This window comes from Brassica napus, chromosome A2, assembly GCF_020379485.1.
Source record: "Brassica napus cultivar Da-Ae chromosome A2, Da-Ae, whole genome shotgun sequence".
Taxonomy (NCBI): domain Eukaryota; kingdom Viridiplantae; phylum Streptophyta; class Magnoliopsida; order Brassicales; family Brassicaceae; genus Brassica; species Brassica napus.
In genome coordinates, this window is record NC_063435.1 from 7,997,879 (window position 1) to 8,142,057 (window position 144,179).

A 144,179-nucleotide genomic window follows, 5' to 3' on the forward strand; every position below is an offset into this window, starting at 1 on the left:
TGAATTAGATGGCTTTTTACTCAAATCAGCATTTACTCTACTCATCTGATTTGTGATTTGTAAATGTCACATACTATATTAGACTACCACATCAATCTCTTTTACATATATAAAAAAACTCATGACTTGGGGATCATTATAGAGCACAACCGGATGAGATCCTAGCATGTTGATCAAATCGCCGAGTATAAATCTTAATCTGGTACCTTATTGTTAGTTCGTTAAGTAGTGTTCTGAAACCAGTCTTAAACTCATCAAAAGTAACATTCCAGTCCTTTTTTTTTTTTAACACAAAGTAACATTCAAGTCTTTTTTTTATCAACAGTAACATTCATGTCTAAAACAAGTAATCTACCACGTTTTACCTCGTCAACAATAAACACCCACCCTTTATTGTCATCTATTCTCCATTCACCACATATTATGTATATGAAAATTATATTAACGTAGAAGAACCGTGAAAAAAAACAGTAGAAAAAAGAAGGGCAATTCTTCCAAATAGACTTTTTTTAAGTTTTATAAGAAATAATAATTATTATTAAATAAATAAATATTTGTAAAAATTGTTTTAATATATGTCATAATCTTAAATTTTCTTATTGACACATTTTTATAATCCTAAACAAAAGACAATTGTAAAATATAATTTCTTCCTATAGTTCGTATTCATTTATGAATTTCTTGAATTCATTGTTTCCTTGATAATTCATGTTAACCAATTAATTAATAATTTGGGTTAATTTTTTTTTTAAACGTTATCTTGTATTTTTCTTGATTGGAAAAGCGTTTAATTAAATCATAATGACACAGCGGCTTTGATTCTTAATATATCAAAATCATAAGAATCAGTTTTTATTTTCAAATCACTAACAAACATGTATTAACGTGATAAAGTGACGTTATAACAAAGCTACATTATTACTAATGACGTCAAGGCGTTCTTTAGAGCATCTCCAACCCATTGCTATTTTCACCTCTATAATAGTATTTAGAGGTGAAATTGCTCTAACCCACCTCTATTTCTTTCTCTATAATAGAAATTTCTATTTTTTCCTTTATTTATAGAGGAAGAAATAGCATTTCTCTATTTTTTACTCTATATTTTAGAGATTGCTATTTTAGAGGAATACATTAGAGCATATCTCACCTCTATTATAGAGTTTCCTTATTTTAGAGGTGAAAATAGCAAAATACATTGAAGATGGTATTAGGACATTATAATTAATGGTCTCTATGTACAAAAGCATAAGTATAATAGTGACACCTTAACTGTATGACAATTATGATATAAGATATAGCAGTATTAATAGTAAATAAAGTTTAGAGAAGTTTTAAGAAAGAAAAACTTATTTCTTGTATTTACTATTGTGTTTGGTTAAATAAGTATGTGAGAGTTTAGCACTATATAAATGTTAATATTTGTCGTTTTTTTGTTTATGATTTTTAACAAAAAAAACTACTATTAAAAAGGAATAATGGTTATTATAAGGAAAATTTTATTTTTGAAAATCTGTTTTAAGATTTTTAAAAGCAAATCTACTATCAAATACTCTTTTACAAAAATTTTAATGTTTATAATTTTCGAAAAGGAAAATTACCATCACTTAAACAGTTAAACTTATACAATTATCCTTTTTTAATTTTAGAAAAATAAAAATTTCATATTACTATCAAATAATTTTTAAAATTAATTACTATTTTACAATTTGTTTTTATTTATGTCATTACTATTATTTTAAGTAAATAATTTTTAATATAATTTTCTTCACGAAATTATTTAAAAAAGGAAAATAAGTATCAAATAAGTTTTATAATTCTCTTTTCTTAAGGATTTGTAAAAAAGAAAACTAATAACTTACATCAATTATGTTAAATAATTATAATTATATATTTATAAATAATTCTAACACATGTCACAATCTTAATTTTTATTGACATGGGTTAGATCATGTTAATTAGTAATGTTGAGGTACTAAACTCTATATAATAAAATACTCCGTATTATGTATTAGCTAAATTCCCAAGAAATCAAACTCGGACTTTTACAATTCCCTAATTCTCCTTTATCCTATCACAAAAGCTCTCCGGTGATTTTAATGAGCTTCTTCTCCTGCTCTCCGCTTTGTTTCCTCCTCTCATTCTCTCTGTAATCATCAATCGTCTTTTTTATTATTTCTCAGCAGGTTTCTATTTCGCTTTCTCTTCCTCGTAATATCAGTCATCTTTCTCTTCAACGCGAAGAAAAAAATCAGAGGAATTTATGAAAATGACGCTGAATATATTTAGTTACGATTGTTTTCTAGCTTTCCTCAGATTTTGGAAAAATAATAACTACAAATAGAATACACGTTTCAATCGAGGTGGAGCACTGACATTTTGTTGGAATAGAAATTATAATATGTTTAGAACATAGCATAAATGCTAGAACAAACTAAAATACTTGTTTTATCTAGGGTAGATAGTAGAGTAAAAGTTAGGCTAAGAGTTTTGAGATTGTGGCTAATATTTGAATATTTTGGTTACACTTTGAGAATCAAAACAAATATGTTTCGAAGGAAAATAGGACATTTAACAAAATGTATCTTAAATAAGAAAATCACTATGACAACGTTTGGCGACAGTTCAACCAATTCTAGATAAAAATAAGTCTTGGTGTTATGAGTTATGACTGCAATAGTTCCATTATTTTAGGATACTATTTTTTTCATTAGGAAATACTGTTATAATTTACAAAGCAAAAGTACCCGTTTTGAAACTTTCATATTGTCGATTCATAAAAAAAATAGGTAAATGAAATTTGAGGTCCTACGAATCTTCTATATCGCTATCGACCATTGCAAAATTTAGATTGTTCTTGAGAAAAGAAAGATGAAATGTAAGAGTAATTGTAGAAATATTCTTTGTTATACAAAATTTTTTTAGTAACTGTTATAAAAAGAGTCATGTACTGTCGTCTATTTTTTTTTTCATTTTTGAAAAACTATTCAGTTATAAAGATAACTGTAATGACGACACAATTTGCATAAAATATGATCTGGCTATGACGTTGATCGGAAGTCTAAATGGTGCGTCAAAAAGAGTTAGATGGTAACCATTCATATTTGTACAACAACCGTTATAATATGTGATTTTTCCGTGATTATGCTCAGATATAAATATTTACAAAATAGATACATTAAAAAAATTTGTTAATATTTTATTTTTATTTCAAAATTATATACATTGTAATTTTAAGCATGATTTATTTTAAATAATATATGTTATTTTCTTTAGACATATGATTTTGATATATAATATCTCATTTTTTGGTTAACATACATTTTTCCGATTCAAAAATAATATTTTTGTTCTATAGATTAAAATTTGACTAATTTTGTTATTTTCATTTAGTTTGATTCTGGTCTTAAATTTTTAAATATATTTAGTAACAATATATAAAATTTAATATATGTTATTTTGAGTACCAGATAGTAAAATAAACTAAAGTGTTGATTGATTTGAAGTTACATAAATGAAAATAACATCAATAATATTTTGAGATCTCATACACACATATATATATATATATAAGTTATACATATGAACTTAATTGTAAAAGTTGGTTAATGTCTTCATAATATTATTTGAGAATTTATTATTTATTTATTGGTATGTTAAGTCGTTATATATTTATATATTATTATAAATAATAATATATTATAATTTTAGTTAATTTTTTTGGTTTTGAGTAAAAAATGGGATTGGTCTAGTTACTCTTTTGGGATATCTTGTGTTATATATATTCCTTCAAATTAAAGAACAACTATTTTTCATTTTTTTACAACTATTATTCATTTAATAAGTCAAATTAAATTAATTGCAGTCATTATATTAGTTTAGTTCTTAATTTTATATGTGTAAGTATATTTTCATTTTAAAATAATTTGGTATATGTTAATTTGAAAAAATAAAACTACAAAAAATAAAGTGATAATCGAGACAAATTTACATAAAAAAACATAACCAATTTTTTTAAAAAGGGAATATCATTTTTACAATTATTAATTTTTTCTGCCATAATTATAAAACTATATTAAATTTGAAGCAAAACTTATTTTGTATTATATTCTTGTTAAAATATTTGCTCATCTTTGAGAAAAACTCCTTAATATGTGAAAGTGTAAATTGATATAATATATTGAGTTGTAAGTATAAAGTTATATTATATAAATCATTTGCTATTTAAATGATGAGGCCACATTATGTTAATGTGCTTTAGGCCAAAAATTAATAGTAAAAAAAATTAATAGTATACATATTATTACTAAACCTTAATCATATATACATGCATGCGTACATATGCTAAGGTAATATCCAAGAGGACGAATACAAAAACTATACAATATAACACTGAATTTGCTGGAAGGGCAGGTATGGGGCATTTCAAATTGGGAGTTGGAGTTTGGTGTTTCTGATCTACAAAAAAGAATAGTAGTGTGAAAAAATGAATATGGACAGAGTGATTTCTCAAGAAAAAATCAAACAGGTTAAACACGTAAAGTATGCGCATGGTAGCGTTTTCATGCACCGACCATTGACTGACTTAGTCAATCACTAGCCGATTTCACATTATTCAACATTTAAATATTAATTTCTCACTTATTTACTAAAAACAAAAATTATACTATTGCGTGTTGTGTTGAAAAAAAACTACTACATGTAAAGTTACCCAAAGAAAATAGGGAAATTGCCAAAAATATTGTAGTCATAGTACTATTTTTCATGTTTACACTAACCAATTTTACCTTCACTTTTAACAAAGAATAAAAAACATTTATAACTCTAGGTTTAACTAATCTAGACTTAGGGTTTATAGTTAAGAGGTGGATAAAGTTTTTTTGGAATGTGAAAGTTATGATTCTAATAAATATATAATAAATACTTAAAATAAATAAAAAATTTTAAAAATAGTTTCAAACATAATTTTCAATTTTCAAAAGAAATTTTGAAAAAAACAAATTTGAAAAAAGTTCAAAAAAAAGAATTATAAAAAATTTCGAATTTGAAAAAGTATAATTCGAAATCATAATTTTTTTTCTTTTTTTTATTTTAAATAATTATTTATTATATATATATATATAAATGGTATAAAAGTTTTTTTCCACTTAATGAAAAAATTTATTTTTAGAAATATTCATTTAGTGGTGGTAAAGATGAATAATGGTACCAAGAAAGTGGTAAACATGAAATTCCCTCAAAAATATATCATTTTAATTCTTAGGTATATGTAATATTTACACTTTAATAATACATATAGAGAAAAACTCTAAGATAGTCCTAAAAATGTTTTTGTCACAAATATACCTCTAACCAAAATGGTTCATCGAAGAGATAAATATACACTTAGTGTTAAAAAAATGTAAAAAAAACAATTTTTATCTTGGTAAATATATATATATATATATATATATATTTTTTTTTTTTGACATCGGTAAATATATATTTATACCCTTAAGATTAATCAATCTAGATTTACGGTTTAGAGTTAAAGAATGGGGTTTGAGGATTGAGGTTTAAAATTTTTAACAGTAAATATTAAATTTTTAAAAATAAAATTTTTAAATATTTTAAATATAGCTTCAAAAAGCATTTTCAAATTTCAAATTATTTTTTGAACAACTAAAACAAATTGTTTTTAAAAAATCAATTTTTTTTAATTTGAAAGTTCGAAATTGAAAACATATAATTTGAAACTATACAATTTTTATTTTATTTTATTTATTATTTATTTGTATTTATATATCTATGGTATAAGGGTCTTTTCTTTCTTTAATAAAATCTAGTTTGGTCATTTTTTTTCTTTTGAGGCTTTTTATGATAAAATTTTTAAAAAAATTCTATTTAAGAGAATTGCCCATATATATATACCCGTATATTTAATCAGCAGATGTCTGATAAATTTTTAATTTTTAATCAGATATTTTATTGCATGCTAAAATTATTAAAAGTAATAATTGTTTTGTGAAAGAATAATTAAAACACATAAAAACCTTCCTTAAATTTATAGTTATAGAATTAGGATGACAAAAGAAATACTTAATATACACATATATTTGTTTATTTATATTTTAGAATATTTTCTCTGAATATTAGTATGTAAGTTTTTGCTTAAACTCGTTAGTGTAAAACTTTTCTTTTAAGTTCAGTTCTGTTTTTTTTTGTTGCCATCAGTTCAGATCTAAAGCAAAGAACTTAGTGAAACATATTGCAAAAAGTACTAAAACAGACTATATACTGCTCTGAGTATTAGTATGTATGTAATTTCACACCTTTAAAGAAATAGAAAACCCAATCCTAACCCCAAATAATAAGTTAAATCTCGAACTTAAATTTTTTTCCTCTTTCCGATTAGTTGTCAATTTATCATTCAAGATTTTCAAACATTCAACGGTCAATTTTTCCGATTCCTAACAGCTAGCGAATAATCAAATCATATGACATAAAAACCTTCTTCATTCACTTTGACCCACTCGCGTTTCCAGAAACCTATGACCAACCATTATCATCACATTACAAAACATATATAAACTCTTCCCAACTTGTCTCCTTCATTAGTATGAGACAGTCAAAGAAAGTTTATTTATTTTTCCTTAACCTCCTCTTGTTATGGGACTTTCGTTGAGAATGAGACGGCGAGGAGGAGCCAAGAAGGACATACTAACTCCGGCGATGAGTTCCTCGGAGGAAGAGGAGGAAGAAATCGTTATTCCGTCGCAGTTTCAGTGTCCGATATCGTACGATTTAATGAAAGACCCGGTGATTATCGCCTCGGGGATTACCTACGACCGCGAAAACATCGAGAAATGGTTTGAGTCAGGTAACCAAACGTGTCCGGTGACTAACACGGTTCTAGCCACTTTGGAACAGACACCGAACCACGCGATTCGGAGGATGATCCAAGAATGGTGCGTCGCTAAAGGATCATCGTTAGATCGTGTTCCGACCCCACGTGTTCCCATTTCAAGTCATCAAGCGATCGAGATTTGCGGGAAGCTATTGTCTGCGACGCGGCGTGGAGATCACGTGGTGTGTGTGGAGATGGTCGAGAAAATGAAGAGGTTAGGGCAAGAGAGTGAGAGGAACACGAAATGTTTTAAAGCAAACGGCGTCGGATTGGTTCTTTGCGTTTGTTTCAACGCGTTTTCCGAAAACGCAAACGCGTCGGAGTTGTTGGAGGATGTTTTGCTTTTGCTGACGTGGATGTTTCCTATTGGGTCGGAAGGTCAAGCGAATTTAACTTCCACGACGTCGTTTACGCGTATAGTGGGGTTTCTGAAAAGCGGTGATCAAAACGCCGCGTTTTTGGTCAAGGAGCTTTTATCTCTCGACGAAGCAATCGTGCACAAGTTAGCCGCGATTAACGGCGTTTTCGACGCGCTGGTGAAATCGATTCGCGATTCGTCGTCCCTGACTTCGATCTTCCACATGATCTCCGCCAAACCAGAGACTACCTCGAGATTTATGGAGCTGGGTCTGGTTAATTCAACGGTGGAGATGCTTGTTGACTCAGAGAATAGCGTTTGCGAGAAAGCGTTACTGGTTCTAGACGCGATTTGTGAAAGTAACGAAGGGAGGACGATAGTGAGAGGAAACGAGCTAGTGATGCCGATTCTGGTGAAGAAGATTCTGAAGATTTCAGAGTTTGCGAAGAAGAGTTTGGTTTCTGTGATGTGGAAGATTTGTAAAAGTGGAGATGGGTCTGAGGTTGAGGAAGCGTTGCGATTAGGTGCGTTTAAGAAGCTTGTTGTGATGTTACAAGTTGGATGTGGAGAAGGGACGAAGGAGAAAGTTACAGAGTTGTTGAAGATGATGAATAGACATATGAAGATGAATGGATTTGTTGATGTTTCTGATTCTTCAATTGAATTTATGCATTTAAAGAAGCCTTCTTAATTCACTTTTATTTGTTAAATAAGTGGAAACAACATTTGTTTTCTAAATCATAGACAATTTTGATTCAGAAAACAAGAGTTCAAGTTCCAGGTCGGTTTTGTTTCTCCTTCGGAGGGAATTTTAATTCAGTTTATTGATTTGAGGTTCATTACAAAATGATTGTGGTGTAGGCATGCTAAACCATTCATTTTATTGGATGCTTGTCTATGAGGGGTTAGTTCATTTTGATTGTTTCTTTGCGGTAGTAAAAGTATATTACATCAATCACTGAACTGATTTAGAAATAGAGACATGGACATGGTAGTGATGTAGTAATAATTAATAAGCGATCTTTTCATTTAAAAGTATGTTATCAGTTGGAAAATAAATACATTTACCTTGATATGCAAGCAATCCGAACTCCAGTTGGATTAGAAGAAGCAACAAGTATAGTAAAACCAGAGACCAAATGGTAACAAATGCATTTTGCTTCGTTAACACAAAAAATGTCTATACAGTTTTTTTCCCATTTTGGGTTCATTACAAAAGAATGATTTATCTACAAACAAAAAAATCATCAGTGTTTGGTTTGACACCAAAAAAATGGTTTACAAAATGAACTGTTCACTAACGAAACTTTCTGAAGGAAACATCATCATTCCAAGACATCCCTCATCTTCTTCGGCGAAGTAATCATCCGCTGCTCCAAGCATCAACATCTGACCAGGATTCTGAAACTCGTACTTGGGCTGCAAAACTCTCTTCTGCTGCTCTGCAAATTCATCACAGCAACTCGAACAAACATAAAGTGGAGGCAAAGTATCTGAATCATCAATTCCACAGCATCTTGTGTGCTGCCAAACCTCACAGACATCACACGAAATCATCCTCTCCCCATCGTCATCTCTAGCTCTGCAAACACACTTCACCATCCATGTGTCGCTTCCACCTTGGAACTTGAGCGTTGATTCCAAATCAATCCCATCTCCTCTCACAGTCAAAGCAGAGCAAGGCTCGAGTTTTCCAAACAGCAAGTTGCTATCATCATCATCATCTTCCTTAAGCTCATCGATCTCGTTCACCTCAAAGTTTGTCAAGATGCAGTAAGTGTCTCTGAAAGTTTCTTCGATGGCTTGCTTTAGATCAAAGACTGTGGCTTGTAACGAGACTGTGACTAGCTCACCTGGAGGCAGCTCTGTGACCTGTTCTGTTCTCAAATCAATCAAACTTGGGTTATTGATACGACAAACAAACCGGAAGATTTTGTCATCGTTGTCCCATAGAGGCCACTCCTTTACGAAGTGTTTGCTGTCTAGGACTACTTGAGCTGCAGATCTCACTGACTCGGACTTTGGATAGTTCAAGAGCACGTTTGTGTATAGTAACAACAGATCTCCATGAACATGACCTCCGGCTTTTGATTCACTGACAACCCTCAAAGGAACCGCCTCTATCACAGCATCTTTCTTCTGTTCCACCAGTTTGGTAGCATCATCAAGCTCCTGTATTGTGTAGTGAAGAATCCTTGTAAGAGGATCCACGTATCGTTGAACCAAAGCATTCCCAACAATCACATTGTTCATCGACTTCAGCACGTAGTCTAGCAGACCCGTATCTCCAATATGCAATCTAGCTGAGTCCCTAACATCTTGCCGAGTCATACCACTCTGCTTCAGTACTTTCATCTCTTTTAGTGCCTCCACGATTACTTCAGCAGCGTACTCCAGTCTTCTCACAGGCCATCTACTTCCCAAATTAGCTGCCACAGTGCTGTAACTCCGGTACCCCTGAGACTTCTCACTCTCCACGGCATCGCTTTTCTTCATAAACAACCTGTTTGATCTCTTCTTCAGAGGAGAATCAGTTGAGAGAGTAGGAGGAGGAGCAGAGTGAAGCTTGTTCTTTCGAGGAGCATGAGACTTGATGATGAGGATAAACCGCAAGAGATCCTTGAATGTCTTCAAATGCCCTTCACTCATTTCTTTGTAGTGCCGGAAAACCTGTTTGATCCGTTTGAATTGTCTATGCTCTCCAAAATCAAACTCAATCTGATCAAGCTCAAGGGAACCGAGAAGCTCTATAGCATTCTCGTAATCATTCTTGGTCACACCGTAGCTCCCACGACAGAACTTGTATCCCCATCTCCCAAACCACGAGTGTCCATAAGCCACACCGTACAACAACCGAAGATCCAAAGATCTCTTCTTTGACAAATCCTCAACAGTTATCATCCTGCAATATAACACATTCATTCAATCTCCAATCAAGTCAAAACCAAACAAACACAAAAGGATAATAGTTTTTTCTATTACCTTGCTCCAAGGTTGGTACAAATTCGATCCCAAAGATCAACCATTTCTCTTCCGCACAAGTATCTGGACCCTCCTTCCAGACCATTGACGCAGATCAAATGACCAAACCCATTAGTGTGAATCAGTCCATGCAAAAGATGAGTCTGCAGATCGAATACATCATCCTCTAGAGGCAAATCCCACTCAGCATCAACCGGTATGATAAAATGATACTTTCGTTTTGACACAAAGTGATTGCTCCATCCTGTAAAAGAAACAAACTTTCATTTACTTTGACATCTAAAACACAAAATCAAACTGCAAACTCATCTCTTCACCAAATCGTTAACCTTCTTTAGATCAAACGCATACTCAGAATCTCATAATCCCTAAACCGAAACTGATTCCAATGCGAAGAAACCCAGATTGAAACATTTAAACGATTAAACCCAAGCGGAACGAACCTGTACACCTGCAGTGATCGCAGTAAGGCTCCGAGGATCGAACAACGTCTTCTTCGATTGTATACAGAGGAATCACAGTGTTCTTCGCTTCGTGGCTGAGGAGCGTACACCAAACCGGCGATCCGCGGACGTTATACTCCTCGACCTCCGCGAAGTCCCGGAGAAAAACCCTGACGTTGTCTCGGAAGCTCCCGCTCCGGCTAATTGGGAACTCTTCTTCTCCCAGTCGTTGGAGACTGTACACGCTCGGCTTCCGCTTTCGCTTCCGGCATGTGTCCATTATCGGAAGCGGCATCGTCTGTGAAGCTTAGGGTTTCTGAGATTTCATCACCGTTGAAGACGGAGAATGAGGAATGAGTTTAGGCGCTTCAATTTGAAACGAAACGGAACGGAGTCTGTTTTAGAAAATACACTCGGAGTGATCAGAATCTACGGTTAGTGCCATCGAGCTCGTTATCATCTCGTTAAGATCTAACGGTTGAAGATTGATTTGGTTGTTAGATGCATCTCGGCCGTCTATTATCGTAACTGTAAGTTTGTTACGGTTTAACTACCTCAGAGGAGTTGGCCCCGAGACACTCAACTGCAAACTAATGAGTATTTTTATAGATATGTTTAGTACTTTGCGTCTATTTTTTTCCCCATAGTGCTGGGTCTCTTGGACAAGGCTAACTCGGCCAAAAAGTGTTGGGGGCTTGGGATTCAGGGAGATAGAACAGTTTAATGATGCTTTGCTTGCAAAACTTGCTTGGAGAATGCTAAAGGAACCTCAGTCCCTGCTTACCCAAATCCTCATGGGAAAATACTGCAACAATTCATCTTTTTTGGATTGTGTTGCTCCGGCCTCAGCATCTCATGGCTGGCGAAGTATACTAGCGAGGCGGGAGGTGCTAAAGAAGGGCCTTGGCTGGATTGTGGGAAATGGGAAATCGATTCCGGTCTGGTCTCAACCATGGCTACAACTCGACAGACCTTCAACTCCCATAGGGCCACCAACACTAGAAAACGCTAACCTATGTGTGGCTGACCTCCTGCTACCTAACTCCTCCGAGTGGAACGTACAAGCCATAAGAGAGCACCTGCCTCAGTATGAGGAGAACATTAAGGCGATCACCCCCAGTGACTGTAATATGAGCGACGAACTGGTGTGGCTAAAGGATAAGTCGGGGACTTATACTACAAAATCGGGTTACGCAGTTGCCAAACTCAACACTGAGGCTGAGCCTTTTGACCAGTTTGACTGGAAGAAACGCATCTGGCAGGTTAATACCTCCCCAAAACTAAGACATCTACTCTGGAAAGCTACGGCAGGAGCCTTACCCGTGGGCTCAGCGATCCAAAACAGAGGAATGGCCATTGATGCAAACTGTAAGAGATGTGGGGAACTAGAAACAGAACTCCATGTTTTGTTCGAATGCCCTTTTGCTAAGAGAGTTTGGAGTCAGCTTCCATGTATGCACTCACCGTCCTCACGTCCACAGCTACCAAACTCAGTCATGAACCTCATCGAAAGCTGCAGTAAAATTGTTAATCTGCCCCCAACGGGTCTAAGCGACATTCCCTTGTTCCCATGGGTGTTTTGGACCCTATGGACTAACAGGAATAAGTTACTGTTTGAAAGTAAAGATTTTTCTGTTGAAGAAACTGTTCTGAAAATACTACAGGATTCAAGAGCTTGGAAGGGAGCTCAAGAATCACAGCATATTCCCGCAGTGCCACAGTGTGTGGATCCTTCCCTGCTAGCGCCTAACAACCTTTTGCCTCCGCCTTCTTCTCTTTCAGGTACCAACACATGGAGTCTTTACTCTGATGCAGCTTGGGACTCAAAGACTGGAAGATGTGGTATGGGGTGGCACTTTCGAGACTACACAGACGCACCAGCAGGCAACTTCTCTTCATACCGCCGATCTGTCCCCTCAGCCCTTGTAGCTGAGGCCCTGGCGTTAAAGGCTGCAGTCCAATCTGCAGTTACACGTGGTGTTGACTCCCTTAGAGTGTTCTCAGACTCCAAAAGTCTCATCACCCTTCTGTCTACCAAGAAGAACCATGTGTGGATTCAAGGAATTCTCTTTGATATTCACTCTCTATCAGTCTCCTTTAGTAGTATTTCTTTTCATTTTATCCCTCGATTGGGTAATACTCTGGCTGATACAATTGCTAAGTCAGCGCTACTCTCCTTATCTAACTCTCCGGCTTGTGGATGAGTTTCGAACGCTTTGTTATTTTCTAATTCAAGTATGCTTTTGCCCAAAAAAAAAAATTTATTTTACTGCTCTTTTAGAGTTTTTAAATTGAGAAATTTCTTAAGATAATTTTTTTTAATCTTATTTTCACAAAAATAGCCTTTAACGGAAAAAATGATCAAATAAATTTTATTAAAGAGTAAAAATACATTTTTATCCTAGGATTAATTAATATAGACTTAAGGTTTAGGGTTAAGAGGTGATAGTTTGGTGACATGATTTCATGTTTTTAAAATAAAAATAAATATTAAAAATTTCAAAATAAAAGAGATTATTTTGGTTATTTTTTTCCTTATTTTTGTGACAAAAACTTTTAAAAGCTATTTGAAACATGTAGAGGGAGAGAGTTTGTTGATATGTGTCTTCAATTAATCTTTATTTTTACATTTTAAGTCTTTTTTCTTTAGATTACTACAAGTTGGCACAACACTTTTTAATTGTGCACTTTCATACTTGGATTGATCCCAAAATTTATAATCGTGACCTTAACCCCTAATTCACACAAATCATTAATGCACACAAATATGACTATTAAATACAACTCGGAGCACTAAAATGATCAAAAATATCACATGCACCCTCCCATCTTTCTCTATCTCTAGATTAGAAACTACAATATTCCATAGATCTAGATGATCACCGATTTTTTTTTCAAGAGAAAAAGGTCTAAAAATTATCTAAATAGTTGTGTCTCTATTTTTCTATCTGATTAATGTCTTCAAATTGAGTTTATCATTATCGAATCCACTATAAATGTAAAATCTGATTTAAAACAAATACGAGATAATTTCACAAGAGAAGAAAACGAGGAAGAACAAGAGCTCATAAGTGAGTCTTTTTCTGGTAATGGTAAGAAGTTGATACAGTAAAAATGAATCTTATGCTACTGTCAAGTTAACAGTGTTGTTGTAATATGTTTAGATTAAATTCCAGAGGACAAGTTCACAATTTATCCTATTGGTTCAATATTAAGCTAAAACAACGAGTGAGTTTAGTAATTGTTTGAAGCGTAGAAAGCAAGTAACAAGTAATTCAAGGGGTTTCTCGAGGATGATAAGCGAGCTAGCCTAGAATGATTGAACGAGTTACAAGGGTGCGAACCAAACAACTATTCAAATTCTTTTATTTCGAGTCTAGAACTCGAGTAGCAAGGAAAATCAGCCCACTGTTGTGGTGCTTCTTCTTTTATCAATCAATCTCAGTACTTAAACTCTCGTTTGGACTGAGATGCGATGATAAACATTAAGAACTGACCCGATCTGTTCAGAAGACATCCTAATATCTATTTTTCGTTGATTAGGGATGAAATGCTCCTTCAAAACGTGTCAAGCAATCTATCTCACGGTTAATCAATATATCTACATAAGTTCATGCATTAAGTGACCAGTTTGATGTAAACGTTAAAATCAGTTATGAATGAAGACAATTAATGATGCTTATTTGTGTTTAGCTCACAATCTAGCACCATAACACCCTAGGTTAACAAGAACGGCTACTCAATCATAGGACAAGCAAACATAGAAAGAAATTCTGAATAATACATGATACGATTTAATAGAACAAAACTAGGTTCAGGATAATCTTCTCTATGGTGAGAAAGATGGAGCCGTGTTTCTTACAAAAACGGAAGTCCAAAGAAATAAAGAATAAGTGGCAATTTTATATGGAGGCGCCGCTGGGTTAGAAGTGAAGATATGGTGGTTAAGGTTAATCTTAAAATATCTTGAAAGTTTCTATAAAAGTCGCGAGCAATCACTCGGCTGCTCCTTCTGAGATCAATTGTAGACTGCTCTGTCTGGCTGCTCTGCAGGAAATACTCCAATTATGATTTTTTTTATATGCACCTTCCTTCAACTCTGCAACCTACTCGAAACCTGAAATGATTCAAAAAAATTTAGATAGACTCGATAGAAGACTGAAAAAGATAAAAAAAAATATTTACAATGATATCAAAAACACCATATATCAGATAAGCGGACACGCTCCTAGTTGTATTATATTTATTACTGCTTTGATTCTGGATGATTCTTTAGCGTTAATCAATATATTTAAAGGCCAACTTTGGATCCAAACTATGAGCGTAATATCCAATTTTTTACTTTTTTAACAAAAAAAGCATTCTTAAAAAATCGTAATTTTACGTTTTTACATGCATATATAAACATGTAAAAGTGTTCATATACAAATTGTAACGTTTTAGCCCCCCCCCCCCCCCCCCCCCCCCCCGCGACAGATCTCCACAATTCACACACACAAATCTTCGCTCTAAAAGGACATGTTTATTATAACTAATCTTCCAAAATGATTTAATTTAATTTACCAAAATTCAGATTAAATTAATGTAAGATATAATTAAATTTTGTGATTAGAATAATATTTGCAGATTTGTATATTTTGTAACATTTTTTGTGATTACAACACGTCAAAAGAATGAGAAAGGCATTTTCTTGATTCTTTATGACCACTCAACTTTTGAAAAATCATAAGAGGCGGTGAGAACTTTAGGTCATTCGTGGAAATCGAGTCACTCTTCCCATTAGGATTAGATAAACACATCTCTTCCTCTTTTCTGTTATTCATCATCCCAATTTTCAGATCTCAAAAAGAACTCTTACAATATTGCAAGAGATAGATTCATATGGATGATCCTCAGGTTCCTCCAGTTCATATAGATGATCCTCAGGTTCCTCCAGTTACATCAAAAGTTTCGAGTATTCCTCTTCTTGGTTGCATCATAGACTTTCTTGTTCATCTATGTACGTTTTCCAGTACAACCTTTTCTGACAAACAAGAGAAAAAATTCATTGATGTGGCGGTCGAAGAAAATCGTGCAGCTCATAAGCACTTTAGGCAACACAAGTGTGCTAAACTCAATTAGCCTTAATATTAAGTATTTCTTACTATATATATGTATATGAATATATAAGATCTGATGTGGTAATAGTTGCCTTACATAAAGAGTTTTTTCTATGATACATTAATATGGTTCTACATGAATAAATATTATTTTTCAGTTCATACTATGTGAAATTTTCCATTTGGAGCAAGAAAAGTTGTCAGCCTTTACCAGGAATATCCCAGCTATGCCTCTACGAATCGTAGCTCACACTGCTTCGTCGAAGATCCGATGGCAAGAATGGAGCTGTACTTTAGTCCACATGAGAACGGAGAATATACTACTTGTGAACCATTGATCATATGTCTATGTGTGTGACTCGCATAGTGTGAGTATGTTCCACCATTATTTCATTAATAAAATTTTTGGTTATAGCCACAGAAATTACCACAAAATTTTTGTAGCAATTTTGAAAGCCACAAAAAAAACCATGAAAAGTCACAATGTGAAAAATCTAAACATCCGTGTCTGAATTGTGGCAGAAGCAATGGATTTGCCACAAGACAAAACGTGTGTAAGTAAAATAGTCAAATCTTTACCACAAATATTTCATGACAAAATGGTCATGAAATAACATGAGATTAAGACTATGGCTAATCCAAAATTTTTTTTGTCATAATTTAATCACAATCGTAACATTTATAAATAGCCACAATTTTACGATAAATATTTTGTGTCATAATAGTCACACGATAAAATATGGCTATAATCATTGTTAGTCCACAATATTTTTTTCTACAATTTAGTCTTACAACTTTTCATGGTTAAAATAGCCATGATTTTGCAACAAATATTTCATTGCTATTTAAAACCCTAAGCTATAAACCAAAACCTTATAACCTATATTTCAAACCCTATACCCTAATAATAATAAATCTAAAGACTAAATCTAACATTTTCAAACTTAAACACCAAATCTTAAATATAAACTATAAATCTAATATTTTCAAATTTTATTCTCAAATCTTACCCTAAACCCCCTAAACCCCATACTCCAAACCTTATATTATAAACACTAAACTTTAACTCTAAACTCTAAATCTAAATTTTAGTTCTAATATTTTCAAACTAAAATTCTAAATCTTAAACATAAACTCTAAAACACAAATTTCTAAATTTTAAACCTTTAACTCTAAACACAAACATCATAGTTCTAAATTCCAAATTATATATATTTTAAATTACATATTCTTATTTAAAATCCAAAATCTAATATTTTTAAATTTAAAATCCTAAATTTTAATCTCAATTTCTAGATGCATGTGACTTTGTGGATAAACCTTATACGAATTTTTAACTCAATGTAAAATTCATAAAAGGAATTTACCATTTTGTTGTAACAAAAATATATTGACGATTTATTATGGCGATAACTGAGATATACAGTTAGACAAAAAAAGTAATTTGCAATTTTGGTAGAAAATGTGAATTGTGGTTTTGGTTAAAAATGTGAGTTTAAGTTTATTAGAGGAAGATGTGATTTTCATTTCTGAAGAAGTGTGATTTTATGATTTTGTCAAAAATATGATTTTCCAGTTTCTGAGAGAGAATGTGATTTTATGATTTTAACAAAAATATGATTTCTCGATTTTAGGAAAACAATTGACCTTTTTAGTGTAAAATGTAATTTTGTGACTTCTGGAGAAACTATGATTTTTTCTGTTATTTTTTTGCTGAAAATATTATTGTTAGTTTTGAATAAAATATGTGATAGAAATTTTAATTTTAAATAGCGTATATTAAAAAAATTATAGATCATTTTAAGTTTAGAATTGTCATTTTGTCATTTATTATTTTCAATTGAATTGCGTTCATCCAGATCATCTGTGAAAGCTTTATTAATTTTTTATGAAAATTCAGCTAAGCTCAAAAACAAATTTGATCCATTTCTATGTTGAATTAACAACATGGATATCAATGCAGCTTTATCCAGATGAATCAATGCATGTAAACAACACCATAATAAAAAAATTACTGAAATTAAAAGAATTGTTAAACATCAGTACAAATGTCACAAGACTCGCAACCGAGTTAGAATAAATTCAATATTTTCTTGTCATTTTGTTCCCCGAAGATGTACATATTAAATTTTTAAAAAAATGTACGTATTTACTGAAACTGGAAGAAAATACACCGCTAGTTCAACAAATACAGAAACATGAAAATGTACGAATTTTTAACAATTTGTTCAAATCTTTCCATCCTAATAACCACTAAAATTAGTGACTACGGGTCTGAGTGATCTTGCCACTTGCTGCCGACCTGAGGAGAGCCTCGGCCGCCGCCGCAACCTTAACTGTTCTCCGGCTAGCTTTAGAAGCCCGTAGATCCACATCATCGCTTCTCCCACAAACCGTAGACACTGGACCCATAACAATCAGTCCCTTCCACAAACTTCTTTTGCTCACTTTTTTCATGGAACTCTTGTTATCAGTTTTTCTACTACTATTAGTATTCTTATCATAGCCATTTCTCTTTAACATACCATGATCATCACAAACACAATCATGATTATTATTATCGTCGTTCAGCATGAAAGCACTGCTCAAACTCACGGATAAACCAGGATCATCCAAATTAAGCCCTTTTGAGATGTTCTTGTTCTCGTAAGTGTCAAGTAGACGAGAGTATTGGGTTTCTTGATCCTCTTGGTAATGGAAATTTGTGTACCAAAGCGATGACTTAGAAACCCTATTCTCGGCTAAAACCTTGTTGTCAGAGAGGATCATGTTCTTTGTAGCTTCGATCTTGTATCGCGAAGGTCGAGGTGTTCTCGGTGCTCTTGTTATCTCAAACTCTCTCATAATCGGTTTGCCTTCCTTCCTTTGATACCAAGCCCACGCCGCCGCCTTCACCACCGCCAAATCATCTCCTCCTCCGCCTCCATAAACCATCATCGGACGTTTCTTCTTCCTCCTCTTGCTGTTGTTACCATTGTTCTCGGACATGGATGAGGAAGATATGTAGTAGTTGGCGAATGGGAGCATTGTGATAATGGTTTGTGGAATTAGAGTATGTCACATTTGGGTGATTCATGTTAAATAATGGCAAAAGGAAATGCTAAGAAATATTATTGAGGAACATATTTCATTTTTTTTGTGTGTATATTAAATAAAATTACAGAAAGTAGGTGTGTTGGTCTTTCTTTAAGGTCCACCAATGGATACGGAAATCTAAATAATTCCACAGGGAAAATGTTATTTTTATTTTGTGTTAGTTGGAATTGGATGTACTGTACATAGTGTATATCCAACGTATCACCATCGGTCCCTCTACGCATATTTATTATCGTGGATTAATATATCAATAAAGCATGGATGATGAAACTTTAAGTCCATGTTCTGGACTACAAAAGTAGAATCTTTACAACAGTAATCCAAAGTGGAAAAGTGGTCATTGCGAAAGAAAGAATAAGTGGTTACATATAAGAATTCAAATTTCCAATTGTACTTCATTTTGTAAAGATTATCTTTAACTATCTATCATAATCAGTCGGATCCATTTATCCTTGGACAAAGAATAACGCGGATTGTCTTATCTTCCTCAAAGAACGAAGACAATCCAAGATTATTTATAAGACAACTTGGCTTATTGTGGGGATAGGTGTTGTTGTAGACGTACGTGGATAAAATGCCTATCTTTAACAGCTTTCTGACGCAATTCAATGCCAAGACCATCTACCCTGTCCCCAAATCCCATATGGAGGTGGTATTTGCCTAACCAAACAGGTTTTCTAAATAACTAATTTCTAAGGTGAAAGTGTTCTTGATACAAGATCATAAACTGACCTTAACCCAACCACCCAAATTCTAATCATAAAGATAGCTCCAAGGACCGATCCTAAAAGGATTTATGAGAAAGTTTCAACCAGTCAATTGAGGTTCTCCTGACTTCACCAACCAGCTTAGACAATCTAACCATCCGGCTCAACCAGGTCAGTCTCAATCAGAAGACAATACGACCAAAAGTCTAATAGTTAGAAAGACTAGAAAACATAGTTTTATTCTTAATAATGAAATGATTAAAATATTCAAATAAATATTTTGAAAACTAATTTTGTATTTTTTGTGGAAAAATGCTATTTCGCAGATTTTGAACTGAAATTTAATTATGAAATTTAGTGAATAACATACAATTTGCGATTTTGGCGGAAAAACGTAATATTTTAGTTAGGCAGGAAAATGCTATTTTTCGATTTTGACGGAAAAACACGATCCTCCGATTTTGGCGAGAAGAGGCGGTTTTCCGGTTTTGGTATACATGTGATTTTCCGGTTTTGGCAGAAAAAGCAATATTCGGCTTTGGCATAAAAACACAATTTTCCGGTTTTGGCGGAAAAACACAATTTTTTTGGTTTTGACGGAAAAACGCGGTTTTCGTATTTGGTTAGAACGTGATTTTTTTGGTTTTGGTAAAAAACATACTTTTACATTTTGATGAGAAAAGTGTATTTTTAGGTTTTGGCGAGAAAATGCAATTTTATGATATTGATGGAAAAACGTGAATTTTGATTTTGACGGAAAAATAAAAATATTATATAATAATTCTAATATTTAATTTCATTTCATTGTATATTTGTATTAAGGGTATTTAGGTATTTGAATTTTGACATGCAAATGTAGCATTTAAACTCTATATTTTTTTTAGCATCTCAAATATATAGATATTCAAGATATTATATATGTTGTATTTAGATGCTGATGCAATAGTGTCCAAACGAACAAAATCTTATTAACATAAAGATACAGCGTCTGGATATAGAAACAAACAAGGTCTCTTACTTCTATTTTTTCTCTATCCATGATTGAGTAGTCTATTTTTTAGGTCTATGGGGCAAGGAGATCATAGATTCGTGAGCTGAACAAAAATAAGGATTGATGTTTTGATTGTCTCCATTCATATTTGAATTTAAGGCTTGTATTAAGGGTATGACTAGTTGAAATGCATTGGTTGTGGGTGCTGTCGAGGGAGTTTGTGGATTTGGGTGGTTGCGGTTTCTAGTGTTATTAAGCGATATGTACGACAATACATCGGTTAGAAATTGGTATGTTTGATTGATTTGTGACCGGTTGATTATGAGATACTACATCGTATTAATAATAAACTACCAATATTAACATATTATAACATAATAAAAATATCAAAAACATACTATTGTGATAAAATACAATAATTGTTAATATAATATAATTAATAATAATATTATGTTTATTGATTAAATTTTTTAATTTAGATGAAAGTTATAATTTCATTAAAATTTATTTTGAAAATTTATATTATTATTTTGTCATCAGCATTACAGACTCATATAGACTATGTGAACCACTTTGGTAACTCTGCATCCATATGCACGACAAAAGACAGTTGTATCCTGACACTGCGTGCAAGGTTGTATGCCCTTCAATTCATCGTTCTTAGTGTATGACTAAGCTTTGAGGTATGAAAATTTTTTTCAGAATCTTGATATCTTCTAAATAATTGTAAAAGTTGGTCATTCTTCTGGAAGATTTATATTAAAAAATATTATTTTTTCGTTTATCTATGTATATATCTTTATATATGTACATATATTAACGTTGAAAAGTTATAGTGATTATGCTTAGTTTAAATTTTTATAAATAAATTATGATATTGTTTGTGTATTTTAATTAAAATATGAAATATATATATATATATATGTATATTTATTTATAACATTTCCATTTTAAAACTTTAATTTAAAATTTTTAAATATTTTTTAAATATTTTTATAATTATTTATCCACCCGTAACCATAAACTTGCGGGAACCAGATTTTGATTTTAAGAGGTTTGAAGCGGTTCAAACCATTTAAAGCACTTTTGTAATTGTTGCAAAAAACCAACAATCGCTACCAACCGCAAAAAATTGTGTTTGTGGGTGGTAGCGGAGAACCAGTCATATCCTAAATAGATCACTTAGTGCATGATCCTAGGTTTAATCTATTCACCGAAAGTGTTTTAAGCTGCTAGAAATACAAGCGATTTGTTTTTGACCGACAAAAGTAGATGTTAAAGGCAAATCGTGAACTTATCAATTATGATCATTAATGTTTATCATCTTTCTCTAATTCAAACGGAAGTTTAGATTTTAAAATTGTTTGATAAATGAAGCCATGAAAGTGGATCGATCTAGCTCTTTTAATTGAGTTTGAGACTTGTTTTGTTTGGTTCCTTGAATAATTTTTTGACTCATGATCGTTAGATTTCCAAACCACCGCCTTAGATCTAGCTCCATTTTTAATCTGAATTTAAATCATTTTTGTAATTCTGTTTTGTTACCATCAATCTTACTTCTTTTGTCTTAGCTTTTATTTTTCTCATAGAAATATCACAAAATTCTATCATGTGTTAACCGAATTAAAACAAGATCAGAGTTGTGTTCTTATTGACACAAACGAAAACAAAGACATATAGTTCAGTAGAAATATCGCAAGAAAGTAAAGGGAAGAAGATAGTTTTAGCATTTTCAAAAAAAAAAGAAGATAGTTTTAGCTTTGTTACCAATATAAAGAAGGTTTTGATTAATTCATAAATGAGAAAGAGAGAGGCTGATAGTGCACAGCCAAAGTTTCCAAACACAATGACCCTACATAGGCTAATGGGTATTTAAAAAATTCTTTGGACTTGAGCTCTATAATACTCTCACGCAAACTTGGCGTCGGGTAAAATCAAGGGTCCGAGTTTGGACGCAAACTAAGATGGCTGTGACAGGAAAATGAGTAATCGAAGGTGGTTTGATGTAGGAAAGTTATTTATTAATTATACATGGAGAACAAACTTAGTGTTAGATCTATTCAGATCTATACATAGAGAGTATCGCATGACTCACTTAGAGGTATTCTCTTGATATTTGAAGAATCTAAACAATCTCACTCAGACGTATTTGTGGCCTATTTGTCTCACTAAGAACCAAGGTTCCTCTTACCTTTCTAATTCTGCTAACATGTCTCATGAAGAAAGAAGAAGAACTCTATTTCCAGATCTACCAAACGGTCCTACTCATTCTCTACTTCATATCCATAAGCCATTATCAACTTCTTCATCTCTGGCATTTTACCAAATACGTAGTCTGTAACCACTAACACTAGCTTGAAATGGACGTAGAAATAACAAAACTTCAGCAACAGAATGAATTAACCCAAGCTCAAATAAAATGACCTTTTGCCAAAGTCCCAACACTGATTGTACTTCAGAAAACAAACCCCATCGATCGAGCTTAGTTTCTGCTAGATATCTTTGAAGCACATTTCTTAATCACAATCTTAGACACAGCAACAAAAACCAGTCGCACAATCTGATTACACTCTAGCTTCATGAGTTCAAAGCTAGTATTCAAATGTTACTCCTGTGTGTTTAAACCGGTATTGTTAAACACTGTGCTTTCTCTTGGAATCTTCTCAAAACAACAACCTCTGATGTTGAGGCTTATTAGAGCTTGTTTGCAAGCATAGGCAGTGAGCCGCTCTTAATCCCATGAAGAAAAGTACTCATCTTTTGGCTTTGCTTCTCCTGTCCAGATTCTTGTCTTAGCACCTCCTTTTGCAAGTAGAGATTCCTCAGTATCCTGCCTTGGCTGAGTTTCCTGCACCGTCATGGCTTCCACAATCTCTAACTGTCACATGATGATTTTATGCGCAAACAAGAGATACAAATCCAAGATCTGCTTCTTGGTGCTCTGATACCATGTTACAGATTCAAAACAAGATAAGAGTTGTGTTCTTATTAACACATAAACGAAAGAAAATACATACCTCACTAGAGCTTTACTGACAAGCAAAAGAATAAAGAAAAGAAGAAAGCTTTAGCTTTTGTCACAAAGATAAAGAAGGTTTTGATTCATTCATAAATGAGAAAGAGAGAGGTACTCGTGCTGTCGTGCAGCCAAAGTTTCCAAACACAATTGACTTACACGTATTTAAATTAATTTTATCTTAGCTAACCTAAAACCCCTAGATAAATAAGCTAATGGGCCTGAATAATTTTTTGTTTTTTTTTTTGACGTCGGGCCTGAATAATTTACAAAGTTTGACCTCTCTAATGTCATAACATATAAAATATTGTGTTCACTACTTTTAGAATATTTTGAATCAATTATTTAGCTAAACATCATATATACAGTGAAACCTCTATAAATTAATAATATTGAGACTACACTAAAACTATAATTTTTTTACTAATTTATAGAAATTAATTTATCGATATACTAATTGAACCAAAAACTCAATTTGAAACTATAAAATTATATTATTTTATAGAAATTTTTATTTTATATTAATTTATAGAGTATTAATTTAAAGAGATTATATTGTATATATATGAAAAACAAGAGTATTACATATGTTGAAATCACTCATTAACTTCTTTTCTTGGTCAAATCTATATTATTAAAACAGAAGTACACTTATAAATTAGCCCTTAAAACTTAAATTTATTTACGTCTCAATGCCACTGAAGTAATAACTAATTTATCTTTATCATTAAATTTTTTTTCCTAATTTAATAGACAATTACCTAAACTAAATTTATAACAAATTCATGATAAATTTAAAACTTAATTAATATATCATAAATCAAGATCCATATATTTGGGATCTCTATAATTGGTAAGTCTCTTTTTTTTGTCATCAACAAAAAAAAACTACCTAATAAATGTTAACAAATACAATAACAAATCTCCTATATAATAATTACTTTCCCAAAATTTACTTTGTATCAATATTTATTAAAAAATAAATTTTACTAATTAATAAAATATATATATATATGAAGTACTATAGTCATGTGTGTGTTTTTATAAGTAAGACGCATCAAAATTTAAATATAATTTTTAGATTGATACTGAAAATTAATTTTCATATTATAAAGATGAATAGGTCTCACATTTTGATTTAGTTATGTGTGTCATCAGATTTAGTCAAATAGATTTATATAAAGTCAAACATGCATCTATATATAATTGATTTAGAAGAAAAAAATGGGTGTTTCATTAATTAATAAATACTAGAGATTTTTCCGGGCTACGCCCGGGTTATTTTCTCATATATTCAAGGATGAATTAGTGAAATAACCAAAACAAAAAAACAAATTAAATTTGTAGAGAGAGATAGGAAGAGAAGAGAGGAGAACGAATGAGATTTTGGTTACTTGGCAAATTTTTGTTTTTGGTATGGTTATAGAGTGCGATTTCTGTATATTCAAATTATAATTTAGATTATTTATAATTTGTGTTTTTAATATAATTTTTCACTGATATTAATTACACTATATAAACTATTAGAAAAATTTATAGTTTTTGTATTGTTTTGGTAATAACAATTTTGAAATTATTGAAATTCTATTTTTTTCCAATATCAGAAAATACACAAGCTGGTAATTAATCTGATTATATCTGATTATTTCTGATATGATAATAAGTGTTTAAAAAAGGAAGTGTTTGTCATATGGGATTGTTTTTTTTATTTTATTCTGAGAGACTTCAATGGATTTTTTATTTAAAATACAAAGACAAAAATTAAGAATTCGTAAATATTAATTAGAATCAATATACTGTATTCGATTTGAAAATGAGTAAAATTTACTTAGACTTGTGAATATATATTATTTGCAAATCAATTTAATTGCATAAATGATTAACACCCTTAAACTTTTGATAAAATAAGATAAGATTCAAAACTGAGCAGCGAACCAACATATGCGTCTATTTTGAGATTTTCTATTTTGAAATTTTCTATGGATCCATTTTTAACTCTTGAGATAGTTTAAAAAACATATTATTTTCAAAGCTTGGAAGCGAACCAAAAGCAAAGTGAGTGTAGGAAATAAAAGTCATCTAAACAATATAATAAATAGCTCAAAGCCACAAAGTCTGTTGGCTAGCGAGCCTCTTCCTGGCTTCTTCTATTTTGGTAAGCTTACACCCTAAACCCTTAATAAAAGGACATTCAACACTTTGACCCTTTGCCTAGCGTGAACACATTCCTCAACCTTGTTGCAAACTCATGTCCTGTTGAGTCTTGTATGTGGTGGTAGTCTCAAAGCTTCCCTTAAGCTTTGCACGGTTTCTAATCACACCACCACTCCCTCTGTTTCTACCTCTAGTCACCATCACAACATTACCGAAATCTAACTTGATGAACGCAACAATCTTGTTCTCCTCCAGGCAGAGCTTAATAGTTTGTCTGGAAAGAGATGCCCTTTTGTTTGAATTGGATAGTTCGAACCTTGCAAAGCTTATACTGTAAAGAGGAAAAGAAACAAATCTTATTTGTACACATACATGTCAAACATTACTCTAAATTATATCAAGAGCAAGAGAGATCAAAACCTTAGCTTCTTCGTCCCTGATGGAGTGAAGACGGAAACGTCCCTGATGGAGTGAAGACGGAAACGTCCCTCGCTATCATAGAGAAGACAGAAATTCTCAGAGAAGAAATACAAATGCACCACCAAGTTTGTCAAGCATCCAATGTTTTGGAGCATTGAGCCTTTTCATATGCTTCTTTTAACCTATTGCCTGTGTAATAACCGAACATAACACATATGTTAGAGCTATACAAATGATATAGTCAGTGATACATGTTCCATTGAGATCTAAGTAAGCCATATCTAAAGACTAATATCCACTAAATGATCCCAACACCAGAGCCTTCTAAAAGTCTTCCCATGAAAAGAAAATTACTAAAGAAGTATCCTATAAAGCCAGTATGATGTAAGGTCAATCTAATATTTTCAGACTGAAGTCAAATAAAGAAACTGAAAAATAACTCACTTTTGCAAATGATATGAAAGCCGACCAGCATTCATGAGGGACTGTCAAAGAAAACACACAATCAAAGGGTTAAGTAAAGCAATGAATATGTTATTAGCGGGATCAAGATTCGAAACAGGGTAGCTTAATACTCAGGAAACGAAACAATACCCCTTTTCGTTCAATATATTATGCGATCTGACCTGTGGAAATTGCACCAACCATAGCAGCCACGTTGGATAGAGAACCAAACACAGAGTACTAATACATGGACATGATATCAAAGTCAGACAAAGAATCAACCAGACAGCTCTAGACAGAAAAATTGGTTAAGTACCTCAGGTCCTCAGCAACAGTTAAACTGAGATCCTTAGTGATTGCAGCTTGTGTTGGAGAAGAATAACTACACTGGACCCAAAAGATACAAATCAGTCACAACTTTTAACAAATTAAAAAAAAATTGAAAAAGTTTGGAACTTTTCTTCTTACAGTGAAACTGATGGAATATGAAAGAATAGGGATAGAGCTGTATCTGATAACTTGAGGTGAACCCATAATACTTGATTGTCTTGAACCGATCCGGTACACCCTCATGTGTGAAAGGTCATCGCAGATCATTCATGGCCTCCTCTGTATCACTCATCTTTTTATTCTTGACTCTACATGAGACGCGTCACCACTATAAGGAAGAAACGATGATGAATCTTGTGAAACAATGAGATATGTAGATGGCTGCACCACTATATATGGTATGGAAAATTAGGGATTTGCAAAGAAGATGGGAAGAGAAGTAATTAAATTCGAGTAGTGGAAAAGTTGAATGGAGTGACTTAATGGTGAAACTTAATATATTTTCTCAATGGTGGAGAAAGCGTTACATATAGTTATGTTTCTGCAGTGGAAAATAGAATAATATAGAAGACGAAAAGCTGTTTTCAAAAAAAAAAATATGAAGAAGAGAGTTCGAAGGAGGAGCTTGTGGTGGGCTCCATAGGAAGTTTAGTTCATTATAAGCAATTCTGATTTTGTGGGCTCGTTTTGAAAATTCATGTCCATTATTGTGTGCCTAACAAAAGCGTGAAACACTTAAAATTAAAGTGATTACACGTGGAGCCCACTCCAAATAAAAGAAGAGCGTGAAGCTCATAAGTAATTGAAGCCAGTCTGACGTGTCCAAATGAAATGTTCTGATTGGAGAAATATTTTAAATGACGTGGACACCCTAAACACTCAGGATATTTGGCTTTTAGTAGTGTTAGATGACAAAACGTGATATAAGGTTAATGTAAAACAATAAATAATTTACATAAACGTAAAATAATTTTTAAAAGCCACTTAAACTGATTTAGGTATCCGTTTAATAAATTTAGAATACAATATCATTTTAAAACTATATAGTTATATTTCCCATTATTTATTAGTAATAACTAAAAACTAAATTAATCATTTATAGAATATATAAATAAAATATAAATTATTCAGTTGATATATTATTTGTAGCATATTTTCATATAAATAAAAGTTCACTGAAAGCTGAATACAATAAATTTATATGTTAAAAAGTATGGGTGATACAATTGACTATTAAAAAATTATAAATTTAATTACTCAAAAAATAAAATAACTATTATGTTTAAAATTTTATATTAAACATTTATATAATATATGTAAACAATAAATTTATACTGTTTTATTTATAAAAACAAAAATTTTGCACTGATCAAGCTCTAGTAGTCTTTTGTTACTTGGGCTTTCGCAATAACACTCAGGAGATAGTAGAAAAATTCAAATCTTACAACAAAAATGGTGACTCAGCCACATATGCTATTCTCTTTGTTTCATATTAGTTGATGTTTTAAGATTGTATTTTTGTTTCATTCTATTTTTTTAAAAGATTTCTATGCAAAACCTAAATGTTGTTTGGTATATTTAACCAATCATATTCTATTGAATTATTTTTATTTGTTAGATTGACTTTAACTAATGAAAAATGAAATAAAATTAATAATTTCATAAAACGTGTGCAAAAACCTTAAAACATCAACTAATTTTATTTATTTTAAAAAACATCAACTTATTTGAAACAGAGGGAATAATGAAAAACATAATCATATGAAGGATACAAAGTCTGAACACTCAAACTTATTACTGAACTTCAATTTTATTTGTTTTGGTGGTTGGGATTAAGCGTGTGGCTGATACGAGAAGCCATTGACCGAGAGACCTCCATCAACGCAAATGGTCTGACCCGTTATGTAAGAAGCTGCAGGCATACAAAGAAATGCCACCACCGATGCTACCTCCTCTGGTTTTCCTATGCGCCCCAAGGGATTTGTTGATTCTACCACTTTTTTAAATTCATCATCAAACGCCTACAAATCATCATCCAATGCGCAAGAAATCAAAATATCATCAAATTAAAATGAGCATATCTTCAAAAAATAATTGTATCTCACATTATCAACCAGTGGAGTGGCAATGAATGTAGGAGCTACAGAATTAGCTCTTATGCTGTCGCTCGCCCACTCGCATGCCAAATTCCTTGCTAGCTGATTCATTGCCCCTATGTACACACATATTAATGTGTTATAAAACCTGGTTTGTTTACCGTGTTGACATTCATATTTTGTGTAGCAGAACACATTCTTTGCTTTTTTGAGCGGTGAATTTTATAGGTCTAAGTTTGTTTATGATGTGAACATGAACGAACAAGTTAAATTTCAAACAATATAGGTCTAAGTCTGATCTCTATTCCTACTGGAACAAATATCATAGAACATGATTGGCATAGAAATATATTGAAAATATTCAAATCCAACAAAAAGGTAATGACACAATCCATAAAGGTCAAATTGGACTCTCTAAAAAAGAGAAAGAGCAACAATACAAATAACTAAATAATCTCTATTAATTCTTCAATTTTTGTATATAGAGTAACTTTCAATATATCATTCTTTATTTAAAAATGAATATTTAAATTGTATTTAATTATTAATGCCTATAATTAATAAAATTTTCAAAAAATAAAATTAATTTAATTTAATTTTTATTTATTTATTTTAAAATAGATGATAACAGCTTGTAAATAATTCTTTCTTTTATTTATAAGTTTGAAGTCATTTTATAATTTATATGTATGAAAAATAAATGAAATATTGCTCATCTTAATTAAATATTTGATTTCAAGTATAATATTTGGGATCGGATCAAGTATTTATTTTGAGGTATGTATTTTCCTGAGATATAAAGATAATTATAGATAATTTCTACTTTAAATGTAGTTTAAAATATAATATAAGTGGATTGAATTTCAAACTGAATAATAATAATATTTAGTTAGATGGATTTCTCAAATAGTGGAGAAATCTACCTAATAATGTCTCAAATAAAAAAAAGTTTGGATGAATTTTACCATTTGCTATAGATCTATTTAATTCATTTTATTTGAGATATCTATGTTAGATACTTGCGCGCGTTAGATATTCGTCAAAACCAATCATACACTTGGTTGCCGAGAGCTTAGAGCAGCATTAACGCAAGGGGAGGGAGAGTGGGTTTTAATTTTTTTATTATTATTATTTTTTTTTATCTGATTTAAAAAAAAAATTGACCAATCGCAGGCCGCCACGTATTAGTGGAATCTGCGAAAGTGATAAAACTCTCACAAACTCACCTCTTACGAAAGAAGTAGAAGATGCAGGTTTTAATTAATAGTGGGATCCACATAATTTTAAATTACTTTTTTTTTTGGAAGAGTCAGTCTTAAGAGGCACCGATATTAATGCTCTTACTACCCATGATTCTCAGCTATGCCCTATAAGGCCGTCCAAGGGCCATCTAACGATAGATGATCTATCGTTATACCGTATAACTTATACGGAAGCATGACATACCGAATTTCATAGTTCGGTTAATTTAGACGGCATTACCTATTTTGGAATCTCTTACTTATATTAAAAAGACAATTATTTTACTGGGCATGTTGACAAAGATCAATACTCAAATTACCTGTAAAGTGTGAATGAAGTCATATGTTTATACCGAAGGTTTGTACCAGTGCGGGAGATAAACGTGTGGCCGTTGTATTTTATTGTCCAAACTATTTTAACTTATTATGTATTTTTTTGTTCAATATCCGGTTTGAACAAAAAAATCATCTCAATATATACATTTGAAATAATAATATATTTTTTATTTTTTATTTGTAAATAAATAATATTTATTTTAGCTTAAAATAATTAAAATTATATAAAGTTACGATATATATATTTTGGCTTTAACTACAATGTTTGTATATACAGCTGTAGTTCACCATCCGGCTAACACATATCATATTTTAGAACATTGACGATCTAGTGTAAGCTGTAGTAACAAGACTCACACACAGATGGGTTTTGGACTATTTCTGATAATTGGTTTTGGTTTCTTATTGAGTGAGTCAGTATCACTGTATCACGGTGAAAATTATTTTATTGAGCTGAGTGGTTTTGGTTTTGGTTTCACTTTTTGATTATTTTATAAGGTGAAAATTTAAAAATTATTATATTTGCACCCAGTGATCCAGTTATAAACTTTATGCACCTAGTAAAAGCTACATCTAGGTTCGCGACTGGTCAGTATGTACCTTTTGTGGCACTGTAGATGGAGCTGATGCTAAGTGAGACGACCCCAGAAATGGAGGATATGAACACGATGTTACCACATCCTGAAGCTTTGAGCAGAGGATGTGCAAGCTGGCTAAAATGATACGCAGATTCCAAGTTGGTCGAAATGTGGAACGAGAAATCCTCAGCCGTATGCTCTATTGTTGGCTTTGACCGGATTGCGCCAGCATTGTTGATCTAATAACAAGAATACAACCGGAGACATGAATCAGTCAATTTTTTAAAAAAGTTAATCAGCCAAAAGTTTTACACTTGATCTGTCTTTCTTAAGATAACATAAAAACAATCAAATGATATAGGGAGATTAATTACAAGGATACTGAGCTTGGCATCAAACAAAGAGTACACAGTTTGCATTAGCTTCTCTCTTTCGGTCCAGGACGATACGTCACAGACTGAACCAGTGACTTGAAACCCTTTATTCTTCCACTTGCTTAAACACTCGTTGAGATGTGCTTCGTCTCGAGCACATGTATGTATTATCACCCCAAATCCTGCAAGTTCCTCTACTATAGCATGCCTAAAAATTTCAAGAATCAACAGCATATATTCAAAAGAGTCTGTCACCGTTGCTTTTAAGATGAATATCGAAAGAAGAAGGTTTTACGAACCCAATGCCTTTGGTTCCACCGGTGACAAGTGCGGTCTTGCCTTGAAGGCTCCATCTACGTCTTTGCTCTTCTCCAGCCATTCCCCTCAGATTAAAGTGGATGATGTTATAATGAGAATACTTGTGTGGGTTGATTATATATAAGTAAAAGTTTAGGCCACGTCCACACAAATTTGAAGTGGATGATGTTATGGGATTTCGTGGTGGTTGATTACATATAATTTTTTTGTTTTTGATTACATTAAATGATAAAATTATGTAAAGCCTAAATATCAACGTTTTGAACGTGGCACATTGAGCCAGACGTTAATTTTGACCCGCCTGTTCATGTTGGTGACTCTAAGAAGGCCAGACTAATCAATAAAACTAGGCGGACAGTGTGATTTAATATAATTCATATATTATTTGTATATACTAGGTGGTATCCACGTCATGCGCGGAGTAAATAAACTAAAAAAAATTATGACTTTAATCTATAGATAGTAAAAATGTAAAAGTCATAATCATAAATTTTACATGTTATATAATGAAAGATTGAACAAAATTATGTATGTTTATATAAAGTAAGCTTCTATTTAAAAAAAAAACATTTGTTTTTGGTTAGGTGTAATTGAAGTATAGTCTGTGAAAGCAAACCTATAAGAGTAAGCAAAAACTTATATAAAATAATTATAAATTTAAGATAAAATAAAATATAGGTAATATAATTATTGCTTTCATGATACAAATTATGAATATAAGATAAAATGAAACACAGACTATAGAAAAATATAATATGAAATAAACAAACTATAAGGAAACAAATTATAGGCCACAAGAATTAAGTCAATCAAATATATTCCATCGCGAGATTAATGGTAAAAAAATATCTACAATTTCGTGTATAATTTTTAATTGGTCATGAAGGTTGTGTATAAATTAGTAGTGACTTTTCTATATTTACCGAAATCAGATTGTGTTATGTTGATTTTGTATATCAGTTTTTTTTTATATTTGTCTATTACATAAATTACGGTCAAACTTAAAATTAACAAAAGAAATCTATACTATTATTTGCGAAGTAAATTTTTGGAATCGAGCTCTCACGTTAAAAGTTAAAGTGGTTAATATCGTTTATACCCTTAATGAATAAAATGTATAAATAAATTAAAAAAAAATAAAAACGAAATTTTAATTTATTTGATTAGATAAATGATTAAAATTAATAATACTAAGAATTATCCAAAATCTGAAAATATAATTTAAAAAAGAGATAATTTATTTATATATTGTATTGTTATCTTAAAAAATCTTTAGTAGAAATTTAAAAACATGAATTACATAGCTAAATATTAATCAAATAAAATGTATAACTAAATTAAATAATAAAAATGAAATTTTAATTTATTTGATTAGATAATTGATTAAAATTAATAACAGTAAGAATTATCCAAAATCTGAAAATATAATTTAAAAAGGAGATATTTTTTGTATATATTGTATTGTTATCTGAAAAAGTTTTTTAGTAAAAAGTTAAAAACATGAATTATATAACTAAATATTAATCAAATAAAATGTATAACTAAATTAAAAAATAAAAATGAAATTTTAATTTATTTGATTAGATAATTGATTAAAATTAATAATAGTAAGAATTATCTAAAATCTGAAATATAATTTAAAAAAGAGATAATTTATGTATATATTGTATTGTTATCTGAAAAATTTTTTTAGTAAAAAATTAAAAACATGAATTATATAACTAAATATTAATCAAATAAAATATATAACTAAATTAAAAAAAATAAATTTATTTGATTAGATAATTGATTAAAATAAATAAAGAATGCTCTCACGTTAAAAGTCAATAAATTTTATGTAATACTTTTCATGTAAATACTATTGTTATCTGAAAAAGTATTTTAGTAAAAAGTGTAAAACATAAATTATGTAACTAAATATTTGGATAATATATACATAAATTATCCAAAATCTAAAAATATAATTAAAAAAAAAGATAATATATATATATATATATTGTATTGTTATCTGAAAAAGTATTTCAGTAAAAAGTAAAAAACATAAATTACATAATTAAATATTAATCAAATAATTTTTTAAAATTATATAGTTAAAAATATAATATTAAGTTATTTTAATATTTATTTTAGAATAATGAATATAGTGTACAAAAAACTTTTCAAAAATTATAAAAATGTTTAAGCCCGCGTCGCGGGCAAAACACCTAGTAAAGTAAATATAGGAAACCAATATTATTGGATTTGATGTTAAAAGAAGCCATCAAATCTCCCATTTATTTAAATTCTAGGGTTGATTTCCCATTTATTTAAATTCTAGGGTTCATTATTTTAAATAGTGTCCGTTTCTTCAGTTATAATGAATGAGCACAACTAACACATTACTTTTCAACCATGATTACTAAGAACGTTAACATGTCAGAACTCAGAACCGAATCCAAATGCATTAGTAAGAAAATTATATGTGGAAACATGTTAAACTGAATGCATATTGTAACCCGATTTAGCAATAAATATCACTCGGTACGAGTTGGAAATGGATACAACAGTAGGGAAAAATCACAGATGAAAATCAACCACTTCTAAGTGTCTTTCTCATTGATTCCTCAGAACTTTCTCTTGTCTATCTGTAAGAATTTATGAGCATTGACTCATAGCAAGAGAGAATACAAACAACTTGTGACTGAATCTCCTTCACCCACAAGAGAGAGCTCTTTCTTAACAAGAGAAGATTCAAACCAACTTGTAGATGAATCTACACAATTTCCCTACTATACAACCCAAAATACTACAGAGTAAATCAGTTATACGACGGAGATAAACACTCTAGCTTGAGACTAGTCCTTAAGAAGTAACACAACACATAGAGTTTGTGTACCACAGATTAAGAGGACTAATAATCAGTAATCTAAAGTTAAGAAGAAAAAATTAAGAGTTAAGTGAGTATCTAGACAAGTATTAGGCTGCCACAAGGCAGCCTCTAAACCGTGATCCTCAAACACTTTACATTGTGAACATTGATTAAACACAAGTAAAGAGAGAAGAGAGAGCACGAAATAGATGAGAGAACTTGTCTATTTTATGTATATTCAGTATATTTCTATGTTTTACAAGAGAGAAGTCACAATCTTTATATAGGTAATACAAGATTCATCAATAAATGCAACAACACTTGCATGCTTTTGCATGAATAATTTAAATGATGAACATGCAAGAGATTTTCATTTCCTAGGAGAATAAATGTTAACATGCAGAGATCATGTTAACTTATCTTCAAGTCTTCATCTCAATATTATCCCTCAAGCTTGACAATAGGAACTAGTCAAGCTAGGAAACCATGAAGACCTTCATCATCAATTTCTTGGTTGTGACATGGCTTGATCAAAGAGCTTCTTCAGCATTAAGTGCACATCATCTTCTTTAATTTGGACAGACATGAGAAGTCTTCGGCCTTGTCATGATGACTGCGGCCTTGACTCTCTCTCTATTCTTCTTTTTCATGGAGATGATCAGCCTTGTCCAGAGACATCGGCTTCTACCTCTCCTTTCCTTTATCCTCTCTATTTCCCTCCCCCAAGCTTGACCGTCGGGAACTGAAAGGACCAAAGGTCAAGCTTGCCACACGCGAAAGACTGCCTCATTAAAAAAAATCTCATCATGTAAAACCACATGAGACAAAACCATGATGAGGAAAAATAGTATAGCTTCCACGGTGCATGAAGTAGCAATACCTTGGTATATAAACATGAGAACCGGCTCGTTCTCCAAGAGTTTCAATTTCTTAGTTCTTCTTGACTTGATTTCTCTAATAATGGAATTCTTTGCTTTGGCTTGTGTTTCTCTTGAGAATGTTCATGCATGACTCCTCCCCTTTAAACCTTCTTCAAGAGATTTAAAGAAAAATTTTGTAAAGTAAATGTCGTGGGGTTTAAGAAAAAACAACATGGGACATTGCGATAGCAAAAAGAGAAATATAAGAATATCATTTAAACTAAGGTAAAAAATTGGATAGAGTTTTAGAGTTCAGCGTTTTTGTTTCGAAGAAGAAGGCTTTGAACGAGATACGGATTGAGCCATTTTGAGATTGCTTTCTTGTCATGGTATGAAGCCACGTTTTGAACTCCTGAAATCTTGTGCAGCACGGATCTTGTCATCTTGTGCACATCCAGACTTGAATTCCAACAACTTAGCACCAAAAAAAACATGCATTGGGCTGATCCAAAGCTTCCCACCAGCTTGCCTCTCCACTCGAACTTCCACAATAGCCACCTTGGGGTCTGCTTCTTCCGGTCAACCACTATGGTCTGCCATGTCCAAGTCAGTCGGGTTAAACTAGGTTGGGCTTGTCTTGTGGTCTCTGAAACTTGGTGGTAACACTTGAACTTCCAAGCAATGAGCTGCGCCTTTTATTTCTTTCTTTGAAGCCTTTAAGGTTTGAATCAGATCATCAACAGACCCCCCTGCTCGTGTGAATGCATCAAACACATAACCAGAGAATAAGAAACCATAGAAATGTAACTAGAATAAGAGAACCGGAGATTAAGCGGAAGAAAATCAAGAATGAATGAATTTACTCAAGAGTTCCAATGGACAGATATATGCTCTGTTTTCTTGAATTAAGAAAAAGCATTTAGCAGCCAACTGCACCCACAAACTAAAAGAGATTTGGTGTAGGCTGAGACACAATCGAAACCAATGGAACAACACAGATCATCCACTGTCCAAAGTGATGCTTCATCAACAAAACTGCTTGGTCTAATTCTCTTCCCTCCCCCACGCTTGATCCCAAGGTACAAAAAATACAGACCAAGCAAACACAACAAAAGAGAGAAAAAAATTGATTCAAAAACAGATAGAACGAGTTTTCCCAAAGAATAGCAACAAAGCTCTCATACCATGTAAGAATTTATGAGGATTGACTCATAGCAAGAAAGAATACAAAAAACTTGTGACTGAATCTCCTTCACCCACAAGAGAGAACTCGTTCTTAACAAGAGAAGATACAACCAACTTATAGTTGAATCTACACAATTACCCTACCATACAACCTAAAATACTACAGAGTAAATCGGTTATACGAAGGAGATAAACACTCTAGTTTGAGACTAGTCCTTAATTAAGAAGTAACACAAGACATAGACTTTGTGTACCAAAGATTAAGGGGACTAAGAATCAGTAATCTAGAGTTAAGAAGAAAAAATAAAGAATTTAGTGAATATCTAGACAAGTATTAGGCTGCCACAAGGCAGCCTCTAAAGCATGATCCTCAAGCACTTTACATTGTGAACATTGATTAAACACAAAGAGAGAAGAGAGAGCACTAAATAGATGAGAGAACTTGTCTATTTTATTTATATTCAGTGTATTTCTATATATTACAAGAGAGAAGTCACAACCTTTATATAGACAATACACGATTCATCAATAAATGCGACAACACTTGCATACTCTTGCATGAATAATTTAAATGATGAACATGCAAGAGATCTTAATTTCATAGGAGAATAATTGTTAAACATGCAGAGATCATGTTAACTTCTCTTCAAGTCTTCATCTCAATACTTTTTTTTTGGACAAACCTCAATCTTATAGAATCTTACTCTCAAAGAATGGATAAAATGTTCACAGAACATGATAACATAGCCATCATGGCCAAAGAAACAACTATTACAAGGAAGCAAATACAACAAATAAAGATAGGGGCAAACACCACGCTTAAACAACCGATGACGTAAAGAAGTCCTCTAAACTCAACGACCATCGAGCTGAAAAGTGAGACGAAGCCTTGGGAATTAAAGACCACAGACAGTGATATGCATCCCGAGATTGAAACAGCAGCAAGTGCGCAATTAACAATCCTTAACATGGCTAAAGAGCCTTTGATTAGAACTTCAGTATTTGAAGTATCTCTAATCTCTAACATTGAACTCCCTGCACCAAAACCACATAAAGTAGTTGATGAAACTGTGGGGGAAACAAGCTCCATAAAAAAAGAACTTGGATAATAGACGTCTGATAAAACCCGATCTACGGGATGAATGGAAATGTAAGACATTAATCCATCAAGCTGCCATAGCTGAACACAAAAGGACTTGAATACCACAAAGGTATAACTGCATAAAACAGTAAAAGGACTGCATACTGCAGTACAATGCCGCACCAATGCGAGATACATACACGAACCATAAGAAAATCCAAGATACCAAACCAAAGATATCAACACATCGCTGAAGCATAAGTTTAAAGAGTAGCAACAAAGCTCTCATACCATGTAAGAATTTATGAGGATTGACTCATAGGAAGAAAGAATACAATCAACTTGTGACTGAATCTCCTTCACCCACAAGAGAGAACTCGTTCTTAACAAGAGAAGATACAACCAACTTGTAGTTGAATCTACACAATTACCCTACCATACAACCTAAAATACTACAGAGTAAATCGGAGATAAACACTCTAGTTTGAGACTAGTCCTTAAGAAGTAACACAACACATAGAGTTTGTGTACCAAAGATTAAGGGGACTAAGAATCAGTAATCTTGAGTTAAGAAGAAAAAATAAAGAATTTAGTGAATATCTAGACAAGTATTAGGCTGCCACAAGGCAGGTTCTAAAGCATGATCCTCAAGCACTTTACATTGTGAACATTGATTAAACACAAAGAGAGAAGAGAGAGCACTAAATAGATGAGAGAACTTGTCTATTTTATTTATATTGAGTGTATTTCTATATATTACAAGAGAGAAGTCACGGCCTTTATATAGACAATTCACGATTTATCAATAAATGCGACAACACTTGCATGCTCTTGCTTGAATAATTTAAATGATGAACATGCAAGAGATCTTCATTTCTTAGGAGAATAAATGTTAAACATGCAGAGATCATGTTAACTTCTCTTCAAGTCTTCATCTCAATACTATCTCTTGAATTTTCTATAGAATTCTAATAACAGTCCTTAACTGTTGTTTTTGTTTTGATTATCTCTTCTTTGTATTGTCTCATATATATAACAACCAAGAAATAATATGAAAAATTTACATATATTTTCAACGAAGAAACACATTTGTTCAAACCAAAAATCAGGAGTTATGAAAATAACTTTTCATAAAAATACCGGTTTTGTATGGTTCCTAATCATGGAGGCAAACTGACATAAACAAATAAAAGTTTCAAGTGGACAACGTTCGATGGATCACAGAACAAGATTGATCTTGAGAAATTCTTGTTGCTTAAAGACTGCACAATCTTGGGACTCTCATCGCATGACCAAAGGATAAGGTGATCGAGTTGTCATTTTCTTGGAGGTGCAACCAGCAACATCATGCCAATTCAAGTTTGATTGAGGACTTGATACTCGCATTACAAACATTTCAAATGCCCAATTTCTAATAAGTTACGTTCCATCTATTGTTCAAGAAAGGTATGTTTCTCTGGATTGAATATGATCTATGATTGTATTTTATACGGTGCCTACAATACATTTATGTGTGTACCAATATATTTATAGATGGACCCGTCACCCGTCTAGCTTACAGGTTCTCGGCCTACCAAAGAGTTTTGTTATTTGTGAACTTGTTGAGCAGTCTCAGATAGAAACATGAAAAGGCCTTTTCAGATCGTCTTATTAATTCAAATACAAAGGGTTCAAATAAAAGGTCAAAGAAACAGAGCAAATCAGGGTTTTTGCTCCAATCACAAACCCCAAAACACAAAGAGATTAAAAGAAAGGCCTCAAACCACAAACTCCGGCAGTATCAACCCGGTAATTGCTTAATAAACTGTAGAAACACAAACTTGAAACCAGATTCAAGTTATATTATTGTCATATTTCTTCAAGGATTCCAAAGAAGTGTAGTCTCTGCAATCATGGAAGTTACAGTGTAAGGGTCCATGTTGGAAGCTGGCCTCCTATCCTCAAAGTATCCTTTCCCTTCCTTCTCCGTGTCACGTCCTACACGGATTGATGCTCCACGGTTTGCAACACCCTTTTAACAAAGATTCAAAAAAAAATAATAACACAAAGTTCAGTACACAAAAATGTTATCAACTCTTTAAAAAATTTAAATGTTTACCCATTTGAAAGTGTTGATATCAGCAGTTTCATGGTGTCCGGTGAGACGACGCTCGTTGCCTTCACCGTAAGCAGAAATGTGCTCCTTGTGTCTCAGTCCGAGCTTATCAATAGCCTTCTTGATTATCTCGTATCCTCCTTCCTCCCTCATCGATTTAGTACTGAAAAAATTATTTACCATATTTCAGATTTTTTTTTTCCAAAAGAACAAATTATATAACAAGCTTAAGTTACATGATCCTTTTACCTGTAATTGGTGTGAGCACCAGCTCCGTTCCAGTCACCCGGAATTGGTTTCGGGTCAAAAGATACAACCACACCAGCAATCTCTGTGATCCTCTGTTTTTTAAAACCACCAAAAAATTGTACTCAATTTTATATTCCATTAAGAGAGCAACAACAATTGAGAGTGGGTGATACCTCCAAAATAAAACGAGCAATCCACACTTCATCAGCAGCTGAGATACCAACCGATGGTCCGACCTGGAACTCCCACTGTCTCAACAAAAAAAAAATTATTTGGTCATTACTACATTATGCAAAAAAGATTTAATTCTGTTGGATCTTGAAGTTATACCTGACCAGGCATGACTTCTCCATTGATTCCACTGATGTTAATTCCAGCATACAAACAAGCCTTGTAGTGAGCATCAACAATGTCTCTTCCAAAAGATTTGTCAGCTCCAACACTGCAGTAGTATGGTCCCTGAGGGCCGGGGAATCCACCAATGGGCCATCCGACAGGCCAATTCACATCTTTCTGCAACAGAGTGTATTCTTGTTCGATTCCATACCTAGTATGCAGAGCTAAATCAGACCGCAAGAAACCAAAAAAATATATAACGAAAACGGGAACAGGGGAATTTGGGTTAACCATGGCACTTCAGCAACAACATCAGGGTTGCTAAAGATCTGAGCTGCAGCATGTCTCTTGTTCGTAGGGATTGGTTCACCCGCAGGGGTGTAAGTATCACACATGACCTAACCAAACCGATAAAAAAACGTTATTATTAACTGCCAAAACAGAACATGCGCAAGAAAACCGAAGTTTAACAACTCACAAGAATGTTGTTGCCTCTACGGAACGGATCTTTGAAAATCGCTTGAGGGCTAAGGAACACAAATAAAAAGGAAGGTTATTAAGCAAAAAATAAAATTAAAAGATGAGTTTGAAATAGTGATAAAAATTTGAGAAGAGGCCTTACTATAAGATCACTTCACTGTCTTCACCAGGAGCTTGACCAGTGCTTGAACCATCATAATTCCATTTTGGGAGCTTTGATGGATCGGTCACAGGTCCAGGGAGAGTCTGCAGGTAAACAAAACAGAGAATCAGTAACGCAGTATAATCAAACTCCTAATCTTTCTCCGTGTGGGTCAATTTTCCGACAATTTGTTTTATTTTTCGTCGAGTTAAAGTGAAAAACATATACCCTGGCTTTGCTTCTCATATCCATTCCTGAACCACCAACCCTGTTTTTTTTCAAAAAAAAAAAACCAAAATAAGAAAAGACAAAACACATAACTCTTTTTTTGTGGTAGAAGATGTAAATATGTAATTACAAAATAATATCTTCTATCTATCTGGATAAGGAAAGAACAAGAATGTGTAAGAAAGAGGCAAGAACGAAGGAGGAAGACGAACCATATGTATTCAGCGATGATTTTCTCAGTGTTGTCTGAGAGGTCAAGGTTAACGAGATCGGTCAGAAGACTCATGGTTACAGAGAAAATGACAAGAAGGTTGTAATGAAATATACTCAAATCTTGGATAATGTGGTTTTTGGTTTATGAGATGATGTTTTGGAGTTCGTGGTTGTGGGAGTACTTATAGAGAGCAACGAGGGTACATACTACAGAGATAGGGAGAGAGAGCAGAGCCTCTGTTTTCCAAATATTATTTTTAAATTAAAACCATAAAATATAATAACGCGATTTCTTTTTATCTAACCAATGTATTAAATTGAAGTTATATAGTTTAATGGTGGTTATTGTTTTCGTGTCGTCCTTAAATTTGATTGTTGACTTTTTAGAAGAATCAAAATAATTCATTACTGACTTATTCTCTGATTACTGTATATTGTACATTTGATATTCAAGTAGGTGGATAATTTATGAGAAGTTATGTATGCGTTGATTTTCTTGTAAGAGTAGCTGAGTAGGTATTCTAGGGTAATAATAACTTTAGCATGATAAAGTAACCGTTCATACTTTTGTCTTACAAGGAAGTTGGCCAAATAGGCGAGAAAAAATAAAAAACCGTTTTTTCACCGATTTTGGACCAAAAATGTTTTGTAAGTATCGTTTGTGGAAAAAAACAGACTTAAAAAGTCCGAATGATAAATATATAATATCAAATGGATGAAAATCAAAATATAATAGACGTATAATTTACTAATTAGCTTATTACAGACGTAAGAATATAAGAGCAGAAGACGCTGAAAATAAAAATATCAAATGGATGAAACACGATAAATATGATTAGCATATAATAGACGTAATATCATCGTTCAAAAAATTAAAAGGTAGATCATATATTTACAAAGAAAAATACGCAAAATAAATTGGACAAAAAACTAATGTACTCCAAAACACCAAAAATGAAAGTAACCAAAAAATACTGTTTTATTTCTATTTATAAGACTCTTCAAACTCATAATTTGCTGAATGGAAAATGCATTGGCGAAATGAACCATATATTCTTAGTAAAGCTGTGGTAAACAGTTTGAAAGTTTGTGATCCAACCTGAAACACCAACAATAAAAGCTTTGAAAACACCAACAATAAAGCTTTGACGTTATCATTTTCATCATCTCTTACATTATACTTTAATTTTTTGTTAAATATTATATTATTTAAAATGACTCATCAGAAATCTAGTTATGCGAAAGGAACCATATATTCTTAGTAAAGCTATGGTAAACAGTTTGAAATTTTGTGATCCAATGGTCCAACCTGAAACATGAAATTAACCAAAGCTTTCAACCAAATTATTTTTTCAGTTGAACAATTGTTAAAATGAAAATTGACAGAAATGAAAGAAAACCGTCGTTTGATGATTCGATTACAACTAGCTAATTACAACAACACCGCCATTTTAATCCATTCGTGCAAGATTATTAACAACGAAAGAGTAGTATAAAAGTAAAACATGTGCATATTGTCCCAATCAAAAGGAGAAGAACCGGTTTAAACCGGCAGCCGGTTAATTGCAAGTAGGAAGGCTATTGTACGGCTAGAGGACGCGTCCGGTCCACTCTCAGTCCACAAACCAAAGTAACTGCTTCCTCAAAGTTGTTGCTAACTCGTGCCAGTCTTAAGGTGCGAGCCGCACTCTGTTATTATAAAATAATCAATCAAATATCAGAAAAGAAACAAAAAGATTCGATCTTTGATAAGCACACTCCGTTCTTGTTGAATATATATATTATTATTTATGTTAAAAATATTATATAATATATACATATATTGTTTAGTTTGTTATTATTATTATTTTTTGTTATTTTTACATGTAGATTATATGATATTAAGAATTATCGAGGAAACCAATAATCCGTCTTGTGGCACAGAGTTCAAATGCAGGGGTTCTGGGCAAAGTTATATAAAATATTAGTTTATGGTCTCAATTTTTTTTAAAATAAATTACATAGATATAGATTTTCAATTTTTTTTAAAAAATAATTATTATATTTTTTAGTAAATCACCTACAAACCAATCCTGTTCAAATGGTAAAAAAAAATGTTTTTGGAGGTTTATGTTAGAGATCAACCTTGACCATTTATTAATAATTTAAATTGTAGAGCTTTTCCAATAAAGATTTACGTTCATATACGAAATCTAACATAAACACAATATAGTATTGATATTTAATTGAAAAAATCTTAAAATTATTATATTTTTCATTTTTAATTTTGGATGAATTTCAGTGTTAAATTTTTTTTAGCTATTGTAAACAGCTTCGAATGATAGAATATTTTAGTCTTTTACATGCCTTCAAAATTAGTAAAAAAAAACTCTGATACTACATTATATATATGTAATCAGCCTCAAGTAATATCATTAATACTAATTTTAAAACAATTTTGTATTAGAAAACCATATATATATATATATTAAAAAGAAATCAAATTGCAAAAAAGATATCCATCTCTTTTTCTTAAATATAATCTGAGAAGTAAATTTTCTAAATTTAATTGTGTATCATCATCAATTTGAATAGCGCAGAATATCTCCTACTATAATCCCGTAAATAATAAGAAAAATATATGTTCAACTCTAAACAGTAACCAATGAGAAAACCAAGTAATAGCTAAATTTCTCCGACTTTAATGTTTTACTAAAATGACTTCGCAACAAGGCTGGCCCGGAGTACAACCATCAAAACCACCGACTAGGACATCCATGAAACCTTAACTTTTGTTTATAACCTTTTCCATATAAATTTATTATTATTATTTATATTTAAAATAATTTATATTTTTATAGTAATATTTTTATATTTTCGCATTTTCATCAAAAAATACTGATTAAATATATTCTTAAATATTTATTATTTTCAAGTACTTAATCTCTAGTTACCAAATAAATTTTTAAAAAATATATCTTAAAAATAAAGTTTAAAATGAGAAAGGCTAGGCAGATATGTTACTATAATGTTTTATGTTCTTAAGAATTTTTTCTAAAAAGAACCAGATTAATAGTTGTACCACCACAACAACCACAATGGCCATTTTAAGCACTCCATTTCAAGGCCCGTGATAGCCATAATTCTTTGACCCATAACCACAAGAAAAGTTAGTGGAAACAAAATAATAATAAAACTTACGTAGCATGTTTATTGTCTGCCTGTTTCTTAGGATAAAAATGCAAAACTAAAGTAAAATAAAAAAAAATTCTTTACATTATATCAATAAATTTTTGTTTTGTTGTTTTATATTCTAAACTTTTCCATGGAAAGTTTAACAAGAATTCTTTTAGTGTATTCAATATGCATGTGACTTAAGTTTCAAAAAAAGAATGCATGTGACTTAATTCTATTAATTACTTCTTTTTCTGAGAAGAATTGGAAAGTAAAGTATATGCTTTGATTTTTGACCGTACGTCTAATTTTTCACACCTTACCAACCAAATAGAATATTCTTCTTTCACATCTTTTGTGTTTAAAAGTTGAATAGAATACCTTTGCGGTCTTTTTGCAATGTATGTTAATTTTCACCAACAGCTAGAGTCGATTTTACGTTCTCACAAAAAAAAAGTTGATAGGTTGTTTAATATCGAACCAACGTGAATCAAAAGTCAACGATATGATTAGTTCTCACTAACAAAATTTGGTCTATTAAAATTCCAACTTGATAAAGGGATGAATCTTAGAGTCGCTGATTAATACGGTTCGTAGATTAAAAAAAATCTTTAAGCTACTTCGGGTTATTGGCTTCCTTATGTTATTTCCTTTACGTTTAACTACCACATTACAAACAAATGAAAAAGATTGATTGAAACCGTGTATCACTTTACTCCATTTCCCATGTATCTCTAATGGCATCTCCAACTCCACTATATTTCTCACTATAAAATAAAATTTAAATAAAAAATTCAATTGTGTTCCAAAAAAAAAAAAAGATTCAATTATATTCTATTCTTCACTTTATCATAAAATAAAAAACAGGTTTACTCTATAAATAGAATAAATTTTTATTTTGTATTCATTATTTTATTTTTCATTCTAAAATAGAGTACCATTAAAGTATAACTCAATTCTATTATAAAATACTACTATATTTTAGAATAAAAAAATAAACCATTGAAAATAGTCTAATGTAAAACTTCTTTTTTCCTTCAAAATTGAGTAGAAAGGAATATAGAGTAAAAATACTTCAATCCTACTTCATTTCTCATTCCATAATGGAATAACAAACTGTAGTCTGTAACGTCCCGACCGCCCACAGCTAATGGGCCACTAGTGCTGGCTTTGCGGGTCAACCCGCCCCGCCCCGCCCCGCTGCGGATTGAATCAATTTTTTCATTCAAAAAATCAACCCGCGTAACCCGCAAACAAAAATTTTTTTACCCGCACCCGCCCCGCAAAAATCTGCGGGTAACCCGTCAAACCCGCAGGTAATATTAATTATATTAAAAATAATTATTATATAGTTAAAAGTTATTATTTTCTTAAAAATTATATTAAAATTATATATTTATAACTAAAATTATATAAATATATACGAGATTTTATATATTTTTATAAAAAACGTTTTTTTTTAAAAAAATCTTTTTTAAAAAAAGTTGCAGGTTAGCGAGTACCCGCGACTCAAATTCGACTGATCCGCACCCGCTCTGCTTAAAATAATCTTGACCTGCATCCGCACCCGCCATTGCAAATTTTCAAATTGTTCGACCAGCACCCACGGATCAAACGGGACGGGGCCCGCGGGAATTGATTAAAATTCCCAGTTCTATGGGCCACCCACACACGCTCACTCGGCCCATGGACCTCATCCCGTTGGACGGACAGTGCGTTAATTTTTTCGAAGGCTCGAAATCATTATTTACTTACCCTGCAATCATCACATGGTCTTTTCTCGTGCTTCGACCTCACTCGGGAATCAATTTCCCATAGGTCACTCATCCTTTCACAACTTCAGCTTAATCACGCTTAATCCTGAAATTCTAAACGGTTATATAACGAAAAAAGTAAATGCACTTTGATGACATAGGTAGCCAAATCAATTTTCTTAAACCTCTCCGCATATACCAAAAATCAAAATGTCACATGAACAAACAAAAATAGATTATTCTATTTATAAAGTAAATCCCATTGTAGAATTAACAATAAAATAGAATTGAAGTACTTTTTACTTTATATTTCTTTTTACTCCATTTCGAAAAAAATAAATGGTGTTAGATTGGACATGCTCTTAGTCTAGAACCGACTTCTCAGTCGACCAGCATGTTCTGTGTGTTACGATGATAAGATTCCATATCAAATTTTTAAAAGGACTAATAATAATTTATAAGAAAGTTGAGGCCATTCACTGGTCATATTGTTTTGATCTCTAAACATATCAATTTAGCTTAGTTGAAATAATCAAGAGAGAATAGAGAGAAGAAAAATTGAACTGGTATACTGATAATTTTTTTTAAAGAATGAGATCAAGATAAAAAGAAAAAGAAACATTAGAAGAAATTTTGAGAAGAGAAATAATCCTGAAGTTGGAAAGCTATGGGGACCAATAACCAATTAAAAAAAGGATTGAACTTCCTTGTACAATTCAAGGGGTATTATTTATTATTGCATATGCAATTTGCAATGTAGATGTGGACACTTTATGTAGTGTAGATGTAGACGTAAACTGTTCTAATTTTCAACTGCAAATAATGTTTTTAATGCAATGACTGATACGACTTTTTTAGATGATAGTTGAGTTTTTTTATAAGAAAAACTGTATAATATTGATGATACCATAAATTAAAAGAAGGACTTACATTTTTTTCTAACAATAAACTACACTACTTCAAACTAGACACCGACGAAAGTATTCAAACCGGTGGAACGGTATTAACATAAACCATAGATGATAGTTGAGGAGCACTTCGTGTAAATTTATCCATCATTGTATTCTTTGTTTTTGTGATATGTTGGATTGTGACTAGAGAATAAATTATTTCATTGTTAAAAATTATTCAAATGCACGGTAAAAGCTGGTCTTTCTATAGACACCTACGCACTATTTTTATCAGTAGAGAATAGTCTTATGCAAATACCAACTGAAACTGCAGAGTTTCATTCACTCTATTGCCAAATCCAAGTTTCACATTTTGCATGTAAAAGTAATATACTATATCGGATATTCATGATTTCCATGATATTCCATGTTAGATTTTCTGTGCACTAAGGGCCTGACTGGTTCAAACGCAGCGGTTGCGGTTGCGGTTGCGGGCGTTTGCGGATGCGGGTGGTTGCGGTTTCTAGCGGTTTTAAGAGATTTGTACGACTGGTTCTGCGGTTAGAAATTGGTGCGTTTGCGGAATACTTATGACTGGTTAACTACTAGATACAGCAGCGGTTAAATAATAAATTAACAATATTTACATTTTATATAATTATAAAAATATCAAAAATCATAATATTATAATAAATATATAAATTATATTTTCAAAGTTATAGTTTAAAATTTTTAAAATTATAGAAAATATTTTTATTTTAAAAATTTGTAATATTAATTAAAATATCATAGATATATTTTAGTATTTTTATAATTTCATTTTTAAAAATTTATTGAATATTTTTTTTTTTGTATTTATATGGTTTTTTAAAAAAAAAAAAAAAAATTATCCTCCCGCAACCGCCCGCAACCGCAAACGCTAGCTGGAACCAGCTTTTGAATTTAAGAGGTTCGGAGCGGTTTGAAGCGATTTATAGCGATTTGTATGATTGTTTCGAAACGCTGTCAACCGCTACCAACCGCAAAAGCTGCGTTTGCGGGTGGTAGCGGGGAAACCAATCAAGCTCTAAAACCATCTTTGACATATAAATATGTTTTTATCTTTCTAAACTCCATCCAAATAACATTTATAAATATATTTTTATTTAGTTTTATTATAAATATAAAAAAAAAAATATTTTGACGATGGTCATAAAAATAATTTTATATCATTTATAGTGACTAAAATATCAGATGATCTATAGTCACTAATTTAATAAGTAATGTAGATTTTGATCCGCGTTTTAAAAGCGCGGAACCTTTTTATTTGTCAAAAAAATATTAAGTACACATATAAAATTTACATGTTTTATATATTTTTATCTTTCAATATGCATAATTTATATTTCTATGAACACATAAATAGAAAACTTATATTTATGTAATTGTATTTTAATTGTTTTGATTATTTATATTTATTTATATTGTAATCTCTATCTATCTTTAAACCAGGACTTAAAGTGTTCATTATTTTTAACTAAATTATTTAAATTAGATCAAATCAATATTTTCATATCTATTTTAAACATGCGGTTTCAACGATGAACCCGGTGACTCGTATATAAACATGTTTTGATATAATAAAAAACTAATAACTAAAATTTTGTTAAAATATCGAAAAACCGTTATCAACCCAGGATCTGATATTATGCCACCAAAAAAAAATTGTGATATAAAGAACTAAAATTAGTTGGATGTATTTTCAAAATTAACTTTAAATAATCATTTTAATTATTTATTATCTTATTTTTTATAATGATTACTGTTTTGTTATAAAAGTTACTTAATTAAAAACTGAATGTGAAAACATAAATCTCACATTTAATTTTATTTTATAAATAAAACGTGTATTTATATTTTATATTGTATTTTCTAGTATATGTTGTGTTTTATTTATATTTATATGTAAACATTTTACTATTATTTTGTTTATGGATCAACTACAATTGATCCAATAAACTGTGAATCCAAGAAGTAATTCGGTTTAAAGTATCAGTTGAATTTAAAATTTTAGATGAAACTAGTTTGTTCAGTTTTTACAGTGTTTAAAATATAATAATTTAGTATTAATTTGAGATTCATTTTCTTAGAAATCTTAAGTTGACTATATGTCACAGTGTGCAAGTTTCAATTTCATAAAAAAAAATTGTTTTTATAAAAAATCTTTATTTTCCAACGTATATTTATAACTTTCATTATTAAAGTTATAATATAGTCCAACAAAACCGAAATATAAATGATATGGGTCACACAAAAAGATATGAAATATTTATATGGAATGATTATGGATAAATAGTTAGATAGTATCCATAAATATTTTTAAAATAATTAATATTGTTATTCATAAATATAAAAATGGCATGGGATTGTAAATTAGAAAAAAAAACTAAAGGCATAATTCTAAGATGGATTATGCTTTAATAGTATATATAGATAAAACAAAGTACATTTTGAAGTGACCGTATAGTCAGGTTTAGTAAATATTTTGAAATTAAAATATACATGATACATTTAAAGAATATCTTCCACTATTTATCCGACCTGTATATTAAAATCGGATCTTTTCCAAAAAAAAAAGATTACTTTTCGGATAGTGAATAGATCTAATTACCGGTTCCCAATTAAAAGAAGATCTTTCAACAATTAGTAGCTTAATGTTGATGAATTATTAGTACAATGACGTATTGAAGTCCCTCTGTTGATTATTAATCGCATTGTTGAATTAATACACTATATTCCATACAAATATAAGTATAAAGTAAATAGTGCTCTTATAATTGAAATATAGAATCTGAATCTCAACCAACTTAAATTATAGTTAATGTCAGATTTATATGATTAGCGGTTTCTAGACGTCATCACATGTTATGTACTCTCACGATCCAGCGCTCATGTCCTCATATGTCTATACCTGCAAATTTACAACTGATATATAATGGAGCGCCCACATTATTGTTATAGAAGTATAATCTACAACAATTACTTTTATAAACAGCCGATAATGTATACTTGAGCATCTTTTATTTTCCTAATGATGTATCATATTTATTACGGTTCTAAGTATATTTTATGAACTAGTATTATATTCTGTAGATTGTATGATTAACTATTTATGATTGGTCTCCTCATACATACGCCAGAAGGAGATTAAGGGACAAATGCTAGTCAACTTTGCCTTTTGGAAAAGACTTTAGCCATTGTCACTCTATTTAATCTAAGACGTTAATGCTTTAATTTGGCCTTAAGTACACACTTAAAGCTATAAACTCTAATCATTTTCTTCGTATATAATTATTCAGTTCTTAGGGTTTCCAACTATATATAATTAAAAACTCAAAATTCATTTCTATTGCAAAGATTTGATGTCAAGCTAAATTGTCTCAATTATGCGAAAAGGTAAATTGTTTTCCCTTTTAATTATGTCAAGAACGAAATTATCAACTTTTTGTAGATCAAAATGCTATTATATTACTCCATAATATGTTATATGGAAAGCCACCAAAATAGAATAACTAATAAAAAATAAATTTCTATGAAAAGTACATGCAATTTTAACTAATGAATCGGTAATCTGTTTTGCTTTCAAGATGATACAGACTACAAAAGTTGAGTTTCATAAACAGTTATAGTCTGTCTGTTGATCAATCTTTTTTTTGGGTCAAAGTCTGTTGATCAATCTAAAAAAGATAATTTTTTCGGCAAATATAAGAGTTATTTAAGTTATGAAAATTAGTGGTCGCTCTAGTGAAAAAATATGCGGAGAAGCGTAGCCGGAGAGATGACCCGTGGGGCCGTGACCGTAAACGGTTCATACTCTTTTTGGGAAACTCAAAATATGCTACCGATTTCGAATTAATAGCCCCACCACGTAGAAGTGGCCTCTCATGGTATTAAATTTCTTTAAATCCCAACCATTTTAACACTTGTTAATTTGTTGAGTAAAATTTGCTTGATGGTAGTCGATTGGTCAACCAAGTGATATTTATATCACACATCAAAAATATAAATTAATGTTTTTTTATTCATATTACTATTTATTTGTTTCTAAATAACATCAACTAGTTCGGACATTTGTATGTAATACGTATGGTTAAACACACAGTATTATAACATATAGACACACACACACACACACACATATATATCATATATAATTTATTATTATATGTGATTATTTGACAAATTGGTTGTTTGCTTTAACAGAAAATGTACCCGTTGTAATCAAATCAATGGTAATGTGTTTGACAATGAACATGCATCCGACCATATACATATGTTAATAAAATAGGCAATGTGTTATTATAATTTTAATACGATTATATCGAACCATAAGTAAATTTAGGCTACTATCGTTTCAGTGTATGTATATATATCCATGTCAAATAGTCAATAGTTTACAGCATATTTTTACGCAACTCATTACGTGCATATTAGCTAGCTAGAGCACTGTATGCGTGCAGTTTTAACTTATAAACACGAATTTAACCGAAATGACGCTTACATAATTTAAACTTAAGTCAGATATGAACAAGTCAAATTGTGTTGCTTTCGTGTATTACGGGTTGCTGTGTGTATATATGAACAAGTCCAGAATATAGCTAGCCAACAAATGTTGCTTTCATTTTTAATTCAGTTCGGTATAATATAGATTCATAAATTTGTACAGCCTCTTTGTCAAAAAAAATTGTGTTCAGCCTATACATTTATAAAATGCATTAAAAAACCTAACCTTAGAAACGAATGACATGAACATGATCCTATCCCATTTTACAACATTTGGGCATTCATCAATTTCAGCAATTTTAATTGGAATTACATCTTATAAATGCTATCTATACACTTATCAAACTACATAAACAAACGATGACATCACACATATATAACCAAATAAACAACTATCGTACGTAGACAAAGTATACATAATTACTGCCACCAAAAGGGATATGATAGAAGGTAATATTTGGCAACTAACAAAACAAAACACCATTATTTTAGCAAAAGAAAAAAAACCACTTTTTAGTTTCACGCTCAGAGCACGACTGGACAACAAAAGTTTCATCATACATGATGATATCAAGAGTAGAGAAACAATATGCATCCAGGATAAAAAATAATTATTTTAAATGAAAATATTATAAATACTTACGCCATTGCTTTTGTATCGAAGGAAAACCAGTCGTTTGTTTGGGTCGAATCTAATGCGAATCACTTTTAGAACTCTTCTTCCCATCTTTTATGTATTAGTGGCGCAGTCTTTATTATAAAGGTTCTATATTGGGAAAACATCCATTGAAGAAGCATTTCTTTTTTTTAATACCATGTAGGTTTATAGTAGAAACTTTTAGAAAGACAGTGTTAAGTATGCTCCCAAAAAACTACTTGTTCTTATACTTCTTATTTCTTTTCATTTTCTAGAGTTCTTATATTAGTAGTTTATGAAAAAATGTACAACTCAATATATATAATTAAGAAATTGTTTAGAATTTTACCACAAATGATAGAATTTAATCATCCATAAAATGTATCGCTATGGTAGAGGGCTTGACATCTTTTTCTTAGATATTAACTAGACTTTGTCACTGCTTTTATGGGTTCTACGACTACGACCCGATCGATCAAGAACCACTCAGAATCTACTTTTACATCCGTTAATCTCAAAAGACTAAAAATCCACTTTTAATCCGAATATGTGTGTGTTATGTATGCTCGTCGAGTGGGCACTGACTCAGTTTAGGTAATGTGGTGGACACAGAGAAAAGATGAAACAAAGAAATTTGCCTATTACTGGTAGTCTAGGCTCATTGGGCGGTTGATGTTATTCAGCTTTGCTTTTTTTCCCTTGGATGTTACATCTTATCTTAAAGGTATATTCCCATTATTTTACAATTGGAATATTTGTTTTTTCTTCAAGAATTCGCGAGTGTATTTGGTAAAAAATGAATCAACGAAATTCAGTAATTTAAATCAACGATTTTTTTTTAATCTAGTGCTGAGAGATTGTCCATAATTTATCAGCTTTTGTTTACTCTTGATATTTTTTTTGTAAGATTTTTTATTTTTTTACTTTTGTTTGCATTAATATATTTTTTGTGTGTGTGTTTTTGGGTTTTTTTATAGCACACTTATATGTTTTCAAAATTGGCTTGGACTGAGGCCCATCCTAACAAACGTAAACTAAAAAAAAACCCTAAAATAGACTCAACTCCGAATACTCGGAATGTTTAGAACCAAAACAGGTGGTGGAGAAGACCCTGTAACAAAGCCGAGAAGTCCTTGACCACTGAGGATGGTTCCAAACTGTCTCTTACAAAATGGAATGTGGAATGTAAAGATCCAGGGCTTTAATACCATGTGAGTTGAAGCAAAGCTTCAGTGAAGATGATAAACTTTATGTATGAAGTTTAAGTGCATTTATGAGGCACGTATGAAGTTTGATTGGGAAGCTACTCAATCCTAACTGTCAAAACATGCCGATAATGCTGAGCCAAACATATGGAAGGTTTATGAAAGGGTTAGAGGTACTGAGTTAACAAACATTCGAGCTGTGATGAAGCATCAGTTTGGACTTGTAATTACTAGTATGGTAGTGGATACATGGATTTGATGCTTTGTGAAGGAAGTTGAATGTGATCCAGAAAATTAAGTTCTACAAGAATATGTATCAGTGTTGGCAATTTTAGACCCGGAACAGCTTGTGAGAGACGCAAAGAAAATCAATCTTCCTAATGGGTAAGCTGAAGTCATAGAACCGAAGTATGAAAAGGTACGCAAAAAGTGATCAGAAGCAAGGATCTTGACTTGAATCGCCAAGGAAACAGGCAAGACAATGGTAATACTTTGTTAATTCCTCCAACTACAAGGTTTAAAATGGGATATGTAGAGCATACATCCTCGGCAACAAGTGGTAGGAGCAGAAATTTAAACAAGATGGGAACCTCGTGTTACATAGAAAGAGAATCACTACTGGACAACACGTTTTGCGTCAACTTCACGCCCATAATAGTGAAATTCAGAAATTACATCTACAAAGTATAAAGCTGCTACAATGTTGAAGTGTCATAAAAATATCAACAGCAATATGCTAGGTCCTCTCCCTTAGTAGCTCACCTTGTGATCGTTTTGTATGATCTTGTTTAGTCTCTGAAAGTTTTTCGTAGAACTTTGTTAAATTTTAACTTTACAAAAGCTGTTTCTTAAAATGGTTTCATTGGCTTTACGGAATTTTTTTCGTAAAGGTATGTTAAATTTAAATTTTTACGAAAAATATTCCATAAAACTTGTCGAAGTTAGTTTTGTGAAAGTTTGTTTCCTAGAATTTTGTATATAGTGTGGTTTTACGCAAGATGTTGTCTAGAACTTATCAAAGTTAGTTTATTTTTTTTTGTCATTGAAATAACTTCAAATGTTTGGTCTCCAACATAATTGTCGGAGTAAAGGAAGTACAAAAGAGAAAGACAGATAAAAGAATACACCAATAGATGCTTGAAAGACAAATACCCTATAAAAGGCGAAATGTGTAGAAACCATGTATTCATACTTCCTTAAGAGAGACTATTGCAGTCTCATCTTGGGTATGTAGATGGAGAATTGGAAGCATCTTCAAGAATGATATCATTGAGCCAACTTGGAAACTAGAAATACAACCAAATATCATCTTCAAGAATGATATTATTTTAATCATGATTTAGTTAATGTAAAACAACCAAATAGTACAAATACATCATTTTGTACAGATAAAAATTAAAAATAGAAAATTCTTACCTTCACGGTCGTGTGAATCAAAGTCTAGCTACTATTAATAATAGACTACTAGACCCTGACCCGCGCGCTAGCGCCGGTATGAATTTTTGGTTTTTGGTTATTTATTTAACTAAATGATATATGTGTAATATTTGATGTATTATATTCACCAAATAAATAATTTTTTGGCATCTTAAACCATCTATTTATGACGAATATTCGATATCATATATAAAAAAAAGAACAAACAGACGTAATTATAGAATTGTAGACGATATATAAAAATAATGGTTATTAATGTAAAATATGAAGAAATATTATATTATGACTTAGTATGGCATAAAAAATTTAAATTAGTTATACATGTTTAAAGAAAATACAATGATTTTAAAACTTCTACAAAAAATTTAACATATAAAAAATGGCGATGAATTAGTCATCAAATTGTAAATAATTTCATAATTTTTTTAATAATAAATTATTTATAGTCTCTGTTTTTCGTCAAGATAATTATTAAATGTCCATAACATTAATATGTTAAAAGGTCATATTATGAAATTCTATGTTGTAACCATTTTTTCCGGGAAGTGTAACAAAAAAATTACATTTAACTCTTCATTTTGTTTAAGTTCTGTGTCGGTAAAAGATTAAAAAAATCTCTCTATCTTTTTCAATGTTCAATTTAAAGCTTATTATGCGAAAATCATACGCAAATATAAGAAATTGATTGGAATCTCTATATCTTTATAGGCTTACAAATTTTAAATTTATTGTTTCCTCTTCTGCAAGCAAATCAATTACCGAAGTAATATATCAATTGGTTGTAATCAAATCTATTCTTATAATTAGTGTAATTATGGTTACAGTTTCTATATTTGATAAATACATTAAAGATACGACATTTTGAGTTTGTATTTATTGATTTGTTTTTTATAAAGCTTAGAAAATCAATATGATGATTGGTTGGTTGATACATCTTATAAATAAAACAAAAACTATAGGTGATTTGAATATTGTACATCGATTGATGCAAGATGTAAGTTGACTATATAAAACTTGAGCATGATCATTTCAAACTAAAGTATAAGAATGTTATATGCATTTGTTATATTGTAGTTAATATATTTTAAATATTACATACGTCAAGTGATTCACGTTTTCGTAAAAATAAAATTCAAGTTCATTATTGGGTCGTACTCGTCCATAATAAGCTATGTTAAATATGATGTATTTTTAGGTTCATTTAATGACATTAAGTTTAAATTTGATTAAGGAAAACTCATTAATTTAACTGAAAAAGACAAACATTAAAATATGTAAGTTAATTTAATGATGTTAAGTTTATATTTGAATAAGAAAAACAAATTAATCTAACTGAAAAAGACAAGCATTAAAATAGGAAATTTAATTTAATTCTCAGTGGCATGAAAGTGTAATTAACTTAAAAAATTTAGGAGTATTTTTTAATGGGTACTTCTCTTTTAATAATATAAATGTCATTATGTTCTTATAATGGTTAAGGTAAAAAACAATTAACAATCGAATACTATCTTCGTTTCAATATGTAAGTAGAATTTGTTAAAAGTAATAAAAGTTTTGTTAATATTGAAAAATAGTATTTAATATATAAGTTCAACTAGGCATGGGCGTTCGGGTACCCGTTCGGGTTTGGATCGGGTGTTTTGGATTTTGGTTCTATTTTGTAACACCTCATTGGTCCCATTCTAGTAAATTTACAAGTACGGATCGGATTCAGATATAACACTTCAGTTTCGGATTGGTTCGGATATATCCGAAATAACTATATATCATTCAGATTCGGGTTATATCGGATCGGTTCGGATATATCCAAAATAAAATCTAAAATTTAAAAGTAAAACATAAGAAATATATCTTTCTTTGTATATAATGGAGTATTTAAGGTATTTATTTAAATTTTCAATACTTGTTGTTAGATATCATATCCAAATAAATATGAAATTGAATATTTGAAATACATATTTATGTTTCAAATATTTATATTATATATTAATTTGTACATTTGGATCGGTTTCTTCGGATATTTTTTGGGTTTTCGGGTTTTTCGGGTTTTCGGGTTTTCGGGTTACCCGTTCGGGTTCGGTTAATAACATTTCGGGTTCGGATATGTTTGTAACACCCTATAAAATATATTGAGGTATTTTTACATTTCAGATCAGGTACAGATCGGATTTTTCGGTTCGAATTCGGTTCGAATTTCGGGTTTCGGATTTTATGCCCAGCCCTAAGTTCAACCAATAATAGCAAAACATGAATTGTTGGATTGATCAGACAATATCTAATAAATGTAAAAATTGCTTTGAGTTATGTAAACACGAAACAATTTTTTTGAGCTAAAAGCATCTATATTGAAAACAGAAGGAGCAATATCTAGCAAATGCACAAAAATGGAAAATAAGAATTAACTTATTAATGGATGATGTCAGGTAATTCATAGAGTAAACTTAAGGTGAGGAGGAAGCAAACAAAAGAGTGGCAACGGCTACTTCGTAGTTACCCACTTATTTTGCTGTCCAATGCAAATTGTTTTCACTCAAAAGTTGTGCTCTTAAAACTTTTAATTAAATAAAAAACAAAATGTAATCTATATATATGTGTTTTGTTAACATCATATGCTCAGAATATTCAGATAGCATTGATTGTCGTGTACATTTTCTTATTTACATATAGACATTTAACACAGTACTCAGTACCAAATTGCACTAACATGCTCAATTTTATTTCTTCTTTTCTTTATAAAGAAAAGATGTCATTAATGTCTCACAAATAAAAAAAAACTAATAACAATTATTTTATTGACGAGTATTTTAAATAGTTAGAACTTATTTAAAAATATTTCAGAAATCATTTTGGAATTTATACGAAGTTGATTTTATTTTATTTATTACAAGATGTTATAGTTTTATAATCTCCCTTTTAATAGTATGATTCAAGTTTCTAGGTTTTGTTTCCCACAGTACCACAGTGACAACTGACTGTGTAGTGTCTCTAGATTTGAGAACACCGTTGGATTTATTTTTGACCGTTTGAAATCTCAAGATAAGATCTCAGCCGTCCAGTCGACTGCTACTTCATTACTCTTTCTCTTTCGATATCACCAACAAATTTTCTAACTTTTTCTCCATGTCCTTTCTTCCTCACAGCTTTACCCTATTTTCTCTACCCTCACGCAATTTTCACCTTTCCCCTTTTTGTGGGCTTCAACTTATTCTTCATAAAGTCGACATTTTTATAACTCACAACCCATAAATATTTGCTTCCTCCTCTGTTTCTTGTCTCTTTGGGTTATCTCAGATTCTTAGAAAAAAAAGTCTGTCTCTTTCCATGGCTCCTTATCTTCTTCCTCTTCTTCTCCTTTCTCTTCTCGTTCTTGCCTCAGCTTCTCCCTCTGCTCCACCTGATGAAGGTGAGTACATATTTTCTTGATCTTGAATCTCTGTTTTCAATCATTGAGCTCGAGTTTCAGATTCATATTCGAGGCTTAACCAAAATCTCCATTTTATAGCTTTGCATGTGTCAGTTAGTTACATTTCATTAGTAATACACACTGTCAGTGATTAATGAAATAGCTTAAATCTGGCTCTTCTCTCTTATTATAAACTAATTTTAGAACACTTAGCATCAGATTAATAAGGTTTTGTATATGTATTGTTTGGCTTTATCTATCCTGTTTAATTGATTGAGTGGTAGGTTATGATATTAAATGTCTGTATGTGTTTGGCCGGTTGGCTTATTATTTTAATTCCCCCACTAGGAAACAAGAATGGTGTTTGTAATGCCCCACAGATGTATTTGGACATATAATGGATACTCACAGTTCTGTTTAGGAGTTTAAATCTTGTTGCACCTCAAATGTAGTTTAGTGTTTAAGGGTTAAGGGCATTTAAAAACAAAAATGCAAATCTTTATGTATTATCTTGATGGCGTAACGGTTTGTTTACAATTTTTTTAGGTGCGTACATTGGAGTAAACATAGGAACTGATCTTTCCGACATGCCACATCCAACACAAGTTGTTGCTCTCCTAAAAGTACAACAAATCCGACACATCCGCTTATACGACGCTGATCCAGGGATGCTAATTGCTCTAGCAAACTCAGGGATCAAAGTCATAATCACAATCCCTAACGACCAGCTTCTCGGCATCGGTCAGTCCAACTCAACCGCAGCCAATTGGGTTAAACGCAACGTCATCGCACATTACCCTGCGACCACTATCACCGCAATTTCCGTTGGCTCTGAGGTACTAACCAGCCTCTCAAACGCCGCACCTGTTCTAGTCAGCGCCATCAAAAACGTTCACTCCGCTTTGCTCTCCGCGAATCTCGACCGTTTGATCAAAGTCTCTACTCCGTTATCCACTTCCTTGATCCTTGACCCTTTCCCTCCCTCGCAAGCCTTCTTTAACCGGTCTTTGAATCCGGTTATAGTCCCACTCCTCAGCTTCCTCCAGTCAACGAACTCGTACCTAATGATCAACGTGTATCCATACTACGACTACATGCAATCAAACGGCGTGATTCCTCTAGACTACGCCCTCTTCAAACCGATCCCTCCGAACAAAGAAGCCGTTGACGCCAACACGCTTGTCCACTACTCAAACGCCTTCGACGCGATGGTCGACGCTACTTACTTCGCTATGGCTTTCCTCAACTTCACGAACATCCCGGTCCTCGTAACCGAGTCAGGCTGGCCTTCCAAAGGCGAGACCAACGAGCCCGACGCCACGCTGGACAATGCCAACACTTACAACAGTAATCTCATACGACACGTTCTCAACAAGACCGGGACGCCTAAGCGTCCCGGAATCGCCGTGAGCACGTACATCTACGAGCTTTACAACGAAGACACGAAGGCGGGGTCCTTGTCGGAGAAGAGCTGGGGTTTGTTTAACGCGAATGGGGATCCTGTTTACATACTGAGGCTGACTAACTCAGGCTCGATTCTAGCGAATGACACGACCAACCAGACTTACTGTACTGCGAGAGAGGGCGCTGATCCTAAGATGCTTCAGGCTGCTCTTGACTGGGCTTGTGGGCCTGGGAAGATTGATTGTTCGCCTATCAAGCAAGGAGAGGCTTGTTATGAACCTGATAATGTGATTGCGCATGCTAACTATGCGTTTGATACTTATTATCATCAGACTGGGAATAATCCGGAAGCTTGCAACTTCAATGGTGTTGCTAGTGTCACCACTACAGATCCGAGTGAGACACAAGAAAGATTTTTTTTATTATTATTAAATAGTTACAGTGTGTAATACTGATATCCTTTTTACATGCTTTGTGGTTGCTATGCAGGTCATGGTTTATGTGTGTTTTCAGGAAGGTACATCATCTCGTACTTCTTTAAGCTATTTTTGGTTTAGGTGTTTAATCTTGGTTTATGCTTGGGTGTATTCTGGTTTTGAGTCAACCAATGGGTTTGGTACAGCTTAGTTCGGTCTAGGTGTAGTCTCAGAATATGGTTATACCATGGTTATGTCTTTTGTACTAGTAACATGTATTAATATTTGTTTGTTTTTTTTGGGTTGCAGCCGCGGTAGTGGCAAGAACGGGACCTCTGTGAACATAACGGCGCCATCGGCGAATTCGACGAGCTCTGGAGTAGGGAGTGATGATTTGTATTACAGTCGGGGAATGTGGAGCATTTTGACAGTGATTTTGAACCTTGTTGCTTTCTTGTGAGAGAATCTTTCGGACATAAGAGTTTTTTTAACTTTCGTTAGGTTGGGAATTGGAGTTAAGATTTGTGTTGGATTCGATTTTGTACACAACAAAAACCAAGAAAACATTTAAAATGGTCCTTCCTTTCTATTCTCACTCTTCAATTTTGATCTCACTCAAAAAGTGGGAACTTTATATAGACTGAAGAAGGGTAGCAAAATGCTACAAAATCATAACACCATGTACGTGAAATGCTAGGTCTTTCCTGATAAATGAGTCCCCACTTTTATATCTCAAAGAGATGTGAAATGGATGAAGATTCCACACACATATGCCCTGTTTGTTTCACCATTTGTCATCTCCATCTAAATGATTCATTTGTATCATCTATTCAGATTTTTGTGATTGTTTGTTTGTCCATCCACATGTTTCATCTAGATGAATCATCTAAATGGATCTTATGTTTATTTCTTTATTTTCATTTCCATTCAAATGAGTTTATATACAAATCACCAAAATATCCTTGTGTTGGTTTAATCATATGTTTGATATTAATTTTAACTATATTACATTTAATAATTTAGTTTAATATACTTACATTAAAATTATTTCAAAATTAACGATTTTCTTTTTGCGGTTTGGGTGAAAAAAAAAAGATTTTTCGGCTTTAGTGAGAAAACACATTTTTCGGTTTTCGCGGGAAAACACATTTTTCGGTTTTTGCAGGAAAATGATATTTTTCTGTTTTGGCAAGAAAATACAAATTTTCGGTTTTGGGGAGAAAACACGTTTTTGGTGGAAAAAACGTTTTTGGCGAGAAAACGCGTTTTTGCGGGAAAACGCATTTTTTGCAGTTTTGGAGGGAAACACGTTTTGGCGATTTTCGCGGAAAAACAAAATTTTTCGATTATGGCGAGAAAACGAGATCTTTCATTATTGGCAGGAAAACGCGTTTTGCAGTTTTGGCGGGAAAACACGTTTTTTGCGGAGAAACGCGTTTTTGCAGTTTTGGCGGGAAAAAGCATTTTTGCGGTTTTGGTGGGAAAATGTGTTTTTGGCGGAAAACGCGTTTTTGCGGTTTAGGCGGGAAAATGCGTTTTGGCGGAAAATGCATTTTTGTGGTTTTGGCGGAAAAACACGTTTTTGCGGTTTTGGCGGAAAAACACGTTTTTGCGGTTTTGGCGGAAAAACACGTTTTTACGGTTTTATGGAAAACGTGTTTTTCCGGTTTTGGTGGGAAAACACGTTTTTTTGCGGTTTTGGCGGGAAAACACGTTTTTGGCGGAAAAACATGTTTTTTGCGGTTTTGGTGGAGAAACACGTTTTTGCGGTTTTCGCGGGAAAACGAGATTTTTCGGTTTTGATTTCGGTTTTGGCGGGAAAATGGGATTTTTGGTTTTAGCGGAAAAACACGTTTTTTTTTGTTTATGCGGAAAAATAAGTTTTTTGCAATTTTGGCGGGAAAACATGTTTTTGCAATTTTGGCGAGAAATTGCGTTTTTGGGATTTTGGCGTGAAAAAAATAGTTTTCAGGTTTTCGCAGGAAAACATGTTTTGTAGTTTTGTCAGTTTTTGTATGTGACAAAGATGATATTATGTTTAGGTTTGTAATTTGTGAATTACATTAGGGGCATAATAAACATTATATCATTTTGAATGAACCATCTCCGTTCAAATGATCCAAATTGGTTCAGCTGAATGAACTTTAAATTAAGCCTAAATTTTCAAAAGTCATCCGAATGATCCATCTGAATGAATTGCACTTTTAATGCCTAAACAAACAAAACTTTCATCTTCATCCAAATGACTCATCCAGACGAAGAAACAAACGGACCCACAGTAAAACGTTTCGTAAATGTAGAAAGGCTACTATGATGTATCCGAGAGTTTAATGGAGAAAACGCCAAAGGTGTAACATCCCAAAACCCCTGGTCCAAAATTTCATTGTTTGTGGCTTTGAATCAAAAGAAGGAGGAGACGCGGCGGAGATGATTGCGTAGTGATGGCGCAGCGCAGTTCAAGAAACTGCGTAACAGAGGAGATATATAGTATTTTGGCAGAGTGACCACGAGTGTTTTTGGCAGAGTAAGCCACCATCGTCATTTGTTAAACTTTAGATCTTCAATTTTTAAGTTCTAATTTTTTTAATAAAAAATCAAAAATATTTTTTTGTTTAAAAAAAAAAACCAAACAAGCCTACTTCTAGTTGTGGTTTGGTCAGAGAAAACAATTTCAGTAGTAATAAGTGTCCTACAATGTAATAAAAACTTGTAAATAGACCTTATATGTAAATCTATGAATATCTCTCTTTTTCATAAATAGAGTGCTTTCCTCTCTTTTTCTCTTCCATCCGAATATAGAACAAAGCTTTGCAGAAATTTAACCTCACCGTCATAGCTCTCTTTCTCCCTTTTCTCTCTCTTTCGGCCTCTTTCTCTCTTGTGTCGCTCTCTCCCCTCGCGCCTGAGCACCACCGCATTCCATCACCCGTCGTCCGCACGCCACCACCCAGCTGTCTAAAAACTTTATGTCTATTTTGCAATTGGTTTTTTAAATGAAGATATTATATGTAGTAGTAACCTATGAGTTTTAGCTTGAAATCATCTTGATACTAGACCAGTTGTTCATATTCATCATTTTCATATTCATCGTTTTTAACATTGACCAAACTTGCTAAAATTTTAGAGAACGAGAATTGTTATATCTGACTACCACAGATAACATGGCATACATACAACAATTGACAAAGAAGTATGACTCCAATAAAATTTAACAAGATTTTCAAATTCAGACAACAATATGAACTTGAAGGATTTCACACGATATAAAGAAGTTTAAGAAAGTAAGAGTGACTAAACATATCCCTTTACTATTATTTGAGGAACATTCTAATTATTAAACATTTGCTTCATGTGTTATTATCAAATTTGTCACGAACTTATGTGTCATCACGAGAGTCTTCCTCATAGCCTTTAAAGAATAACTTTCCATTGCCTAAACGAATTAGATGTTATGTCATTGGTCATTTAACATGATAACCTTTACTTAAAATTGTCATGTTTGTTAATACTTAATATACCATATAGGATACGATGTTATCATACTTAAAAGATCCGTGTCTTGCTATATCTAAATATTGGTTTCTATACGGAAGAGACTTATATTCTATAACATTATGTCTTTACATACTTATACCATGTCACTACATAGTGATTTTATTGTACATTATGAGTCTCTATTGGTATGTTTTATATACTTTTCTTTTACCATGTCACTACATAACAATGAAAATGTTACCGTATTATGAAAATATATAAAACATTATAAGCTTTAAAATATATATATATATATATATATATATATATATATATATATATATATATATATATATATCATATCATTGGAAATCCCACGTCAAATAAGATATCTTAATTGTGTATAAATTGACCAATGTGGTCATCTTAGGTTACGTTATAATTATCTGATCTTTTAATATTACTCATCGAGGGTTTGGAAACATGATTTTTTGATCATTTGACCTGCGATTTTAATATTACTCATCGAGGGTTACGTTATAATTTTCTGATCTTTTCATTATAAGGTTTAGAAATATATATATATATATATATATATATATATATATAATATCATTTTAAAATCTCTGGTCAAATAAAAAGAAACCCGGCCATGTCTTAAGTTTGATCCTTTTCATCCAGATCATGTTTTTCTATTGTTTTGTTTTTTTTGGCAATTTGAGTATCTGTGATGGCAATTTGTGTAGGCGTATTAATCCTACAACGCCACTCGCAATGTGATTTCTTGACTGACTGGAAGATAACAATTTGAAAATTTCTTGCTGAATAATTAATTGTGGTTTCCAACTTCAACCTTTATAGTTATAAAATAAAAATAAGGTTTCCGATTTTCCGAATAATTAATTGTGGATTCGATCATGTATTTGAATTTCGTCAAATAAATCTATTAGTAGTCATATATTTATGGGATTCTCAGCACTAATTGCTGTGTCAACAAGGAATTGAAGAAATACACTAATTATGGATACCATGCACGAAATCATCGCGACGCAGTCCAATCCGGTTAATATAGGAAAGTAACTAATATCTGATTTAAAAGTTTATGGAAAGTCAATATGGTATACATTTACTTACGCATAAATTTACTTAAGTCAATATGGAAAGTCGAAATCTTTGTGATTTTTTGATTGCCTACGATCTCGCGATGTAATAAATTTATTTACGTAATTCTTGTGCAATAAACCCTCTAATTTATGCATATATATCATACATACATGGAGTAAGTATTCCACATTTGATTTTTTTTTTACTCATTTAGTTTGTTTTCATGTGTGCTGAAATATTATAATTTTTAATTGATTATAGTAACGTCGTGATTAATTGGGTTGCTTATGAAGCACTTGCTCATGTTTTCCAAGATTTATGGAATTCTATATATGCAAATGTTGTATCCTGTGTGTTACAGTTTTGGAAAATTAATTGGAGAATAGGTAATGTACTGTAATAATTTAAATAAAAAGTGTTGGAGGTGATATCCTCTTAATATTTTGCTTACATTGTTTTGTTTATCATGATAAGATCGATTGAATAACGTTACTAACATTGATGGGTTTTCAAAAATTATTTATGAACCCAATGATGTTCTAGAAATTAATGCTTTCAGAAAGTGGTATATCATTTCGTTTAGTGAATTTGGAATATCATTAACTGTGTTTAGTTTAGTAAGCTGATACTTTGTTATGGCTATTTATAGGATTGCATACTAGGAGTTCTGAAGACACTTCTCACAGCAGTTGTGATTTTATCAGTTTTTATTTGTTTTTTTATAATTTGTTTCTTTCGTATTTTATTACTCTATTCCCTATGTTTTATTTTATTTTATATTCATAATTTATATTATGAAAACAATAATTTTATTGCTTATGTTTTGTTCTATTTTATCTTAAACTCATAATAAATTTATATAAGTCTTTACTTACTCTTACAGATTTATTTCTTTCAAATATACTTAAATTACACCAATAAATTAATATAGTTTCAAAGTTATAATCTCTTTTAATCCATCACTCCGCGCAGGGCACGAGTTACCACTTATATCAATTAATATACTAGTATAAACATTTTTCATAACAAGAGCACCTGTACATTATCAATTTAACTAAGCCAAAGATGCACCAAAAGCATATGAACTCAAAGAAATTAAGCTAGCAGGAAACAATAACCAAATCTTTAAAAGAGAAAGTTTTTCTTTGGTTCATAGAGATGACCAAGTCCTCGTCTTTCCTGAGGCTCTTATTCATAAAACAAATAAACCGAAACAAACATAACAGATTTAAACAAGAACATCCATTCTTGAAGTTATTAAACCAAACTTGAAAACATTATTAAATGGCAAAGTAAACCCGGTACTGAAGTCTTGATAGATCACCTCTTCAAGAATTGTGCACCACAACTTGAAGATGCTTTGAAATTTTCTGCAACATTTCAGATTTGGCATATGCAAACACCTTTCGACCGTTGTCCAAATCAAACGGCATGTATAGCTCAACTCTTTCCAGGCGCTTACATCCAGATCGAATAAAAAACTTCACTATGTGCAGCTCCTTTGCGCCACCAATGAAGTTTTTCACTATAACTGCTTTTAGAGTTTCTCTCTGGCACTCATATGATATGTTTTGCATCCAGTATGTCTGTGGATCGATTCCAGCATATGATGAAGCCATCTGAGAAATATGAAATTATTGTCGCGTGGTTTAATAATATGAAGAGATCCACATATATATATTGTAACATATAATTCATTTTTGAGGGTATATATAATTTACATTAAGAAAACTTACCGCAATGGGGCTTGGAGGAAGCAAATCTATTGTGAGTGTTTCCAATTTTGGGCAATTCATGAGAAGAAGCCCAATTCCATTGAACTCTCTCGGATGCAACTCCGTCTTCAGCACTAAATGTTTTGTTTCCATCGGGCGAAGAAAATGTGGATGCTCAGATCTTGGAATCATCTTACATAAGAAAAAAAAAATTCAATATGTCACTATTTTATTCTAAACAGTCAATATATACAACAATTTAACGCTAAACTTTTAGGTATAGCTCTTTGTTCACTAAGAAATTACTTTAATTAACACTATGGAAAGAAATTTTGTCTCCTATGTAAACAAAATATATGCATTGCTTGTTTTATAGATTCTAAAACATAATTGGATTTTAGATTTTCAAAAACACTTTTTAAACTATTCAGGATTCAGATTTTGGTTTTTTTTTTTTTCTAAAACACTTTATTAGCCAACCTAATTTTTAATAAATAGATTTCCTAAAATTTAGGAAAAATAGTTTCATTTTTTTTTATCATTTATAAACAAAAAAAACTTATGTGAGATTTTAATTAAAAACGAATTTTGTTTGTTGTATAGGAATTGTTACTTTTTAAAATATAATATATAGAAACTATCAACAAAAAATTAATAAAAACTATTTAATATTTAACAGAAAAAATCTCATTGTTTTTTTTCTCAAAATATCATATCTACAAAAAATCTCAACACTATATTTCGAAAACACTGTGACACACACACAGACACTTAACCTAATAAATTTCAAAAAACTACTAATATCTAATCTGTTTATACAACATCTAAATATTCAACATATTTTCTTTTCACTAGGTGCAATTACTACCACATGCCAAAGTATTCAAAACATTCAAAGAACCATGAATTAAAATGAACCTATACTGACTGACCTAATGTGTCAAAATGTAATGTAAATCTAAAGACATACCTTGAGTAGAAACGGACAAACCGTTAACGTCGTAGCAGATCGACCACCATCATCAAGGAGATTATTAAGGAGATGACAAAGCATTCCTCCTTCTGCGTTGGAATCGTCTGATTCATCATTGTTATTGTCCAACACGCGGAAATCTAAATCAACTTCGCTTATGATGGTATTCATTTTATCGAATTCGAAGGGGAAAATATCTCCCGAGTACTTGAGTATGTCAACTCTAGGGAGATCAAAGATGCAGTTAAGGAGAAATTCGCAGTTTATGATTGCAACTTCTCTCATATTCCCTTTTATCATATTGAATTCAAGTCCCCAACAGTCATTGATAGTTAAACTCTCAACCCTTGAAGTCGTTAGAAAAGGTTCAGGATCTGTCAGTTCCATCCAGCCGAAAGAGACGGTTTTGAGCTTTCCTAGGTTTGATAGGTTTGCGGGGTCAAACTTATTGCACGCGCAAACTTTCAACGACTCAAGAGTCGCTAGATCATAGACGCTTTCTGGGATTTCAACAACCAACTCATCAAGGTTTACATCATGAAAGGTTCTCCACGCCGGGTTTGAGAAATCAAGAACCAAGTTCTTGACCCTTTTTCGGACCGCGAACGCTATCAGGGACTCGATCACATACAAGTAAGTCTTTGGATACGAGATAGAGATCTCGAATGTATCGATGGGTTGGTCATGGATTCTAGCGACCCAACGACGCACGTAATCAACAAACACAATCCTACCCAAAGCATTTCTTATGGGATTTGCGTTGACAGAAGGGCTCAAGAAGTCGGTTTCCTTGAAAGAAACATTCCTCGTCTCAAGGTAGACAGATCTCCACCGCTTGGAGAGGACACATGTTTGAACACATTCCTTGAAAGACAAGCATGAAACTATGAGGACCAAAAGAACATCTGGTAGATTTGATATTCTGTCTGCTTGATCACTCGAATCCATTGTGATAATCAAGAGAAAGTGGAGATTTTTGAAAGAAAAGAGGTGTTTGCGGATTTGTATCTGATATGTTAGATGCTACAGAGAGTGCTTATATATACACTCTTGATAGGTTGCATGATAGGGTTCTGTGAATCTAGTCATGATCTGAGAGGTGTCTCCAGAACAAAATACTATAAGTGGTATTTTTTGAATTTAGAAACCTATCTTTGACCTCCGGAGTGCACAATAGTTTGCATGACCAGAGACTATAGATTTTCAATTCTAGTTTTTCATAAATCTTTTCATATTTTTTTTCATAAATCAATGAAAACTTATTAATTAAATAAACTTTTTAACTATAAACCTATCACCATGTTTAGTTGGTAATGCATCTTTGGCATTATTCGAACACCTAGAATAATTTTGAGGTTTTATCACAACTAACGCAGTCTTCTCTTGTTGCCCACTATGATGCAGTCTTTAAAATCAACAAGTTGAATGGAAACCATATATTATATTATTTTGAATATAATTTTTTATTAAGAATAAATTTTAAATGATTGATTACAAATTTTAAAAAATATTATTTATCTTTAAAAATACGTATTTTAAAAGGAAACAGTTATTTATAAAAATATTTAATAGTGAACACATATAATTTGACAGCCATTTGTTTTTAGGAGCTTTGCAAATTTGCACTATTTGCTAATAATGTTAATAAATCTGTCATCTATGCATGAAGGAACCGAAACAAGAACAAAAGGGATCAAATCTTTTAGAATCGTTAGATTCAACGAATGATAAACTATATGATGATGTTGTCATAATTGCTGGATCTTCTTAGTATATAAAGATTAATTTGGAATGGAAAGTTGAATAGGACTAAATCTTTTTTTCAAAAAAAGTTAAAAAGGAATTATTACATACAATTTATTCTCTTTGTTATATTAGTTAGGAATTAACTTTGACTAAGAATCATTTTAAATGAGACAAACAAACACCTCAATCTGTAGATTCAACGAATGGTAAATATATGGATTTTGTACCAAATTTGGAGTGGTAAACAATTTTCTTAGTAGACAAGAGTATTAAAGGGTTTGACAACTTTATCGTAGTAATATATTGTGAATCGTAGTGGTTGTTTACGTTTACAATAATCACAAAAGATTGTAAACCACTTCAAATTGTTTAAAAAAATTCAAAATAAAAAAAAATAGCTTAAGTTAGCCGTTGCAGTTAAAAGACAAAATCAATTACATATAAATAATAATATTTTTTTAAAAAATATTTTAAATATCGAAAAAAAATAAAACCAAAATTTATAAATAGAGAAATATAAAAATTTTCATATTTTAATTTATATCCACTAAAACTATCATAATTAATATTAAAAACTATAAACCAAAAATATTCACTATAATGTTTTAGACACTAATGTATATACATATATAAAATATATACATATATATATATATATATATATCAAACACAATAAATTTTAAAATTTAAATATAAATGTTCAAAATTTCATTGAAATTATCTTTCATCTAATAAAAATAAAAATAAAAGTAAAAGATAAACATAAGATTGTTATTAATTATATTAAATGACTAATTTATATATTATCATAATAATATAAATTTAAAATTTTATAATATATTAATATTAGTTTTAAAGGGTTTGACAATTTTATCGTAGTAATATATTGTGAATCGTAGTGGTTGTTGACGTTTACAATAATCACAAAAGATTGTAAAGCACTTCAAATTGTTTAAAAAATTTCAAAATAAAAAATGGGGAAATTACATGTTTACCACTTTTATGGTACCACTTTTCATTTTTACCACTACTAATGAGACATTTTCAAAAATACATTCTTCATTAAGTGACAAAAGACTTTTATAACCTTGTTATTTATATATATAATAAATTATTATTTAAATAAAAATAAAAATAAAAATAACAATAAAAAAAAAAAAAAAAAATAAAAAAATAAAAAAATAAAAAAATAAAAAAATAAAAAAATAAAAAAATAAAAAAATAAAAAAATAAAAATTAGAAAAATTAAAAAAAAAAAAAAAAAAAAATAAAAAAAAATAAAAAAAAAATAAAAAAAAATAAAAAATAAAAAAAATAAGAAATAAAAAATAAAAGGTAAATTTTTTTTTTTGAAACATACTTTTTAAAATTTGATTTTTTTTTTAATTTTTTTCGAATTTATTTAAAAAAAAAATTTCAAATTTCTTTTTGAAAAACGGAAATTGTGTTTGAAACTATTTTTAAAAAAAATTTATCTATTTTTTAAGTATTTATATATTTATTAGAATCATAAATTTCACATTCCAAAACCCTACCCCACCCCTCAACTCTAAACCCTAAGTCTAGATTAGTTAACCCTAAGGGTATAATTGTATTTTACCCTTCATTAAAAGTGAGGGTAAAAGTGGTTAGTGTAAACATGAAAAGTGATACTATGAATGTGGTATTTGTGGCAATTTCCCATAAAAAATTAGCTTAAGTTAACGTTTGCAGTTAAAAGTTAAAAGAAATTACATATAAATAATAATATTTTTTAATCTTTTAAATATCAGAAAGAAATTTAAAACCAAAATTTATAAATACAAAAATACAAAACATTTCATATTTTAATTTATATCCACTAAAACTATCATAATTTATATTAAAAACTATAAACCAAAAATATTCACTATAATGTTTTAGACACTAATGTATATACATATATAAAATATATACATATATATAAATCAAACAAAATATATTTTAAAATTTTAATATAAATATTCACAATTTCATTGAAATTATCTTTCATCTAATAAAAATAAAAATAAAAGTAAAAGATAAACATAAGATTGTTATTAATTATATTAAATGACTAATTTTATATATTATCATAATAATATGATTTTAACATTGATAAATTATTAAACTGCTACATTATCTTATATGTAATCAGTCATAAGTATTTTAAATATGTACTCATTTCTAACTAAGTATCAGTCTTACAAATCGTTTAATAATACTTGAAATAAGATTCAATTACAACCGCACTCATTATTACTGCTGCGCTAAAAGTTAAAACCAATCAGATCCTAAAGTCAAGATCGAGGTTCAATTGGAGTTACAACATACAGTATATTATGTTGTTCGTTTATTTGGAAAGTAATTTTGAATAAGAATCAATTTTAGGTTGGTTGAATACTAAGTTATCAATAATAAAATGATTTATTAAAAATATTCAATTTACAAAAAAAAAATTATTTAAACAATTAAGTCAAACAAACTAAATAAATATAATATACTTAAAATAAAATAATAAAATATTTTAGACTAAAAATGCAAAATTGTATTGAAACTTATACAGATTTAATAATAGATGACTTTATAATAAAACTATTTTATTTTTAATGTTTTATCAAGGGCATCGTATTAAAAATACTTGACAGTAGTTGTAACGCAGGTAGTACCATGAAGAGGAGGCAGATTGTTTCCGTCTTTAAATTGTTCAACGCATAGCCTCCTAATAAACTACCGCATATTGCACCAACAGTCATAGCACACCCTGAAACGACTGAAGATCACTAAACGAGGCTCTGATAAGCCAATCAAATAGGAAAACTCAACTAGTGAATAAGAATTCAACTACAATCTTCACATACAGTCTTACTTCTCAGCTCTTAGTGCCTCAGCTATCATGGCATCTATGAAAACATCAGCCATGGCTGATCCAACATTCTGAACGCTCAAGAAAAACATCAGATACAGGCTTGAACTACGGGAGGTCTAGCCTAGACCAAGCAAGAGCAATGGGACAAGAGAGAGCACGTGAATCCTGTCTTTGAGCTGGAAACAGCTGTCCACACGAAAGATCTAAAACCCTACATATATGTAAAACCGGTAAATCAACTTGAGTGTCACGCAATGCAGTTTCTATATATAGCTAATACTGAGGAATCAGTTACATTCTCTATTTTGGGTTAACTAGAATCGCCATTTTTCAGATTGAGTTAGAGAGATTGAAGTAGACCTGAGTGAAGTAAATAAGACAAACGAGCCATAGAAACGCGATGCCAAACGCTGATCATATCGCAGCTGCTTAAACCAATGTATCATCTTCTTCTTATTGCGAGGAATTCAGACAGAACAGCTTCTTCCGATCATCAATAAATCTCTTCCTTTCTTGTTTTTTTCTCGGCAATCTTTAGATCTGCCAGATATATACTTATTATAATATGCTTTTTTTTCCTACCCATTCCGACATTCATTTTCTTTTTCTGTCTTGACGATGAGGTTAATTTCAACTTCTTAGAGCACCTCCAATTGGAGGTTCTACTCATTGGAGTTCTAAACTTTCATATATGTGTATGTATGTGTATGCATATATTATATATGCGTACGTAATTCTGACTACTCGTGTTCTCGGGAAATATTGTCGGAGTTCATGAAGTTTTCTTGTAGTGAAGAGGTACATTCTTTTAATAATGAGTAGATGATACTGAGCATCCAATGACTCTGCAGATAATTTGACAAGTCGAAGCCTATCTACGTACAAGACATTGGCATTCTCTTTACAATTCCGAGTAATCGTTGTCTTTTTATAGAATAAAATATTGAAGAACCCCATGATTTCAGCTGCATGTATCAAGCTTCTTTCTAGAAAAGAGTTTCACTCACATTTTCATGAAAAAAATATGAAAGTGGATATGTTTGGGTAGTGTTGAGAATTACACCAGCGGCTTGAGGCAGCTCATGGGGGGAAGGAATTAGAGCTAAGCTATGAGACAATATATATTTGCGTGTAATGTTTGTCTTGGAAAACTACATACAAATGCAAAAAGATCCTTGGCTGTATTGGCTGTTACATACCAATGTGTGCAGAAGCAGTAAGGAGATCACAACAACGGAAAATCTGGGTTCTTTTTTCTTATATGGGAGGCTGTAATTGATTTATGCTAGACAGAAAACAAGCTGACTCTCATGGAAAAAGGACAAATGATTAGGCATCTAGGATCATTTGTACGTGAAGAGCCTTTTGGCCATATGAAAGCACAGGATATATTATCATTTGCAACTGATACAAGTTCAAATGATGCCATAAATTTTTTTTTTTGGAGAAAGTTCAAGTTATATGAACGAGACAGGATGTCAATTAATCATATATACTATATAAACATTTTTCATAACAAGAGCACATGTATATATAATTTACATTAAGAAAACTTACCGCATTGGGGCTTCGAGGAAGCAAATCTATAGTGAGTGTTTCCATTTTTTTTTTTTTTTTTGAACACAAATAGTGAGTGTTTCCAAGTTTGGGAAATTAATGAGAAGAAACCTAATTCCATTGAACTATCTCGGATGCAATTCCGTCTTCAGCACTAAATGTTTTGTTTCCATGAGCCAAGAAAATGTGGATGCTCAGATCTTAGAATCATCTTACATAAGAAAAAATATTTCACTATGTCATTATTTTATTCTGAACAGTCAATATATACAATAATTTAACGCTAAAATTTTAGGGTATAGCTCTTTGTTCACTAAGAAATTACTTTAATTAAAACTATGGAAGGAAGTATTGTCTCCTATGTAATGCAAAATATAGGCATTGCTTATTTTATAGATTCTAAAACATATTTGGGTTTTAGGTTTTCAAAAACACTTTTCAAAACTATTCAAGATTCAGATTTTGGTTTTACTTTTTTTTCTAAAACACTTTATTAGCCAACCAAATTTTTATTAAATAGATTTCCTAAATTTTAGGAAAACTAGTTTCAATTTTGTTTGATCATTTATGAACAAAAACCAAAAATCAACTTATGTGATATTTTAATTAAAAACGAATTTTGTTTGTGTTTATAGGAATTGTTACTTTTTAAAATATAATATTTAAAATATATACAAAAGTATAGAAAATATTTAAAAAAAAAATTAATCAAAAATATTTTCTATTTAACAGAAAAAATTTCATTGTTTTTTTTGCTTAAAATATCATTTCTACAAAACTCTCAATACTATATTTCGTAAACACTGTGACACACACACACACTTAACCTAATAAATTTCAAAAACTACTAATATCTAATCTGTTTATACAATGTCTAAATATTCAACATAATTTCTTTTCACTAGGTACATTTACTACCACATGGAAAAGTATTCAAAAATTTTAAAGAACCATGAATTAAAATGAACCTACACTGAATGACCTAATGTGTGAAAATGTAATGTTAATCTAAAGACATACCTTGAGTAGAAACGGACAGACCGTTAAGGTCGTAGCAGATCGACCACCATCATCAAGGAGATTATTAAGGAGATGACAAAGCATTCCTCCTTCTGCGGTGTTGGAATCCTTTGATTCATCATTGTTATTGTCCAGTACCTGGAAATCAAATTCAACTTCGTATGATGATATTCATGTTATCGAATTCGAATCGGGAAAGATCTCCCGAGTACTTGAGTATGTCAACTCTAGGGAGGTTAAAGATGCAGTTAAGGAGAAAGACGCAGTTTATGATTCTCTCATATTTCCTTTTATCATATTGAAATCAAGTTCCCAGCAGTCATTGATAGTTAAACACTCAACCCTTGAAGTCTTTAGAAAAAGTTCAGGATTTTTCAGTTCCATCCAGCCGAAAGAGACGGTTTTGAGCTTCCCTAGGTTTGACAGTTTTGCGGGGTCAAACTTCTTGCATGCGCCAACTTTCAACGACTCAAGAGTTGCTAGATCATAGACGCTTTGTGGGATTTCAACAACCAACTCATCAAGGTTTACATCATGAAAGGTTCTCCACGCCGGGTTTGAGAAATCAAGAACCAAGTTCTTGACCCTTTTATGGACCGCGAACGCTATCAGGGACTCGATCACATCCAAGTAAGTCTTTGGATACGAGATAGATATCTCGAACCTTTGCTCATGGATTCTAGCGACCCAACGACGCACGTAATCAACGACACAATCCTATCCAAAGCATTTTTTATGGGATTTGTGTTGACAGAATGGCTCAAGAAGTCGGTTTCCTTGAAAGAAACATTCCTCGTCTCAAGGTAGACAAATCTTCACCGCTTGGAGAGGGCACATGTTTGAACACATTCCTTGAAAGACAAGCATGAAACTATGAGGACCAAAAGAACATAAGGTAGATTTGATATTCTGTCTGCTTGATCACTCGAATCCATTGTGGTAATCAAGAGAAAGTGGAGAATTTTGAAAGAAAAGAGGTGTTTGCGGATTTGCATCTGATATGTTAGACGCTACAGAGACTGCTTATATATACACTCTTGATAGGTTGCATGATAGGGTTCTGTGAATCTAGTCATGATCTGTGAGGTGTCTCCAAAACAAAACTTCTATAAGTGGTATTTTTTTGAATATATAAACCTATCTTTGATCTCCTGAGTCGAAAAAGTTTGCATGACCTGAGACTATAGATTTTCAATTCCAGTTTTTCATAAAAAAATTCTTATTATTATTTTTTTCATAAACCAATGAAAACTTATTAATTAAATAAACTTTTTAACTACGAACCCTTCACCATGTTTAATTGGTAATGCCTCTTTGCCATTATTCAAACACCTAGAATAATTTTGAGGTTTTATCACAACTAATGCAGTCTTTTCTTTTGAATATAGAAATCTATCTTTCAGTTTGCATGACCTGAGAAGAAAGTGTATTGCTAGCAAAGTTATTAATCTGATGAACAAAGAGAACAAAATGTTTTGTGAACAAAGAGTGATTAAGTTGCGAAACTTTGTCTTTAAGACATCTAAACAAATTCCAAATTGAAGATATATTTTCTTAAAGCCTTGCCATTAAATTGCCGTTTCATATTATTACCGTTAGTTTTGCCACTTAAAGTCGTGTCGTTAACCTGTCATTCCGTAACACTTCCATTAGCTTACCACTTTTCTCTTTGTTTGCCAATACTTAATAATAATGCTGGTATTTCAAAATAATGGGATTAATTTACAAACTGATTTCACAGTGACATTTCAAAGTGAGGCATTTCAGACAATTTCTTCATTAATATGTTGATTGCATTTAAATTCGAGTAAAAATATTATCGAGTATCGCAGCAATGCTCTTGTAGTACTCCATTACTTTAGTTGCATCCCCATCTCTTGCTGCATAATCCAGCTACAAATTTACAATTGAAAAGTTTTTCATTTAAAAAAAGGAGTATGTATTTATTAGTTAGAGCGAAATGAAGAAATCTACCTTGGTGATAGTACTGAACAGAGATGAATAGAACGACCTAAGAAGAGGTCTATCCTTGGGAGGCTTTGCTTGGATGATTAAATACAAATCTTGTTTCATGTTTGATGCACTTCTTCTTATCTCTTTCCCTCCTTCTTTCCACCTCTTATTTTCTATCATTATCTCTTTTATCTTTTTTATATTTTCCCCATTTTTTCTTAATCCTTCCTATCAAAGATAATTCAAAATATTATGAAAACTTCACATCCCAAATGCTAAGAAATTAAACTTTTAAAACCCACAAGTATAAATATTATGTTAGTATGTTATAATCACTGGACCTTAGCCATCTCGACAGTGCGTACGGGCTCGGGTTGTGGTGCCAGGAAGCTGAAAAGGTCAGCAGCACTTGCGGAGGAAGAGCGTTTGAGGTCAAGGAGAAACAGTTGAGGGATTATTGTTCCTGAGACTGAGAGAAGAACGTCTCTTCGTATTCTTCTTGATGAATCAGTAGAGAATGTCAAGGTAGAAGCCGCAGTTTCTAGATGAGGATTTGGATTGTTAAAGGGACTAAAATGTTGTGGTGGTGGCTTTGAGAGTGCCATGTCTTTCTGTTTGAGTGAGCACAAATCAGGATTGTAGAGGAGAAGAAGATAGTGTTGAGGCTAAAATTGTAAGAAATAATGGAATGTCATTTTGTAGGTTTTATGCAAGATGGTATTTTTGCAAATTGAATAATAAAAGGAAAATGCCTCGAATGTTTTTTTCAACTTGTAGAAAGTATGAATTTTTCTACATATTTACTTGTTGATGTAATGATGATATTCAACTATATGAATCTTTAGCCATAAAAATCTGCCAAAGAAAAAAAACTAGAATTCATGTGGATGTTAATATGTAAAAATAATTCAAAAAACATAAAATATACGTAAGAACTCAAGATACACCAAAAGTAAAGTTAAAAACTTATTATTTATTCTAAATACTTTTTAAAATTTCAAATAATATACATATTCTTGGCCAACTAAATTATCATTAACTCTAAATTATCTATTCTTTTACATGAAACAAAAAAAAAACTATTTTCAGATTTCGTCATGGTCACTGTCTCCATCTTCATCATCATTTGGGTTCGTAAACCTAAGTGCGTCACCTTCTTCGACTTCCCATTGCTTCTTCAGCGCACTGATCGCTCTGGAAGCAGCAGCTGCAATCGCCGGATTACTGTCTTCCGCGAGTCTCTGTTTTTATATTATTTAAAAGTCCCATAAAAAATGTTGCACGAATGATCATAATCAATATCATTTATCTTATTACCTGTAACGCTCCCATGCCTGCATTTCCCAACGTCCACATCGATGGCGCAGCTGCTAAGGCATTAGCCAACGCTTTCCTACACCACAGAGCATGTCAATGTTCTTTGAATCAAAAAAATTGATGCAACCTAAACACTACCCATGTTTTCCTACTTGAATGTTGTGTATTTATTTAACTTGTTTACCTTGTATTGACGTCTGGAGAGCTAGAGCATTCAGCCAATAGTGATGCACTACTTTTACCATCCATTGCATCGAGGTCGATCAGAGTAGTTACTAACAGTTCAAGCTGTCAAAAACCCAAAAGAAAAACAACAATTTATAAAAAGGTTAGATACATTGTAACAGAGAAAGGTATCATAGATCTATGGACCGACCTCTTCAGGATCAGTGTAGTCAATTCCATCGGCTTCTGAGAGAGCTGATGCCATACTCTTGTAAGCTTCCTGTTTTAAAGGAAAAATCATCAGAGAGAATAATATTTTAAGAACAAGGCAATGTGTTTTCTAGTAAGTCAGGACCTCAATAGCAGATATGCTATCAGATGAAACTTCCCCTAGGAAAAACTCTAGAGCTTTTCCATTCTTCTCAAGCGATATGCGGTCCGTGGTACCAGTCTCGGATGTTACCCTATTAAAATGACAACTTTTACTTTAGATCATAAAATAAAACAAAAAAAAAGGTGTCAAGGATGTATGCTTCTTTCTTACAAGCTATCAACCATTTTTTGCACCATCATATCATGAATGTTCTTGATAAACTGCAACCAAAACAGGACACAGGAAGTGTAAGCATGGAAAATACATCAATACTGTAACAGATAAGACTTTGATATTACCTCTAAAGCCATTAATGCATCTTCCATTGCCCGTTGTTTAGCGCGGAAGTCCGCTCGCCTTAGATCAGCCTGGAAACAAAGGTAAATCTCTCAACCACTTTGCATATAACTTACCAAAAGCATACAGAAGATGAAACGCAAACCTCTAAGGCGCCGTCACTCCAATGCTTATCAGCAGCATTTTTCAACTTAGACTGGGCTATGTTTTTTAATATCTAGGCACGTAAACCAAATAAGAAAAGGCCCAAGAATGGTCGATAAATATTTAAATGAGGCATACAGTGGCAATATGATGAAGGCGCTCGGCCTTTCTCTTGACATCCCGATCAATTTTCTCTGTATCTTCTCTTGCCCGAGCTACATAATAAACGCACAAGGCAGGATTACAAATAGAAACATCCTATATAGATAACTTTGTCTAAGAATGGTCCCTTTCAGTTTACCATCCAGTTTAAGGAACCCAGACCCAAGAATTGCAACGTCCTGACGTGCACGAGCATCAAGTCTCACAATGCCACTGAAAAGAACAGGAACATGGATCTCAACACATAAGAAACCTTTAAGATGTCATGTAATAAATAAATTATTTAGCTCCTTTTGTATAATAAAAAAAAAATTACCGAGAAAGAAGAACAAAGTCACTACGAGCTCTTTCATTAACAAACTTGGCATCATTGGACACATACTCCACCAGAACCTGGCTTGAGTTGCTTTTACTCCTTGGCATCACTTCCTTCTCAACTTCTTTTTGAACAGTTTTGGAGCTGAAGAAACATCACCATGAAACTTATCAGCTAGACAAAAACCAGAACTATTGAAAGGTAAGAGCAAATGGGCCAAACTTACTTGGGTAAATCAAGACAATCCTCATGAGGTTTAGTTTCCGTGTCTTGAGACTTGCCAAGAAAATACACTGTAGATGAAGATCTACGAGAAGTAACAAAAGTGAGAGGCTTTGTACAACAGAGGCCTTGTAATTCTTCAGCAGACGAACCCTTTATGGCGGGAAACGTTAACAGAACGCTTTGAGATCTTGAGACACTAGCCCTCTTCGCTAAAATGGGACTCCTAGGGACCACTTTGCTCACGTTAAGAGCCATTGAGATTATGAACCTAACACGTCTCTATAGATATCGAAAATACAAAGCCTTGTTACCTAGGAATTTCAACTAGATATCAAAATTGATTTACATATACTCTAGGCATCCAGTTTTATAAAAATTTTAAGTGTTCACTTTAGCGAGACAACTTTGAAATTGTTTAAATTCTAGGAAGATTGTAAAGGATATCTGAAGACTCCAACATTAACAATACAGAATCGTAAAGACTGAATTTTGATGCAGAGGGATCGAAAGAGAGAGAGAGAGAGAGGAAGACTAACCTTGTGAAATAGACGAACGAGAGAAGTGGAAAAGAGAAAATCAAAAGAGGGATAGGAGAAACATAGAGGGAGGAGGAGGATTATGGATGAGAGTGAAAATTGTAACCACAAGGGTTCCTTGTGGCCCAGTGTGAGCTAGGGGTGGGCACTTTACCCGAAATCCGAAGTGGCACCCGAACCCGATCCGAAAAATCCGAACCGAAATCCGAACCGAAGTAGCAAAATATCCGAACGGGTATTAAATTAGGAGAGATTGGATATCCGAACCCGAACGGGTAATATCCGAACCCAAATGGATATCCGAAGATAACCGAACATATGTATAATTAACCTTATATTTTTAATTTACATCTTTCATTTTATATAAAATATTTATATTGATACTACACATACTTTAAATTCATATGATATATATACAATTACGTAGAAGATGATTTGCTATGCACTTAAAATACATGTCAAACTTTTTATTTCAACAATTAACAAAAAGTTACATCCAAAATTTAAAAACAATAACCAAATTAATGTCTTTTTAGTTTGAAAATGTTATGTCCAAATCTAATAACCATTCAATCTATTAAAAATACAAAAAATAGTTAAGTGAAAGTTATATATTTAAATACAAGAAATTTGAAAAATGAAAATTTTAATTTTTTTTTTCAAAATCTAAATATCCGAACCCGATCCGAAATAACCGAAACCGAACTAAAAATACCCGAACCCGACCCGAAATACAGAAATACCCGAACGGGTTCTACACCTCTATACCGAAATACCCGAAAATCCGAAATACCCGATCCGAACCCGAACGGGTACCCGAACGCCCACCCCTAGTGTGAGCCAACCATATCTCGTCTTTGTTAGTATGGGACCCACTCTTTAGTTTTGTTTTTTATACAGCATGAACTCGTCTGTGGGACATCCTCTGACCGGTCGGTACACAGAATTACCCGGTTAGGCGGGATAGTTTTTTTATAAAAATTAAGCTAATATTATAACAAATAAATGAAACAACAATTGAGTTAGTCTAGGAGACCAGATTGCATGAAAACTGAAACGGAAAAGGATATGTGGAAACGAAACGTAGAAACGTGATTTTTGTTTTGGAAACGTTTTAGAAACGTCTATAAATATATATATAATTAATATTTTCATTTTATTATGTTTAGTATATCTTAGAATACAAATAAACAACTAATCATTCTATTTAATCATACGAAAATAACATAAGTCATCATTAAACATCAAAGTCATATAAAATTTAAAATAACAAAACCCATTACTTAAATATTCAATAGCTTAAATAAAATAAAAATCATAACAGCAAGTCAAAGATCAATAACATCATCTTCAACCTCATTTTCGTTAGCTCCATCAAACATGACCACTATCAAAATAATAAACTAATCCTTATATTTATTAATTATTTATACAATTTGTTCTATAATTAAAAAAAAGAGTTTTTAGCGTTTTCAAAACAGAATCGCAAGTTTCCAAAATAGAAACTCAAGTTTCCATTAAGTTTCAAACTGAAATTTTTAAAAAACGAGTTTCCAATGCATTTCCGCAAGTTTCCGAAAGATTCTGATTCTGAAACATGAAACGGACCTTCAACGGAGTTTCCATGCAACATAGCTAGGAGACACAAGTTAGATTTCATGTTTTTATGGAAGTATCCTATTTTAAAAACATGAAAATATATATAAGTTTTTGCACGTGTAGTAAATCTATTATTTACGTCCGGACTGGGATCACATCTCATGTTGAGGTACGAGTTAGCCATTTTTGGGACAATTGGCATATATAGGTTAAGATACGAAATAACCAATTTACATCGTCATTTGTAATCACATTTTGTAGGTTTGAGTTGAAATGGCAAAATAAAATGAAACGAGAATTGAATGAAATTGCCAAACCGTTAAGACGAGGCGAGACGATAGGAAAAGAAAATGTCGAGAAGAAACCTGAGACGCGACAGTGTTCTTGTTATTATTTCTTGTTCCAACCACCATTGATTCTCGAATTTGACTTTAATTTTCAAACTTTATTATATGTTTTTAACCTGTTTTAGTCGGATAGATCCGGATGGATTGGGTTTCAGATCAGATACTAGAATTGATTGGCTCGTTCTTGGAAATAGGTAGGTAATTGCTAGTTGAGTTATGCAAAATATCATTAAATTGTTTTGGACTAAATTTTCTTTAATCAATTTTTTAAATTAAAATAAATGATAAAAGTATATTTTACGTTGAATGTATTTTTGGAAGAATTTTCAGTTTGAAGACTATCTCAGCTGCGGAAAATGAACTAAAAAAAAAGTCCGCAGAAGTTCCTCCAGTTGCGGAGACAACTCTTTCTCCATATTATCATCATCATCACGCCAAAGAGAAGAGTTGACTGCCAAATTCTGGTGCAAGCTTTTCTTCTTCTTCTTCTTCTTCTTCCCTCATCCCCTGGATTTCAAAGCCTCAGTCTCAGGTTCTTTCTTCTCACATTTAGTTGTTACATCTTGTTGAGTGTACTAATGTTCCAGTTTGTATCTTCAAGTTTCTGTTACTCTTTGTTATCAGAAGATTTGAAGTATTGAATTTTTCTGTAGAAGTGGACAATGAAGTGTGCAATCAAATCTGATTCAGGGAGCACATCCACTGCTTCCCTTTCAACGACTCTTACAGTAGAGAAAGATGAGTCTGAGATAATGAACCCGAAGATATTGTGTGCAGTAAGAGCAGGTGACAAAGAATCCCTTGTCAAAAGGATAAAAGATGACGCAAAGACCATTCAACGACTCGTAGATAATCATGGAAACTCACTACTTCATATCGCTGCTGCCTCGGGTCATGGAAATATAGTTGATTATATAGTCTCTAAATTTCCCAATCTTGTTAGAAAGGGAAATCTGATGGATGAAACTGCTCTTCACGCTGCAGCTAGAGCAGGCTGTCTCACTATTGTTGAGTTTCTTGTTAGATTCGTAACAGAGTCTTTGATGTGTGATATGTTAATTTCTGCTAAAAGCAACAACGGAGACACCGCTCTACACATTGCGTTGAAAGAAAAACATGAAGATGTTGCTTTCTACCTTTTAAGTGTGAGGCATGATGTATCATTTGATGCGAACAATGATGGAGTTTCGCCGTTATATTTGGCTGTAGAAGCTGGATATTGCGAGCTCGTGACAAAAATGCTAGAGTCTTTATCTTGCCCATCTAAATTAGCTTTGATGTATGGTGCAAAATCTCTTGTACATGCAGCAATGAGGGCCAAGAGAAGAGGTTTGTACCTATTTATAAGGCTCTATGTTACTTAAATTTGATATTCCCTTTCTAGTGATTCCCTTTTTTTTGCAGATATCCTTGGTATTGTTCTTCGTCAAAATCCAAGACTTATTGAATTACGCAACGAAGAAGGAAGAACATGTCTTTCATTTGGAGCATCAATAGGATTTTATGAGGGGATTAGCTACATACTATCAGACTTTGATAAAGCAGCTTCAAATTTATGTTATGTTGCTGATGATGATGGTTTCTTTCCAATTCATATGGCAGCGAGAGAAGGACATGTCAGAATCATAAAAGAGTTTTTTAAACGTTGTCCTGACTCAGTAGAGCTACTTAACAGCCAATGTCAGAATATTCTTCATGTTGCTGCCAAAACTGGCAGGTCCAAAGTTGTCAAGTATCTTCTAAAACTTGATGAAGAGAGAAGAATGATGAATGAACAAGATTTGGACGGAAATACTCCATTACATCTAGCCACAAAACATAGGAACTCGATGGTTGTGAATATACTTACCTGGAATGAGAACGTTAAGCTCGCAACAATGAACAATGATGGCTTTACAGCTCTAGATATCGCTGAGACGTTAAAGGACAATGCCTACATACTTCGAAAGGTATGTCAACCTTTGTAGTTGCATATGTAAAACACATCCTTATCCTTATATGACTTTTTTGTTGGTTTACAGAGATTGACTTGGATGGCTTTGGTATCCGCTGGTGCTCCAAATGGTCTGAAACAGATTCCTTTGGACAGGGTTTCACCTAGTCTCATAGACAATCCGAAAATATACAAAGATAGTTTCCACACTCTTATGGTGACTGCAACACTTGTGGCAACTGTGACATTCACTGCAGGTTTCACATTACCTGGTGGTTACATCAGCTCCGCTCCAGATTTAGGCATGGCAGCATTGATCGATAAAATGAATTTCAAACTTTTTATCTTGTTTAACAGCATTTCAATGTGCAGCTCTGTGGTAACTATAATGGCTCTTATCTGGGCACAACTAGGTGATGCTATTCTGACAAAGAAAGCTTTTAAACTAGCTTTACCGCTTCTTGTAACCGCTCTTCAATCTATGGCAATGGCATTTGTGGCTGGAGTTACTCTTGTCGTAAGCGATCTCCCATGGCTTTCGCATCTGGTATTAGCCATAGATACAATCTTCTTTTTGTTCCTGATGCTACTTATCATTCCTTACGCTTTCTCCTCTACCAGACAAGGCTTTCTCCGACACATCTTCTACTTTCCTTACTTTTTAATGCTTTTGGCCGTTGGTGATGAGAGCAACAACATCGATTGCTAAAAGGGTCCTCTGTTTTTAACACTCTCCGTGTAATGGAAACTCTCTCAAATAAAACAGGAGATGTGTTGGAGCTTTAGAGTTTGGTATAAAGAGCAGACACATCCACTTGACAGTTGTAACGTTAAGATTTTGTTTGGTGTATTGTATCGCCGTTTACTATATTTAAATGAGGGCACATGAGTTTATTTTGATTATGTTAGTTGTAAGATTAGGAGACAATATATTACAATTACTAAGGGAAAATTAACATCAGATGGAGTTGTCAGTATATGGGTTTCATATATCAATTTTTAATTGGCTGCGAATTGAGCTTGTTTCTCCAAAATTTCTCCTAAAATAAAGTCTATCAGATCATCTCCAACTCAACTCTATATTTACCTCTATAATAACATTTAAGGACACTATTTACTGCCATGAATAATCAACAGCATAACTGAAATTTGACAAAATTTTGTCAAAATAAGACTAGTGAGATGAAAATATCAGAATGAGACTATCATAAAACAGCCCATGCTGATACCATGATCAAACTCCAATAACTGGTTATACACCGAATGGTGATGCATTAAAATTTTCGTCGATGATGCTTGAAACGATCACAAGTCGGGAATATCCAGTTTTTGATCAATAATCGTCATTGTCAAGACAAGGACACTTACAACTTTGGATAAGAGAGGGAAAAATAAAAGCGCATTATGAACGTGCTTTTGGAAAAAAATCATTATCATGCCCTGGTCAACAACAAAATCATCTGATGGATATTTAGGTGGTAGGAGCATTACCAGAAACACATGTTGCTTCTGAGGCCAGAGTCACACTTCGATTATCAGGGAGGAAAAGTTAATCGCCATTTTTTTAGTTTATTTTTACAAAATAGTCATAAATAAAGAAAATGACTAAAATAAGTTTTATTAAAAGATAAAAATATATTTTTATCCTAGGATTAACTAATCTAACTTAAGGTTTAGAGTTAAAGAGTGGATTTTGGGATAAGATTTCAAATTTTACAAAATAAAAAATAAATATTAAAAAAAAAATTCAAAAGAAAAATAGGCTATTTTGGTTATTTTCTTTTTTGTAGATTATTTTTGTGACAAAAACTTAAAAAATTGATATTGGAGAGAATTGCATTTTTTTAATCACTATTAACCATCAATAACCGTACTTAAAAAGGTATTTTGGTATATTTTATTTAAATTTATATCTAATATATTCTTTTTATTTTTAGATTTTGAAAGATTTAAGGTGTATATGAATCTTAAACAATTTCTACCTCCTCCTATTCCTGCAGATTCCAAAATCTGGAGTCCTACAAAAGATGGCAATTAAAGTGTCAGGTCAAATTACTATGCAATGGTCGGAAGTAATTAAACATCGGTTGATATAAAAGCACCACTTGCCGTGCACCCAGACTTGTCAAAACAGATATGGAAGCTTGATATCCAGACTAAACTTAAACATTTTCTTTGACGTCCTTTGTCCAGAGCTCTTGCTATCAAGTCATCTCTACTGCATCGTCATATAAATGTAGATCCTCATTGTGTTCGTTGCTTTAATCTCGACGAAACTCCGGAGCACCTTTTTCTTTCAATGTCCTTATCCACAATCAGTATACTATGGAGACTTTCTAAGATTCCATGTTCTACACTATTTGATCCTACTACTTCATTGGAAGACAAAATCAGAGAGATTTTTAACTTATTTCACAATGAAAGTTTTCCTCTGGTGGTTAGATATCGTGGAATATGGACACTGTGGCGTTATGGAAAAGTCGAAATGATTTACTTTTAAATTCTAAAGATTGGTATCCACAAATAACCCACTCTAGGACTGAGGAAGACATAGCAGACTGGCTCACATTTAATCAGGTGGTTCAGACAACCACACACTCTACTGGTGCATCAAGTTTTTCCTTGCGAATGAAGAATTGGCAACCATCGCTAGTCGGATGGGTCAAGTGTAACTACGATGTATCTCACCATAGAGGCTCCCAACCCTCAGGTATGGGTTGAATTATTCGAAACCACTTAGGCAATATACAAGAATGTGGTATGGGTAAATTTGAAGGACGACGTAGGAAGAAAGAGAATCAACGGCATTGATTTGGGCTATGCAAGCTACATTTTCCTTGGGTTACAAGAAAATTATTTTTGAAGGCGAATGTATCCATAATCCATGTGAATAAATGCATCCAGGGTCAAGCTTTCAACTTACGCCTTACTCAATTTATTCATACCATCGCAGCTTGGAAGAATCATTTTGAAGCAACTCAATTTGTTTATACGAATCGAGCCTCAAACTCATGTGCTGGATATATTAGCTAGGAAATCAATTAATTCTGAAAATCTATGGAGTGTGTTCTATATTTGTCCAAGATTTTTAATCTCCAATATAATAACATATCAATCAATATAAATCATCTCAGTGGGAAAAAAAAGAATCTTAAAATTTTAAAAAATAATTTAAATGAGTTATCCAAGTCCGAATTAAATCAGGAAAAATCTGGACTGAAATTTATATATACCTGAACCAGTTTGAGATCTGTAATCTCGAAAATCCGAAACCCAAATATCTTGGAATCAAATCTGAATGCATACCCGATCGAGATCCAGTTGCTTATGAAAAGTTGATCATGAGTTAAAAAAAAAAAAAAAAAACTTGAATATGGTTTACTTTTCGATCCAACGCCTAACAAAACATAACAGCTAACCAGTCTTTCCTCCTCTTTCTCTCATGCGTCACTTAGGAGAACAACAATGGCGTTTCTTCACACTGATCCCGAAACGATCTCCAAGACGCACCCTTGGCTTCTTCTCCTCCCACTCCAAAGACCAACAACAGCTCCTCGTCGACGCCATCTCCGAATCGCTACAAAACCGCGATAACTTCGACACTCTCTCCACCAAATTCTCCTCCGCCAATCTCTCCAACTCCCTCGTCGATCAAATCCTCCTCCGCTTCAAACAACCCGAAACCGCCAAACGCGCCCTAACCTTCTTCCACTGGTCCTCCCACGCTCGAAACCTCCGCCACGGCGTCTCCTCTTACGCCCTCGCGATTCACATCCTCGTCAAAGCTCGACTACTCATCGACGCTCGAGCTCTAATCGAATCTTCTCTCTTAAACTCATCCCCCGATTCCGATCTGCTCGATTCCTTGCTAGACACCTACGAGGTCTCTTGCTCTACTCCTCTCGCGTTCGATCTGCTCGTTCAGGGCTACGCTAAGCTTCGATTGCTGGAATCTGGATTCGACGCTTTCAAGAACCTAACGGATCGTGGATTCTCGATGAGTGTAATCACTCTCAACACTTTGATCCATGTTGCTTCGAAATCGAATCGGATCGATCTCGTTTGGAGAATCTACGAGGCGGCGGTGGATAAGAGAGTGTATCCGAACGAGACGACGATTCGGATCATGATCAGTGCGTTGTGCAAAGAAGGGAAGTTAAAAGAGATTGTAGGTTTGTTGGATAAGATTCATGGTGAGAGATGTTCTCCTCCAGTGATTGTTAACACGAGCTTGGCTCTCAAGGCTTTAGAAGAGAATCGGATCGATGAAGGTATGAGTTTGTTGAAGAGATTGCTGCAGAAGAATATGGTTTTAGATACGATTGGTTACTCTCTCGTTGTGTACGCGAGAATAAAGGAAGGTGATTTGGTATCTGCACGGCAAGTGTTCGATGAAATGCTTCAAAGAGGTTTCGACGCGAATGCTTTCGTTTACACGGCTTTCGTCAAAGTGTATTGCGAGATGGGTGATATCGACGAAGCAGAGAAGTTGATCGCTGAGATGGAGAGCTCTGGAGCCGATCCGTATGAAGAAACTTTTAACTCTCTCATCGTTGGTTGCGCGAAATTCGGAAGAGAAGGAGAAAGCTTGAAGTATTGCGAGATGATGGTCGCGAGAGGACTTCTTCCTAGTTGTTGGGCGTTCAATGAGATGGTTGAGAGACTAAGCAAGATTGAGAACGTGAATCGTGCAAACGAAATCCTGACAAAGTCGATTGAGAAAGGGTTTGTGCCTGATGAACATACATACTCTCATCTGATTCAAGGGTTTGTTAAAGGAAACGATATCGAACAAGCTCTCAAGATGTTCTACGAGATGGAGTACCGAAACATCTCACCGGGTTTCGAGGTGTTTAGGTCACTGATAGTGGGGCTTTGCTCTTGTGGAAAAGTGGAAGCCGGCGAAAAGTACTTCAGAATTATGAAGAGGAGGCTGATACAGCCTGATGCAGAGATATATGAGGTGTTGATTAAGGGATTCCAAAAAACAGACAATAAAACGAATGCGGATAGGGTTTATGATGAAATGATATCAATAAGATGATTCAAACTCGGTGGTTAAGCTTGTTTGTAGCTTCATTTCGAATTATCATTGAAATTTAATCATGCGCCAGTTATCCAACTATCGTGTAATAAGTTTTGATTGTTACACGCATAGATAAAGCTATTACACATTTTGTCTATAAAATTTATAATTGTAATTTTAAAATAAGGACTATTCAGGTGAATATGCAAAACATACTCGATAATTAGCTATATATGCAGATTTTGAAAGTATTTGCATATGTGGTTAATTGTTGGTACTTGTATGCCAATATAACCCTCAGCTGCGTTTCACGCACCTAAGTCCTCTATTGTAGTCAGATTTTGTTTAGATGGACAGTTTCATTTCAGGTGTATTATATGTTCAAATATCACAACTGAAAGCTACATTTGAATTGAGTTTTGATAAACTTTTCAAAAGTTCACTCTCCATCAAATTGAAATTAATTTGAATAATAACATCAGTCGCTCCTGTCATCATCACATTACAAATCTTAGAACGTAACATCATCACATTACAAACCGTAGAACGTAACGGCAGTTATATTACAAATTTTATTTTACTGCTCAGGCACGATGTCATCATCAATCATCCACATATCCAACTCGGAGACGGGCTCATCGAGTTGACTCGGATGCTCCACCGTGTCACCATCCAGCTCAAGGAAAGACTCCAAGCTCGTTATTTGCTGTTTTAAACTTACATCTCGCTTAGTTCTTAGACGATTAAATGGCTTCCGTAGACTAGTTAGGATTAGTATGTCTTTGTGCTTAGTTGGTAGTTACAATTTCTGCATTTACTATTAAATTCAAGACTTTCTAGTCTTGAAACCTTTTGTGTCAACTAGTCATTGACTTATTACTATTATTTACTATAAATTAATAGCTAATCGTAATTTCATTCATTTAACTACAAAGTACAAACCCTGAAATTTATATGCTATTTTTAATAACCGCTTGTGATAACGGCAAGTTGGTGTATTATCAACTATGGATTCAAGTGGCTTCTCAAACTTGATGTCGATAGATTTTGAGTCTCAAGGAGTTGTTGATGCTGCAAATGCTGGACAAGAATGTACCAGATGTGATGGATCTCAGCCTTCTCAATCTCGTAGAAAGAGAATCATTGATGTAGAAGAAGAAGAATAAGATGATGATGTAATATTATGGAAGCTGATTATGAACCGGTTAAGAGCGAGGGTTTCTGTCAATGCTGATGGTGATTTAAATAAGAGAAAGAAACAGCAGGTTCAGGCTGAGGATGCTGATAGGAGAGAAAGAAACAGAAAGAAAAGGGTGATTATGGTGGCAAAGGGAAGCCGCAAAAGAAGAAACAGAAGACTGATGATTCTGAAAATGAGTCAGGTGATGAAAGAAAGTCATTGGCTCAGAAACAGAAGAGGTAATACTCACCTGTGTGGGAACATTCTGCAGTGATTACTAAGAAAGATGGCTCTCAAAAAGCACAATGCAAGCACTGAAAATTTGAATATGAACATGACTCTGACAGGAATGAGACTAATTGTATGAGACGCCATCTACTGAAATTTAATCTCATGGCTAAGAATGTGATATTCTTCAAATAGTGCTCAATGCAGAAGCAAAACTGCAAGTAAGGAAGATTGATCATTGATCACACTGTTTTCATCAGATGGTAGCAAAGCGTATCATTTAACATGATTTACCATTTTCATAACGTTGGATATGAGAGGATCAGATCTGTTTGGAAGTATTTGAGTGCAGATGTGAAGTTTGTCAGTCGCAACACAGCTGCAAAAGATGTTTACAGGTTCTATCAAAGTTTGGGAGTATATATTTAATAACAGCGAGGTGCGACGCGAGATTTGACTTGGTAGAAAGACGGCGGTGAAGAACGGAGATGGAAGAACGATGGTAGGAGGCGAGGAACTCTATCCTTGCATGATGAACGTGTGTCACCACCATTGTTATTTTGGCGCTTTGATGTAAAATACGTGTAAACCTAAGTTGATCTAATTTCGCTTTGGGACTCAATTAGTTTGTTTGTTAATGGGCTTTACTCATATTTATGTACCCATTATTTAGCCATTTAGGCTTTAACAATATTGATATTGAGAAAAAAAGACTTAACTCCAAAGGAACAAAATAAATAAAAAAAAATCCAATCAAACCATCTAAACTATACAGCAGTGTTTTGAAACCCGACCCGGACCCGCGGTTGAACCGGTAAATCCGGTGACCCAGAAAAAATCCGGTTTGGATTTTGTGAAAAACCCAATATTTAGAAACCCGCAAAAATCCGCAAAAACCCACTAAAACCCGGAATCCGATACCGGTTGAACCACCGGTTGAACCAATAAATAATTGTTTTTAGTTTTTAGATTATGTTTTATATTCTAAGTTTCCAATTAAGAAGTTAGATGCTGTCAAAAAAAGTTATGTTTTCCTTTTTCAGTTTTATATTGTGATTTTTAGATTTTGATGAAGATTTCACTATGCCACTTGAAGAAAATGAAGTGAACAATGGTAGAGAGAACCAAAATTAGTTTATGTGATTTGGTGTTAGTTTATTTTCATTATTGACAATTTATTACAATGATCTTTAACTTCTAGTTTATTTTGAATATGAAGTTTAGTTTATTATTTACATTAGACATTTAAATATTTATTATTTTTATATCTTGATTTTTTCAGATGTCATAACTCTTACTTTCTTACATAAATTTTTAAATAGTATAAACAATTTTTTTTTATATTTTGTATTTCAAATGAAAATAAAAATATAAAAACTAAAGTTAAGTGTTTTCTAAATACTTTTTAAACATAAAATATATACATATCCAAACTATTATTTTATGTTTTAAAAAACATTTAGAAAATTAAACTTTAGTTTTTATGTATTTATTTTCATAGATAATATATTATTATATAAAAAAATTAATTCATTTTTTAACCCGCGGTTCATCCGCGGTCGACCCAGTGACCCAACAATCCGGTAAATCGTCCGGTTCAGTGTCTGGGTCGGGTTTAAAAACATTGCTATACAGTACAATTTTAGGCCATAGGTCCCGAAAGAAAGCGAGGTCTAAAAAGGCCCAACCAACCAAAAGAACACAAAGGAAGAAGATGACCATCTTCAGCAACCCGAGACACGTATCGAAGCCAGAGTGATAGGAGGAGCATATATTGAGCATAGGCGTCACTAGTGCCGTGCGAGAAATTTTGGGGGCTCAAGACAAATTTTAAAAATATTTTTTTATAATATGTATTAAAAAATATAAATTTTAGTTGTGATAGAAACAATTTTAAATTTGTAATTTAAAAGTATAGGTTAAAATTATAAGTAGAAAACTGCTATTTTTAGAGAAAGTTGAAATAATAATTTGGTATTTTAGAAAGAGAAAAAAATAATCATTTAAATACAAATGATAAAATAATAAAAATAAAAATGACACTAACAAAATATTGAATAAAATAATGATAGATAAAGTATACAACATTTTGTCGTTTAAAAGATGATGATAGATAAAAATATATATGTTAAACGTATCATTTATTTTTTTCTATGAACTCTTTCATCAAACTATCATACTGTATAAATAAAAATACAAACACCTAATTTTTGATAAGAAAAAAATTGGATTATAGTAAATAACAAAAAAAAAATGAAAATGAGAACTGTGAGGTAGATCCTGTCAGTTCTTCAATTATTTTTTTTGCATTTTTAACACATATTGAAATTGATTAGAATAAAATAATTCATCAAAAACAAAAGTCAAGTTCAGAATCAGGTGAAAATCTACTTTCTTTTTTTTGGTCAAATGGTGAAAATTTACCTAAATCTATATATTTAGCTCTACAGAATAATTTTATGAAATTAAGGGCCCTAAAAATTATACATTTTTTGGAGGCCTAAGGCAGAAGCATTTTTCAAACAATGGTAAGCACGCCTCTGGGCGTCACCTCTTCACCGACTTGAAAGTCTTTGTCGGAAAACTAGCGGAAGCTCCACTTGAACACACTGGAGCAATAGTCTGCTAAAAAAGTCCATCGAGAACGATAGAGGAGAGTGAAAGATCACCAGGCCAGCCTTAATAACATATCCAATTATTTGTAAATGAAACTTAATAAAAAGAAGTAAATGTGATGGGTTCCCTTTTAATTACGAAAAAGCTCGATATATGTTACGTGGAAGTGTCCTGTCTTTGGTGGAGATACCTAGTGGCTCAACTTGCTTATTACAAAATATATTTATGGATCTTGTGATTGTAAGTCAGGCAGTTTTGTGATGAGCATTCTGAAATATGTAGGGTCTTCTAATAAATCTATGTATCATGATTGTTTGAACATTTCCGTTATATTGGTGAAAAGCGATTTACCGCTTACTATACCAAACTCCATTAATACCTCAAAATTATGTTTTATGGGTGACACACTGTGACACTGATGTCTTGTTTTCATTTGTTTCAAGATTTTTGATCTTCAATTCCTTCCAATAGTTTACAACATGTAAATACTTATTTTAAGTTAGTAAGTTTATGTTTGTTATGTAAAACCTTTTGACTACTAATTAACCAGATCAGCAGATCTTCGATGGTTGATGGACGTATCGACATTTTTATTTAATCCTCATAATTAGGAGGGTACAGAAAGCGTATTAATGTCAATAAAATCACATTCTATTCATAGTTACCCTCTCTTTAAATAGGGACGAATACGTTTTAATTAATTAAATTGAATAATGTCTATACCAATGTCACAACAATAATCATATTAAAAGCTAATCAATAGACAATGGATCCATAAGGCGGCTTATGTGATGGTAGAGTTAGATGTAAATTCTCATAAAAGATATATAGAATTGTCGGATGTAGAATCGTCTATAATATTTTTCATAGTTTGTAATATCATAATTATCCAACGTTAGAAAAAAAAAATCACATCATGTTAAAATTTCAGGGGAGTCCCTAGATTTTTGTTAAAACATAGGAAATAAACAAAATTTTATAACAAACCAATGTTGAGTTTTTGAAAGATGTTAACTTGGATAATGTTTGATGCCGTAATTCAAATCTCTCACATAAATCAAATGTCATCAATTTTCTATATCAATATAATTCGCTTTCAGCTATATATTTGCTTTTCTTTTAATGAAACAATGATTTTTAAAGTTCAAAATATATCCATAGATTGAAAAGAAAGCGATTAACAAAATTACAATGTATGTAAAATATAAGGAAAACATGATCGTATTAAGAAAGAACGAAAGTTATCAAAAGATTTTTTTTTGGCAACAAGGTACCAAAACACACTCTATTTTATATATATCCTTTGAAGTGGGTTATATACGATTATCTCATAGATTTATGTTCATTACCGGTTCTGATAACTATTTGTAAACCCGTATCTTGAACCATTTTTAGTCACTTCTTATCGGATTATCCAACAATTGTTACTTGTATGTGTTGGTCGTAACCATTTCTATCATATGGTTATTAACAAACACATTTTTTGGGTCAAAAACAGACTTAATTAGTATTTTCATTGCATTCACCCGAAATAACAACGTCTAATTCACTTCAGGTATATAAATAATTATCACGTATAGGACCACAACTTTATGAACTCTTTTGGGGAGAAAAAAAAACTTGAAAAGCTTGTGAGTGATAATAATCAATTGAAGATGGGGCAAAATGTGAGAGCGACAAGGAACGTGAGTCACATGGGACGACGGATCATTTGTACAGCAAACGAAAGTCCCCACACGAACATGAATTGGTGTCATATCATGTATGAACAAGGGCCAAAATCATCAAAAAGAAAGTATCGTGTCATGGACTCATGGTGGACCTCAATTAAGGGTAAATTCGTAATATATTTTCTTTCTATTTATATTTTTATGCCACCCTCGAATTAATTTTTCCGAAACTGGTTATGAAATTATTGGCCTCTTTTTTTGCCCCACCATAACAATCCAACCACTTTAATTCCTTCTTAGTACAGCAACGGCTACTTCACTTTAACATTGTCTAGCCTTTTTCTATTTCAAGTCAAAATTATGACAAAGCCTTACGACCACTTGTGAATCCAGATTAACCATGTTGTTATCGCACATATAATATAAGTTTGTTAATCCCAACCACGTCGCTGGGATAATTTCTAAGAACAAGAAGGCTTGAGATATTAATATTGGCATCGTCTTATAACCACTTGTTTAGGAAACAATTTTTTCCATCATCGTTTAGGAAATCATTTACTACGATATGAGAATATTAATTCACTTGCTAGACGTGTAGCTCGGGTTTCAAATCCATCAACATTGAGTCTCTTGTTACACACAGAGATTAAAACAGGTCTTTTTTTCTTTCTGTAAACTAAAAAACAGGTATCTTTTTAAAAAGAAATTTTATATTAGAATTCTAGCAGGTAGCTGACGTAAATTTATTACGGAAGACCCTTAAATACCCGTTTTGTAAATCAAGTCTTTTATATGATTTTGAAGGATATGCAAGTGAATATTTTTGACACGTCCCACAAAATGAAGGTGTATATGAGACTCCAATCTTTTTGACCATTCTTGAAAGCGCGTTCTTGGAAGCGGTTCAATGAGTGTTGTTGATACGTTGTTTTGGTGGAAACATGCAATAACCAGTGGTGAAGCCACCCTATAAGGTATGGGGACAAGTGCATCCATAATTATTTTAAAAATCCTAAAGTTTGTGTGTAAAACCGTTAGAAATTAATTAGCTTAGGTGGTAAAAGGGAGCTTGTGCACCCATTCATTCCTAGGTTCGAAACTTTTTCATTAGCATTTTTGTTTTTTTTATTAACAATTGTGCACCCATTAGATAAATGTTCTAGATTCGTTTCTGTGAATAACACAAACTCACAAAGGTTTCCGCCTTTAATATCTCTCTCCATATGTTCACTTGCTTTGCGTTTCTTCCGAGAGTTAAATATTGAATTATCAAATAATTGTCACAATATATAAGTATATAACATGTGGTTTATGTATTTGGATCCTAATTCACGAAGCAGGGACGATTGATCAAATCCATCAAAACTGCGAGAATGCCTTTACAGAGTTGTATCACATTTTGATGAACAATAGGAGATTTCATTGTTTGTATGCAGACTTAGTTTAAAACTCAAGGGTTTGATGAATAACGTATATCAAGATGGTCTTAGCAAAAAAACGTATATCAAGATGGAGAATGGTTCTCTGAACCAGAACATAACGGGTATCAAAAAAAAAAACATAACGGATATCACTGTTGATAATGTTTATTAGAACTCTTTAAACTATTAAACATTTTATAAGATGAATAGTGATGTCAGATGTGTCAATAAGGAACCAGGGAACGTATATTGTTTTATAGTTCCATATACAATTTATATAGTGTTTGTTTTATTTAAAAGTAAAAACCATGTGATGGGGGTCTAAATTGATGAAACCTTAGAATGCAGCATGTAAACTTTATCTGACAATTGGTTTATAAAGCATTTCAATATATTTACTTTTTACTTCAAAATGAAGTTTATTTCAACCTGGAAGAAAAGGTGCTTAAGATGATCATTCCCATGCAATATAGTCTACAAAATCATTTTTGATTAAAGATAGTAAAAAACTATTGATTTTATCATGGCAATTTGCTTAAGCCAGAGTGCGTCATATAACATGTATATTTTATTTATTCTTGTATCGAATCAATTTATTTGGTCGGACTAAATATCCAATCAACCAAACAAGCGTGTCGAGTAGTTGAGTTTGGAAAGATGATAAGCATTATGGATTCAAAATTTACTCTCAGATACATCCGCTTGTATGGCGAAGCAACCTACCATTTCGGATATATCCGTTTATGTGACCAGACGACATGTATATCTAAATTCCATTGTGATCAACCGGGTGGGTTTATCTGACTTCGATAAACATGTTTCCAAATTTTTAGTTGGTTGGAGCTCGTCCGCCAGATATCTTGGGCTATAAAAAAATCCAGTCCTACCAATTTATGCATTCATGAAAATGCAACATTTTGTATCCTATGTATGTAACATTTTTTACTAACTACGAATAAATGTCTCTATTATTTGGATTCTGAATTAAAGAATAACAAACGATGTACAATGATAATAAAAAATAAAAATTAATAATTAATCATTAACAAACTAAACAAAACATGCAAATATGGACATACAAAAAAATAAAAACAATAACCACAACATATTATAAATTATAATCAGAAACTTTCGTAATCGCCAATGATTAAAATTTTCATATTAATTGGTTTAGTAACTATAAGGATAACTCGGACAATAATTAGTAGCAAATGGATGTCACTATAGTTGACAAAAGGTGGTGGTTGGCTTTATAAATTGGACTTTTAAACGCCAATTAAATTGAATCTTTTAGTTGTAGTTCACTTGATTATAATTTATACATACTCTTATGAATTGACGTAGAAACCTTACAAATCAACACCAGAAATGTTAATATATTAAATAAATGTGAATACCACGTTAAACTCATGATGCCGGGTTTACATCAATTAAACTGCATTTTTTCGACGGGGCATATTTTGATATAAAAGTTTATTGGTACAAAAAGAAGAGAGGACTACGAATTACTATGGAGTTATCAATATCACAGTTAAAAACAGGAAAATGAAAGAGGTAAATAAATTTCCTTTTATAATTGCTATAGATTGCGGTTGTACCACGGCTCTGCTCTTGCTTTTAAGAACTTGCCGGTACTAAAATCTCATATACTCCAATAAAAAGCAGGCCCGAGACCCCAAAACAATTTAATAACATTTTCTCCATAAAATAATACTATTCAGAAAATAATAATCATTATTTAAACAGTTTATAATTTTCTTTTTCCCTTCAATTATTATGACACTCCCGTGTTCTTTCCTTCTCTCTTTCTTCTAGCTCTCTGTCTCAAATCTAAATATATAAACTTTTTTAAGCTATATATTATTCAAGAAGTTTAAATTAAAAATTTAATCTCTATACGATGAAGAGAGAGCATGGTCACCGGGAAACCTCATCTGTAAAAGCCGGGAGCTCATCAATGACGGCCAATAAAGAAGAAGCCGGCGGATTCGACGAGCTTCTTGTGGTTTTGGGTTACAAAGTCCGATCTTCCGACATGGCTGACGTGGCACATAAGCTTGAGCAGTTAGAGATGGTTCTTGACGATGGAAACTCGCATCTTTCCGAAGATACTGTTCATTACAATCCTTCTGATCTCTCTGGATGGGTCGATAGCTTGCTCTTTGATCTTAACCCTACCTGTGATCAAGTCATACCCGACCAAGATTCTGAGTACGAACTCAGTGCCATTCCTGGCTCTGCAGCGTATCCACGTGGCAAAAGGACGAGAACAGGATCCGATTCTTCGACAACAAGGTCTATGGTTGTTTTGGATTCTCAAGAAACGGGCGTGCGTTTAGTACACGCGCTTTTGGCTTGCGCGGAGGCGGTTCAACAGAACAACCTGAAGCTAGCTGACGTGCTCGTTAAGCACGTGGGCTTGCTCGCCTCGTCACAAGCCGGTGCGATGAGGAAAGTCGCGACGTACTTCGCTGAAGGGCTAGCGAGGAGGATTTACCGGATTTACCCTCGTGATGACGTCGGTTTATCGTCATTTTCGGACACTCTTCAGGTACATTTCTACGAGTGTTGTCCGTATCTCAAGTTCGCTCACTTCACGGCGAACCAAGCGATACTTGAGGCGTTTGCTACGGCTGAGAAGGTCCACGTTATTGATTTAGGGATTAATCAAGGCTTGCAATGGCCGGCTCTTATTCAAGCTCTAGCTCTCCGTCCGGGTGGTCCACCGGATTTTCGGTTAACCGGAGTTGGTTCTTCGTTAACCGGCCAGTCGATTCAAGAAGTTGGATGGAAACTTGGCCAGCTTGCTAATGCAGTTGGTGTGAATTTCGAATTCAAGAGCATTGTCTTGAATAGTTTATCTGATCTTAAACAGGAAATGCTTGAGATTCGAACAGGTTCTGGATCCATAGCGGTTAACTCTGTTTTTGAGCTCCATCGCCTCTTGGCTCATCCCGGTTCAATCGATAACATTCTGTTAACCATTAAGTCGATTAAACCAGACATCATAACTGTAGTCGAGCAAGAAGCGGACCACAACGGGGCCGTTTTCCTCGACCGGTTTACCGAGTCGCTACATTACTACTCTAGCTTATTCGACTCACTAGAAGGCCCTCCCAGTCAAGACCGAGTGATGTCTGAGCTCTACTTAGGACGACAGATATTGAACCTAGTGGCCTGCGAAGGGGAGGACCGGGTTGAGAGACACGAGACACTGGCTCAGTGGAGAAACAGGTTCACTATGGGAGGATTTAAGTCGGTTAATATTGGTTCGTATGCGTATAAGCAAGCGAGCATGTTGTTGGCCCTTTATGCTGGAGCTGATGGGTATAAGGTGGAAGAAAATGAAGGTTGTTTGTTACTTGGATGGCAAACACGACAACTAATCGCTACATCTGCGTGGCGTTTCAATCGTGTGGAATAAAATTGAGATAATGGGAAGTTGAAAAAATGTTTGCTACATAGTGTTATTGCATTTGAATGCTAAAGGTACCACGTTTTCCAAATTTTAATGAACTTGTTTATTTTTCTTCCTTGAAATTTTGACTTTGCAAGAATAAACCTATCAGTCACTAAATTGATACGTTTTTTTTATCCTCGGTATATTAATTGAGTATCATTTAAAAAATTGTAACTTTAAATTTGTACTAATTAAAAGAGATCATGTTTAGATGTTACTTAATTAGAATGTCAATTTAGCTTACATAACACCTTAAGAATCAATTGAAAAAAATGTTAGTGCAAATCCAATTACTATAGAACATTATATTAACCCAAAATAAAAAAAAAACATGTATTTTTTCCTTAAATAAAGGTTACAGAATTACCTAATATGATTAACATATATATGACAATTAATTACTATAAATAATAAAGATTTGATAACAATTTATGCATCATAATTCATTTTTATTTACTTTTATATTATTAAAAAATTAAACAATCACATTAACCATATAATAAAAAAATTAGATTTTTTCTTATATGTTATATTTTGAATTTTTTTAAAATGACTTTAAAATACAAAAATGAGAAAACCTTATATGTTATATTTTAAAACGACTTTAAATTACAAAAATGAGAAAACCTTATATGTTTTATATTTCTTATATGTTAGATTTTTTCTTATATGTTATATTTTGAATTTTTTAAAACGACGTTAAATTACAAAAATGTAAGTTTCCTTAAGCATACGACTAAAAACATTAAAATTACATGTATCAATTCGACGGTTGATCTGAAACCTTTCAAAACATATGGAAGATAAAAGTCAAAATAATTCAACTGTGGAAACAGTGCTGTTTACTTTTTTCAAGAATGTGTTCGGTGGGAAAAAAAGATTTTTATGTCATAATTTTTTTTAATGTCCAATCTGATTAATCCATGATATATTAATTATAGTTTATTCCATATTTTTTAATAAATATTGATCCGGTCTATCGGAAAGAAATTATATAATAACAGCAAAAAAATTTGTATATATATAAATAAAATGATCAAATATATAAAACAATTATCGATAATATATACAAATAAAATCACATTGCCAAAGACGCATGTCTTATCCTAGTAATTATAGTATTTAGAAAAAAAATCATCCTATTTAGAATACCGTTGATAAAATAGGAAGAAAACTAATGGTAACAAGATATTTATTAAAATAATATTTGATGTGCATAAGGTTCACAATAAACAAATGCTGGTCCGTGTGTCGAAAATGACGAATCCAATTATCAGTAAATGGGATGGCAATGGCACTTTTTATATATTTTATTATGTATCAAATCCTAAAATTAATCTGCGAGTGCAGCGGTTGCAATCTATGGTTTGAGAATCTTAATATACAGAGTTTGATTCCTTTGTCTACACAACAAGTTGCGCATGGGATACTTCGCGCCTCGGAATACGGCCTAGGTTAAATCTGGATCACCGATGATTCATAATTCCTCAAGTTCTAGAATTTATTATTTTATCTCTACTTTTTCTTGTAGGATTTCAAAGATTTGGAATAAACTCAGGAAGCAAAGCTGACAATAATTAATGTTATAAACAATTTAAATAGAATGATAAAATAAGAAGACATATTTTTTAAAACTCAAAGATGATTTCGAAAACGAAACACATATCTGATCTATTTTCTTAACACAATAAGTTTTTTTTAAATACATGATGGTCTTTTTGTTTTCTAAATTATGTGATACAATTGTATGTGAAATTTTTTCACAACTAACAAAAACAAAATCTAAGTGGTTATATTTCTACACTATACTAATGTTGAAATCTACTTTAAAACATACCAATGACATATGAAATTTGCTAGAATATAATATTTAATACGTGAATTAAATAAATGAGACAAGAAGTTTAATTTTTTTTGTCAACAGACGTTTATTTAAATTTTTCTTAACACACAAATAAAAAGACAAAAAAGTCGAACCAATCCAAATCAAATGGTTTAAAGCTTGGATTAACTTGACTCATTTAATAAATGGATTAGTCCATAATTGGGCTATATTTTCAATACAAAGTGCAAAATATTGGAGTTGTTTGAGTCAATCACCAATTATTTTGGGCTTGTCATTATCAATGAATTTGGTCAACAAAAATGATCCCGTAAGAAAATTCATTGGAAAGAACTACGTAATAAACCACACAATATGTAGACTCGCGGCACAGATCATTCTCGGAATAAAAGGGTCGTCTTGGTTCTCGTTTCAGACAGAGCCGTGCACACCGTTGTGAGAAAAAGGCGCAAGCGGCTTGCGGCATGCCCCTTAATTTTCAATCAAATTTTAGGGACTCTTTTGTGTATGAAAGATTAGAAACCTTGAGCAATATGAAATTTTCACTATTATTTCAAATGCTTTACAAAATGACATATAACCAGTTTATATAGAAACTTGACAATAGTTTAGTGTAGCCATATGTCTTATCTTCATCATTAGCTGTAAAGTAGTCTAGTCATCCTTGACAGTCTGTAAGAAATCAAATATGTTATTGAGCTGAATTGTCTTTTTGCTTTCTCTAACGTTTGTTTTTGCAGGTACAAGTGAATGACTCTTTTGTCTTTACGTGATGTCTTATTGGACTTCAGAGATGGGCTTGAGGTTTTATCCTCTTGGGCTTGTATTGAGTTACTCACATCCCCCTCAAACTCGGGGTAGGTGACTCAATGACTCCGAGTTTGGATCTCAAATCAAAAAACGGTCGCCTCGCCAGCGGTTTAGTGAAGATATCAGCGAGCTGAAGAGAAGCAGGGATGTGTTGAGTCTCAATCAGTCCAAAGGCAACTTGTTCACGGATGTAGTGGAAGTCAGTGTCAAAATGCTTCGATCGATTGTGCAGAGCTGGGTTTGCACTGAGATACACGGATGAGAGATTGTCGCAGTGAAGAAGCATTGGACAGAATTGAGAGACATTGAGGTCCTTGAGAAGAGCAGAGAGCCACGTGAGTTCTTGAGCAGCAGCGGTCAGAGCTTTGTATTCAGCTTCTGTAGATGATTTTGCGACTGTAGGCTGTCGCTTGGCAGACTACAAAATGGGATTATATCCAAGAAGAATGCAAAATCCAGTCGTGGAGCGTCCGGTTTCTTTGCATCCTGCCCAGTAGCTGTCACTGTATCCCATGAATATCAAGTCTTTGTCCTTGTGAATCTGCATTGCCATACTGATTGTTCCCTTTATGTATCGTAGAATCCGCTTCATAAAACCAAAGTCACTCATAGTATGGGAGTGCATTCGTTGACATACGTAGTTAACAGAGTATTGTATGTCGGGTCTTGTGATAATTAGGTACTAAAGTTTTCCAGCAAGGCTCCTGAAGTAAGTTGGTTTAGGGAACATCTTAGTGCTAGGGTCTTCTATTCTCTGAGGAAGAGGGGTTGGCATGGGATTACAGTACGACATTGCAGCCTGATAGACAACGTCTTCAGCATACGCTTTCTAGTGAAGAAACAGAGATCCATCGTTAGACTATATCTCAATGTCGAGGAAGTAGCATGGCTTGCCAAGATCTTTCATCGAGAATATGTTGTGTAGTGCACGAAGGAGTTCTTGTATCAGAGCGTCATCACTTCTTGTTAGCATAATATCATTGACGTATACTAGTAGTATCAATGTCTTGTCATTTGAGTGAAGCGTGAACAAGGACATGTCTAATTTGCTACAGGTGAGTATATCTCAGATATCCAATGTTTTCTCGTTTTGGTTATGGATCTTTTTGGTCGTGAATCTGGCTATGCTTCTCAGAGATTCTACATCCAATAAGAGAATTTTAGTAAAAAATCATTATATTGACTTATATGATCGTCACTAACAGGTCGCTTGACATTTAGCAAGGGAATGCTCATTATGTTGAACATCTCCATTACAATCACCAGGGCCTCAACTTTTATGTGTATTAATGAGACAGAACATACAAATTTCTGTTATAGGTTCGATGCACCACGAGTTTTAGGTATTTTACATGTTAAATGTAGTTTAGTAAAGCTAAAGAAAAGTTCCTAGGATTTGTTTTATCATTCTGATTTTAGTTATGTTTTTTTTTTAACTTACACCCCAATCTTTTGTGGTGTCATAGTTTTCTTCCTTGATGCAGAAGCTACGAACCCGTGTGATAAAAAATAATCTGAATCCAGAATGGAACGAAAACTTGACACTTTCTGCTACTGATCCAATTCTTCCTGTTAAGATCGTATGGGATTCCTACACTACAACAACCTGTTCTTTCTCAGTAAGATTGAAACAGAACAGAACATACATGGAAGTTTGTCATTTTATAATTTCAATGCAATTTTCAACGTACTATTAATTACAAATGCACTGATTTTATAAAGATTTTTTTTATCTCAATGGTTGAATATATGTAATTAATAAGAACTTAAATATATTTCAATCATTTTTTTTAATTTGTGTGAAAATGTCAAAGTGACACTTTTTGCGAAACAGAAAAAATATGTTTTATCATTTTTACTAGTCATTTGGAGATGCCTAAGTTTTATAACTTTTACTGTGATTTTCTATATTAAAAATCTTAAGTATACTATATATTATGCTACGTCACTGAAAAATAAAAAGGTTATGAGTATTTGATATTTTTTTATAAGATATAATATCTATATTAATAAAGTTCACTAGAAAGGCTCTATAATACGCTACCTCAGCGAAGGTTATTCCAAAATGTGACACGTGACGTTGTTTCTTCACTCTTTCTTTCTGAAAAATGGGTTGTCTACTTACGAAAGCCTTATGTTGCATTTGATTTATTTGTTTGGGCCTATCATTATTCCAAAATATCGGCCCGAAAATCTTTCTTCTTCGATCATGTATGATCGGAACAAATTAGCCAACAAAGATTGTTAGTTTACATAACGCCTTCCCCCGGAATTCAGTCAACCACTATAATGATCTCATTAATGTCATTATCATCACTACCTCCACTCTCTCGCATTCATTAGCTCACTCACACCGCCATGGAAACGTTTGAAAACTACACCTATAACTATAAATATCATAGTTGGATTCACTAAAAATCACAAATCCCATCAAATCATTTCACATTTTCTCTTCTTATCAAAAAAGAAATTCTACATCCTCTCTCTTCAGTTCAGCTATCTTCAATGGCCACAGTGACCTACTTCTAACTGAATTGAAAGCCGAACGGTGTCCGAAACTAGTCGAGGTGCGATTGCTCCTGGGAAGGCTTGTAATGCAAAGAAAGAAGGTGAACTCATGGGTCTCGACATGATCTTGGTAGATGAAAGGTAAACGCAAAGTAGGTGAGATGGATGGTTGATAATTTCACGAGGCTCTCTGGTGACTCGCGGATCATGGACCATGGCAAGTATGAAGTATCACATACAATAACATCAACCCCATAATTTTTTTTCACAACACGACTTCCAAAATATCACAATATAACATTCACTCTCAAAATGAGGGCACAACACACAAAAAAACACAATCACTCAGAATTGCTCAAAACATATTTACAATGAGGGTTAAGCTTTGTGCCTCTCAACACACACTATTTCCATAACAATATTACACAACAAATAAAAAATGTGCAAACAAAAAATAACAAAACATGTGACACCACTTACGTTTCAACTATGCGTGCATATAAATTAAGAACCGAAAACTGAATTGAAGCAAAAAAAAAAGACAATCCAAAACTAAACAGAAATTCACAAACAATCGAGCGGTTTATATATTTTTGAAGCTGAAATCGAAACCGTATCATAGAACCAAATAAGAACCTAAAATATTAATTTTATTTAGTTATAAAATTACCAAAAAAAATATTATTTATAAACCAAATATCCAAAAATATGAAATAAAAAAATATGTGCCACCACTAAATATGTGCAACAAATAAATAAAATAAAAATTGTGCAAACAGAAAATAACAAAACATGCGCTTCACTATGGTTTCAACTATGCCTCAGCATATTAATTAAGAAGAAAAATCCGAATCGAAGCCGAAAAAAATGAATCTGAAACTGAACAAATTTCACAAATAACCGAGCGGTTCATATATTTCTAAAACTGGAAATCTAAAACCGTGTTAGAACGAAACAGAGAACTGAATGAGTACTTAAAATATAAATTATATTTAGTTTTAAAATTACCAATATATAATATTACTAAAATATGAAATACCAGAATATTTATTTATCCAAAATATTTAAAATTATTTGAGTTATCCGAAATAACAAAATTATCCAAATAGTTTTTTTTCAATATTTAAATTTATCTGGATTATCCGATATTATCTAATAAAGAATAAAACTTTTGCTGACATGTTGTGTTTAACTTTTTTGCGGTTCCTGACGTGGTATAAATAGAAGATAAATATCAAATTTATTAATATAGATAATATAAAGGGATAATTTGAAAAATACTCTACTTATAGTTTAAAATTTGAATAATATGCTTATATTTTTAAGTTTTGAAAAGTACACTTTCGGAAATGTGATAAGACATTTTTATCCAAATTTAAATAAAAAATTACGTATTCTAATTACTACTAAATTACAAATTCAAAAGTACTATTATTATTGTTTATGTTTATGCTAATACAATTTTCCTGATTTCATGTATCCTCGTAGATCTTTGCAGTAGCGAGAGAGAGAAAAAATCTATCACAGCAGCATCAAAGTATGTGAATTTTTGAATTAGTGGATTTATGTGCTTACTTCATTATGTCAATTTCAGAGGAAATGTATCCCAATTGTTTATGTATGGTGTTGAGCATTCAAAACATGTTTTGGGAACTTACTTTGGTGTCTGTGGGATACAGAATTTGAATGTAGAAAATCTATCACTCATGAGACACATCAAACAATATACAAAGATTATCGTACTGTATAAAGGATACTACTTTTGATGTTTTCTGAATCAAAAGAAAAGCAACAGGCTATATAGAAAGATTTTTCAGGTCTTCTTTTGAAAGATGTAATAATAATCTTAACATGATAAGAAATCATATGATGAAACCACTGCAGCCGTAGATGTTGGCTATACAAAGAGCCGATGTCTACGAGATTAGATGACTAGAATATACAAAATCAAATTACACCTAAGAATATTGGTAACAAAATAACACAAACATATAAGCCCTACAAAAATGGAGAACTAGAGGAAAAAGATGATGATGCAAATATATGGAGGCCCAGAGACGAATGAGGAAATAGAGAAAATGGAAAAACGTCAATTTTTTAGTTTTTTCATCAAAATAAATGTAAGATATTGTATAATAAGATATTATACACATATTTAGGAGTATTATTTAAAAACAAAAAAATAATCTGTAAAATAAATATATTTATCTAGATTGGGTAATTTAGTCATTTAGCTTAAATAAAATTCTAGCTTTCAAAATAGATAAATGAAAATATAGTTTTCAAAATAAAATTTCAAGTAAATGTATTTATCCAAAATTTCCCTAATATACACCTACAATGCTGGATGTTGTATAGAATAATTATTTATTTATTTTTGCCTATATTTGTTTTCTAGGAGTAAACCATATCCGAAGCAAAACAAACTTAATTTTGTTATTAATCAAATGTTTACAAATGTTATGAACGATAAATTCCAATGTTGTATGTATTCTATTTATAGAAGATATATACATATATGTACAAACTTAGGAGATTACAGAAGAAATACAAAAAAATAACTGAACTCAACTATGCAATCATATTAACAAAATACTTATATCACAATATTCAAATCATATATACAACATAATCCTAATAAAGACTAATTGTTATGCATCCACCCTATCTCAATATTAAGTTCTAATTTTGATGCATGAAAACACTGCCGCTCCCCTCTTGTAATCATATCTGCCACCAATCAGTGACAATACTTTCTCCTAATTTGTTGAGAAAGCTAGGTGCTATCTCTAGTCTAAATCAATAGCAAGACTAACTAACATAACAAATTAAGCACGACAATAAAAACATGAAATGTGGATAGCAAACATGCACGTCACTTACTTATGCTCCTCAGGTGTATAAATAAAGGCCTCCAAGGATTCGTGAAACTAAAATGCAGCCCTCTTTCCTCAGTAAGTTTTAATTTGGTTAGATACTTCTAGTGTTTATCCTTGGTCCATGGAGGGTTCGCCAAAAGGGTTGAGAAAAGGTGCATGGACTGCTGAAGAAGATAGTCTCTTAAGGCAATGCATTGATAAGTATGGAGAAGGAAAATGGCACCAAGTTCCTCTGCGAGCAGGTATGTTACATTTTTTTTTATTGCGCACACACACACAGACACAAATATATGTAATCAATTACTCTGACTATTTTCTTCCTCTCTGTCTATTATTCGGGACATTATTTAAAACCGGGGGGCACAAATTGTTTTTTTTTTTTTGAAAAAGAGGGTGCACAAATTGTTTTTACTTTTGTTTTAATGAACAAATCCCTATTCATGCTTTTTAAGGTTGTTCAAGATAAAAATATCCGTGTGTTCATATAAAGATATGTATATTTAATATTCCCTCTTTTTTTTAATAGAAGATATTTTAGGATTATGCATATAGATTAAGAAAATATTTAATTATACAATATGTATATTGTTTTTAATATGTTCTATCGGCTGATCTAGCCGGCTCTGGAAAAAACGCACTTAGTGATATATAGTGGACTATCCCAAAAACGTACCACACTGTTTGATCCGAGTTTGAAATACTTTCCGACTAATAACAAGGTGTGGACCGATAATTTTTTAAATAAAAACATCATTAATTATTTAACTAACTACACTTCAATCAATAATAAAAATTACAATAGAATATCATTGGTTATATAACATTAATCGTTAATAAGTTTTACATATAAAATTTAAAACATTATCTAGTTTTAAACAAATTTCTTTTCCTGAGACATCAAGTAGAGAGTATTATTCTACTTACGACAAACGAATATTTGCATTCACGTGTGTTTACGTGTAAACAAGAGATTATTTCTATTGGTCTACGTAGATTCTTCGTTATAAAATTTTAGCAGTCACGAGAGCATTCTTGGTTCGTTCATTTAATAGGCTTAGTTATATCAATTATTTGTTTTTTTTTTTGTTTCAAATATTTGGTTTTGTAGGGCTAAATCGGTGCAGGAAGAGCTGTAGACTAAGATGGCTGAACTATTTGAAGCCGAGTATCAAGAAAGGAAAACTTAGCTCTGATGAAGTTGATCTTCTTCTTCGCCTTCATAAGCTTCTAGGAAACAGGTTTATATTCAAAACATAAATTCAACTTTATTTCCTGTGTAAATAAACAAATTCAGTCATATATATCCAACTCATCCAAATGCATGGTTAGGTGGTCTTTAATTGCTGGTAGATTACCCGGTAGGACCGCTAATGATGTGAAGAACTACTGGAACACCCATTTGAGTAAGAAACATGAACCAGGCTGTAATACCAAGATGAGAAAGAGAAACATTCCTTGCTCTTCAACCCAACCCGCCCAAAAAAATGAAGTTCTCAAACCTCGACCTCGATCCTTCACGGTTAACAACGGCTGCAGCCATTTCAATGGCAAGCCAAAAGTTGACGTTATTCCTCTATTCCTTGGAGTAAACAACACTAATAATGTTTGTGAAAATAGTATCACATATAAAAAAGATGCGGAGAAATATGAGCTCGTTAATAATTTAATGGATGGAGAGAACATGTGGTGGAAGAGTTTGCTAGAGGAGAGCCAAGAACCAGATGCGATTGTTCCAGAATCTACAGAGACAGAAAAGCTAGCAACCTCGGCGTTTGACGTTGAGCAACTTTGGAATCTGTTAGATGGTGAGACCGTGGAACTTGATTAGTGTTACAAGGTCGTTTGTTTGTGTTTTGTGTGTGCACTTACGTTGGGCATTTAGTGTGCAATTGTTTCCTAATAACCCAATTAGCTTATGATTTGTGTCCGTGTTTAAACTTTGCAAAAGAAAAAGATAATATGGTTTGTAAAATTTTGGATTTTTTACACGTAACAAATCTTTTTTATGTATATGGGTACAATTTTAAATCAAAGGTACCTGCGTCTGTTAGTGTACAAAATAAAGAAAAATCAAGTAGAGTTAGTTTACAAAATAAACGATTGAAAAAATTAACAAATCAAAAGTAACTGTGTTTGTCACACCATCTCCATTGGTAAAAATATAATAATTCTATTATACAGTAAACTTTTGTTTTAATGGTATTCTACTCTATTATAGAGTGGAATATAAATGAATGTCATATTTTACAAAATAAATATGCAATAGGGTTGCTAAAGCCAAGATTTACAAAATAAAGAAAAACGGAAAAAAAATTAGCAAAAAATTTAGCAAATAGTTTTTGTTATTGATGATTTCATAACTTTGCATGAATCAAGGTAAGAGAAAAACAAGTAGAGTTTTAGAAGAAAAGTGAGTCGAGTATGTGACAGACATTCCTCTTGTGTTTTATATCTCAGAATCATATTTAACGTTTCTATTTACTCTTTTGGTTTGACATTTGTTAGTATTTATTTTGAAGGATAAAGCCATGACGAGATAAAACACTTTTTTTTCTTTTAAATGAATTTTTAATTCGTTTCAGAATTTATTTCAGCTCCATCAATATCCTAAAATAATAACTGTTTATAGTTTTGTTTTACAATGAGTGATGTTTAGAGAGGAATCATTATTTTTAGTTTTTAAATGAAAGTTGATAAAAATTTTGTTTTTCATTTTCTATCATTATTAAATATATTTTGTAATAAACTTTAATGGTATTTTATTTGTTTATGAATAAAATTTTATAGTTTCAGTAGTATTAATTAACTATATGGATGGTCTAAAACTCATATGCGGACATTAATATAATTTTCAGATTTTATAGATTATACTCTATCAATCATGTAAGAAATTATATATTATATATATAGAGAAAATATTATGCATGATTTTAAAGAGTAGAGACCTGATTATATTTAATGTTCAATCAAAATAATCATTGCTAACTTAACCCATTAATTTAAAATAAAAAGTGTGAAATATCTACTTGATGATAATTAAATAATAGTATGATATTACAATAACAACAGCTCCCTATTCCATCAAAAAAATCAAATAACAACAACTCCTACATAATTTACTTTGCATCACTCAAATCTGCTGAATAACTGTCTAAATGGTGTTCATTATCAATTCTGAATTTAACATCACATAATTAATAGTAGGAAATAATATATATATATATATATAATATGCAAATATATAACATATCTTGACCGTAAATTATGAGGTCCAGACAAATTAAATTTTATATTGCTTGTCTGTATTTGTGGACACCTATATAAGACTAACTGAACAAGAAGGTAAATTTAATTATGCATACTGTTAAAGAACTAGTGTTATATTTTATAATTACAACACAAAAAATACCGTTTGGAAAATTTTCAATATGATACAATCGTAATATAAATATTTTTCTGTTTTCCAGATTCACAACACCAAATTGTTCGTATTGTGTAATGGTTGTATAAAGACTCAAAAATAATAAGAACTAACTCTTCTTATTGCTTAAGGATCTTACTCAAAATTTAATCTCTCAAAACCTCACACACTCGCACCTTAATGTCATCTCTCGACAATGCCTTATATATGGCTTATAGATTTCCTAATCCAAATGAGAAACACTTGTATTTAGATAACTTCTAAGATAGCTTGACACTCAAGCTTTGAACTCCATGTCTTTCAAATCTTGAACTCCTATCATGTCTTTCATCTCTCTTTACTTGATTTCTTAACGCCTTAGTTAGAATATCTGCCTTTTGTTCGCTCTTGGGTACATGCTCAACTTCTAGCAATTATTTTTCAACACACTCTCTGATAAAATGATACCTTAAATATATATATTTACTACGTCCATGAAACACCGTATTTTTAGAGAGTACAATTGCCGATCGATTGTCTATTCGTATGGTAGTTCTGTCGAATAAAACTCCAGTGATTTCTCCAAGGAGCTCTTGTAACCAGATCGCTTGTCTTGCTACCTCTGTTGCAGTCATGAATCATGTTTGGCAAATTCTCCATAATTTTTAGTGTTTGGTTGGAGAGTTTTTGTGTGAAAATTACATCAAAATAGTCTTTTCGAATTGGTTGGAGATGAATTCTTATAGTGATGAAATCACATTAAAATAGCGTGATTTTGACAATAAAATAGTATTATGATTTAGAAATGCGTAAGTGTTCAATTTTATCCGCCATAATAGATACAACAAAATGGAATAAACAATTGCTATCGGAAAAATCTAAGGTATACATAACTTTATCAAACAAAAGAAATACTATTCCCTCTGTTTCAATATGTAAATAGTTTTATTTAAAAGAAAATAAGAAAATTGTTACTTTTGAAAAATATCATTTAATATATAAGTTTAATCTTTTTTTTAAGACATATAAATTTAATCAATAACAAAAATGTATGAATTATTCGATTGGTCACATAATATCCAATAAATGTATAAATTACTTTGGATTATGTTAACACTTTATATTGTGAAACAATTTTTTTTGGGCTAAAACTACTTATATATTGAAATAGAGGGAGTAATATTTAATATTGGTTAGAGATGAAACAAAATAAAATATTAAATATATTCTAAAATGGATATTCGATCAAATCTGTACCGAGGTAGAGGATATATGAATGGTTGCGAAGCTGATCTAATTGTAAGTTGTGAGTCGGACTGTACCGAGCAAATAAAAAATAATTTAAAATTTTGGGTACCCACTCCGTGTCTACTCAGGCTACATAAAGATTTGAGATTCGCATTTTTAACAACGTAAATAAATTATTTTCTTGGAGTAGATATTTTCCAAAGAAGTTGGAATCAAAAGTTAAGTTGCTTGGACGAAATAAATACTTCACAAGTGATCAGAAGATGACATCAGTTAGACGACAACAGTCACCATTTACAGTTTTATAGCGGAGATGTTAACACTATTGCGTAACATGATATGATTGCTCTCCCTAAAATGAAAAACAAACATAAAATGGTTGCTAAATGAAAAGGTTATATATGTCACTTGTTTGGTTAAAAACAATAGGACTCGAAACTTCTCTCTTAGAATATCTACTAACGTAAAAGAAAAGTAGTACAGTATTCGACTTCCAAAGTTTTTTTTTTTTGCTAAATTCTATTTTCAAAGTTTCACATACTTTCTTTTAACTTAACTATGTATACTTTTGAAACTATATTTCTGTTGATAATTTTGACTCTCAGATTATTCATATTTACATATATTGATGGTCATAGACTCATAGTTTTTGATACAATAACTATATATTTTAATCAATTAAGCTAAAAGAATAAAAATATAAACAATAAAGTTATCGAAGAGAACACCGTTATATTGTTTATAGACTATCTTCTTCTCTCTGAATGATTTTTTTTTTTTTTGTCAATCTCTCTGAATGATTAATATCCCTTTTAGATTTTTATTTTGAAGTAAATAACATATTAAATACTCTTTCTGTTCCTTAAGATCATTGTTTTAGAATTTTCACACTTTTTAATAAAACATATTAAAATTTAGTTATAAATACATAGTTTTTTATAATTTTATATTTCCTATATTTTTAAACCAATAAAATTTTAAGAAATACAATTAATTTTCTTGAACTTCATAATTTTTCATTATTAATTGACAAAAATTACATTAGAAATATAAAATATGTAACTTTTTGAAACACAAGTTTTATCTAGAATATGGATTTTTTAGGAACGGAGAGAGTATATCTCTACGGATTTTTTCACGGTGCCAAATTGAAACTATATATTTCCATTGTGTTTCCAAATCTATTTTTTCTAGAAAATGTATCTTCGCGCATTTTCCAAGCATGAAACAGTTTCTACCCGAAATGAGGAGGAGAGGGTTCCACGCAGATAGCAAGTATTACCATTCAACATTCTGAGCTAGAACTGACCTACAAGTCATATCGCATTTAAATTACATTAACAGAAGAAATCAATTAAACATAAGATGTCAAAACAAAAACGAAAACAAATTCTCGCAATTATGGATCCCATATTTTTTGATATAATAAGGGAAGTAGAATCACATAATATCCAATAAATGTATAAATTACTTTGGATTATGTTAACACTTTATATTGTGAAACAATTTTTTTTGGGCTAAAACTACTTATATATTGAAATAGAGGGAGTAATATTTAATATTGGTTAGAGATGAAACAAAATAAAATATTAAATATATTCTAAAATGGATATTCGATCAAATCTGTACCGAGGTAGAGGATATATGAATGGTTGCGAAGCTGATCTAATTGTAAGTTGTGAGTCGGACTGTACCGAGCAAATAAAAAATAATTTAAAATTTTGGGTACCCACTCCGTGTCTACTCAGGCTACATAAAGATTTGAGATTCGCATTTTTAACAACGTAAATAAATTATTTTCTTGGAGTAGATATTTTCCAAAGAAGTTGGAATCAAAAGTTAAGTTGCTTGGACGAAATAAATACTTCACAAGTGATCAGAAGATGACATCAGTTAGACGACAACAGTCACCATTTACAGTTTTATAGCGGAGATGTTAACACTATTGCGTAACATGATATGATTGCTCTCCCTAAAATGAAAAACAAACATAAAATGGTTGCTAAATGAAAAGGTTATATATGTCACTTGTTTGGTTAAAAACAATAGGACTCGAAACTTCTCTCTTAGAATATCTACTAACGTAAAAGAAAAGTAGTACAGTATTCGACTTCCAAAGTTTTTTTTTTTTGCTAAATTCTATTTTCAAAGTTTCACATACTTTCTTTTAACTTAACTATGTATACTTTTGAAACTATATTTCTGTTGATAATTTTGACTCTCAGATTATTCATATTTACATATATTGATGGTCATAGACTCATAGTTTTTGATACAATAACTATATATTTTAATCAATTAAGCTAAAAGAATAAAAATATAAACAATAAAGTTATCGAAGAGAACACCGTTATATTGTTTATAGACTATCTTCTTCTCTCTGAATGATTTTTTTTTTTTTTTGTCAATCTCTCTGAATGATTAATATCCCTTTTAGATTTTTATTTTGAAGTAAATAACATATTAAATACTCTTTCTGTTCCTTAAGATCATTGTTTTAGAATTTTCACACTTTTTAATAAAACATATTAAAATTTAGTTATAAATACATAGTTTTTTATAATTTTATATTTCCTATATTTTTAAACCAATAAAATTTTAAGAAATACAATTAATTTTCTTGAACTTCATAATTTTTCATTATTAATTGACAAAAATTACATTAGAAATATAAAATATGTAACTTTTTGAAACACAAGTTTTATCTAGAATATGGATTTTTTAGGAACGGAGAGAGTATATCTCTACGGATTTTTTCACGGTGCCAAATTGAAACTATATATTTCCATTGTGTTTCCAAATCTATTTTTTCTAGAAAATGTATCTTCGCGCATTTTCCAAGCATGAAACAGTTTCTACCCGAAATGAGGAGGAGAGGGTTCCACGCAGATAGCAAGTATTACCATTCAACATTCTGAGCTAGAACTGACCTACAAGTCATATCGCATTTAAATTACATTAACAGAAGAAATCAATTAAACATAAGATGTCAAAACAAAAACGAAAACAAATTCTCGCAATTATGGATCCCATATTTTTTGATATAATAAGGGAAGTAGAATCATCAGGCTTCGAATGTTTGAAACCGCTCCGTGCCACACCGCAGTTAACAGTAACAAAAATCTTTGCATATACTATATATCTATACGTTTTTATAACTGTTAAAACCACACCGCCAGTTGAACCGCTTGTTCCGCCCCGCTTAAACCGCAGTTACCATTGGGAGCCATAACCTTCTTTTTTTTGGGTTAAAAGTTGGTCTGCATCCAAATAAGAAAACTTCACAAATATCTATGAATGATTTGTTTGAGGCTTTCTTACAAAAATCTATCTAAAATAAAGTTCTATCTTCGAGTACTTTCTATAGTCGATTAAATTAAAATAGAAAGAAATTATTTTTCTTTATTAAGAATGCCACAAAATATAACTGAATCCAACTAGGAAACAAAACTGGATGTTTACTTCAGAGTACAAAATTTTGGGTCAAAAAGTCACTGCTATCAGTCTCGTTCAAATGATTCCATTATATTTCGGCTGTAAAGAACTGTCAGAAAGAAAAACTTAAGAACTAGGAAGTATAATCAATTTCAATCATTTTGAAAGGAAAAATAATTATTGTGTATGATTACCTTCATGGGATGAATCCAAACTAAAAATCTTGAAGAAATCAATAAGGACATAAAATGGGGACTTTTATATGAAGTTGACTTGACTGACACCTCACCGCTTTTATGAGATTATGTCTCATGCGGAAAATTGCTCGTGGACGATGATCATGCACGTTCCTTTCCCTTCTTCTACAAGAAAAATGAAACAAACGACTCTTAGTATTTCCTTTACAAACATTTCAAGATATATGTTTTTCATCATCTACACAATCTAATTTGCACAAACATACTGGAATACTTTTTGGGCTAAAATACTTAAGCACACTGCTGGTTTAATGCTATCCAGGGCCGACCCTAGGTTAAAGTCCGTAAAACTTGGGCTTTAAACGCCAGAGAATATAAATCTTTTAGGGGCGTCAATGGTAAGATACTCTGTTAGTGAAGTGGCTTAAGTTCTTCTATTTTTAGTTCACGTATACAGGTTCAAAACTTATGTTTTCATTTTTTTCCCTTTTATTGACAAATCTTAGTTTACTTATTTATATTGTATTAAATGATAGTCATACAAAATAGAACAAATCTAATTTTTTTTTTTCAAAATGTTGCCATATGAGAGACTACCATATTTCCTTTCCTTCTTCTCTCTTTTTCATTAATGCATTATTCTTTTTTTTTTTCTGAGTAATTCTACTTACTAATGTGTTTGTAGAAAATTGTGCTTGCAACAAAATAAGAAATCTACGAGTTGGTGTAATCTGAAACCATTAGTATTTTCAAGTAACATTTTGAATGCATATGAACTATTTATAATCATTATTTTATCCTTTTTAGTTAATAAAATATGATAGATTAATATATCATCAATATATTAGGGTTCTTGATGAAAATTTTCTTTGGTTTTAAAACACTAAGTTTTTGAAAAATTATTATTAAGGAGCAAGTTTTTTTAATGCGCTTTAGGCGCCACGAAACTCCGGACCGGCACAGATGCTATCCCTCACATAACTTTGATATATAGGGAATCAGACGTTGTGTTACTACAAAAATAGATAGGACAAAACTATTATTACATGATGTGGTTCAGAGTTTGGGCATGCTTTGGCTCTAAACCTCCTTGTATAAAAAAAATTATTTACCTCATGTCAACAAGTATTTAATGGTTATAAATTATTGAAACCACTAAACTTTTCACATTAAAAAAAAATTCGTTAGTGTAAAATTTTGTTACACAAATATGCAAAGAATCATAAAATCATATGAGTAGAAACCTCATTTAATAAATATTCATAAGTATACTATATATCTATGTTAATATCATTTAAATTAAATTATATATCATGTACGATAGATATGATTGATTGTTATGATTTATTTACCTTAAAATGATTGCAAATAAACAAGAGTGGTCGTTTGATTTATATGTACACGCCAATTTATTACATAATATTAACTGATTCTTAGTTATTTAATATATAATTATTATTTTATTATTTCATATATGCAGAAAGCATAAAATAAATAATAAATATAAAATATTTATTCTACGCAAGACGTGGATCTTAACCTAAGTATCTATCTTTTTAATAATTTTAAATCTTAGACATTTTCTATATTTCAGACCAAAACAAAAGAACGAAATGAGAATAAACTCAAAAATCAATATTTATATCAAGCAATAACCAAAATGAAAAAAAAAACAATACAAAAAAAGAGAAACAATTAAAGATAGATAGGATTGGCACGTGAACTCTTCAAACTTTAATTAACTTTTAAATTACTAAATCATGATATAAAATCGAGCTAACATAGTTTCATTGTAACCAAATAGTAGGTCTGAGATTCTTTGGCCTAAACGTTAGGTTCTTATAAGTGATTTTTTGACCTAAAATATTTTTAAAAATGAGAACAGTTAAACAATAAACAAATTATGTAATTAACAAAAAAATCTTTTTAAAAAATATTTAAGAGCCAAAAATATGAATTCGATCAAGAATATAAATATTATTTTTCCATACGATATTTTTAAATAATTTTTATATAAATTCACCCTGTGCAAGGCGCAAACACCTAGTTTAGAAAGTAAAATCAAATACTTCACCAAAGTTATAGTTTTCTTTTCTTTAACTTCTATGTTACCGGATACAGACGTTGAGAGTGACGGAAACAGAAAAACCAACTGAAGTGAACTCCGAAGAGGTCGACGTACGGTGTCAAGACAAAAAGCAATTAAAGAACTGTCTACATATTATTACCACTACTGTTCACAGTCCATTATCATGGACACAAAACATCTGTCTTTGTTTCTAGGAGTCTCCCTTTCTTCTTGGATTTGTTTTGTTAACAGTCTCTCTCTCTCTTTGGGCCAATTGCCAAACAAAGACAGATGTTTCGGTCGAATTATTGTTTCCCATTTCTGTAGTCGCCGTTCAATATGAATATAGTACAAGTACGATGCTTTGTTCAAATTTTACAAAACATTATGAATCAATTATTCAAAAAAACAATACATCTTTAATATTATTTGTTAAGTTATAATTAGGGCTTGCCAAATAAACCGAAGCTGTAAAACCGAACCGAACCCGATCCGATAAAAATGAATCCGAATCGATCCTAACCCCACATAAATACCGAATGGATCTTATTTTATTGTATTTTGGATTATGGATATTATCCGAACCAAATCCGAACCTAAATGGATACCCGATAGAATCCGGAATATTTAAAATCCCAAAAAGAAACTTGTACCAAACATGATCTCAATTCCTATTATATATCCAAAATATATTGAACATCTAAGATAATTATCTATTACATGAAGGTTGATGGTTGAAGGTGGCGGTTGAAGCCTGAAGTTTTAAGATTTTGGTTTTGTTTTCATTGAATAATGTTTTTCATTGAATAATGTTTTTCATTTCATGAGAACTTGGTTATTGTTTTTTTTGTTTTTATTTAATTTGTTTTTTTTTCTATCAATAACTATATTTACCCTCGTTTGATTTCGAATTATCATGTTTGATATTCCTTTCTTATTTTTTAATCGATTTTACTTATGTTTTGGTTCCAAAATAGGTACAAATCAAGTATTTTAAAACCGAAAGAATCGATTTTACTTATGTTTTGGTTATAAAATTGATACAAATCATGTACATTTAAACCAAAAAAACGATTGGGACCTGAACCCGAAAGTACATCGAATTATACCAGTTCTTTGAAGATTTACTAACTCCGACCCGAACCCAATAGAACCTGAACCGGTCCTGAACCAAACTTTCATATAACCCAATGGGACTGATTTTGGTAAACCCAAAAAACCAAAACTCGATTGGGATCCTGATTGCCCATGCCTAGTAATAATATTTTATGTGTCATGCTCATATTAAGTTTTACAATGGTCAATTACATATACATTTCTAGTGAATTAAAATTATTATTACTAGTTTTCGTTATTTTTTTTTGAAAAATACTAGTTTTCGTTATTAATATCTCTAATTTAAAAGTCGACTATATTTATTTTATATTATTTTTTAGAAATGAGAAAAAATATCTTAAATATCTGTAAGACAATTTAAGATAATTTAATCACAAATCAACATTGTTTAGAGCATCTCCAATCCAATTATGTTTTGTCCTCTGCATATTTTCTAAAATTAAATAATTCTATTATAGAGGTGAATTTTCTCTAATGGTATACGTCCTTAAATGTTCGTGGTTTGATACCACGGAAAATCATGGTATGAGAAGACATCCATCTGATCTTGTTGATGTCTCACCAAGAAGACTATATGCAAAATATGATCCTTTTGTATTCCCGGGTAAGTAAAAAAAAAAAATATAGATATAGTTCTTTGAGATTTGATGTCTGATGAAAAGCCATGATTTGAAACTATGATTTCATTGTATCATGAACAGATAATTTTGATCAAGCATGTTTTATTCTTTATCCACGGGTACGTCGACATTCAAGCGATGACTGGTGGGCATGCACAAAAATTATTCCCGAAGAATCCAAAAAACATCAGAAATTGCTTTAACTGCGTGGCAAGATGATAGACGTGGCCAAGTTGCTGAAAGTTCATTGTTACGGGTGGAACACATATTGTTGATGATGTGTCTGATTATGATATTGCCCCGATGAATCCTCCAAATGATGAATATGTATCAGATGTTGATGTAGAATCAGACGGTGATTCAGATGATGATTCGGAATAGTCAAATATATTCTAAGATTGTAAAATATGTTGTAAGTTTGTAAAATATGTTGCAACAATGAAAAATATGTAATAAGGTTGAATAATATGTTGTAAGGATAAAAATTAAGTTGTAAGGTTGTAAAATATGTTGTAAGGATGAAAAATAATTTGTAAGGTTGTAAAATATATTGTAAGATTTTGGAATATGTATAAAGATTGAGAAATGTTGTTTTTGTACGAGGAGAAGGTTGATGGGTAAGAGTTTAGGTGTTATAGTTTAGGGGCTAGAGGTTTTGTGGACATGATTTGAACATAGCCACGACTATTGTGTGGCTAGATAGTGGCTATGACGAAACCAATCGGTTTGGCTCCAATTTATTCAGTTTTGGCACCATTTTTTTTCATTTTCACGGTTGATATTAAAACTTAGCCACTGTAAATTCGTGGGATGTTCGCGGCTATGATGAAATTTTGGAAAACCATTCAGTTTGGCTCCAATTTAGTTTTGTTTGCTCAAAATGTTTTTTTTTGCTGTTATTATTAAAATACAGCCACAGTTTGCTATGGTTTCACTGTGGCTCTGTTGAAATGGTTTTAATATCGGTTTTCCCGTTTCTTCTCAACACTTAGAAAGAAAACAAGAAAGTCGCCACCGACAAAAGCACTCGTCGTCTCTGATTCCAAGCCTTGCCGTCTCCGATTCCAAGCCTCGACATCTCTCGTCTCCTACTCTCATCTCTCAAGGTAACCCTCTATTTCTCCTTCCCTAACTTCTCGTTGCCGATTTAGGGTTTCCATTTCTTTGTATTGTTTGCGTTTTTTTTCTTTAGTGTTTCGATTTAGGGGTTTCAGTATCTGTCTACTTAAATGTTCTTGTTGCAGGTTTAGTTTTAGATTTGTCTCAGTTTCTTAGATTTTTCCATGTCTTAGATTTGTCTCTGTTTCTTTGTTTGTCTATGTCTCTCTTATTTCGGTTTTGTCTCTGTCTCTCTTATTTTGTTTTTTCTGTCATTTTTACTTCGGTTGTATACATATTCTAACTAATGGTTCTTTTTCTTTGGTTGTGAACAAATGAACACAACAAGAGTCCATGGGACAACTGTTGTGCCTCCTCCTATGCCTCCTGGTGCTACTGTACTGGCTTTGAATCATGCTGATTCCTCATATCGTTCCAATAGTTACCCGCAAATGACCCTCAACGCCATGCTCAATTCACCTGCTAGGCTATCACAGCTCTATCTCCATCCAAATAAACTCAATGGAGCTTTATGGTAAGATTACATCTCTTTCTTAGACTAGGATTGTTTCTGCTATTTGAATTGTGGCTGTGATTGCTTAGGATAGTTTCTGTTTATGATTGTTACTTAGGATATTTTAGTTTTTAGGATTGTTTTGTGATTGTATTGTTTTTGTTACTGATGTTTGTTATCATTATAGGTTTGGTATTGGCCCATCTGTCAACGCTTTCATTCGGGCAACTTGGCAAGGATACTACATGTGGCCTTGGAAGAGTTGGAGGAAGGTTCCTGATGAAAGGAGGGAGTCATGGTGGCAAACGTTTGTGGTAAGTGACTAGTATATGATATACCATGGATTTTATCCATTTTTAGCCATGGTATATAGGTGTTTTTAAATACATTATAGTTATTTTAGAGTCTTTTTAGTATATTTTCAGGTTTAGGTACGTTTTGGAGGAAAGTGGTGATTTTGGAGTCTTTTGGAGCCTTTTGAATGCAGAACTGCACAGACGTGTCAGATGTTTATATATGGATTGAGACCTTCCCACGGTGCGATAGGGCTTATATTTTGACACATGATAGACCTTTGCGTTATATTCCCAATGCCACCGGTTTGAGGTCAATCCAACGGTTAGATCAAGAAGTTATGTCCGTTTTACTGAAGAGTGGTCAGTCTGTCTCGAGAGAGAGAGAGAGAGATGACGAGGAAATGAAGGAACGTTGATCGATGGTTCACCCTTGGTGTCGATCAACGGTGATTCCAGAACACGGGCCTAGTATATTTCAAGACTGACTTAAGCCCAAAAGCAACCACAAATTACCAGAATACCCATTGACAATCTAAACTCCTATTTTTGTGTGTTTCTAAGCCATTGTTGACGGCTACACTTTCTTTAAGCTTTATTCTATTGTTTCTCTTAGGTTAGGAGAGAAGGGAGGGACTCTCAAGGAGTTCCTCCTAGAACTCCTTTGGTTTTATCATTGCTCTCTATTTTATTTTTGTTCATCTATGATTTCTGTGACAAAATTCATGCTTGAATAGATCCACCTGTTAGATTTAGGGTTCGGATAGTCATGAGGGATTAGCCCAAAATATAGAACTGCTGAGTTGTCTGGATATCCATCAATTGAATTGATCTTATTGCTTGTGTTATATACTAGCTAACGAGAACCCTGATCTTAGATAATTATAGGTGCAAGCGGAAGCTTGGTCTTTTACCTGAACTAATTCATATTGTGCTAGGATTAATAGAAACAAGCGACCGCTGATTTAGTTAAACCTGGTGAACACGTTCAAACCCGCTCACTAAAGCTTACTAGAAGGGACGTTGATCGACAACTCCATAGTTGCATCGATTGACAGACTGAAAGGTGTATCGTTCGACTATCCATTGATAACGTCGATCGACACTTTCTCAAGAACAACAAGCGATAGTTGAGGTCTTAGATTTAGACAATAGATAATCTAAACAAACGGAAGTTGATAGATTAGTTTGAGTTCTAGAATATCCAACCTTAGTTTCTATACTATTATAGTCATGATTGCCTGAATAGAAACCCTAGATCTAGCAACCATCCTTCCATCAACTCATCAATCAATCTCTTTATAACAACTACCTTGTTCACTCTGTTCTGCTATTTACTTCTTTATAATCTATTAGCCTAGTTTAATCAATAACTATTTAGATCTAGTGTGTGCCCTCACTCCCTCCGAATTCGATCCCTAAGTGCTACAATTCGGCCTCTTATTTGAGAGAGTACGATTCACTCCTTAGGGTAATTTGAGTGATATTAGTATACATTATATATGCCGCTTACATGTTTTTAAATCACTTACTCTTTTGTTTTCTTTTGTAGCAAAATTTCTATTGGGACTCTGAGTTTAATGACTTGGTCTACGCTCTATGGAAGAAAGAAATATGGACAACCATTGGTGAAAGGATTAGCAAGAAGAAGTGTGAACAAAAGAAGCTAAAGTATATCAATGATGCTGACAGACACTCCTGTTGGAGCATTGAGCGACCGAAGCAGCCAAAAAGAAGAGCAAGAAGGCTGCAAAATCCCGCAAGTATGATCCTGTGGGTAAAGGTTGCCACAAGCATAATGCAGGACCTAGGTTTTTTGCAAGGATAGAGTATAACATGGTATCTTTTCATGTATATACTTTTAAATATTGTTCTTTTTCTAATATGTTGTAAAATATGTTTTTTTTTGCAGATGATTGAGTCTGGTACTAATGAACGGCCATCTTACACTGACCTAGTCAGGAAGACACACACCCGAAAAGATGGAACTTTCGTGGACTATCATGCTGAAGAACTGGTTACTCAAGCAGAGATCGAAGCCATACAGCTCTCTAACACTGAAAGATCACCCGGGAGTCGAATTGCATCATCGGCTCCTTCTCGCCTTATGTTAAACAAAGCTTATCTGAAGGTATGTTTACTTAAGATTTCAATTCTATTAATTGTTTTATGTTCTGTTTTGTATGTGGAATTAGATATGACTTAGTCTGCTTAAGAATGTGGTTAAAAATGTCTTATGCTATGTTCAGTTTATTTACAAAGGGGCTGTTTGTTTCACCATTTGTCATCTCCATCCAAATGATTCATTTGTATGATCTATTCAAATGATCCATTCAGATTTTTGTGATTGTTTGTTTATCCATCCACATGGCTCATCTAGATGAATCATCAAAATGGATCTTATGTTTGTTTCTTTATTTTCATTTCCATTCAAATGAGTTTAGTAAACAAATCACCAAAATACTCTTGTGTTGGTTTAATCATATGTTTGATATTAACTTTAACTATATTACATTTAATTATTGAGTTTAATATATTTACATTAGAATTATTTCAAAATTAACGATTTTTTTTTTGCGGTTTGGGCGGGAAAAAAAAAAGATTTTTCGGTTTTAGCGAGAAAACACATTTTTCGGTTTTGGTGGGAAAACAAGATTTTTTGGTTCTGGCGGGAAAACGAGATTTTTCGGTTTTGGCGGAAAAATACAAATTTTTGGTTTTGGCGAGAAAACACGTATTTGTGGTTTTGGCGGGAAAATGCATTTTTGCGATTTTGGCGGGAAAACTCGTTTTTGGCGGGAAAATGCGTTTTTGTGGTTTTGGCAGGAAAACTCGTTTTTTGCGGTTTTGCGGTTTTGCGGTTTTGGCGGGAAAATGCGTTTTTGCAGTTTTGGCGGGAAAACGTGTTTTTGCGATTTTGGCGGGGAAACCCGTTTTTGGCGGAAAAACGTGTTTTTGCGTTTTTTGCGGTTTTGGTGGGAAAACGAGATTTTTCGGTTTTGGCGGAAAAATGAGATTTTTCGGTTTTGGTGGGAAAATGAGATTTTCGGTTTTAGCGGGAAAACACGTTTTTTTTGTTTTTGCGGAAAATACGTTTTTTGCAATTTTGGCAGGAAAACGTGTTTTTGCAATTTTGGTGGAAAATTGCGTTTTTGGGGTTTTGGCGTGAAAAAATAGTTTTTAGGTTTTCACGGGAAAACGTGTTTTTGTAGTTTTGTCAGTTTTCATATGTGACAAAAATGATATTATGTTTAGGTTTGTAATTTGTGAATTACATTAGGGGCATAATAGACATTATACCATTTTGAATGAACCATCTCCATTCAAATGATCCAAATTGGTTCAGCTGAATGGACTTTAAAATTAAACCTAAATTTCCAAAAGTCATCCAGATGATCCATCTGAATGAGTTGCACTTTTAGTGCCTAAACAAACAAAACTCTCATCTTCATCCAAATGACTCATCTAGATGGAGAAACAAATAGGCCCAAAGTTGACTGTAACCTGAGTTGATTAAAATTGTTTTATGTTATGTTCAAGTTGGTGTTGGTTTTCACTGTTTTACCTTTCCTCTCAGAGAATGCTAAGGGTAAGAGGGGACATGTTTATGGACTGGGCAGTGCCCAATACAGGGAGCATGTACCTTCTTCACGCGTTCCTAATGGTCTTGCCCACAAGCTGAAGCTGAAGATGCGTGTAGGCAGTCTTGAGAAAAGCCTCAAAAGTGTCAATCGGCTCCTCCAAACACTTCTGCTCCAACAAGCACCTACTGGACAGACTTCTGCTCAGCCTCAAGCCCCAACTACTCAGCCTAACCCTGTCAATGGCAAGTAGAAGTAGGTTGTTCATCTTGTCTTCTCTTTTGTAACAAGGTTTATAAAACTCTAGGTATTTTGGTAGAGTCTTCTTAGACTCTTTAACTATGTCTTTTTGTAGAGTCTTCTTAGACTCTTTAAAACTCTTCTACATGATATAATTATCTATGTTTTAGTAATGTTGAACCTACTCTTTTATATATATGAAGTTGTGTTTTCATTGAATCTGCAATGTTTTTAATATTTGAATGGAAATATAATTTGATAAAATTGGCAAATTAAAACTAATCAAAAGAAATTTTTTTACAAAAAAGCGGCTATAAATAGCACAACAAAAACAAAGACAATGGATACAGTGTGGGTAAAAAATACCACGTGAACCGAAAACAAAACTGTGGCTACAATAACCACTTTAAATACGTGGTAAAACTTTAATCTAGTTATTTTGTAAATAAGTATATATCTCTATAAATAAAATATTATAATTGTAACGTCACTATCTTATATATTTTACAGTAAGAATTGTAAACTTACATTCTCGTATCATAAATTCTCTCACTACCTAAAAAATAAGAGTTTTCATCTTTACTTGTTTTGGTTTGATTTATGTCGTGGAAACAGAAAGTCGGTTTGATGAAATTAGTTATGAAACTTATGATCCTCGAAATACCAGGTTCGTATCAGATTTTAATGCGCTAAAATAAGTCAATGGTAAGACCAAAAAGAAAGTTGTTCCTCCGACAAAGAATAAATTCACACGTCGAGTCTTGGCTGGTTTTCGATCACAGGCGCAACTGGTGTAGCAAGTCTCTCAACATCATTATCTATTTTTTTTTTTATTTTTTTTTTAAGAATTGTGAAAAACATCAAAACGAATTTTTGGAGTAGGATTCGGATTTTATATAAAATCCGTCTCACTCTTTTATTGGACCTTGTGCAAATTTATAAAAATAACACATGTATTCTGTAAAAATGAGTTTTAATATTTTCGTAGAAAACCCTAAATTCTAATTAAAATTTTAAAAAAAATATTTGGTCCCTGGACAGATGTGCCTTGAGCACATGTCTCAAGACGGGCCCACCTAACGCATACGGTCTAAAACGATTAAGCGGAAGTCTAAATTATTAGTTAATCAGTTTAGGTGTTTATAAATTATATCAATATATTAAATATATGTAATATTTGTACTAAAAATAGTAAATATCATTATATGCATATATTAAAATGTATATTATTTTATTTTTATAAGAATGTATATTACAATTTATTAATTATTATAATTTATGAACGATAAATTATATATTATTTATTATTTCAATATTGCAATTGTTGAAGGAGTTTAAAAGGTAATTATCACGGTCTTATATTGTCTAGTGCCTAAATACCACCTAAACGGCCGCCTAGACCACTTTTAAAACACTAATATAAACAGTATTCTTCTTAGCTTTATAAATGAATGATTATTAATGAATATTGAAAGAGGGATTGAGATGTTCTGTACCATGGGTTTTGCAGTGTGAATGGGCTGGTTGCAGATTGAGGTTTGTCGCAAGCTGTTTTTGGTGAACCAAATCTTAAAGACCTGATCATCGGGAAGATTAAAACTACCGGGCTCAGGATCTCGTGTTAAATATTGTTCTTTTTTTTGTGGCAAGCGTCAAAGTCTGATTCTGCTGTGTCTCGGTTACATGTGTTGTCTATTGTGTCTGTCATTGTGTGTCTTAGATTGTGTGTCTGTTTAGTTTCTTTTAATTTTTCTGCTTCTAGTTTCCTCTATTCTTCTTAGAGATGTCAAACAGGTTTACCCATCCCGTTTCGTCCCGTACCGCAGCGGGTTAGTCGTCGAGCGGGTTACAGCGGGCCTGTCCCGCGCGAGCTGCGGTCTTCAAAATGCCGGCCCAAACCCGTACCACAAAATATATAGGCCTTCGCGGGCCGTCCCGCGGGACGCCTCCTTATCAAACCGCCTACTACAGTTTTTTTTATGAATGCTCAAGTAAAATAGTTGTGTAAGAGAGTTGAAGATAACTCATTTAGCTTCACTAAATACTTATCAAAATCAATGCCACAAAGCTCCGTTTGTGCTTGCGTTCTTGAGTTAAAAGCATTCTTTTGTTATCAGCATAAGCTTTTGTTGAGTTTGAATCTGATTGAGTTATTATCTTTGTAATAAGTTGGATCAAGTGTTGTATGTTTTCATCAAACCATCTCTCTTTTTAATTATTTGGATTGCAAAAAAATTCGTGAATTACTTTACCAAATTATACAAGTGACGTGTTATACAACTAACTTTTCTCCTAAACAACACCACTGTAACCAAATTTAATTTAAGAAAAACACCACTTCACAATACTGAAAACAAAACTAATCAACTTAAACAAGAAATATCACATTGTAATAAAGCAATTCATAGTTGTGTGTAATAAAAAGAGAAAACCAAATCAAAATACCACCAGAGCTCGAATCGTCATTACTGGAGCTGGAGTCGTCATCGCTGGAGCTCGAATCCTCATCACCGGAGCTCGAATCATGCATCATCGCCGGAACTCCTTATCTTTTATGGGGGAAAAGTCACAAGAATAGTTTTTTCTCTCTCTCTCTCTATCTCTCTTTCTCTCAATGTTTTAGGCGAAAGCATAAATGGAAACTTAGGGTTGCGGGTCTTCAAAATCCCGCGGGTTATGCCCATCCCGCTTTTGACCCGTCCCGCTTTCGATCCGTCCCGCTTTTGACCCGTCCCGCGAGGCCCGCAATTTTGCGGGTTTACCAAATGGAGTCCCAATCCCGTCCCGCAGCAAGCCTTTACGGACCAGGTCCGCGGTCCAGGTCATTATTACCAAAAAAATAAGGAAAAAAAAGGGATTACGAAACTGATACTAACTAACTTCATTTATTAACACAGACTACTCTATTAGACATTACGTGTTGAATTAGTTTGGGTTTTTCATTTAATTTTTGACATATACGAACATATCTATGGATTTGAGGTTTTGGGTTATATCAGCTTGTTATATTATCTTGTTGGGCCATAATGTTCTTAAACAAATAAATTATTATTAACTAAACAGTTTTCCTCTAATATATATATATTTTTTTATTTTATTTTTGCTTTCTAATATAGGTGATTTTTTGAAGGTTATTTTTCAAGGGAAATTTGGCTGTATGACGCTGAAAAAAACCATAATTCACCTTCTAGCCAATTTCTCTTATATATCGATACACCATCTGTCTTACCTATAATATTGCCAAAATACCCTTTCATTCTACCGGTGAAACCTGAAGAAAATAAAAATAAAAAAATCCTAGTTATTAGCTGTTTCCAATTACTCGTGGCGTAATCATATTCACATCTTTCATTTTACCTTTATTTGGTAATTTTTGAAAAATTGATCCATGATTTTCTCCACCTCTTCCAACCACGTTTCACTCCTCCCCATCGCCACCGTCTGTGTTCTCTGAGTTTATTTCTTTCTCTAATTGTGTTGCAAAGGGAATCGTCTCCACTTTGGAAATCTATTGCGAAAAGACGTCGTGACAGTCCAATCGGGGAGAAGGAGCACACTGACCATTTTTCCATTCACATCGGCGCTTTGTCTCAGATCTATTGCACTACTGTAAGTTCTAGGGTGTGTGTTTTAGATTCTATTCTTGCGATGCTCTTTTTCCCTATTTGGGTTGCATGTCGGATCTAGTAGACAAAGGTCACCGAATCGATTTATGGCTGAACTTTTACCGATTTGTCTTACTCATCTGTTTACATCGAAGTCTATGGTAATTTTGTTTGGAATCGAGACAAAGATAGTATATGTAGAGCTATTTGATCGGTCTATGCTATGTGACATGGAATAGCTTAAATTGTATTTAGAATTTATATTCCATTCAATGTACTTTTCTGTTCCAAATTATACGTATATATACAATACTATATCAAATAGAAATAATTATCTTGTTTTATGTATCGAGTGGAGTTCACTCGTCGCAAATGGTAATGTATAACAATTCCATTCTATGTAACCATGTGTACCATGGCATATATAGATTTACTATTCCATATAAATAGAAATGTTTATCTTGTGCTATGTATCGACTGTAGTTCGCTCATGTCATATTCTCTTTGTGATTCCAAGACAAATACATTTGGCTTAGAATAAATGTTTTTATAGAACTAAGCGACTTTGGCTTTGTATAGGTTGCTCCGCTGTAGTGACACTTATTATGTTATAAATACACGTTGTTGGGATGGAATTGAAGTGTGTGGATTTCACTGAAGAAAATGTTTGTGTAGCTGCGGAGAACTACTTGATTGAAACACTGGCACTGTGTCAAGCCAGAGCACTCACCCAGGACGTGTAGACATGGGTTTATGGTTTCTAAGCATTGTTTTTATGTTCTAACTTTGCTTCTTGTTTTTAGATACTACCATCTAAACTACCTTCGTGTTGTAGTAATGTTTTATGTAGTGACTCCAACTCTATGTATCTTCTTCCTTTTTGTTGCTTACACTGGAAGAATCACATTCCATATGCGTCAATTTGAATTTGGTGTAAGCATTACCTCCTTCTCTGCAATCATAAACACTTCAAAATGTGATCAATATGTATTATATAACGTTGGTTAGATGAAATAGAACAAGTAATTATATACTATTTCCGTATTTTGATTTATTTAAATTATTTTTACATTTGAGTTTGGGTTTATGAATTCAGGTTTTGGGTTTAGTATTTAGGGCTTCCAGGTGGGTTTGTTCAGGGTCTAGTATTTCAGGGTCGGAGGTTGGTTGAGGTTGGAGGTTGGTTGTGATTCTGATTATGGTTATAGTACTATACTATGTTGGTGAGATGAAATAGAACAGTTAAATTTTACTATTTTCGTATTTTAATTTATTAAAGATATTTTATATTTGGGTTTGGGTTTATGAATTCGGGTTTAGGGTTTAGTATATATGGCTTTAAGGTGGGTTGGTTTAGGGTTTAGTATTTCAGTGTTGGAGGTTGGTTGTGATTCTGATGGTTTTAGTATTATACTACGTTGGTGAGATGAAATAGAATAGTTAATTCTATACTATTTTGTATTTTAATTTATAAAAGATATTTTACATTGGGTTTGGGTTTATGAATTCGAGTTTAGGGGTTAGTATTTATGATTTAGAGGTGGGTTGGTTTAGGGTCTAGTATTTTAGGGTTAGAGGTTGGTTGGAGTTAGAGGTTGGTTATGATTCTAATTGTGTTTATAGTACTCTACTATGTTGGTGAGATGAAATAGAACATTTTCTTTTCCATCATGTGTGTTGCATACAGCTGTCATATATGACTTCTGTTACGTGATGTCTTTGTAAATAATAGTAATTCATTATTGACCAGCAATAAAAATTTCTTGGGTGTATTAAATTGGTACGTGGCTGCATCTGTTTCTATCAAATAAAGTAGTATTAATTTAATTTTCACCCTATGTTATTTTGACCAAGTCATATCTAGCAATACAATATTACCGGATGATTACAGGAAGAAGGGGCAGAACCGGATAATAATTGACATAAATTATAGATATTACATTACGTCAAAATCAATGCTACTTACTTAATTTTGATGCCAAAGTTGGTTATTCAGCAAATTGACCCATTTTTCAATTAGAGGGAATGTGAAGTTTTTTTTTTTTTTTTTTTGATAATCCAGGAGTTTCCCACTTACGTGGGTCAGGGAATGTGAAGTTATATTGAAGGTTCGTAGGGATTATAAAAATACATCGAAACAACAAATAAATTTTTCTAAATCTTCTTTACAATTTGAGCACAAGATTTTGAATAATGTAAGAGCGGACAGCGGAGCTGCAAAATTTATTTGAGATCAGTACAATTGGTGGCAAGGAGAATTATTTAAGTATTCTGGAAAGTTTTAATAGGTCAAAGATTTCAGATTTTGGTTTTCTAAAGAATTAAGAATAATGTAAATAGTTGGACAGTTCAGTTTCTTACAAAATGAGAAAAAGAAGTTCTCATAAAATCAGTAGCATCGTTATGCCAACTCATACATATCACACTTATGGTGAAACATTTTTTGACATCTGAGTGCAGCTTTCAGGTAGTGTTTCTGAATTTTACAAGAAACTGTACTCTGACTTTACACCATCTTTGCGAAGAGAAACAGGCCCAAAGTCCATCTATATATCAAACTCAGAAGATTCGTTTGTTTGCCGACGAGCTGATAGAACCTAGAGGAAGAGGCAGGAGCCTCTCAATGTCTTCTTGCATATATATCTCTCCCTTTAAATACTATGTATCATTGCTAAAAGATATACATACTGAACAAGGAAGAGCATGAACCAAGGAGATTCTTTGCGAGATTATCCCATAATTCTGAAGAATATCAGCTAGAGAAGAATAACTGATCTCTTGTCTCGTGTGAGTCAGCACATAGGACACAACTCACTCTGACTCCAACATTCCAGGATGTTCATGTTTTTGAAAAGCAGTTTCTTGTCGCTAACCACGTAGAGAAGAAAATTTTCTAAGTACGATGGGTGAATAAGATATCTTTATGCCAAGCTTCATTACTTTTTATTTCTCTCTGTCCTTGTGGCTCTGTTTCGTATTATACCACGTATCCTTCGTCATGAACGTCGGTTTATACACTTCCTATTTTCCAACACATCCGCGGACCTTTACTAGTTTTCTTATGAATCGATCACATGGGTCGTTGTTGAGCAACTAGGTGTTTATCTAGTTTTCTTAAGGATGGTGATCTGGAAACTATTCTCCACAGTAGTTTTAAACAGCTAACGTCATTTAATTTTTTTAATGATCTCAATCCTAAACCCCCTTCGCACTTCAGCTGTCCACATTTACATTTTTGTGATTAAGATCAGTGCATGACTATACAACGCTTAGCATGCTTATATACTTCTCGAATACATTCATGTGGGAGGCGAAATATCGCCATCCAAAAATTTGTAATACTCCAAAGTCCAAAGTATCGAAGCTAAAAGATATGATCTCCCCGCAAATTATGAATTTGTTAGTCCATGAACCAATCTGAGACCTTAGCCTTTCAAGCAGAGGGCAATAGTTGTGGGACGAAAGTTTCTTCGTTACCAGCAAGAGGCCCAAAAGTTGCATTGATACTGTGCCATAATTGAAATGAAACCGCTTTCGCATCTCTAGTTGAACGAACATTTTCGGTGATTTTCACAAGATACATCGTTGATTTTTCAATACTGATCTTTAGACTCGATATCTTATCGAATTCTTCAGAAATTTCAGCCACTCCTTCCACTAAACATACTATGCCATCAGTTAAAACCATGAGGTCACCCGGGAGACTTAAATGTGTTAGACCAATATTTTAAAATTTTGGATAGTAGCCTTAAGAATTCCCAACTGCGGCTCGATCTAGTAATTTGGATTGAACATTTATACACACAACATATAGATAAGGAGAAATTGAACAACCTTGGTGTAACCATCTACCTAAAATCATGGAGAAAATGACAAATAAGCAAAATCACTTCATAAATAATAGTATAGATATGGTTCTTTAGACTACTTAACAATCTGTTTAATTTGGTTTATTAAACAAAGATTTAAAATAAAATTTAACTATAACTTAATTTTTTAAGTTATATGGACTAAAGGTTTGTGTTAGGGCTGGGCAAATAAACCGAACCCGATCCGATAAAATGAGTTCAAACCGTTCCAGACCCGACATAAATTTCTGAATGTATCTTGCTTTATGGTATTTCGGATTATGGATACTATTCGAACTGAACCCGAACCTAAATGGATATCCGATAGAACCCGAAACATTTACCAAACATTCAAAATCCCAAAAAGAACTTGTACCAAACATGATCACAATTCTTAATATGTATTCAAAATACTAAGATGTTACTGAACATATAAATTAATTATTTGTTACATAAAGGTTGATAGTTGAAGGTGATAGTTGAAGGTGACAGTTGAAGCTTGAAATTTTAGATTTTTTTTATTGAATAATGTTTCTTATTTTATGAAAACTTGATTTTTGTTTTATGCTTTCATTTATTTGGTTTTTTTATTAATAACTATGTTTACTTTTCGTTTGATTTTGAATGATCATGTTTGATGTTTCTTACTTATTTTGAATCGATTTTACTTATGTTTTGGTTACAAAATTGGTACAAATGAAGTACTTTAAAACCGAAGAACTGATTATACTTATGTTTTGGTTACAAAGTAGGTACAAATCATGTACTTTTAAACCAAATAACCGATTAGGATCCGAACCTGAAAAAACATTTGGTTGTGCCATTCTTTGAAGATTTAACTCGAACTCGATAGAAACCAAAACCGGTCCAGAATCGAAGTTTCATATAACCTAAATGTTGCTGATTTTTATATATTCAAAAAAATCGAGATCCGATTGGATAAAACCAAAATCCGATTGGGACCATATATACCTATGCCAAGGTTGTGTTTTCTGAACGACCGAAATATGAAAATTTAAAAGAATTATGACCATTTTTCTTTCCCAATAACTATTCGACAGGAGGTGTGAAAATAAACCATTCCTGCAGTATCAAACCATTTTCAGCTTATAAATTGCTGTAAATCATGCCAAGCTAAGAGGGAAAGAAAGAAAAATTGATCTGTGGAAGAATATAAAATGAAGACAGAATTAAATACAACAAATTTGGTTAATACATATGCAGTATATTACTCCAATTCGACGTGTCGGCTAAAGAAAAGAAAGTAAGAAGCAGCTTCGGAGGATATAGTGAATCATCGAAACAACTGAAATATAAAAATTAATTTGATCATATATATGGGAATCAAAAAGACGTGTAGATTAGCGAAAGATACGGCGATGTTTTTGCTTCTATGTTCTTTGCTTCTCTTAATTAATAAATATTTTGCGGTTATATAAGTCTGAGTCCATTAATTTCACCTTACCGCCAGCTAACAATCCCGATGAATTACTCATAAATACTGTAATACAACACTTCAGTTTACATCCGCCCATTTGTTATGTCACTCGAAAAGATAATGATGTACTGATATGAGATCCACACATTTTCCCGACATCTAGATTTTTCTATGCCAATTTAAAATAAATTACTAAGATTATGATGTTGATCATGTGCAATTAACAGTGGTTAATTGTTTTATGACAAAATTTCCACGACTTTTACTATCAAAACGTCAAATTAATGGCTACAACTATTTGCAGTAGATAACCTACTGATAACATTTTTGTTCACACCAATTACCCCGGAGAACCGACCCAGTACAGACCCAAAATTTGAGGTAGGAACCAAAGCAGCGTTACCGAACTCGACTCGAATTAAGAATCTAATGAGTATCCAAAGTATGTGAATAAAAACAAATATCTAAAATATTGGTTATAATATACTCATAATTCCAGTACCTAAAATAAAGAAAAAAACATAAATTAAATATAGTAGGTAGTTTAGTATTTTCTGATAAAATTGGATAATTTGGATACAAAATATCAAAACTAAATTGTATCAGTGATTACTTTGGAATAAAAGTAAATATTTTGAACGCATGAGTGTTTTTTTATTGTTTTGGGTAGTATATACTCAAACTGAATTGTATTTATGGTTATTTGGATAAAAATAATCGATCTGAACTGTATCTGATGATGGATAAAGACTGGATCTCAAAAAAGTTGCTCGTATTCACAATACCTAGTTGTGTCGAACCGGACCGGATCCAAAAAAACAAATACTCGAATAGGGTCTAATTTCAAAAAAAAACCTGAATCTTAAGAATGTTCATATCTAGTCTCAATCTATAAAATTGGGAGATGGACTCAAATGGATCTCAAGATCTTGAATAAAGAGGGAAACTTTCTGATCAATATACAAAGGGTTGAGACAATCACTCCAAAATAAGTGAATAACACACACGTTCAGTAATCCCAGGAACTATATTTTTTTAAAAAAAAAACCCGGGCCTATATACGTTAAGGCATGCAACAATCCCAGATTTGCTTTTTTAAGTTACGGACAATGTACATATAATATGTATAGCTAGAATTAAGAACTGTATGCATTCATGACTTCGAAGATTCAAACTGGCAAGATTACTGAACATAAATATTGGGGTTGATTTAATGCCAGCTTCTTTTTTAATTAGTTAATCAAATTCAATAAACTAAAACAAAAATCTTTAAAAATGCGTCATCAGTTCAAATATAATATTAGACATAGACCACTTATATAAACCTTTACCATAACATAACTACAAACACACAAAAACATTGTCTCTCTTTGCTTACCAATAGACAACCTTAAAGCCATTTCTCATACACGAGAGAACACACACAAAACCCTAAAACACTCATCAACACCTTAAACTTATTAGTGTCTAATGGCACTCGTTAATAACCATCCCAACGAGGCAAAGTACGTGTCAAAACAAAACTCCTCATCCCAAGATCTCTCATCACCGGAGAACTACGGATTGGATCAGCCTGACGCAGCTTATGCCGGAGGAGGAGGACATTCGGCTTCGAGCAGTAGCACGATGAATTCCGATCATCAGCAAAATCATCAAGGGATAGTATTTTACCCTTCTGGCGAATCCGTCGAGGATCACAACTCTTTGTTAGATTTCAACGGATCCTCATTTCTTAACTTCGACCACAACGATGATCGTCATGAGAGCTTTCCTCCTCCAACCATAAGTTGCGGTGGTGTTAGCGGTGGCTTCTCTTTTTTGGAAGGCAACAACATGAGCTACAGCTTCACAAACTGGAATCAACATCATATGGATATTATTGGCCCTAGACACATCGAAACTCCCGGGACAAACCAAGTCCATAAAGACTGGTTATATTCTGATTCAACTGTTGTAACCACTGGTTCTAGACATAAGTCTGCCTCGCCTAAATCCACTGGAAATAAACGTTCTTATACGGTAAGTATAAAGGTCAAACACTTTGAATATTTCTGGTATGACAACATTCTAGGTCAAGAACCGACTAATACCCGTATATTTTGTGAATTTTTCTCTATGAATAGGGAGAGAGCAGTCAACCACCCTCAAAGAAACCCACTACCGGCGCAAAAGGGAAAGCTAAGCCTAAGCCAACAACTTCACCGAAAGATCCACAAAGCCTAGCAGCCAAGGTTTTTCTTTCTTTACTGTTACAATTTTTTTTTTATCTAAACCCGAATAATGTCATTTTATCAATTTCGTTAACTCATACCTTAGTGTATGTTTTTTTTCTTTTAGAATCGAAGAGAAAGAATAAGTGAACGTCTCAAGATATTGCAAGAACTTGTTCCCAATGGCACCAAGGTCTACACATACATCTACAGAAAACATTTATGTCACATTTATAAAAATATCAAATTAAGTGTTTTGATGATGAGATGTGTTATTTCTTGCAGGTTGATTTGGTAACGATGTTAGAGAAGGCCATTAGTTATGTAAAGTTTCTTCAAGTGCAAGTTAAGGTATATTAATTGTGACAAACATCCCTCAAATTTTTCTTTCGCGAGATTGATTGATCTTATATAAAAACATAATTTTGTTTATTTAAGTAATATTTTTTTTGTAAACTTTATTTAAGTAATATATATTGCTATAATCTAATGTTTGTTAGGTACTTGCGGCCGATGAGTTTTGGCCGGCACAAGGAGGGAAAGCTCCTGATATTTCTCAAGTTAAAGATGCCATTGATGCCATCCTCTCTTCGTCACAACGAGGCAGGAATTTGGATCCAGTCACCAATCAATGAAGAGTCTGAATGTAATTTAATTAATTACTCAACAGTAATTAAGTTGTAGTAATATCGGGAAGAACAATGATTCTCTCGATAACTTCCACATAAATTTTAAAATACGATTCAAAGATTAAATAACGTTAAATATGTGAAAAATCGAGAAGTTCTTAATGCATCTATATTGAAGACAAGAGACATTCAAAGCACCGATGATCAGTTCGATGTTGGGTCCACACGAGGATGGAATCTTTATATAGTAGATATAAGTAGTAAAACTTAATAATATACATAAATATGTATCTTTTCTTGTCTGTTTTTTTTTTCTGTGTGTTTTTAGTCTACCGAATATAAATCTTGTAATGGAATTTTAAATTCCAAGAAATAAGTAATAAAATTCTGCCCTTTTGGATTTTTCCTGGGCATTCACGTTCAGAGAATCTATCTGATTTACAACCTTTAGAGTATTTGAATCTCACCAAGAGTGCTTTTTGAGCAACATGCTAATCTATTTTAAGTTCTCCAAATACGTATACTACTGTTATAAAATGCATTTACACATTCTCATCAGATTGATTATTAAAACATGTGGTAAAACACAACACAGTTTCGATATATAGATGGATATGTTGCCTTATTAATTAACATATTCAACAAATAATATATATATATAAGAAAATCACCATTAAATATAAAATTAAGAAAGCAACAGAAAAATATAAAATAAAGGAATTTTTTTATTATACTAGAAAATAGTTGCATGATTGAAATTGTATTTACTATAAAAATAAACTGGTTTATTATAGTAGTGTAAACTAAACTTTACTCTGTGTGCAAGATAAAGACCTAGAAAGTGTATATATCTTGATTTTTTTTTGAGAATGTATATCTTGATTTTTTCAAAGAAAATATTTGCCATCAATCTCTCCTTTAAGATATCGAAATAATATAGTACTCCCTCCATTTCTATATAATGCATGTTCGATCACTTTTTACTTGTTTCTAAGAGATCAATGTTCTAGATTTTCTATGTATTTTTATAATGAACTGTAAATTTCAAGAAATATTAATTGACAATTTTAAATTTATTGAATTTCTATTGGCTTAAATTTATGAAAATTGTTATCATTTCAAAAATTAATGCATTGATAGTTAAATATTTTTTTTTAATATTTGTGAAAAGTTTAAAACATATATTTTTTAGAAACAAAGGGAGTAATACTAGGAGAACAGTATTGTACTTGCATTATCAAATAAGACTTGTGAACATGCAATCGCGAGATACAAACGAACTATTATGTTGTTTTCTCAAAAAAAAAAAACTATTATGTTGTTTGTTTTCTAATTTTCATTAGTTTTTGGTTCAAACATTAAAATATGGTTTAATTTAAAAGATATAAAATTATCAAAACCAGTTACTGACTTCGCGATCAAAGAAGGCTAAACATGATACATGACCTTCTTTGTGGAAGATATATTTTTAAAATTAACTACTAACTAACAGACGACATACCTAAAGACCTCGATTTAGCAGCCAAAGTCAGCATGTGTCCTTTGGAAAAGATTAGGGATACGTGCTCCATTAGATTATTAACATTATTTTCATTTGAACTGATTTTTAAATGTAACTCCAGCAATTTTAAATTAATAAACTACATGATTAGCCACATGGATAGTCACACATTAAGCGCTGTACTTGTATTTATGTACTTCCCAGCTCCATCAAGTGAATACGACAAACGAAGTTATTGGAAGTCTAATCATTTTATTTATTGTTTATAATGGATTAAGCGTTAATTCAATGATTAGATATTGATCTTCTTCTCTTTTTGCTAACGATGATTAGATTATAGCCTCTTGTTAATTTGTTATAATTTCGTTCTATTCCGTTTCTCAAGTATAAATCATTTTACCTAATTTTTTTATTTGAGAAAGAATTTTTTACCTAATTGATTTTTAACGGTTTGGTATTGTCTGTAAACATTGTTTATACTGAAACGGAAAAGTACTTTTGACTTGATTTAGTTTACATTAGCGGTTTCGCAAGGTGCACATAAGTAGAAGACATAGTTAAAAAAAAAATTGTTATTTAATATATAATTGTTCAGAATAATGTACTTTTGACTTGATTTGGACTGGTAAAATTATGGAGATGTATAATTGTTCAGAAAAATGTATTTAAATATATTTTCATTTATTTTTATAATATCATAATCTATTTTATATCTTTTCATTTATTAATAGTTTTCAGCGGACGTTTGTTCATTAATTTAAACAGAATGATTGTATTAAAAGTTAGAAAGATATATAAAAGGAGAACTGCAAGATAGAACATTTTTTTAGCTTCAATTTGATCTTATGTCTATTAAACAATGTTCTGGTGCTAGCAAGCCTATTACAAAAAAAAAAATGTTCTGGTGCACCTAAGAAAAATGCACAAACGTAAATTTGATTTATTAGCTAAGACTTTTATACAGAAAAACGCTATAAATTAATAATGTTTGGATTTTTATATTTTATTAATTTACTAAATTTTTGTTTTGTAGATTTTTTTCTATTTTTATTTACAAAATTAGAAAAATATTTGATATCACCATATATACATTACTTTAAATTTTTTGACTTTCATACTGTTTACTATATTATTTGGTATATATTTTTTATGTTTCATAGAATTTATATGGTGTTTTACATATAATTTTACTAAATATTATCAAATATATTGAAATGTTAAGAAGAAATAGAATTATTTTCATTATGAATATAAAACTAACAATATAATATTTAGTTTGTACTTATATAAAATGTATATGTAGCTAGATTAGTTTTTATGATTTAATGAAACTATATATTTATATAGGACTTTCTAAAATTTATCATCTTATTATTTTATCCATTTGTATCATATTTTGAATCGGCTTCGAGATAATTTTTTTTATTAATTTAAAGCGTTTATTAATTTATAGAGATTTTATTGTATCTAGTAAGTTTTGAAGGGGTTACACGTTTAAATTATGTCGGAAGAGTACACTCTCCTCAACATAGTTAATTTAACTTATTTTGGATTATATTCTACACAGACAAACTCTCCTAATCATTAAAAACAATATTTTGGTTTAAAATTTAAAAGTTCTTTCTTTTATATAAATTGCAGTAATTTTATTTATTAATCATTTTTAAAATACTAATTTGATCTATTTTATTTCTACTACTAGTATTATAAATTTTAATTATATTTATTCTGTATTTTGTAACTCTAATGATACAGTAAATTTTGAAAGATAGACAACTCAATTGAAATTTAAAATCTAGACAATTATTAGTTGGTGCTTTAACTTGTAAATTTTTCTGTATATATTCTATAAAAATGTTACCATACAGATGAATATGTTTATAATAATTTTGGTGATTTTGTCTGGCCGGTTGATGATCAGGGACATTTTAAAAAGGTGGCCCTTTTGCAATAAAATCATTTTTAAAATACTAATTTGATCTATTTTATTTCTGCAAGACTTTATTGTTAATATTCTTTTTTTGTCAGAAAAAAAAAGATAATCAGGGACATTTTAAAAAGGTGGCCCTTTTACTTTCTAGAGCTTGAAAATGTTTGTGTTAAAAAAGAAGAAGCTCGAGCATGTTTACTATATAGACCTTAACACTTATATCGATACAGAATTATAGGCTTATAATAGCAAAAATTATCAACTAATAATTTGATGAGAATCTAGTTACGTCATCAATTGGTTGATTTTCAGGATATACCTCTGAGGATTCTCCTAATATAACTAATGGTTAATAATTATTTTCTTTATATTTTGTCTCCATAATTTGAAATACAATTTCATATTTAATTTTAAAATATAAACGCCATGCCACTTCAGCGTACAGTCTTACTTCCTTTGTTTACTTGGTAATTATGCATATTTTTGGCAAAATAATAATGCGTAGCATAAGTAGTTTAGTGGATAATATCGTTAATAATACTCCCGTATTACGTTTAGCAGAATGTGATGTAATATGACAAGCTACGTTGTCATGACAGTTGTAGCCACAAATGATTTCGTCAGGCATTAACTGGATTGACTAGAGACAAGTGTTGCAGTCTATCCAAAATAAATAATTTTTAAAATGTAAAAATAAAGAATTTGTGAAAGGGACTTTGGATTTTTTTTTTGTCATTTGTTGAATTATATTTTTTTTTTAAAACATAAAGTTTTACACAAGCCAGCAAAAAAATCATTATTTTCAGAGCCAATAGCCAATAAAAATTGTGATTCTTTCTGAGCCAAACAGTTAAAAGAACTACAAAAATAGAATGAGTTGAAAACTAAAATTTAAGCCATATGAAAGGCTAAAAGAATCGAAGTAAGTGTTCTGATGACAGAACGTTCCGATTTTCAAACTTCGGACAGAAACAAAGAAGTTTATATGCTGTGGACTTGAAAAAAATTTCTATCCAAAAACCAAATTACAACTGTGGTGGAACCTCAAAGTTGCACAACCTTAAGAATTCGGGACTTCGGCTTTCCAACAGCATATAAAGCTTCTCCAATATCAATCTACCTTATATATGATGAATATGTATCTTTACCCTTTATCTAGGTTTTTGTTGTTTCTTATTAAACTAAATAAAATCCTAATAATTTAAAAACAGTAAGAACATATTCTAGTAAGTCATGCTCTTTTTCAAACAAAAAAAAAATCCTAGTAAGCCTAATCGATGGTAAATACACAACAATATTTTATTTTGAGTGTTTTATATTCAATGACACCGAATATGACCCAAGGTGTAATATATTCTTTTACTAGTAATACAAACATTAATAAAAAACGGAAATATAATTACAAAATCACCAATAACTAATTATTCACGGAGAAAATTATATAAATATATAACTGCACATGGTACAATTTAGATCAGGGCTTTATATGTATTGTCACTATGTGTAAGGAGTTGAAAACAATACATCTCCAGGTCGTATCCTACATATCGAATCACAAACCATGTGTCATTAAGAGAATGGCAGGCTGGATTTGATATCATAAAGTATGTTTATTAAATGAACAAGTATGATTTATAAAACAAGAGGATCCACGTGCACGCCGATTTGATTATGCAATGTGAGCCGGGGATTTGATTATACAATGTGAGCCGGGGATTAAATACTAGTAAAAGATCCTAATCGCAGTTTTTATTTGTCATTATCATCGTTTTAGGCTTCCTAATTAAATCGTTTATTTTAGTGAATGAAATCATCCAAAACGGCAACTTTATCGTAGTAGCTTGATATTATTATGGCATTTTGTGGGGTTATCAAATTTTGGTAGACTATTTTTTCTTTCAATACACAAGTTTTATACCGAAAATACACCAAATATGATTGAAAACTTCGTTGTTAATAAAATTTTCATAATTATGTTGATTAAAAGATAAACATGTTAAATAAATACACTCTATAAACCATGTTAAACAATACTGTGAATCCATGTTAAAGCATAAAGTCATTAGGCCAGTATTCCTTTCTCTAAACATAAAACTAAGAGGAGACCATTATGAATAATTAGTATCACATTTAGCAATCAGTGTATGTTAATAGTCTCGATTAATGTGAATAGTCCAAATGTTTTTAATTGCTTTCTGTAGTTATTTGTTGTCATTAAGAGCATTTATAGCTCTCGATTCCTTTTATAAAGATTCCTGCCTTCTTTATTTATCCTCTCTTAGTAATAGAAAATAACTAGTTTAAGATTTTTGTATATAAAAATTATTTTTCATTACTTGCTTTACATTTTAATATATTATAAAATAATAGAATAATAAATATATATTAACTAATTGAAAAACAATGAAATATTACGTACATAATTAGTTATCGCAAGCACATAAATCAAAGAAATTATTTTTTGTTTATTTACAATCAATTTATATTAAATAGATCTAAACAATCACTTTTATCAATTTCCATGGTACATAATTAAATAATATTAACATAGATAGTATAATATATTTTATGTTTATTAAATTAGACTTCCTAATCATATGATATTATGATCTGTGTATTTTTATAACAAAAAATGTAAACTATTGACCACAAAAATTTCAATAAGGAGCTTTTAATAATTTATAATCGTTCTTGAAAATTTACTACAAATTTTGAAATTAAATATTAATTTTTTTTAATTCTTTAAATGAAAATTTTGAAATTAAAATATTTGTGTATTTTACTCTTATCTTATTATAATAAAAAATTTAAATCACTGATCACAATAATTTTCAATGTGAGACTTTTAACAGTTTTACTAATTTATAGTCGTTTTAAAAAATTAAATAACATATACGAAAAAATGTAATTTTTAACATATGGTTAATATGGTTGTTCAATTTATTTTAATAATGTAAATTAAACTTAATGATGGAAGATAAAAAAATTGTCATCAAATATTTATTATTAATATCATTAGTTGTCATATATATATAATATTAGGTAATTTCATATCTTTTATTTAAGGAAATAAAGAAAAATAAATTATTAATTATTAATTATTTATTATAATTTTAAAATATCATTCTTATAAACACAAACAAAAATCTAAAACATCATTACTTAAAATGCAAAACAAGTAATTGCTTCCAAAATAATTTCTTATTTTAACAAGATAACTCTCTTGTATGGATGACAAAAAAAAACTCTCTTGTATGATTTTTAAAGAGGGAAGGGGGTTGTCAAAAATAGGTTCTTGTATGAACTTTAATTTAAATTTAT

The 144,179-nt window shown here is 32.0% G+C and overlaps 16 protein-coding genes, 2 long non-coding RNA genes and 2 pseudogenes across 18 annotated transcripts; 10 read left to right on the forward strand and 10 right to left on the reverse strand.

Moving 5' to 3' along the window:
* The first annotated feature begins 6,374 nt into the window (after positions 1–6,374).
* LOC106381337 (U-box domain-containing protein 20-like) lies at positions 6,375–8,065 on the forward strand. The gene has a single exon (XM_013821242.3). It carries the CDS (start codon positions 6,646–6,648, stop codon positions 7,930–7,932), a length of 1,287 nt encoding a protein of 428 aa, XP_013676696.2. The 5' UTR covers positions 6,375–6,645; the 3' UTR covers positions 7,933–8,065.
* A 381-nt stretch (positions 8,066–8,446) lies between these two features.
* Positions 8,447–11,018, reverse strand: LOC106381338 (PHD finger protein MALE MEIOCYTE DEATH 1). Its single transcript, XM_013821243.3, has 3 exons — positions 10,667–11,018; positions 10,224–10,467; positions 8,447–10,143 (listed from the first exon to the last, which is right to left on the reverse strand). The coding sequence occupies exons 1-3, from the start codon at positions 10,959–10,961 to the stop codon at positions 8,520–8,522; spliced, it is 2,163 nt and encodes a 720-aa protein (XP_013676697.2). The 5' UTR covers positions 10,962–11,018; the 3' UTR covers positions 8,447–8,519.
* Positions 11,013–12,870, forward strand: LOC106378128. Its single transcript, XM_013818310.3, has 3 exons — positions 11,013–11,100; positions 11,168–11,196; positions 11,314–12,870. Exons 1-3 carry the CDS (start codon positions 11,013–11,015, stop codon positions 12,868–12,870), a joined length of 1,674 nt encoding a protein of 557 aa, XP_013673764.3.
* Positions 12,871–15,286: 2,416 nt separating this feature from the next.
* On the forward strand, positions 15,287–16,264 carry LOC106379451. The gene is made up of 2 exons (XR_002660706.2): positions 15,287–15,592; positions 15,924–16,264. It is a non-coding gene; the product is annotated as an uncharacterized LOC106379451 (long non-coding RNA).
* Positions 16,265–17,834: 1,570 nt separating this feature from the next.
* LOC106379453 lies at positions 17,835–18,953 on the reverse strand. Its single transcript, XM_013819401.3, has one exon. It carries the CDS (start codon positions 18,790–18,792, stop codon positions 18,025–18,027), a length of 768 nt encoding a protein of 255 aa, XP_013674855.2. The 5' UTR covers positions 18,793–18,953; the 3' UTR covers positions 17,835–18,024.
* A 4,001-nt stretch (positions 18,954–22,954) lies between these two features.
* LOC106379455 lies at positions 22,955–23,720 on the reverse strand. Its single transcript, XR_001276049.3, has 2 exons — positions 23,577–23,720; positions 22,955–23,500 (listed from the first exon to the last, which is right to left on the reverse strand). It is a non-coding gene; the product is annotated as an uncharacterized LOC106379455 (long non-coding RNA).
* A 1,859-nt stretch (positions 23,721–25,579) lies between these two features.
* LOC106345576 lies at positions 25,580–27,166 on the reverse strand (annotated as a pseudogene).
* Positions 27,167–28,600: 1,434 nt separating this feature from the next.
* Positions 28,601–32,097, reverse strand: LOC106381339 (tropinone reductase homolog At1g07440-like). Its single transcript, XM_048754899.1, has 5 exons — positions 31,848–32,097; positions 31,549–31,756; positions 31,197–31,413; positions 29,029–29,135; positions 28,601–28,944 (listed from the first exon to the last, which is right to left on the reverse strand). The coding sequence occupies exons 1-5, from the start codon at positions 31,925–31,927 to the stop codon at positions 28,756–28,758; spliced, it is 801 nt and encodes a 266-aa protein (XP_048610856.1). The 5' UTR covers positions 31,928–32,097; the 3' UTR covers positions 28,601–28,755.
* A 7,361-nt stretch (positions 32,098–39,458) lies between these two features.
* Positions 39,459–41,912, reverse strand: LOC111197712 (glutamine synthetase cytosolic isozyme 1-2). Its single transcript, XM_048754902.1, has 10 exons — positions 41,583–41,912; positions 41,371–41,410; positions 41,143–41,246; positions 40,999–41,047; positions 40,812–40,918; positions 40,515–40,731; positions 40,358–40,432; positions 40,185–40,276; positions 39,939–40,098; positions 39,459–39,851 (listed from the first exon to the last, which is right to left on the reverse strand). The coding sequence occupies exons 1-10, from the start codon at positions 41,654–41,656 to the stop codon at positions 39,699–39,701; spliced, it is 1,071 nt and encodes a 356-aa protein (XP_048610859.1). The 5' UTR covers positions 41,657–41,912; the 3' UTR covers positions 39,459–39,698.
* Positions 41,913–58,290: 16,378 nt separating this feature from the next.
* Positions 58,291–61,013, forward strand: LOC106392556 (glucan endo-1,3-beta-glucosidase 2-like). Its single transcript, XM_013833367.3, has 4 exons — positions 58,291–58,604; positions 59,151–60,404; positions 60,498–60,525; positions 60,734–61,013. Exons 1-4 carry the CDS (start codon positions 58,523–58,525, stop codon positions 60,882–60,884), a joined length of 1,515 nt encoding a protein of 504 aa, XP_013688821.2. The 5' UTR covers positions 58,291–58,522; the 3' UTR covers positions 60,885–61,013.
* Positions 61,014–64,837: 3,824 nt separating this feature from the next.
* On the reverse strand, positions 64,838–70,051 carry LOC106426437 (putative F-box/LRR-repeat protein At1g56400). Its single transcript, XM_048754918.1, has 2 exons — positions 67,688–70,051; positions 64,838–66,909 (listed from the first exon to the last, which is right to left on the reverse strand). The coding sequence occupies exons 1-2, from the start codon at positions 68,636–68,638 to the stop codon at positions 66,697–66,699; spliced, it is 1,164 nt and encodes a 387-aa protein (XP_048610875.1). The 5' UTR covers positions 68,639–70,051; the 3' UTR covers positions 64,838–66,696.
* Positions 70,052–73,398: 3,347 nt separating this feature from the next.
* Positions 73,399–76,333, reverse strand: LOC125585588 (annotated as a pseudogene).
* A 226-nt stretch (positions 76,334–76,559) lies between these two features.
* On the reverse strand, positions 76,560–77,750 carry LOC106419935 (psbQ-like protein 3, chloroplastic). Its single transcript, XM_048754932.1, has 3 exons — positions 77,174–77,750; positions 76,854–77,060; positions 76,560–76,772 (listed from the first exon to the last, which is right to left on the reverse strand). Exons 1-3 carry the CDS (start codon positions 77,435–77,437, stop codon positions 76,677–76,679), a joined length of 567 nt encoding a protein of 188 aa, XP_048610889.1. The 5' UTR covers positions 77,438–77,750; the 3' UTR covers positions 76,560–76,676.
* A 35-nt stretch (positions 77,751–77,785) lies between these two features.
* LOC106392549 (senescence-associated protein AAF, chlorolplastic-like) lies at positions 77,786–80,497 on the reverse strand. Its single transcript, XM_048754922.1, has 13 exons — positions 80,368–80,497; positions 79,833–80,110; positions 79,607–79,750; positions 79,430–79,503; positions 79,267–79,343; positions 79,130–79,201; positions 78,987–79,055; positions 78,859–78,908; positions 78,670–78,778; positions 78,526–78,594; positions 78,334–78,437; positions 78,150–78,225; positions 77,786–78,073 (listed from the first exon to the last, which is right to left on the reverse strand). The coding sequence occupies exons 2-13, from the start codon at positions 80,084–80,086 to the stop codon at positions 77,918–77,920; spliced, it is 1,254 nt and encodes a 417-aa protein (XP_048610879.1). The 5' UTR covers positions 80,087–80,110; positions 80,368–80,497; the 3' UTR covers positions 77,786–77,917.
* A 1,921-nt stretch (positions 80,498–82,418) lies between these two features.
* On the forward strand, positions 82,419–85,272 carry LOC106419925 (protein ACCELERATED CELL DEATH 6-like). Its single transcript, XM_048754937.1, has 3 exons — positions 82,419–83,642; positions 83,718–84,262; positions 84,335–85,272. The coding sequence occupies exons 1-3, from the start codon at positions 82,976–82,978 to the stop codon at positions 84,953–84,955; spliced, it is 1,833 nt and encodes a 610-aa protein (XP_048610894.1). The 5' UTR covers positions 82,419–82,975; the 3' UTR covers positions 84,956–85,272.
* Positions 85,273–87,606: 2,334 nt separating this feature from the next.
* On the forward strand, positions 87,607–89,347 carry LOC106392542 (pentatricopeptide repeat-containing protein At1g66345, mitochondrial). Its single transcript, XM_013833353.3, has one exon. It carries the CDS (start codon positions 87,689–87,691, stop codon positions 89,288–89,290), a length of 1,602 nt encoding a protein of 533 aa, XP_013688807.3. The 5' UTR covers positions 87,607–87,688; the 3' UTR covers positions 89,291–89,347.
* Positions 89,348–98,017: 8,670 nt separating this feature from the next.
* LOC125585596 (DELLA protein RGL1-like) lies at positions 98,018–99,920 on the forward strand. Its single transcript, XM_048754943.1, has one exon. The coding sequence runs from the start codon at positions 98,288–98,290 to the stop codon at positions 99,809–99,811; it is 1,524 nt and encodes a 507-aa protein (XP_048610900.1). The 5' UTR covers positions 98,018–98,287; the 3' UTR covers positions 99,812–99,920.
* An 8,043-nt stretch (positions 99,921–107,963) lies between these two features.
* On the forward strand, positions 107,964–109,937 carry LOC106419916 (transcription factor MYB114-like). Its single transcript, XM_013860761.3, has 3 exons — positions 107,964–108,129; positions 108,996–109,125; positions 109,217–109,937. The coding sequence occupies exons 1-3, from the start codon at positions 108,009–108,011 to the stop codon at positions 109,713–109,715; spliced, it is 750 nt and encodes a 249-aa protein (XP_013716215.1). The 5' UTR covers positions 107,964–108,008; the 3' UTR covers positions 109,716–109,937.
* Positions 109,938–121,404: 11,467 nt separating this feature from the next.
* LOC106409704 lies at positions 121,405–125,710 on the forward strand. The gene is made up of 7 exons (XM_013850282.1): positions 121,405–121,604; positions 121,771–121,897; positions 122,493–122,543; positions 123,429–123,504; positions 123,569–123,639; positions 123,789–124,007; positions 125,417–125,710. Exons 1-7 carry the CDS (start codon positions 121,405–121,407, stop codon positions 125,708–125,710), a joined length of 1,038 nt encoding a protein of 345 aa, XP_013705736.1.
* An 8,033-nt stretch (positions 125,711–133,743) lies between these two features.
* LOC106419907 (transcription factor RHD6-like) lies at positions 133,744–138,517 on the forward strand. Its single transcript, XM_013860754.3, has 5 exons — positions 133,744–136,607; positions 136,712–136,819; positions 136,926–136,991; positions 137,084–137,149; positions 137,299–138,517. The coding sequence occupies exons 1-5, from the start codon at positions 136,059–136,061 to the stop codon at positions 137,431–137,433; spliced, it is 924 nt and encodes a 307-aa protein (XP_013716208.2). The 5' UTR covers positions 133,744–136,058; the 3' UTR covers positions 137,434–138,517.
* The last annotated feature ends 5,662 nt before the right edge of the window (positions 138,518–144,179 follow it).

Coding starts and splice junctions, on each gene's coding strand:
- LOC106392542 (XM_013833353.3), top strand. CDS start 87,689: ATGCGTCACTTAGGAGAACAACAATGGCGTTTCTTCACACTGATCCCG.
- LOC106409704 (XM_013850282.1), top strand. CDS start 121,405: ATGAACACAACAAGAGTCCATGGGACAACTGTTGTGCCTCCTCCTATG. Junction 121,605..121,770: donor AAACTCAATGGAGCTTTATG/GTAAGATTACAT, acceptor TTATCATTATAG/GTTTGGTATTGGCCCATCTG. Junction 124,008..125,416: donor TAAACAAAGCTTATCTGAAG/GTATGTTTACTT, acceptor GTTATGTTCAAG/TTGGTGTTGGTTTTCACTGT.
- LOC125585596 (XM_048754943.1), top strand. CDS start 98,288: ATGAAGAGAGAGCATGGTCACCGGGAAACCTCATCTGTAAAAGCCGGG.
- LOC106419925 (XM_048754937.1), top strand. CDS start 82,976: ATGAAGTGTGCAATCAAATCTGATTCAGGGAGCACATCCACTGCTTCC. Junction 83,643..83,717: donor AATGAGGGCCAAGAGAAGAG/GTTTGTACCTAT, acceptor TTTTTTTTGCAG/ATATCCTTGGTATTGTTCTT. Junction 84,263..84,334: donor ATGCCTACATACTTCGAAAG/GTATGTCAACCT, acceptor GTTGGTTTACAG/AGATTGACTTGGATGGCTTT.
- LOC106392556 (XM_013833367.3), top strand. CDS start 58,523: ATGGCTCCTTATCTTCTTCCTCTTCTTCTCCTTTCTCTTCTCGTTCTT. Junction 58,605..59,150: donor CTCTGCTCCACCTGATGAAG/GTGAGTACATAT, acceptor CAATTTTTTTAG/GTGCGTACATTGGAGTAAAC. Junction 60,526..60,733: donor TTATGTGTGTTTTCAGGAAG/GTACATCATCTC, acceptor TTTGGGTTGCAG/CCGCGGTAGTGGCAAGAACG.
- LOC106426437 (XM_048754918.1), bottom strand. CDS start 68,638: ATGGATTCGAGTGATCAAGCAGACAGAATATCAAATCTACCAGATGTT. Junction 66,910..67,687: donor TTTGTCCGTTTCTACTCAAG/GTATGTCTTTAG, acceptor TTCTTATGTAAG/ATGATTCCAAGATCTGAGCA.
- LOC111197712 (XM_048754902.1), bottom strand. CDS start 41,656: ATGAGTCTTCTGACCGATCTCGTTAACCTTGACCTCTCAGACAACACT. Junction 40,277..40,357: donor TTGCTCGTTTTATTTTGGAG/GTATCACCCACT, acceptor TTTAAAAAACAG/AGGATCACAGAGATTGCTGG. Junction 40,099..40,184: donor GGTGCTCACACCAATTACAG/GTAAAAGGATCA, acceptor TAATTTTTTCAG/TACTAAATCGATGAGGGAGG.
- LOC106381338 (XM_013821243.3), bottom strand. CDS start 10,961: ATGCCGCTTCCGATAATGGACACATGCCGGAAGCGAAAGCGGAAGCCG. Junction 10,468..10,666: donor CGATCACTGCAGGTGTACAG/GTTCGTTCCGCT, acceptor TTTCTTTTACAG/GATGGAGCAATCACTTTGTG. Junction 10,144..10,223: donor TGTACCAACCTTGGAGCAAG/GTAATAGAAAAA, acceptor GTTATATTGCAG/GATGATAACTGTTGAGGATT.
- LOC106381337 (XM_013821242.3), top strand. CDS start 6,646: ATGGGACTTTCGTTGAGAATGAGACGGCGAGGAGGAGCCAAGAAGGAC.
- LOC106381339 (XM_048754899.1), bottom strand. CDS start 31,927: ATGGCTGGAGAAGAGCAAAGACGTAGATGGAGCCTTCAAGGCAAGACC. Junction 31,757..31,847: donor GGTGGAACCAAAGGCATTGG/GTTCGTAAAACC, acceptor TGAAATTTTTAG/GCATGCTATAGTAGAGGAAC. Junction 29,136..31,196: donor CATCTACAGTGCCACAAAAG/GTACATACTGAC, acceptor GTGTGTACATAG/GGGCAATGAATCAGCTAGCA.
- LOC106419907 (XM_013860754.3), top strand. CDS start 136,059: ATGGCACTCGTTAATAACCATCCCAACGAGGCAAAGTACGTGTCAAAA. Junction 136,820..136,925: donor CACAAAGCCTAGCAGCCAAG/GTTTTTCTTTCT, acceptor TTTTTCTTTTAG/AATCGAAGAGAAAGAATAAG. Junction 137,150..137,298: donor TTCTTCAAGTGCAAGTTAAG/GTATATTAATTG, acceptor AATGTTTGTTAG/GTACTTGCGGCCGATGAGTT.
- LOC106419916 (XM_013860761.3), top strand. CDS start 108,009: ATGGAGGGTTCGCCAAAAGGGTTGAGAAAAGGTGCATGGACTGCTGAA. Junction 108,130..108,995: donor CCAAGTTCCTCTGCGAGCAG/GTATGTTACATT, acceptor TTGGTTTTGTAG/GGCTAAATCGGTGCAGGAAG. Junction 109,126..109,216: donor CATAAGCTTCTAGGAAACAG/GTTTATATTCAA, acceptor ATGCATGGTTAG/GTGGTCTTTAATTGCTGGTA.
- LOC106379453 (XM_013819401.3), bottom strand. CDS start 18,792: ATGCTCCCATTCGCCAACTACTACATATCTTCCTCATCCATGTCCGAG.
- LOC106392549 (XM_048754922.1), bottom strand. CDS start 80,086: ATGGCTCTTAACGTGAGCAAAGTGGTCCCTAGGAGTCCCATTTTAGCG. Junction 78,595..78,669: donor ATAGCATATCTGCTATTGAG/GTCCTGACTTAC, acceptor CCTTTAAAACAG/GAAGCTTACAAGAGTATGGC. Junction 78,074..78,149: donor CAGGCATGGGAGCGTTACAG/GTAATAAGATAA, acceptor ATATAAAAACAG/AGACTCGCGGAAGACAGTAA.
- LOC106378128 (XM_013818310.3), top strand. CDS start 11,013: ATGAGGAATGAGTTTAGGCGCTTCAATTTGAAACGAAACGGAACGGAG. Junction 11,101..11,167: donor CGGAGTGATCAGAATCTACG/GTTAGTGCCATC, acceptor TTTGGTTGTTAG/ATGCATCTCGGCCGTCTATT. Junction 11,197..11,313: donor GGCCGTCTATTATCGTAACT/GTAAGTTTGTTA, acceptor TTTTCCCCATAG/TGCTGGGTCTCTTGGACAAG.
- LOC106419935 (XM_048754932.1), bottom strand. CDS start 77,437: ATGGCACTCTCAAAGCCACCACCACAACATTTTAGTCCCTTTAACAAT. Junction 77,061..77,173: donor GCACTGTCGAGATGGCTAAG/GTCCAGTGATTA, acceptor TATCTTTGATAG/GAAGGATTAAGAAAAAATGG. Junction 76,773..76,853: donor TGTTCAGTACTATCACCAAG/GTAGATTTCTTC, acceptor GTAAATTTGTAG/CTGGATTATGCAGCAAGAGA.